Source organism: Epinephelus fuscoguttatus, linkage group LG5, assembly GCF_011397635.1.
Source record: "Epinephelus fuscoguttatus linkage group LG5, E.fuscoguttatus.final_Chr_v1".
In the NCBI taxonomy this organism is placed as follows: Eukaryota; Metazoa; Chordata; class Actinopteri; order Perciformes; family Serranidae; genus Epinephelus; species Epinephelus fuscoguttatus.
This window is the reverse complement of record NC_064756.1, coordinates 8,634,628-8,776,266: the sequence shown is the minus strand read 5'-3', so window position 1 is coordinate 8,776,266 and position 141,639 is coordinate 8,634,628. Positions and strand designations below refer to the sequence as shown.

Sequence of the window (141,639 nt, the reverse complement as noted above, 5' to 3'; positions counted from 1 at the left end):
ACTGTCACAGCCTCTGCTGCAGCCTCCTCTCCCTCCTAGCCAGGAGCTTCCCTCCTCCCCTCTCTCGCCCTGATTACTGAAGTGTTGTCTGGTGCGCAGGAGTCACCGCAGCTGCTCATCATCTTCAATCAAGTCAGCTTCAAATACCAGGCTCCTACTCCAGCATGCTGCCAGATCCTAGATTCTGTTAAGTAGTCAGTCATGTTCCAGCCACCTTGCTTTATCTTGGTCTGACTCCTGCCTCCTGCTCCACTCCTTCTCCACCTGGTAATCCACTGCCATCACATCAGCTCTTCCCCTGCATGGACACTCACCTGTCCATGCAGGGGAAGAAGACCACCTGGACTCCATCTGCTTCTCTTCACCTCCCCGCTCTGGACCCTCTCGGCCAGCTCCCCTGCTTCACTCCCCACCTCAGACTTTGCCTCCCAGTACTCCTCCACTCATTTTATTACCAATAAATCACCTAGATCCTGCTCCCAGTCTGTGTTTTGTCTGCTTTTGGGTTCCCTTGCCTTGTCAAATAACAAAGACGAGGTGTAGTGTGCCCTGTGGTGGCAGATATTTTTATTCCAATTATACAGGAAAATAATGGAATCTGTGTTATAAGTAACAAGGCAATATGTGGATATAGCCTCAGTCTTGAGCAGACACTCCCATATATGCATGACTCCTCTCTACCTCCCTCCCTCCCTCCATACAATGTGTATTTCCACTGCAGGTTTGGTTTCCCTGATGTTGTCATTCAGTGCGTTTACATGGACAGTTTAATTCCACTTTTAATCGGAATGAGCGGCCATTCCGATTAAAAGTGGTCATGTAAATGGTCATTCCGATTGAAAATTAAATCCGATTAAAGAGGGTGGTTTATTCCGTTTGTCATTCTGAATGAAAGAATTTTGTGTGCATGTATACACTCATTCCTCACTAAGTTCATTCCGGTCTTTCTGCGCATGCTCGTTTCCTTGCCCTTCTGGTGCGATGACGTATATAGCGCGCATAGCAATGGGCTGCATAGCAATGGGCTGAGCTAGAGCAGTCGGACTCGTTGCACTCACCGGTTTCCATTCGCCACAGCACGGTCTTCTGCCTCCCTTCTCCTCCTCAACAGATGAAGCATTAGCAGAACAAGGTTGTTGTCGTACTGCTGCTTTAAGAATATAAGCAAAACACACCCGAAAAAGGCACTAATAACGGCGTCGTCAAGCATCATGTTATCTGGAGCGAGGACTACAGTGTTTTCTTCTGGTAAACGTAAACACGTAACATCCGCCCCGCCCCCTATCCAGTCAGAAACCTTCCCTGCCCCAGACCTTGCACTGACCTGAATAAAGGCGATTGAACTGATCTCCCGTGTAAACCCTCATTCGGAATTAATATTTCCCATGTAAACTACCTGGAAACACTTTAATTCCGAATGATTTCATTCAGATTCATTTCATTCCGAATGAGAAGCCATCATGTAACCGTGGCCAGTGTCTCCTCCACTTCCTTGTGCATGTGTGTGTTGTATTCAGTTCGGACTAGTTCCTTCTATGCGCATAAGTTTGTCTAACTAGGAAGAAATACCTCTTTGTTCTCTTTTCCTGTTATTATACTGTCTAGTGATATTCATTCATTCATTCATCTTCTAACCGCTTCATCCTCTTGAGGGTCGCGGGGGGGCTGGAGCCTATCCCAGCTACATCGGGCGAGAGGCAGGGTACACCCTGGACAGGTCGCCAGACTATCGCAGGGCTGACACATAGAGACAAACAACCATTCACGCTCACATTCACACCTACGGACAATTTAGAGTCTCCAATTAACCTAGTCCCCAAATCTGCATGTCTTTGGACTGTGGGAGGAAGCCGGAGTGCCCGGAGAGAACCCGCGCTGACACGGGGAGAACATGCAAACTCCGCACAGAAGGGCTCCCACACCCGGGATCGAACCGGCAACCCTCTTGCTGTGAGGCGAGAGTGCTAACCACCACACCACCGTGCCGCCCTGTCTAGTGATATAAAAATATTAAATGTTTTAATAAGTATATTGTGTCCTTTTTTTCTCCATGAGAGGATGGCAATGTTTTGTAACTCATGTTGGCAGCTTTTTGTGTAGAAGTATACTTTGGTTTGTTCATTTTAGAGGCATCGTTGAAGTTGCATAGGCTGCATGTTGCATTTACATTGGTTTATTACTTTCACAACATGTTAACTGTCTAAAAATTAAAGACACAGACAGCAGTGTTCACAAGAAACAAAAGATGATACATTTAATTAACTGACAAATGGTTTTAATAGTCATATGTCTATTTAAGTAACAAAAACACAGATGAGCTCCTTGGTTTATTTTACAGCCACAATGTTGTGTTGTGCCCTCATGAATATTGACACACCAACTGGATAGGCAGATTTTTAATACAGTCTTAACCAGGGTGTATCTCTCTCCAAAACCACATGTGTAACCAGTGAAACATTCACACGCTGGGAATGTTGACAGCAGGTGTTGTCATCCCGTCTTAAGGCTACATGATTGATGTCTGATCTTGGCCTTCATTAGAAGCCTGCCACTGGGTTGTGCTCTGTGAAGTCCGTCCTCCTATTGTGATTTCCCCTGAAGTACTCAAACCTGTTCTCACCCTCATTTATATTCCCACGCCACTCTTGTCAGATAGTGTCCTTGGTGGATTGCTTGTCTGGAAGACTTTTGTCTAAAAATACAAGCAGAAGGACAATTTGACTTTCAGGTAAAGACAAGAATAACTTTGTGCTTTTTGGTTGTGTTTGGTTGTAATGAAAACCTGCTAACTATTCTCTGGCTCTGGTGACAACAGGTGGACAGCAGCTGATTAACTTTTAGTCTCTGAATAAATTGTAGAATTACATTTTGTTGTTGCAATTTGATTGGTTTAAAAGTATAACACACTAGCCATTATTAGTACACTGCTTTTTGTTTTAATCTCTGGCAGCTCTTTCTTTTCCCACAGGACAACTAACTGACACAACATCAAGGTTTAAATGCATTAACGCATCTGACTTAACACACCTGTTTCTGTCACTCTGCTCTCCGGCCTCTTCATCCAACCTTCAGAGCATCGATCTCTCTCACCATGGCCAACAAGCCCATTGCAAATCCTCATGAAGAGGCCTACATCGCCCTGACGAGAGGCTTGAAAGAGCTGGACCTCCGTAACCCCTGTGAACCCAGTGACCTAGTGCTGATTGGAGACCATGCCTTTCCTTTAGCAATGAACAGCCAAGGCCAGGTCCTGATGGCTGCCTCTCTGTACGGCCGTGGACGGATTGTGGTCATGGGTCATGAGGGCTACATGACCACCTTTCCCGATCTGGTAGAGAACGCTCTGACCTGGCTGAGAGGAGATGGATCCAACAATATGTCTGTTGGAACCAGCCAAAAAGTCAAGGCAGTCGCTGATAACCTCAGCAAGTCCAGCTACGACGCCAAAGTTGTGGGATCCTTCAGTGACAAACTGGGGCTTGGTGTGTATGTGACAGATGCCTACAGCGTTGGTCCACACGCGAAGGAGCTGGTGGCATTTATGAAAGCTGGAGGAGGAGTGCTGATTGGGGGGCAGGCATGGAGCTGGGCTGCAGGTCACCCTAAGGAGAACACGCTGCTGATGTTTGTGGGGAATAAGATTTCTGGTGTGGCAGGGATCTACTTCTCTGAGCACAGAGGTGTGAAGGAATGCCTGCCTGTCTACCCTTCGATCCCATCTTCCTGGATGGCTGTAGTGTGAGTTTATCCTGTACTTCTCTTTTATTGCACATCTAAAAAGGTCCTACTGTCCAAACTGACAACTTTTAATAAAGTTATAAAAGAAAGTTAAATAAAATAAATTTGAATTAATTGCATTTTAAGATAAATCATATTATAATAATATCATTACAACTTTGCCATGGCTGTTTGTCAAAATATTTGTTTTTCAGAAAGCCTCTGTGGCATAGTGGTTAAGTCCCGTAAACCATAACTGCACCCTCCCTGATTCTAGCCTGGCCATGTGCCAACATTTTTCCTGTTTGTCTCCTACACTGTCATTATGCAATAGAAATGACGAAACTTGACAAAGTTACGATAACATATGACCAGAATTTATTTTATTTTTTTTAAATGTGGTTAATATACTTATTCTTTACTGTTATTCTATAATACACTGTATGTCCTTGTCTGCATTTATCTTTCCTTTCTCTTTCCCCTTTCAAAAATAGGATTGGAAAGGATTTTGAGGATGACTTGGAGTTCTTACTTCAGGGAGTTAAAGAATTTGACATCCAGGGTCGTTCAATAGCCTCCGAAGTCTTGGTCCATGGTACACTAGCCTTCCCCATTGGTACCAATGAGAGCGGACAGGCGTTCATGGCAGGAACTTACTATGGGCAGGGACGGGTTATTATCACCACTCATGCAGGATTTATCGGACGAGAGGTAGAGTTAACATTAAATTCACTCACATTTTAGAATTTCTGTCTTTATAGGTCAAATTTATGTTTGTTTTTTTTAGTTGTTTTTTTTACATGATTTATAAACTGCTTTCCTTATCAAAATTTTATCACAGTCACTGGCTCCATTTTGGAAAAATGCCATTCACTGGCTGGATGAAGGCCGGCAGGGGGTTGTTGGTGTGCAAGCAAAAATTCCCCTCAACAATCTCAGCAAGTCGGGGTTGCGGTGTGAGACGACAAGCCTCAGGAAAGACCTGAGTGTGTATGTGTGTTTCGCGAACAGCGACAAACAAGCAGAGGAAATCCTAGAGTTTGTGGCAGAGGGAGGAGGCCTGCTGATTGGTGGACATGCCTGGCACTGGGCTCAGTGTAACCGTGGGCAAAATGTATTAACAGAATTTCCAGGTATGATAATGCACCACCAGAGTTTTATTACATCCTGCCCAGTTCATCCCATGATAATATAACATAATGCATGCTAAGCATATTCCAGGTACCACTGTCTCAGTGCTCATGCTGAGGCACAGCTTAAAATGAATGAATTCTACTTGCTAAGTACAATGTAGCATGTGTTAGAGCACAGGCTGGTTCACAGGAATAAACATTTGTGTTTGTCACTGATGCTGACTCTGTTCTGTTCCCGTGGGCAGCACGCAGAAGGGCAGACAGGTGTGCTCTCTCTGCCTTCCATGCAGGCACGTGGAAGAGGCTTTCTGTGTAGGCCTGAGGAAAGGCAGAGAGGCCCCAGAACAGAGCCATAATGTCAAATATAATACTGCAAATGGAAGTTTTCTTTGACTAAAGTGTTCTTGACTGAACTGAGAAACACATGCTTGAAAGCTTTGAATACGACATGTTCAAGACAAACAGACGCTGGTAAACACAGGCTTAGGAAACAGGATTTGCCAGACTCTACAGAGTTACTGCACAGAGGTGTATACAAATTAAAGACAGGGACAGGAGCTCTAACATTAGATAAATCTGACTGGCGGACTGAGCTGCTGGGCTGGCTGCGATTAACAGGGAAATATGCTTCAGAGTAACCAATGGACTGAATTGTTACAGAGACGGACAAAAGCGTGACTGTGCAGGTAGAACATACAGAGGGTAACAAGGGTCAAAGAAAATTTAGCTGTCTGGATGCTTGCAGAGTTGGCAGGCTAGACGCTGAAAAAATAGTAGTTTGCAGGACATGATCACATGGTATCCGCCTGGTGATAACAGCTTATATACACTAAATAGGGGATTTAAAACCATAATGGCTTGCCCTTTACCCACTATTTGAGACTCAAAGGTCATTGTCATCCAGTCTTGCTGCTGTCCAGCAATCTTACTGGGCACAATCTACACAGTTTCTTTTAATTGTTCACCAGCAATAACAAAATATCAGGCAATAGAACAGTAAATTAAAATGATCTCCATAAAGCAACAATAGAAGAGGACCAATATGTCTGTCCACTTTGACCTGTCTCAGTTTACGCATGAAACATAGACGCTGCAGACCTTTCTGATGAATAGCATCTGTGATCGAATTCCATGTCAGTTTAGCATCTGTTATCATTCCTAAATATTCGTAGTCATCTACCACTTCAGTACCTTTCCTACTGACAGTCACGTGTAGGCGGTTTTGTTTGCAGTCCTAAACTCAAAGATGATTTCTTTTGTTTTCTTGATGTTCAAATGAAGAAGAGTATCATCATCATCTTAAATCAAACCCACGAATGCTGTGTCATCAGCAAATTCAATAGTGACATGATCAGATGTGTTGCTGCGACATTCCTCAGTGTAGAGAGTAACTAAAGCTGGTGAAATAGTGCTCCCTTGTGGAGCCCCAGTATTATGACCACTGGAGTTGTTGGTACAGTTGCTGCAGAGGAAGGTGCCAAATACAGGCATGCAGAGAAGGTGCTGGCTGGTTTGTTTAATCCTTTAAAACCTGAGCAAATTAGACTGATTCCTTTCAAGTACACACAACAAAGGCAAAGAGCCGCTTTACAAGAAATGACCCAAAAATTAGCAAGAAATTAGACAATGTTACAGATTTTGTCTGTAATATAAATTTAATAATACAATTATTATAACCATGACTACATTTTTCTGGGCATTTCCTTTTTTTGGATAGTTTTCTAATAATTTCCCCACTCTTTGTTTTCTTTTTCAGGTTATTTTTCTTGTCACGTTTACTGTTTTCATGCAGTTTCAGTGACATTTCGTGTCAAGTTGCTCATTGCCTTTTTTTAGCAAGTTTTGCTTGTGAGAGGCACCTGAATGCAGCACAAGAAAACTGATGTCTCTCCAGGTTTCAAAGGGTTAATTGAAGCAGAATACATCTGCAGAGAGGCCAGAGTACTGGGCAGCAGGTCAGCTGAGGCACTGGGCATCGCAGAGAAACTGTAGAGTGAACAGCCTGGGGAACTGTGTGGTCCTGGCCCACATGACATAACTTATCTGCATCCAGGGGCTGTGTTAGTGTGAGTCATTGAACGTGCCAAGCCAAAGGTGCATAGCAGCAAACCAACATCAGGATGTGTATCAGTCTAACCTGCTGCTCAGAACGGCTGTGACACTCAACAAAAATGGTGCGAGAAGAACACAAAAGCAGTTTTTTAGCTCATCATCATAGGGGAACCTGTTTTAATGCTGTATGGGACCCATCTTTCAAATGTGCTGTGCAGTGCTTTTTTGAAACAGTGCTTTATGAATCATTAGAGGTGCCATCTAGCACTGTATTGTTTTTAAAAAAAATTATTAAGGGGGCCCTTGAATGATGCCTAATAATATTATGGACGAGTCAGTATGTTTCTACTACCCTTTTTCCATTGTCACTCTTGGCTGCACCAAGTAAAGCCATGCTAGGCCAATTTGCGTTTCCTTTGTCTGTTTAGACAAGCTGTGCCGCGCCAAGTCACGCCAGAGATGGACCCTCTCAAGAGTAGGTCCAAAAGCCAGGCTTCCTGTTTTTACTTTAGAAATCTGCTTTATTTCACTTTCACATTCGCTATCAGCCGTATTAGAAGCTGCTGCTCGATAACTCAACATTTCCTTATTTTGCTGCCTCACAATAAAAGTTTATACATAACAAAATAACAGGGGACTTTTATTGTGACGAATCTATAGGAGACTAAATGTGTTCTTATTAAATTGGCAGAACTTTGTTAGCAGCTTTTCTCCAATAAAGGCAAGTGTATTAATACAGCAGGCAGGAAAGTAAAAGCAGAAGCAGCCACAGTGAGATGTTGATGAAGAGCTGCAGACAACAGGCTCTTACTGCACCTCTGCAAACAGCTCACCTCCAACAGGTAAACTTCTTTTACCTGCCCTGCTGTGGACAAACACATGCAGAAAAAAGTAACAGGGGACTTCAGCCGAGTATTAACCCTCTGTTTTTAAACATCATCACTCAAGACAGACCATCATCATTAAGACACACCTTCAAGAAAGTTGCCCCGTTGTAATGGAAATGCATATCCCTGCTGTGCTGGGCTGACGGCCCTAGCCAACCCAAGCCAAGGCAAGCCAGCCCATGACTGTCGAAAAAGGGTATAAATGACATTTTTAACTAAACTTATTAAACGTGGTGGTAGAGAACCTCTAAAGGGCTTCAAGGGGGCACCTAAAAAAAATATTTGTGTAGCAGCGGTGGTGTGTAGCACCTAAATCCATCCCTAAGAACCACTGAGGTACCAACATTTTTCTGTGTGTAGACTTTCTCTCACTGGTAGCTGATATAACACGCCGCCACCAACACAGTCCCCTGCGGTGTCTTAACACAGGCTGTTTTTTGGTCTGTATCCCTCCGATACTGTCAGGCTGGAAGACATGAACAACAGAGCTAGAGCACTTGACAACTTAAAAAAAGGACAGAGTGGTCTGCAAAGGGCCTCTAGGCTGTTTCTGTGAACACTGGAAGATAGAAAGCCAATGGCCCATAAAGGACATCTGCTATGAGTCAGGCTGGCTCTGCCACAGACCAACCACAAGAAACCTATTGCTTTATATATGTATCACACCTGCATAAACTTAAATCTAAAAGTTCTTATAACCTACCCAGTCCCACCCTGAAAACAAGTTTGAACAATAAAACACAGTGGATCAACCTGGGTTTTTTGGAATGTCTTTCAGGAAACAAGATCCTGAACCCAATGGGCTTGAGCCTGCTGGGTACAATGATCAAAGGAGGGACCTACAAGGCCCCTGTGCCAAGCCAGGCCATCAAAGACAACTACTACTTCCGCCACCTTCTACACCGCTTTGCCCGTCATGTGACCCAGGGGGAGAAACTCAGCAAACAGGAAGAGGAAAACCTTAAAAAGCTGGGCTTTGACTGCGCCACCTACTTGACAATGGAGGCTCATGACTGCCCCTTCTATAAACAGGTTGTGGCCTCCCTCACTGACATCTTGACTAAGTCAGGCATGCCACAGGTATGTAGACAAAATGACGTAAGAGCTTTATAAAATATAGAACAGTAGAACAGCACAAAGCTGACAACCAGACAAATTCGTTACTGCAACATCTCTGATGATGCATTTTCTTTCAAGGTGTGTGACAAGTGTCCCGTGAAGAATCCCAAAGACCACATGCTCCTCACTCTGGGGCCAGCGGTGTATAAGGCTTGCCCAGATCCTGATGCCCTCCTGCCCTACCTCATCAAGCAAAACCCTGTGATGCCAGTTGTCTACAACCACAAGATAAAGATAGATGTTGACACAGCAGGTAAGACCTTGTCGTCATGAGCTATTTATGAGCTCATCCTGTGGGCTAAAAAGCATGTGCACACTTGTAATTGTGATTCATTGACATAATTTGCAGGGAAAACTGAATTCAGTCTGTTGAAGTAAAGTATTGTCACATTGCACTTACCTACAGACCTCACTGGCTATGTTTACATGCACTCTAATATTCAACTATTGCGCCTAATATGTCAATATTCTCAATTTGATGTGGGTCATGCAAACAGCATAGACTGTTTAGACTTTCCAAACTGGGCTTTTATCGTATTTAGCATTTTCCAATTAAGATGAGGGATATGCAGCTATGATTTGGGTTTTAAGAGCATTTTTTGGACATGAATACAACACAGTTCAATGGTGTTCATTATGTCTTTAGTTTCTGATAATGACTTTAGTTGTTCTGTTATCTCAGACCTGTTAGGATGTTACATACCTTGACATGTTTTGGCAGAAACTTCCACTTTCCTCAGAAGTGTCACTTGGTGGTGGTTGTGACGCATTTTTATCAGCTGATCTGTCAATCAGCTGATATTAGGGAAGCATTTATGGGCCACTGGCTTTCTATCTTCCTTCTTTATCTCAGACATGTTAGGATGTTACATACCTTGACATGTTTCGGCAGAAACTTCCACTTTCCTCAGAAGTGTCACTTGGTAGTGGTTGTGATGCGTCTTTATCAGCTGATCTGTCAATCAGACAATATTAGGGAGGCATAACCATCCTTTTTGACAGGACGGTTACGCCACCAGCTATCTGAGGAAGGTGGAAGTTTCCGCCGAAACATGTCAAGGTATGTAACATCCTAACATGTCTGAGAAAAAAGTCTAAAGTCATTATGAATACAACATATTTTGAATATGTACCTCCATCTAGGGCTTTTACCTTACTTTGTCACAAATGGCCTCTTGTCCTTTTACAGTCAGTTCTGTGCATTTTCATGGATATGTTGCGCACAAACCAACCTGCCAACAGTTTGCAAGGCATGTGTAGAGATTCATGCCCATGAGAAAATCCCATAACTGTTTTAGTAGTTGGATGTGGCTCTTTGTAATTGTTTTAAATGAGAATGAAGCTTTTTGCTCAATGTTTTTGCGTTGGTACGCGTATCTAGGCCCCTGGCATTTTTGCGGGAGCGCTCTGAACTCCTCAAGTTGAAAAAACTTCAACTCAGAGCAGAAAAGTGCCCCATGTCAACTCTGCTTTTCTCACATTATTCAATCAGATGATCTCAGAGACAGGCCTTCTGTGGTGGTCACAACAACAAGTTTACAGTTGGTAAACAATGGAGGAGAAACTGGTGGTAACGGTTGCTGGATACCCAGAGCTATGCGACTTTACAAACTGCAGTTACCACCATCTCAGTAGAAAACAGCAGGCGTGGAAGCATGTAAGTGCAGTACTTGAAACACCCATCATGGAGGAGAAGCTCCTGGACCAACTGATGGTACTCCCCTTGATCCACCCTCTTTTTTAGGGTCTCATGTACCCACACAGATCTCTTTCCCTGTGTCCAACAAACTCTTTGATGACAGCCTCTTACCCTCAACCAGAGCTACAGCGAGTACCCTCTGCCTCAACATATTAGGAACTAGCTTCTAATTACTGTACTGTGACTAGTGGCAATGTGGTGTGCCTTGCTTTTTTCAACCTGCAAAACACTTTGTGTGTGATCAGGGACTTATATATCAACAGGTTTTTGGATACTCCAAATATGGTATATAATACCAAATATCGCCGACCTTTTCAAGAAGGTGGTTGAAGGTATGAAAGAAGAAGACAAAGATACAAGATGACGAACAGCTCCAGCTGTTCCACTTTTTCATATTTTGATGTCAGAAACGATATGCTAGGGCATGTTAATTGGATGTATGCATGTAAACAGGACTATTAGTGAAATTAATTTTTATTATCCATGTGAACAGCTTAGCAGGAGTGTTGTCTTTTTCAGAATAAGGGCAAAAATCTACATATTTTGTGCATATAAACATAATCACTGTTAAGAAGGAGAAAGGTAGGATGTGTTTGTTAGGGTTAGGGTTCCGTATACAAGTAAACATGACTGAGTGTAACTTTTGCTGCTGCTGTGTCTGTGTGTGTCAGGAGGGGAGGAGTGGTTCAGTACAGGTCTCTACCTCTCTCCTGGTATGAAGACCTACATGGCCCTGCCAGCGGAGATCGTCAACAAGGACTGGAAGGTGCTGTACACAAAATTGAGTCAAGAAGGTTATAAAAGTATGAACCACCCAGGCCTACTCACAATCATTAACACATGCTCTATGTCTTCCTCAGATCCAGATAGGCTGTCAAACAGACTATCTCAAATCTCCAGTGCTGAAGAGAGCACCGTGTGTTCATGAGCGATTTCCAATAACCTCAGAGATGATGCAGGTGTGGAACCTGTGGGGGGGACTCATCTATCTGGTGGCTCCACCCAAAACAAAACTGGATGGGGTAGAGGTCACAGTGCAGATGGCTGTACCTGCGCCATATTATAAATCTGGTGAGTCTGTTGAGGTGACACTGTGGTTTGTGTCTGCTGATGTGAGTAAATGGCAGGCCTGTAGGGATACATATGGTTGTTTTGGGATTTGGGGAAGTCCAAGTAAGAAAATCTTGTTCAACATCTAATGTAATCTCATTAGTTCTCATCAAACATCGCTTGTGTGCCGGGACAATTTAAGTGAAACAATTTTCGGTTTAGCAGGTGTCCTTCAAAAATGTATAAAAAGGTTCCCTCAAACTAAACTGAAAAAATAATTGTGGAATAACAAAATAGCTTGTCCCTCAGTTATTTGAATGCACCCATCTCTTTGTTCTTTCAGGCGTGACAACACCTGCCGATTGGTCACTGCTGCGCACAGCTCCTGCACCCTGGGCAGAGCTGGAGATGGAAAACATCATCCTCACAGTACCATCAGATGTTGTTCGGAACATGGAGCGCCCTGATGAGGTGGCAGCGCTTTGGGATGACATCATGAGGACTATTGCTGACCTGGCTGCTGTACCACATAAATTTCCTCGCAAGGAACGCTTTGTAGCAGATGTGCAGATTTCCCATGGTAAGTTCATTTGACTTTGACACTGCACATGCCTGTTCCTTATTTGTTTATCCTGTTGAGAGTCTCACAAAGGTGAAGCCTGTCCTAACTCACGATGGCTCACCAGTCTATCGTAGGACTAACATAAATAGACAGACAACAAATGAAACTGCATGTCCATGTTGACTTCTTGCAAGGCTTTGTGCAAGCCATTGCATTTAGAAAATTCTGCAAACAGTACTACAGTATCATAAAATAACAGGACTCTCAGGGACAGCACATGACATATGATGCATACTCCATCAGGACAATGTGTTTGGTTCAAAAATTATAACTTGTTTAACCCTAACCATTCCTGTAAAATTAGCCTAAACACCCGTGTACCCAAAGTAAGTGTCTGCCGGCTAATGTGAAAATGATGCAACAGCAGTGCGTCAATTTTGAAACTGTGCGTTTGTTAGTGTTCTGGAAGAGATATTGATTGTACCTGTGATCATATCTTGAAATGGTTTGCATCAATTGAATCACAAGAATTTTAGCTTCCCAAAAATCTGTCACATGAGTAACCACCTAACTTTAAGGGGCAAAATTCAGAGCATATGAGTGGTCTGCACAGGTCCTCAGCACGGAGGTGGCTGAGCCGGCAGCTAGCAGCTAATGGTGCTAACTGCATAAACAGCTCTAACAATGGTAACAGTGCTGACAGAGCTGACAGTGTTAACTGGGAAGAACTGGAGGGTGGACTCTACGCTTCCAAGATACCGCTATCCTGATATTAGCAATAACCGTGGTATGAGAGCAGTGCAAAGCGGTGGTCAGTGGGATACAGACATGCACTATCATGCACGTGTGGCCGGAGTGGCTCCCCACAACAAACCATGGAGAAGCTCGGATTATAACACACACATGTCATTACGTCATTATTCCACTGATAGGGCCCATGGGCAGACTGTTGGAATTTCCATCCATCCATTTTCATCTGTGTATCTGGGCCAGGGTCATGGGGGCAGCAGGCCGAGCAAAGCATCCCAAGCCTCCCTCTTCGCAGCAGCGATCTTCCAGCTCCTGCAGATGAGATATGTAATCTGTCCAGTGTGTCCTGGGTCTACCCTGGGGCCTCCCACCAGATGCCCAAACCACCTCAACTGACCCCTTTTGACACAAAGGAGCAGCAGCTCTACTTCGAGCTCCCTTTGGATGTCCGAGCTCCTTACCCTATCTCTAAGGCTGAGCCCAGCCACCCCACTGAGGAAACTCATTTCGGCCGCTCATTTAATTTCACTGTTGGAATTTTAAGAGCTTAAAAAATTAAATTAGAAGTTTAGTAACAACAACAAATGCTAATATGAGGCCTGTGGTTTATGCTTTGCTCTGAAAGCATGCACTTGAATTAAAATATATAGTCCGACTATATTTCTCTACCACAGATATGGAACACTGGAGATCCACTGTTAACACTGTTTGTTTTTCTGATTTTTATCCTTTCAGGTTTCATGCATGCAGGTTATCCTGTCATGGCATACAAAGGCACAGCATCTGTGCTGGTCAACCCTGAGTACATTAGGACTAAAGGCATGTGGGGGCCCATCCATGAACTGGGACACAACCAACAGAGAGCCTGCTGGGAGTTTCGACCACACACCACTGAGTGTACATGCAACCTGTGGTCAGTGTACGTGCACGAGGAGCTGTTTGGTATCAACAGGGCAAAGGTGGAGTGAATTATTTTTACTTTTTGTTGACAAAACAACTTAGACCAATGATTAGAAAAGTTGGTCTTAACATGTGTAGTGACGTGTTTTCATATCAATAGATGTTACAAAAGACAACTGGGATTCCTTTGTTTACCATTCATATCATTTATTCTTGTTCAATGCAGGCTCATGGAGCTATGACTGCAGAAAATCGAAACAACCGAGCAGAGCAGTACGCCAAGGGCGGCAAGAACCTCAAAGACTGGAGCATGTGGGTGGCCCTGGAGACATACATGCAGGTGAGAGATAATTACTGTACATTACAGCCTATAGAGAAGCTTTATCACATAGAGGAGTACACATTTAAACACAACCACACCTCTTAAAGGGAAAAAAAATCAACAAGATATGATCACAAGACAATATCACTAATCTATATAGTGCTTCTCTACTTTAACAAACAAAGCTCTTTACAATTGGCCTCTCATTCATCCATTCATACACACGCTCGCACACAGATGGTGACAGAGCTGCCATGCAAGGCGCTGGTCCATCTTGCCCAAGGACACATTGACATGTGGATACCAATCACTAAGCATCTGTTTGCTAGATTTAATACCAAAGTATGTCTAAAGAAAAGTCAATGCGCTTTGACTTAGATTTTTGAAGTTCAGCTTGTGTTATTAACCAATATGTGATGCGCACATGCTTTAAGAATTGCATTTTGAATTGCTAATTTGTCATATTGTCAAGAATATCATTATAACAAAAAACCCTGAAATATCATGATATTATTTTAGGGCCATATCACCCAGCTTTATTGGATATGTGTTTCATTCAGGTCAGATGTGTTAGCCTTTTAAAGGTTTCGCTTTTAGCTGTTTGGCGCCACCATCAGGGTGGTTTGGGTTAGATGCATTTGCACATCATTCCCAGTTATGGGGCAGAGTTTCATGTCTGTGGATTAATGGCAGCTCTTGGCAAATCCTCTCCTTCCATGTAGCTCCAGGATAAATTTGGCTGGGATGCCTTTAAGAAGGTGTTTGCTGCTTACCACAAGATGAGCACCTTTCCGAAGGACAACAAAGGGAAGATGAACCTGTATGCTGAGACGTTCTCCCAGGCTGTGGGGATGAACCTGTGTGGATTCTGTAAGTCCTGGGGCTGGCCCATTGAAACAGCCACTGAGGAGAAACTCTCCGACCTGCCTCCCTGGAGCGACCACCCCATGGTCAAGTATGACTGAACTACTTCAGACTGCTGCAATTCAAAAGTGTAGAGGCATGGGTTCAATAATATGGAGCCCTAAAAGTCCTAAAAGGTGATTTTATTTTTATTTTGTGCACACAAGATGATGAACTACGGTGCACAAGTTAATTATCTTGTACAAATAAATTATCATCTTATGAGCACAAGATTAAAAAAATCACTTTACGGGACTCTATAATCTTCACATTGAGTATTTAGTGGGTGGTAGATTCAGCTGACTTTGTTTCCTTTAGTTGCTGTTGTATTTTTTTTTTTTTTTGTAATTTTTTTTTGTTTCAAAAAGAAACAGGGAATACATAGATGACTATACTACTTTTAGTGTGCAGGATTTAGTGGGATATATTGGCAGAATGGAACATCATATTCATAATTACATTTATATATATTTTTATTATTTTAAACTGAGAACTGTTGTGTTTTTGTGACCTTAGAATGATATGTGTCTACATACAGGGTCCTCTTCCACTAAGTTTGCCCTGTCTTTTCTACAATAGCCCAAAACAGACAATCCACACTGTGGTTTTGTCTGACTGAAGGGAATGTATATAGCGCAGAAAGAGGACTTCACAACAATTGACATTAGTTTTTGGAATAATGAGCTGTTAGAGAAACACGCTTTCAGTCCAATGGGACATGTTTGAGATTATGGGGATTTGAAATTGTGGGCCATCGGAACAACAGCATGGCACCGCTATTGTTTACTGTGGGCAAAGAATGTACGTGTAAAACAAAAACCCAGAGGCCATGTATCAGACACAATTATTGTCAGGTTTAAACTGAAACTGTACCCTTGCTTTACTCCATCATGCAAAGTTAGTCATGCAGCAAGATGTTTGGAAGATTTTTAACTTTACAGGAAGCATCTTCCAGTGAAAGCTTCCTGTTCGGGTCATATCAACTCTCATGCTTTTACAGATGTGTGGATGATTCATGTGATACATTCATGGTAAGTGACTCAGGCTGTGGGGGATGCACATTGAGGTTTGATAAGGGAGAGACAAAGAGAGAGTGTAAGACAACAAGATGAGGTGTGGCGTGTCCCGTGGTGGCTGATTCTTTCCAATTATTCAAGAAAATAATAGAATTTGTGTTGTGAGCAACAAGGCAATGTGTGGATACAGCCTCAGTCTGTCCTGAGTAGACACTCACATATATCATGCAGGACTCTCCTCCTCTCTGTATTTGAAATTTGTGTGGGAAGAACCACAATTTGAGGACTATGGCTGTGTGTGGTGTGTATTTGTGTTTGTTAATTATGAATTATATTTTAAACTAATGTAAATATGTTACAAAGACATTATACATGCAAAAAAATACTCCTATCTCTCTCTCTATCTATCAGTACAGTCACTGAATACAATGAATAAAACTAAACACTTTTGCCATTAACGATTATCTGTCAAGATGTCAACACTGTAGAAAATTATTGGGTGTTTTTTTGTTCCTTTTTCTTTCTTTTTCATTATGTGTCCCTCCATTATGTTTATTGGCGCTGAGTAAGACCATGTATACCCCCTATTTTTACTTTAGAAATCTGCTTTATTATACTTTCACTTTCACGTTCAGTATGAGCTGTGTTAGAGGTTGTGTGAAGTTGCTGCTCGAAACTCAACATTTCCATATTGTGATGTTTCACAATAAAAGTTTACACATAACAAAATACAAGAGGGTTTTTATTGTGAAGAACCTACAGGAAACAAAATGTGTTCTTACTGAATTTGCTGAACTTTTCTTCAGTAAAGGCAAGTCTTATAAATCTGCTGGAAGGGAAAGTGCAATCATAAACAGCTACAGTGAGATGTTTGATGAAGAGCTCCAGAGAACAGACTCTTACTCAACCTCTGCAAACAACTCACCTCCAACAGGTAAGCTTCTTTTGCCCTGTCCTGATGTGGAAACACAGGTGACATCAGCTAAATTGAGCCACTTTTTGGTAAATCACTTAAGGCACTGAATTGTGTTTCTATAGTTAATATGGACTGTTTTTGATTTTTTTTTTTTTTGTTGAATTGATATAATAAAATATAACTGTTCAGGTCCTACAGCTTTTGAAACATCAGTTGTCCCACGTGTTTGAGATGAGCGGTGTTCTTTTAAAATGGGCCACCCGATCAGCTAAAAGGAGCCACTCATCGAGATGTATGCCTGTGTGTTACTGATTTACCAACCTTATCATTTTCAGGAATTTGTTTCCTGCCAGGCCACTCACCTCAGTTCTCCTCAGCAGGCTGGATGTGAAGCATTGCCCAACCCACCACAGCAACCACAGAACAATCAAATCCATTGTTTTTTGTCAAGTAAAGTTGTAACAACAATTTAGAATAATTTGCAGCCATTGGCTGTTGAAATTTAAAAAGCTAGGAGGCTCAAACCGTAAATGGCTCATTTTACCTGATGGCTCAGTTTAGCTGATATCACCCCTATGCAATAAAGACAACAGGGGACTTTAAGCGTGGATCAGCACTCTGCTTTTAAACCATCAGTTTAAGACACACCTTCAAAAAGGTATCCCTATGGTAATGGAAATGCAAATCCCTGTTGTGCTGGGCTGACAGCCGAAACTAAACCAAGCCAAACCAGCCTATGACTGTTAAAGAGGGATATAGGAACCCCAGGTATGTAAGAATATTAGCAACACAGTGCTGTATTTTCTGTTTACAATGTGCAGGACGCAGCTATTAGAAGGTAATGTTGTGTTTTTCTTTATGGCTGTTTGGTTATCAAAGCATTTTTTGTAGATGTAAAAACATATTTTTATGAAGCAATGTATGATAAGGATTATATTTTGGAGAATGGACAGCTGTATGTACTACACTCACCCTCCATGACATACTTTATTTCACTACTGGAATTTGATCCATTTGGTCTGATAACATGTTGAAAGTCTAGAAGAGCCACACAATTGAATCATTTTTATGCCTGTTCGAGGGCTTAACTGGAAGTTAGCTGCCCAGCCAGCAGAAGTCTCTGGTGCACCCGCTTTATGGGCCCTGTGATGTCGATGATCGGAGTAATTTCATACCATTTTTTGGCTTTATGCGCCACTTAGCAACTTTTATAGGAATTAAACACTCTCCTCCAATGCTCTATCCAGTTCTCTTTATACATCTGTGACATATATCTATAAAAAGAAAAACAAAGCAAAGGAGAGCAAAGGAGGATGTTCTGGCTACTCTTGCGTTAAAAAATGTAAAACTAGCAGAGTAGTCTTCTGAGGAGGAGGTCTATGACTTGCTAAATAATAAGCACTCGCGGAGATCTTTCCAGGTTCAAAAAGGGTGGTGAATTTATTTACATAAACAAAAATAATCTCCGTGGTTGACTTCATACAAAAAACAAAACAAAAAGGTTAATTTAGCGGTAGATAAAATGTCTCACTCCTCACTCCTTCAACACAAAAAGCTGACAGCCCCAGACCCAGCTGTACTCTATCCTTAATCATAGGAGGAGGAGGGCTGTGAGCTGGCTGAAAACAATCAGAATAAATTATCATTTATCTGCAATATATATAATCTACCACTTCCAATAATTAATCAACATTATTACCAGCATTATTTTCATTTCCAAAAAATTAATAAATATGAAAAAATACGAATTGGCTCCAACAGAGGAAGTCAAGTCATGTAGTACAAAGAGCGACAAAGTCTGTGTAGGAGGCTGGTCGCAGTGGTGGGCAGGTCAAACAAACACAGGACTTTGACTCAGAAGACTGGACTCAGAAGTCCATAGTGTCCATAAAGTGTCTATTGGAGTTTTATGTCCTGTGTTAACCCTTAGATGCATAAGTGGGGTCAAAAATGACCCCAGGGGTTGTTTTTCTTCAATATTTATGGAATTAAAAGTTTTTATCATTTCATATTCCAGTAGAGCTGACGACAGATCGTGCTGGAATCTGAGCTCTTTTTAATAGTTTTGAAGTGAGCATTCTCTGGTCTTTGTTATTTTCTAAGTGTCTTATAGTGTGTCCTGTTCTGACACTAAATGTGACGCTTTATCTGTGCCGTGATTTAAAGTTATCTGACCCTACACGCGGAGCGGACCTCTTGCAGAGGGACAGATTGATTGTTTACCTTGACAACTGGTAACAATTCCCACAAAATATGCCTCCTCTTACCTCTCCGCCGGCTGTGCTGGATGCCTTCAGTTATCTCAGAAAATAACTGAACTGGAGGGTCGGATCTCAACCCTTTACCAGATCCAGGACTCTGAACGCCTACTGGACTCGTTGGCCGCGGAGGCTTCCCGCCTAGCCAACAACAACACCACTCTGCCCTGGCCTGGACCCGCTCACCTCTCCGACACGGTGCAGCCCATCATGGGGTCCATCCAGGAATATGACCAGGACTGGCCTCGGCTCGGTGCAAAGCCGAAAGTTCGAAACTGCTCCACACCAGCCTCCGCGGAGCCCTGGACTGTCATTCGGGGTAAGAAGCCTGGCCGTAACAACTCCCAGTCCCCTCCATCTTGCTCTACTCCTCCCTCAGAGACCATTCAGCTGGGAAACAGGTTCGAGGCGCTGGGAAAGCTGAACAAGATCCCACCCAACGGCCTGGAGCCTCCCGCCAGCCCAGTCCGTGCACCACCGAGATGCCTCCCGTCGGGTCCAGCTGAAGCCTCTGCCCGCCGTTCAGGAGCAGCTGGACACTGCGCACCGCTACGGCCCAGCTCATCCAGGGGAAGGAGCCCCGCGCCGCCAGGTGAGCCACAGCGTCTGCAGCCGACAACTCTGGTGATCGGGGACTCCATCATCCGGAACGTCCGATCCCGCTCAGCATTAACGTGCTGTTTTCCCGGAGCCACAGTCCGTGACATCACCACCAAAGCTGCGGAGCTCATCACAAGCAGTCCAGGAATCACAACAGTAATAATCCACGCAGGTACAAATGACATCCATAAACAGCAGTCTGAGCTCCTCAAAATCAATTTTGTCCACCTAATCACTACACTCCAGAGAGCAGTAAATCACGTCCACATATCCGGCCCCATCCCCTCCTGTGGCCGCGGCTGTGGGCGCTTCAGCCGGCTGCTGGCGCTGCATACCTGGTTGTTGTCAGCCTGCACTGCTCATGGTGTCAACTATATTGACAATTTTAACCTGTTCTGGGGCAATGGAGTCCATCCAAACTGGCTAGGGGCAAAAATGCTCACAGGAAACATTTTCCACGGCGTCCACCACCCACGTGTATCTCACCACAGTAAACAATCAACATCACCACCGTCAACCCCCTCCAATCAGTCCATCTACTATTGATGTCCCCCGGGTCCTAGCACCACCATTATTGGTTCCCCATACTCACTAGTAACTGATTATGAGGAGCCAGGACCCGTCCCACACTGTCGATCCCAACACCAGGAAAACACTTTAAATACCATACCAAACAATCTTTCTGTAGACTCTGCCCCTCAGCCACCCACTGCACCCACAGCACCCACAGCACCATCCTCCTCCACCCATGGACTCCCTATCACCGTAATCACCAACACCAGATCTCACACCATAAAACCATACTCCGGACCCAATCATTACAACCTCAAACATATCAAAATACTCCATCCCCCCACTCATCCCCCACAAACACCAGAGAGAAAACTCAACATGGCACTTTTAAATGTACGCTCTCTTTCAAATAAGACTTTTTTAATTAATGACCTGATTTTAGATAACAGTATTGATTTTATGTTTTTAACTGAGACATGGCTTGGCTCAGATGGACCTGCAGCACTTAATGAAGCATCCCCGCCTGGTTTTAATTATTTACATTCTTTTAGAAATGGTAGACAGGTGGGGGGACTGCAACAATTCTTTTAAGTTCACATGGTTTTAAAGAGGTTTTATTTGGTGATTTTATTTCTTTTGAGTATCATTCCTTTGTTTTTAGCAGTCCCCCTATATTTTGTATAACTGTTTACAGGCCACCCAAAAAATGCTCTGCTTTTATCAGTGAATTTTCAGAGTTGTTATCAATCATTCATTCGAAGTACAACAAAATCATTATTGTAGGGGATTTTAATATTCATGTTGACAATCCGTCTGATTCTTTAAGCTCTGAATTTTTAAATCTTATTAATTTTATGAATTTTAACCAGCATGTATCAAGCTCCACCCACAACAGAGGACATATATTAGATCTTTTAATAACCTTTGGGTTATCAGCCACTGTGTCCTCTGTTGTGGATGTGGGCTTGTCCGACCATCACTGTGTGTTTTTTAATGTAATGGATTTTATCCAGCAGGACATCCCGGAGCGTACTGTCAGGAAACGCTATCTTAATTCTGAAGTGGCTGCTAATTTTAGTGAGATTTTAACTGATGCTCCAAAGGCTGTTTTACCCTCTTCTTGTGATTTCATTGTTGATCATTTTAACCAGAAACTTAAGTCAGCAATAGATTTTGTTGCACCATTAAAGGTGCAAAAGACTAAACCAAACATAAAACCACCATGGAGAACAAACAAGGTTCTCAGATTAAAGAGAGAATGCAGAATTGCAGAGAGAAGATGGAGGAAAAACCAATTACAAGTACATTATCAGATATTTCGGAAACATATTACCACCTACAACGGAGCAGTAAAACAAGCAAGACAGGAGCACTTTTCAAAATTAATAGCTGACAATTACAATAACCCCAAAATCCTTTTCTCAATCATTGACCAATTAACAAACCCTGTTTTTAAGCAACCTTTTAATTCAGATTTATCATGTGAAGACCTTGCTGTCCACTTCAGAAATAAAATTGATTTTATCAGGTCAAACTTTTTAAACCGTAAGCCTGATAATTTTAGCTCCTCTGAGCCTGTGCTTTTAAATTGGGAGACACTTGAGAGGTTTGTCCTGGTTGATGCTGCAGAGCTGGAAGAGGTTGTCTCCCATCTTGACCAGTGACTTGTATTTTAGACCCTATCCCCACATCCCTTTTTAAGACCTCTTTTAGTGTTTTTAAGGATGATGTTATTAATATTGTTAATTATTCTCTTCAGACAGGGGTCTTTCCCACTGCCTTTAAGACAGCCTGTGTCAGACCCCTTCTGAAGAGAAACAATTTGGATACAGCGGTACCTGATAATTACAGACCTGTTTCCAACCTGCCATTTTTAAGCAAAATTTTAGAAAAGATTGTTTTTAACCAGTTAAATGATTTTATGATTTCTAATAATATTGGTGACATATTTCAGTCAGGTTTTAGAAAAAATCACAGCACAGAGACAGCACTAGTCAAAATTGTTAGTGACCTCAGGTCCAACATGGATAAAAGATTAATCTCTGTTTTAGTCCTGTTGGACCTGAGTGCAGCTTTTGACACAGTGGATCACACAATTCTTTTAAACAGACTCCAAAACTACATTGGCATCTCTGGTACTGTTTTTAACTGGTTTAAAACATATCTGAATGGTAGGAAATTTTATGTGAGCACTGGGGAATGCTCATCAAGAACCTATGAAATGGAATGTGGCGTTCCCCAGGGCTCAATTTTAGGTCCTACACTTTTTAATCTCTATATGTTACCGTTAGGAGATGTCATCAGGAGACACAGCATTAACTTTCACAGCTATGCTGATGACACACAGCTTTACATGGCCGTGTCTCCTGATGACACAGGGCCCATTGATGCCCTTTTTAACTGCATTTTAGACGTCCAGTCCTGGATGGCAGACAACTTCTTGCAGCTCAACCAGGACAAAACTCAGGTCTTAGTCATCGGTACAGGTCCAGAGAGAGAGAAACTGGAGAACAAACTCCAGGCACTGTCTTTTAATCCCTGCAAACAAGTTAAAAATCTATGTGTTACATTTGATTTTAATCTCAGTTTTGAATCACACATACGAGATGTTACCAAAAAGGCTTTTTATCATCTTAAGAACATCTCTAGAGTGCGCCAGTTTCTCTCTCAAGCTAATGCAGAGACTCTAATCCATGCTTTTATTACCTGCAGAATTGATTATTGTAATGCCCTCCTCTCTGGTCTTCCTAAAAAGAATATCTCACAGCTTCAGCTGCTGCAAAATTCTGCAGCACGCATGCTGACGAAGACCAGAAGGAGAGCTCACATTACACCAATTTTAAAATCTCTGCATTGGCTACCTGTATCTTTTAGAATAGATTTTAAGGTTCTTTTATTAGTTTAGTTAGTTTATTAGTTAGTTTGTGTGTGTATGTGTATGTGTGTGTGTGTGCGCGCGCGTGCGGGGGGGGGGTCTGTGTTAAATGTGGGCTGGGACGGTGGGTGGGTGGGGTTTTGTATTTCATTTTGTATTTTATTTTGTACCCTGACCCTTTCCTGCTTGTGTTCTGTAATGTACAGCACTTTGTGATACATTTTATGTATGAAAAGTGCTCTATAAATAAAGTGATTGATTGATTGATTGATTGATTGATATTCCAGGTATTCCTCATAAAACATGTTTTTGACATGAGGCCATTTGCATTAAAAAATGTATAAGAAATTGTTGTTTTTGTATTACTACCCCACTCTTCCATAAGTGGAGTCAAAAATGACCCCAAGCATTTCCTATGGAATATCAAGGGTTAGACCTGTGACTGTCAGGTATACATTTACTGTCACACTTACATGTCTAATGCCAGCAGTCTCACCACCCAGGAGGATTTTTATACAGCAACATACATTTAGTATTATAGTCATTTTATATCTTGGAATACATATGACATAAAATATGAACTTATTTTCCACATCCATGACTTTTGTGTGATATAGTATTATTGTCATCAAATTAGCCTACTTTGTAGTTAGCTAACATTAGCTAACTAAGTTAGCTAGTGTCAGCTAACTACAATGTAGGTACTAGTTAGCTAACTACTATGTAATGTTAGTACTGTAATGTTAGCTAGCTAACATTACTGCATTTGTTGTGTAGAGATAAGCAGACTTACTATGATATAGCTTCCTTGTAGATAAAATCTAACCCGTTAGGTAGTCTATTATACTATTATTGATTATTCAGTGATGTCATTAGTTGTCAAAATGTTAATAAAAAGTGATAAATGAACATGTCAAACATGAAATCATTCTTTTGTTGATCAAAGTATAATACAAATCATCATCTTTAACCAAAAAAACAGAAATTGCTCAAGTTTATCACATAAAACGCATTGATTCTAATCGGGGTCATTTTTGACTCATAGGCATGAGATAAGATACACCTTTATTGATCCCACAATTACACTGTTACAGCAGTCAAGGAGAAAGAGTCAGATTAAATATTCAAAAAATTAGACTTTAAAACTTAAAACTTAAAAACTAGGCATGCAAAAGAAAGTACAAAAATACAAGAAACAGTGATAAATAATAATAATAATGATAATAATAATAATAATAATAATAAGAAGAAGAAGGAGTGGATTAAAGAGAGCATATCTAGTGCAAGTGATTGTATGTGCAAAAAACAGCAAACAGCAACAGGGGGACAGTAATGGTGTTTATAAAGTGTCCATAAAGTGTCCATGGTGCAGTTTACTGTGAGCAGTGCTGGTTATGTAGTCTGACAGCAGCAGGCAGGAAGGACCTGCGATAGCATTCCTTTACACACTATGGGTGGATCAGCCTATCGTTGAAGGAGCTCTCCAGAGCTTTTATCTCCTCCTAACTTTAAAATACTGGACTAATACAGGATGGAAAGCAACGGATTGACTTTGACTACTGACTAAATATTAAATTCAAATTGTTGATTAGCTGAGCATACTGGGCAACATGCATGCACATCTCTGTAAATAATAACCACCAAATATTCGCCCAAGCCATGTTATAAATAGTTTTATATTTGAAAATGTATGAGAGAAATCTGGGGGAATAGTGTTGTTAGCTATAATTTTTAAGTGCTTTAAGTTTTTCAGTAGAGGAGATGCTTGATTATCAGCTAGTACAAGTACAGACTAAGTTGATCCGTGTCCAGCATCAGCTAATACTAACATAGACCCAGTACAGCCCACTTCAGAAAGTACTTTCACTTCTAAAATGTTTACCATTTTATCTGTAACTCCAAATATTCCCCCATTTTGCTCATCTAGCAGCTCCTCCTGATGTCTAGCTGCTAAAGAGTGTTGAAGAAACACTGCAGGTTAACTTCAGAAGATCGGATGACAACCACCACTAACCAATCAGATCACTGAGAAAAAGTATCCCAACATGGACAAAGGTCCTGAGATACATGTTAAAAGAGTATGAATATTTTTATAGGTCAGGAGTTCTGTTGGACCAGGTTTTTAGTTTCCACTCTAATTTTTAATACAGAGCTTCTTACAAACTGAGAGATTGTTTATGGCACTAAATGCATAACTTTCATTTTAGCTGCATTTCAATTGTGCAAAGTTTATTTTGTCCCCGCTGTAGTGGCTGACAGTGAGACTGATTTTACACTTGAATTCCATCCCTACAGCTCAGGATAACATGAGACATCTGCATGATGATAACTGGGAATAAAACCAAAGATAACTGTTTACCTTCACTCATTAACACAACTTACATCTGTTCCTGTTCCTTCAGAGCATCGATACTTTTCATCATGTCCACTCAGCCCACCCAGTCCTACCACAACGGGGCCTACATGTCCCTGATGAAAGGTTTGAAAAAACTGGATTTCCGGGGCCCCTGTGTTCCCAGTGACCTGGTGCTAACTGCAGACGATGCATTTCCTTTAGCAATCAACAGCCAGGGCCAGGTCCTGATGGCAGCCTCTCTGTTTGGCCGTGGGAGGGTTGTGGTCCTGGGTCATGAGGGCTACCTGACCACCTTTCCTGCTCTGGTAGAGAATGCTCTGGCCTGGCTGAGAGGAGATGGCTCTGACAACCTGTCTGTGGGGGTCCAACAAAACAGCAAGGCAGTTGCTGATAACCTCAGCAAGTCTAGTTTCCAAGCCAAAGTTGTTGAGGCCTTCAGTGACAAAGTGGGGCTTGGTGTGTATGTGACAGATGCCTACAGCGTGGGTGCAGATGTGAAGGAGCTGGTGGCATTTCTGAAAGCTGGAGGAGGAGTGCTGATAGCGGGGCAGGCATGGCACTGGGCTTCAACTCATCCTAAAGAGAACACAGTTCTACAGTTCCCAGGGAATAAAGTGTCTGGTGTGGCAGGGATCTACTTCTCTACAGATTATGGAAAAGCAGAGATCATACCTGTCCACCCTCAGATCCCATTCTCATGGAAGGCTTTACGGTAAGTGTATATTGCTCTTTCATGTTCATGACCGATTCTAAATAGTTTGAAGTGTGTTCTCCTGTTTCACCCATCTCCCCCTGTGTGTCTCTCTATCTCTCTGCTTTTTTCTAATACAGTCTTGGAAAACATTTTGAGGATGACCTGGAGTTCTTACTCCAGGGGGTTTCAGAGTTTGACTTCAGGCGGGATTCCGTGTTATCTGAGGCTCTGGTCCACGGACCATTGGCCTTCCCCATTGGTACCACTGAGGATGGAAGGGTGTTCCTGGCAGGAGGCTACTATGGGAAGGGACGAGTCATTGTGATCGGACATGAAGCACTTCTGACAGTAGAGGTGCAGTCTGAATGAATGGTCTTACAATGTCTTTAAATGAACAGAAAAGTCTGTCTTGAGTTAAATTAGGCACAGAATGAAAATCTCCCCGTGTGTATTGTGTATTAGGTGTGAATACAGTATGTCATGTCTTTCCTAAGATCTTTACTTAAGGCTACTTGCGGCTGGTTATCTGTAGTGTGCTAAATAATCTTACATTCTGTTCTGCCAAACCATTTGACATTATTAACTACTGTCTCTTTTGAAATACTTCTTTTCATTACAGAAACTGGCTCCATTTTGGACCAATGCCATTGATTGGTTGGACCAGGGCAGGAAGGGGGTCATTGGTGTTGTGCCAAACCTCGGACTTGCCAGCAAGTCCGGGTTGAAGCATGAGGAGACAATGTTCAGGAGACACCTGAGTGTATTTGTGTGTACAACATACAGTGATCATAATGCACAGGAAATCCAAGACTTTGTAGCACAGGGAGGAGGCCTGCTGATTGGTGGGCACGTTTGGTACTGGACATACAATAATCCAGGAAACCCAATGACAGAAACCACAGGTATGATAATGCAGAACAAGAGTTGATAAATCAAGATAATGGATGTTTGCTTTGCCACTTATCAAGCACAAGCCTGCCAGTTCAGACCCATATAATGACTTCCACTGTGCTAAGACAGAAAAACATTTGCACTGTCACAGTACAAGACAGTACAGGAAGAAGAGCAGAGGTGATGTTTAAAACACAGACCATTGATGATGATGATGATGATGACACCAAGAGGGCAAGTTGGGAATGACAGAACAAACTAGAAAGCACCCACATGCTCAGTCAAATTTGGCTGGGTAGGGTCTCATTCAACAGGTTTACAGGTTTTGTTGATCCAAATGGATCTGAGGGTACTTAGTATCCACGCTGATCCCGTGGTATTTCATGAGAGAATATAGTTATTAAAAGTATTAGATGAAATTATTATCTTCTGTCAAACTATTGCCCAGTTGGCTACAGAATGTTTTATTGCAGCAACTCTATTGTTGAACTACAACTTCTTGAACTGTGTTTCAGGGAACAAGATCCTGAACAAAATGGGCTTGAGCCTGACACCAAACACAATTGAATCAGGTTCCTACAAGGCTCCTGTGCCAAGCCAGGCCATGAAGGACACTGGCCACTTCCGTCAACGTCTACGCCGCTTTGCTGCTCATGTTATCCAGGGCGACAAACTTGCCAAGCATGAGGAGGACGACCTTAAAAAACTGGCCATGGAGTGTGACTACTTCTTGAAGCTGGAGGCTCATGACAGCTACTCCTACAATCATGTGGTGTCCATCCTCACTGACGTGTTGAAGAAGTCTGGCATGCCACAGGTGGGCACTGAATTACTTTATGAATGCTATTAGTATGTATATAAAGAGGGTGCATCTGCTCTGTCAAACAAGTAATAATAATTACTGCAGGCTACTGTATAAGACAACAAACTACAAAACAAAAATAACATAATGGTGTTCAGCATCAGTGAGTCAGAAATTAATTTCTCTGCCACCAAGCGATCAGGTTGTTACAGCGATCGGTTTTATAATCATTAATATACACTTCATTTCAAGGTGAGTGAGAAGAACCCTGTGAAGAGTCCCAGAGATCACCTGCTCCTCAGTTTGGGGATGAAGGCATATAAAGTGTCCCCAGATCGTGATGCTCTCCTGCCGTACCTCATCAAGCGGATCCCTCCGATGCCTATCATGGAAAACCAAAGGATCAGGATTAATGCCAACACAGCAGGTCAGTTGTTGTGAACAGCTGTGCAAGATGATTATGTGATAAACATGCAGACCTGTAATTTATCTCTGTACAATTAATATGTTGCAGTCGTGTGTAGTACAGCTGTGTGGTATTACATTGCAACATGAGAGACTGCGTAACATTAGATAGGTAAAATCTCTATTGGGCCTTACATGCCCCTGTGAGTGTAACGTTTGCTGCTCTGTATGTGTGTCAGGAGGGGAGGAGTGGATTAGCACAGGTCTGTACCTCTCTCCTGGTATGAAGACCAAGATCACCATACCAGCAAACATCGTCAACAAGAGCTGGCAGGTGCAGTTTTTCTCTTAGGTTACCTCTTTAACCTCTCTTCTCTCTGTGGTCTTATCTCACATACTGTCCCACATGCCTCCAGTGCTATTCTGTCCAGATTTATGTCCACTGACTTTATTTGCATCTATGGAAAAATCAAGTAGACTTTTCCTAAAGGTTTTCAAAGCAGTAACCATTATTCCATTTCCTCATCAGATCCAGATAGGCTGTCAATCAGACCACCTGGGTCATGCAGAGTTAAAGAGAGCACCATCTGTCGTTGAGCGATTCGCTGTTACTGCAGAGAAGATGCAGGTGTGGAACTTGTGGGGGGGACTCATCTACCTGGTGGCTCCACCCAACACAAAGGTGGAGGGGGCAGAGGTGATAGTGCAGAAAGCTATAGCTGCTCCCTATTACAAGTCTGGTGAGTGTCGCTGTCTGCTCATGCTCCACAAATGTCTGTGAGAAGAGACTGTTTGCGGTAAAACTAGACTTAGACTTTCAAATTAGGGTTCAAATACAACTCATGTTTATTATTTGATAACTTATTGAACATTGCTGTTCAAACGTTTGGAACTGAATGCCACAAAAGCTTGATTGGGGACAGTCAGATGGCCAAGAGGACTACTTGAATGGTCTTTCATAATTTTAATTTCAACCCAACACCCACCTGTTCATTTCAGGTGTGACAACAGCTGCTGATTGGTCACTGCTGCGCACAGCTCCTGCACCCTGGGCAGAGTTGGAGTTTGAAAACATCGTCCTTACTGTACCATCAGATGCTGTTCGGACCCTAGATCGCCCTGATGAGTTGGCAGCATTCTGGGATGAAATCATGAGGGCCATCGCTGACCTGGCCGTTGTACCACACAAATTTCGGCGCAAGGAACGTTTTGTAACTGATGTACAGATTGCCTACGGTAAGTGTGCTTGGCTTTGGTTCTGTGTATGAATGTTTGCTCAGCAGGAAATAAAAATAACAACTGTTGAGGTTGTGGCTCAAAATTCAAAATTACAGAACTTCTCAGTAAAAAGTATTTAATGAAAACTTTTACAGCAGCACAGGCCAAAGTGAAGCATGTCTATTATTTTGCTTTCTTTAGATGCACTTGTATGACACTAAGCTCATGACAGTGACCCAACACACATATCACCTTGGCCTTATGAGATTGTTTTCTCCATGCAGGTTGGCTGCATGCAGGATATCCTATCATGGCACACAATGCCACAGCAGCTGAAGTGGTCAGCATTGACTGTGCTAGGAAAACAGGCATGTGGGGGCCCATCCATGAACTGGGACACAACCAACAGAGAAGCTGCTGGGAATTCCCATCACACACCACTGAGTGTACATGCAACCTGTGGTCAGTGTATGTGCATGAGGAGGTGCTGGGAATCAACAGGGCAAAGGTGGAGTAAATAATTATTATTAGCATATTTTTCTGAAAAACAACCGAGACCAATGACAACAACAGTTTGGTCTTAAGATCTGTAGGCCAAATAACTGTGATGTTGCACCAACAACAATAATCACTTGCGGGTAGACATTTGGTGATTGTTTCAATTGTTCAGATAAGTAAAGTCGGCAAGCTTGTCGATTTCCAGATGAAACTATAACATTTAAAGATATCTATCTATCGAAACACTGTGGTCCAAACTATCTGACATTTCAGCTGTGTTGAATTTATATACATTGATACTTTGCTATCATCTTTGATGAACCAAATCTACCAGCACAGCAGCTAAGCAATGTACTGCTGTGGACAGGGATTCAGCAAAATTGAATTCAGCCACCTAAAATAAATAATATCAGTGCTTTACCTGACACATTAACCCATCAAGGCCACAGTAGACCAGTTCTGCTAAGCACAATTACAGTACAATTTCTTTGTCAATGCAGTCTGGTGGCTTTGAAATTAAAAGCTGTCTGATGGTCGTTGAAAATATTCAGAATATAGCATATGCTTAAACTGCTAGTGATTTTTTTTGGAGGACCCTTTTTAGGTGGAGCAGTGCTTGCTCAGCACTATTTGGCTTCCCATACATGACACAAGGGTTTTCTACCCAAGTGATGAAAGATACTTTGCTCTTTCCAGGATACTGTGAACTCCAGCATAATTTATTTATTTATTTTTTATTTTTTTACCTTTATTTAGCCAGGTGAGTCAGTTGAGAACAGTTTCTCATTTATAATGACAACCTGGGCAAGAGGCAGCACAGAGAGTCAGACACATTCAATCACAGTGAAACAATCAATCAATCAATCACAGTATATAAAAAACACACAACACATAACAAAAGTATGAACTAAAAGTGGTAGCGCTGGTCCAGATAAGTTAAAAACATGTGCAGCGATCACAGATTATTGTTGGGAGTGTGTTTTGGAGAGAGGAGAATGGGATGAATGTGTTAAGTTTAAGCTTTTGCTGCAGATGATTCCAGTCACTAGCGGCAGCAAATTGAAATGATTGACGGCCGAGGGAGGTGCAGGCTTTTGGAATGACCAGGTTAATGTAACTGCTGGAGCGTAGGTTACGGTTGATGTTGCTGATACGGAGTAGTGAGCCGAGATATGAAGGGGTGTTTCCAGTGATGGTCTTGTAGATGAAGTGATACCAGTGGATCAGTCTATGGGAGTGAAGTGAGTACAGGTTACAGTGATGGGTGTTAAAAGGAGCTCCTATAACAAAGTGGATGGCTGTGTGGTAGATGACGTCCAGTTTATTGAGAAGAGCTTTGGAGGCAGACCTATATATTATGTCACCGTAATCAAGGATTGGGAGGATTGTCATTTTAACCAGAGTGTGCTTTGCAGAGTGGGTTAAAGATGCTTTGTTACGGAACAGAAAACCAATTCTAGATCTGACTTTGGTGATAAGTGGTAGATTCCGGTTGAATATCCATATCCATATGCATTTTGTTTTGTTGGTGTTTAAGTGAAGGCGAAGGTTGGAGAAAGCGTGTTGGATATTGTCAAAGCTAATTTGCAAGGAAGTCAGGGAAGTGTCCAGGGAGGGACTGGATGTGTACAAGATGGTGTCGTCGGCATATAAATGGATGTGAGAACTACCTGCAGCAGAAGCAATGTTGTTTATGTAGATTTAATCAGTTGCCTTGTGAAATCTGAGACAATGATCATGTCTGGACGAAGCCGTGTTGGTGTTATCCTGGCTGGGAACTTCAGCTGTTTTCCTAAACACCTGGTCGTGGCATCAGCGATAGCACCTGTCTCCGAGGGCTTTTGGGCAGCTGCTGAGGAGAAGTTCCAGGTTTTCCCTTCCAGGGCAAAGGGGGCAGGAGGGTGTTTCATTATTGCCCCAGATGTGGAGGTTTGCAGGACTTGGTAGGACATCATAAACAGCTTGGACTAAAAACATGGTGCAATGGAAGTCTGCTCTCCAGATGATTGGCCAGGCGATCTTTCATTTCAGCACATTTTCCCATTTAGTCTAAGCTCCTTGCTGTCCCATCTCCACCATCCTGCTGGATCGTACTTCCTCTACGCCTGCCCCAAATGTCCTCCTGAACAAAGTGTTGCCGTTCTTTGCCTTGAGTGTTGTTATCCCTGGTTGCTGGAAAGTAACCAAAGCCTGCATGCCTGGTTGCGACGGACCCCACCAGCGCCCTCTGCCTGAGCCTTGACTCAGCCACCTCCAGAGATTTTTCTGCATTCCACTTCCTGCCTGTACACACCTGGATGCCAGCTGATGCCACCTTCGGATCCCTGGATCCCCTCTACTGCAGAGCTTCCCGTGTCCTTGACACCAGGAACTCTTCCGTGAGGCCACTGATTGGTGGTGCAGGGTGTTGCTTGTGTCGTACAGAACAGAGCTGCACAGGCTACGAGGTAGACCAAGCCATCTTCGCAAGTAGCTGCTGATCTTTCTCTCCAGGGTCTCTACTGTTGTCATTGGCATTGTGTATACCAGCAGTGGCCACAGGATATAGGGCAGAATAGAATGCTGGTAAATCCAGGCCTTGATCCTCCCTGGCAGACCAGATTTGTCCACCTTGCTCAGCCAGGCTCTTTTCTGGTTTTCTCAGTGGAAGCAAAGTCTTTAGGGCTGCAGTCAAAAACCTTCCCAATGCTCTTGACTGGCTGCTCTGTAATGGAAGGAATAGTTTTTCCGGCCAGTGAGAACTGGAACCTGTCCACTACTTTCCCTCTCTTGAGCACTAGAGACCTTGATTTTGCTGGCCTAAAGTTCACAGGTGATGAGCTTCTCTAGGCCTTGGAGAATCCACCTGCTGCCCGGGACAGTGAGGTCATCCATGAAGGCTCTCCACTGGGGCCCGGGGCAGAGGCTGACCTGTCTCCTTTCACCACCTCCTGGACCTCCTTCCAGCTAGGCTCTGTCATATCAAAACCCACTGTTGGAGGCTGTGGACTTATGAGGGCCAAATGAGGCTCCATTTCCTGATCTCTCTCAGAGTCACTCAAGGTGTTTTGCAGAAAGAAGTTCACTTCCTTCGTTGTGCACATTATGCTGCCACTTCGCTTGTCCCCTAGTAGCTTCTTGATGAAGGCGAAAGGGTTGGAAATGAAAGCAGCATGCTTTCTAGCTCTTTCCTTCCTCCTCCTCTGGTGCCATTCTGCCCTACAAAAGGTCAAGAGCTCTTTTCTTAAGATGTTGTGACGCTTGGCGAGTGGTTGCTTTTCGTCTTCGCTTGCCATCTTACAGTATGCTGTTGTTGCATGCTTCAAAGTTTTTGACACAGCTGGTGTATCTTGGTGGCTCTACGGTTCATTGTGTAGGAGGACTTGATCTTTCTATCCTTAACATTTCCCAAACCTCTCAGTCGTGTAGATGACTACGATAGCTGTCATAGTCTCGAGCTGGCGATCCACCTCTCCCTCGCATGTGGTTTCCAGGATCTTGCTCACATCAGCATCAAACTGACCATGCGGACTTGTTGCTTGCTGAAGGCCACTTCATCCATGTCTATGGGACTCTTCTACAGGGATTAGAAGGGGTTACTGCTCAGAGGCTCTGTGGGGTGCTGCTTCCTGGCCGGGCTCCTCCTGTGTCTCACCAGAATCAAATCCTGTGCACTGCATCGTGTCCTCCCTCTCCATGCATTTCATCCTGGCCTGGCGTATTTTTAGGCTGCGCAAGTTCTTGCATACTTTTACACATATACAGCTTGCATTCGTCGTCGTATTTCCGTTCACATGGGTCGATACTAGTAGATACCTATTGAGGTTCTCACCCCAATCTATCCTTGTTTGCCACCCAGTCTATTCCTGAGTGTCACTGGCTTAGCCAGACGTGAGAATGAAAGATACATCCTACGGATGCGCTGGGACACATCATCAGTGATTTGACCTGAAGTTACTGTAAACAAACATGATTCAGTCTACAGACCATTTCATTGCTATTCTGTTGCTAGGGCAACAGCTCTGGTCTCTGTTTACTTCCTGTCAGCTACTGCATTAACAAACATTACAACAGGTAATATACCCTTGAACCATTTAAAATGCTTATGTTGTCAAGTTTGAAATGGTCTATAATGACATGTTTTTATAGATAGACGTCATGAAACATAAAGTATTTGGCTTTTTACATCGTTTAACAAACATATCGTTTCATTTTGTTCAATGCAGGCTCATCCCAACATGACTGTAGCAAATCGAAAGAAGCAAGCAGAGACGTATGCTAAGGCGGGAAAGAATCTCAATGACTGGTTCATGTGGGTGGCTTTGGAGACATATATGCAAGTAAGTGAGAAATAGTGTGTATTACACCCTGTAGAGAAACTGTCCATTGAAAAAAAAACTGCACCCCCTCAAAGGTCACTGAACTCAGGGCTGAATTCACAAAGAATGAACTGCGGCCGCTGATAGCACCTTGAATTACACTTCACTTGCACCCGCAGTTTGCTCCGTCTGAACGTCCTATTCACAAAGGATATTGCGCTAATGATATACCAGCGCAAACACGCCCACAAAGTTTGGCAGCTGAGTGCAGTTTGCCCCTGATTGCAATTAGCCACATGGCAAAGTAGAAATGCTGGCTTTGCGCCAAGAACACCATGGCAGAACAATGGCAGACTGTGTTTGGCAGAGTACTGAATACTGTATCCTCTCATGTAGTGATGTCTGCTGGTGAGTCAGTCTAACAGTGTCGGATGGGTTGAGGCTGTGGATTTGACCAAGTTTGACCACTTTATCACTAATCCCTCTCACTTGTAGCTGTTTTTTTGTTATCTTTTGAATTTAATATGAATTATGGAACCGTTCTTGTTCACGTTTGTTGACAGAAGTGCGTTTTGAGAACGACCGCAGACTGTCACCTGTTCAATGCATCAATCTTCGGATGCCATTAAAGTAATAATGATTATAATAATAATAATGTCAAAATATTATTTACAGACTGATTTAACAGACGATCACTGCTGCCACGATCACTGGAAAGTATGGGCGAGAGGCTTCCACAGAGGAGCGCTCAGTTTGCACCAGCTTTCTAAAGACGTTATTTACTTCACTCAAACTGTGGGTGGCTATTAGCGCTGGTGTTAGTGAATTAGACGTTGTTTATCGATGAGGCTCATTTGCATAGAAAGGGGCAATTTTTGCGCCAAATATATGCATATTACCTCATTTAAATACGTGCAAAAAACACCGAAGCACCGAGACACAATCTGCTTGGCAGCACAGTTAGTGGAGCATTTCACCCTCTGCGCGTGCTTTGTGAATTAGACGGTATCTGTTTGCTCCATTTTTACCGGTAGAGCGGCGCAAAAGCCGCGCAATCCTTTTGTGAATTCGGCCCTCGGTGTGTTGTCAAAGATGGCTTTATTATTATTTTTTCCCTTTTTTTCAGGTTTGGAGAGGTTATTACTCCTACTCACATTTCATTCACCTCTGTCTCCTTCCATGTAGCTCCAAGAAAAGTTTGGCTGGGATGCCTTTAAGAAGGTGTTTGCTGCCTACCACAAGATGAGCAGCTTTCCGAAGGACAACAAAGGAAAGATGAACCTGTACGCTGAGACCTTCTCCCAGAGTGTTGGGAAGAACCTGACTGGATTCTTTAAGTCCTGGGGCTGGCCTATAGACACAGCCACTGAGAAGAAACTCTCCAACCTGCCTCCCTGGTGTGACCACCCCATGGCTAAATATGACTAAATTTTAGACTGCTGATTAAAAGTGCAGAGAGATGGGTGTTAGTTTATAACTGGGATGTAATCATGATACATTTTGCTCCTCCCGGCCCCCAAGTATTGATTCAGACTATTTTTATGCTCTTATAATGTGCATAAAATGTGGCACCAACCATCATTACTTTCTAGTGTTAACCTTGAATGCATCTCATGAAAACACACTGACAAATTACCACTTGTTTGTGTTGTGGCTAGACCGGATTCTGCAAAGACAGTAAGGCAATACATAATCTGTGACCTTATTTCTGTAACATTTAAAAAGTTAAATGTAAGGTGGCGATGGGTTGGGTGTGGTCTACACTCCACTAATAAAGGTAACATCTGACGTGAGCCCCCAGCTGTTTGCCAAACTCTCCATCCAGTCTGGCTACAACATAGTATGTCACAAAAAATGTCATTAAAATAGTTGATAATGGTGTGTCTTGGGTCTTCTTTTATGGCCATATTACCTATAAAACTCTTACAGGAGAGGATGAAGCGGTTAGAAGATGAATGAATGAACTCTTACAGGTATTAGACGTTTCTGTTTTGGGGTCAGTAAGATGTCTTGCATTGATTGATAATTTGCTTTTAAGCTGTTACATTTACACTATAGACTTCTGTATTAATCCTAGTAATTGCTTCTTGGATGGTGTTTTATACTGTAAACCTGAAGTGGTGGCTCAGCTTTTTGACAAGACAAGAAAGTTAATTTCTTAATTCATTATTTTATTCATTTATACACCACTGTATAACAGTACTTGACCATTGATTCAGGCTGTGTTTGTAAGACAGACACTTATTGTGTTTTCCAGTTGTGTATGTTGCCTTTTGCCTTTCCTGTTAATAAAAAAAGGGTACAAGCAAACTGTCACTGTATCCCTCTGTTATTTTCATTCCTGATGGTGGAGCGACCACCGACCAGTCCTTAATATGGAGCTCTAAAAGTCCAGAAAGGTGAAAGTGTTTTATTTTGTGCGCACAAGTTAATTATCTTGTACAAATAAGTTATCATCTTATGAGCACAAGATAAAAAAAGAAATCACTTTACGGGACTTTAGGGACTGTTTTCTTTTGTTGCTGCTGTTGAATTTTTTTTGCCATGAGATACATACTTCACCATACAGCTTTTAATGTGTAGGATTTAGGGGGATATATTGGCAGAAATGGAACATCATATTCATAGTTATTTTTATACATATTTTTTATTATTTTACACCGAGAATCGTTGTGTTTTTGTTTTTGAATCTCGTCCACCAAGTTTGCTGTGTCTTTTCTACAATAGCCCAAAACAGACAATCCATACACTGGTACAGTTATCATTCACTTGGTGCACGGAACGTGTGTGTAAAACAAAAACCCAGAGGCCATTAATCAGACACAATATTTATCAGGTTTAAACTGAAACTGTTCACTTGCTGTGTTCGATCATGCAAAATTAGTCCCTGTGCTGCTGTCGACAGTTAGTGCCTCATCGCACATCTATTTGCGTGCAGCAACATGTTTGGAAGATTTTTAAGGTAGCATCTTCCAGGTTAAAGGTGAATATTGGACTTCCTGTTCGGGTCATATCAACTCTCATGCTTTTACAGATGTGTGGATGATTCATGTGAGGGTAAGATGGTGATTTATTTTCCACATTTATGGTAAGTGACTCAGGCTGTGTTTATAAGACGAATAATATGTTTAGTATTTGTTTATGTTGATATTTGCCTTTACTTTCTCTGGAAAAGATTTCACTAAACATTCACTTCACCCTTCGTTTGTCCTGCAGTTGTTGTAAAACAGCTCCCGTGCTGGTTGGTTGTAGAACTGCTGGAGGAATTCTCCAAATTCATTTAGAGAGCCTCTCCAACTGGTGTTCCTCTATATTCCTCAATGTGACAAGGCATTATAAAACAGAGGGACAGAGAATTGCAGACACTGAAGTTGCAGTTCACTGGGGTGTGTGTGAAAGACAACAGGATCAGGTGTGGTGTGTCTATATATATATATATATATATATATATATATATATACACATACATGTGTATGTCCAAAAGTACAGTAAAAAAAGCACACAGATTCAAATATAAAAACAAGTTCGACAATAAGAACATACCAATAAATATAATAATAAAAAGGCAATAGCAAGACAGCAAGACTACACTACTTTGGAAGTGTTGCATAATACTTATTTTGAAAATCTGGCATATTTCAAAACTTTCTTCGGAAAATAAAACACAGTTTGCAGTTACAGTAAGTCAAACAGTGAGTTACAGTTTTGTGGTTTTGGTAAGATGAGATATAGCTGAGAAGCATGATTCAGTCTGTTTGACTAATCAGTGCATACGTTTATTAATGATGCAGAATAACGTAATGCTCAAAAAAAGGATATGAGAAACATACACTGAAGCAAAAACTGTTTTTGCAATATACAGCGATATGCATACTCATCATGATGAAACAACTGATGATGAAGATTATATTTTGGGGAAGTAAGTATGTGGAGTAGGTGGAAAGCTGCATCCAGTGTCCTCATGCAAGTTGCAATGACTATAAGACAGTAGTTTGTGGTTCTTTGCTGACCAATTTTGTGTTTTTTTCGTTCTAGTAACCGGGCTGCTGCAGAATTATTTGAAACAGGCTCCATTAAAGGATTTAGTAAAAATTAAATTCTTGGTGTTCTGTGAAAAAATACATGGAATATAAGGCTTGGAAAAGTGATCAGTCCACTAATGTAGTACTCCATAGTACATTCACTGTTTGTACTTACACCTAGTCCCCAGGCACATTTGACCACAATTTTACATAGTGGTCAAATGTGGAATTACAAGGTTTGGTTCTGTCACATGATGATGTCACGCCCAAAAAGACTTGTCCCAATAGACTAACATTGTGAAACAGACATACATTGTTTTGAGTGTCAAAACCCCCATGAAATGATTTATTTCACTACTAGTATTTGATCCTTTTGGTTTGATAACATTAGAAAGTCTAGAAGAGCCACACAATGAAATCGTTTTTATCCCCATTCAAGACAAAACTGAGTAAGCATGGTTCAGTGTGTTTGACTAATCAGTGCACTGGTTTATTAATGATGCAGAATAACGTAATGCTCAAAAAAAAGGATATGAGAAACATACATTGAAGCAAAAACTATTTTTGCAACATACAGCGATATGCATACTCATCACAAAAGAACAACTAATTATTCACTTCATAACGATAAGCCTTTAACATCCTGCTATTCTTCAAACGTTTTGTCATAATCAATTATCTGTCGAAACTGTTAAAAAATAATTGTTCTCCTTTTTTTCGTTTACCCCTATTATGTTTATGGGGTAAGTAGGAACCCCATCCATGTAAGAATGTTAGCAACACAGTGCTGTACTTTCTGTTCACAATGTACAGGAAGCAGCTAACAGAAGGTAATGTTTTGCTTGTCTTTTTGGCTGTTTTGTCATAAAAGCATTTTTGTCACTGTAAAAACATGTAATTTTAAAGCAAGAAAATGATTAGTCAAATTTTATTTTATATTTCTTTTTGTTATGATCCTGGGTTTTGGTTTCATATCCTGTTATCTTGTGGACTTTGTTTCTCCAAACGGTGTCTCCAAACAGACCTGAGTCTCTCTCCTGTTCACACAGAGAGGAGAGAGGAAACAACACTTTTTTACAAGTTGCAAAACAGTGATTCTTTGGAATATGACTTCTCACAGATAGTTATTGCACAATGCAGATCTGCTGGAAGGGGAGCGGTCATTGCGCAGTCACTACCTGGTGCAAGTACAATGGCAACAGGTGCAAGGCCTGAAGTGATCAAATAATAAGCAACTAACTAAACTACCTCAAAGGAGTGTTTTTTTTTTTTTTTTTACAATAATGTAAATGAATAATTGAGTATTACTTTATTTATCACTTTTTTTCTGCAAATTATTTGCTTTTCAATAAGAAAAACGTTGAACATCAGTTGTGTTTGCTTCAGACACTTCACGTTTCTACAATCTATCATTGGTCACATGTAATTTTTTTCATAAGATCACTTAGGTTTTTGCAAAATAAAAGGGTAATTTTTTGTTTGTTTTAGAGGAAAGTGTGGACATTGAGTGCTTTTTAAGTCAGCAGTGGTATGTTGCAATCAGTTACTTCAGGCACAGGAAGCCAGCGCAAAGCTCTGAGACCTGGGACAGCAGTGTTCTGAATAAGCTGCAGAAAAAAAACTATTAAAATAATCAATATTCCTAAAGACGAAGGTGTGAACAAGTTTCTCTATGTCTTGCTGAGACATGAGTCTTTTAAGTCTTGCTATGTTTTTAAAGTGGTCGTCGATAAGTCTGATTTATACAAATTATATTCAGTGCATTGTAAGAGTTGCAAATTGTACTGTCTGCACAGTCGGTTATAATACAATGACTAAAACTGTGCTTACTGCACAATGCAAATGTTTTGAACAAATACAATATGAAAACAGATGGAAAGGGTGCTTTTTCTGATTCATTTTACTTCTTTAAAATGTTCTGATGCAATCAGATTTTCCTTGAACTTTCACAACTCATAGCACATGAAGTGTACAGCTTATATGAAAATACATATGAAACAATGCAGTACAAGAAGTTTTTCAGGCTGTCAATGGAGGGAACATCCACTTTGTCTGCCGGAGACCAGCATGAAATACAGCAAATGAAATGTGGAATCATTGCATTCAGATAACCCTGGATGCCTAAATAGCGAATAACTTTCCAATATAATAGTTTGTCATTGAGTGAGCCACAGAGGACAGCATACACTCCAGCTGTTTTCACAGTCTGAGTTGTACTCTCCCTGAAAGAAGTCGAATCTTGTGTAAAATCAATGGCATGCAACTTAAGGTGAATATACTATATTTGATATGGACCTTGAGTGCTGAGCCTTTATACTAATTTCAATAAAACTAAAACGAGAAAAAGTGAACTTCAATTTCCTTTTGCTGGAGTCAGTTCCCCTCTTGGGAACCAAAACGCACTCCAAAGTGCCCTCCTGGGAGCCAAAATGTGCTAAAATGCCCTCCTGGGAGCCAAAACGCACGCTAAAGTGCCCTCTTGGCAGCCAAAATGTGCGCTAAAGTGCCCTCTTGGCAGCCAAAATGTCCTCCTGGGAGCCAAAAAAACGTACTAAAGTGCCCTCTTGGGAAACGAAACGCACGCTTAAGTGCCCTTGTGGGAGCCAAAACACACTAAAGTGCCCTCTTGACAGCCAAAATGCCCTCCTGGGAGCCAAAACGCACGCTAAAGTGCCCTCCTGGGAGGGGAGGACCCCCAGACCCCCCCAGGGATTTATTTCTTTCATACATGCTGATCCTAACTACAAACTAACTTGAGTAGTCTGTCTAGTTAGCCTGTTTTAAGGCTATATAATGTGCCATTTGTATAACATAAACATGTCTAAAGTGCCCTCGAAAACACGCGGAACTTAGTGCCCTCTTCAGTGGCTGTATGTGCCCTTTGTTTTCTTTTCGCCCCTGCCCTTCAAAAAGTCTGTGCACGCCACTGGCTGGAGTTTGGTTGATGTCTAGATGCTTTGTCTAAGAGAACAAGTTTGAGAAAAGGGGGCTATACTGAGAAAAGTAAAACACGATACTGCAAATGTGACATATTTCACATGGTTACAAACCACTCATTTACTTCTGCTATTCTAAAGAGTTCACAAAGGTTTCACTAAGTGAGAAGTGTCTACGTAATGTCTGCTGTCCCGCATGCACACATATTCATGTTGTGATTGGCACAGTAAAATAATACAAACAGTACAGTTATTAAAAAGCATTTATATTTTATTTTCATTTATACTATTTATACTTATTCAGCTGTATATGTGTGTATGTGCATAAGCCACATGAATTACAATGACCTTACTGTTTCAGTGCGTTTTCTCCAAAAACAAGCATCATTTTTATAATAATTCAAATTTTTTATTTGATTATTTATTTCAAGCATTTTTTTTTTAAAGAATATATTGTGGAAAAAAAATCCTAATAAGCAGATTAACAATCATGAATAGACTTACAATGAGAAACATAAATTAACATTTCATGTCCGAAAAGTGAGTAAGTAAAATGTATTTGTATAGCACTTCTCACAGCGAGAACTCACAAAGTGCTTCACAGGATTAAAACACAAACCAAGAATACATACATACAAACCTACAGAGACACAAAATGAAACAGCAGTTGTTGCAAAACTAAATGACTTAAGACAAGTTGAAGAATGCCTGCCTGTACAGGTAGGTTTTAAAGTGCTTCTTGAAAACTTGACAACAGATGCTGCGACTCTCAAAGTCTGTGGGAGGGCATTCCACAATCTGGGCACAATGGACTCAAAGGACCGGTCACCTCTAGTTCTGAGCATAGTGCAAGGAACTGCCAACAGGCTGTGATCAGCCGACCTAAGTGTCCTACTAGGAGCGTATACATGAAGCAAGTAAGACAGATACTCAGGTGCGTGACCATGAAGGGCTCTATATGTTAAAACAAGGATTTTGAACTGATCCTAAAGCTGACAGGAAGCCAGTGTAGGGAGGCCAGGACAGGAGTAATATGGCAGTTTTTGGATGATTTGGTAAACAGCCTGGCAGCGGCATTCTGCACCAGTTGAAGGCGATCTACAGAAGTTGACTGAGACACATGAAAAGAGAATTGCAGTGATCCAGATGTGATGACACAAAGGCATGAGTGATCATTTCCAGTTCCACATGTGATACAACAGATTTCAGTTCATGTACAGGTCAACGCATGGATGTGCTTATTAAAGTGCATGGCCTGGTCAAAAATGACTCAGAGATTTCTCAGGTTAGAGTGGATATTTGAATTCAGGGACCCAATACAGCTAGCCACCTTAGAAGCAGTACAGTCAGGAGTGACAATAAGGACCTCGGTCTTAGCAGCATTAAGCTGGAGGAAATTGTTGACCATCAAGTCATTAATTGCAGACAAACAGTCATGCAGTACATTCAGACTGTCAGGATTAAAAGAAAAATATCAAGTAGTAGGAAGACACTTGACTAGCCCTACCTCCCAGGCCCAAGCTATACTAATACATCATGAATCAAACTATCACATAAATACACTCTCCTCACTATCAGTCAACCACACATTTACACCACTGCACCTCTTAAAACCTGATAACCACTATTACCTTTTCATAAAACAAATACAAACATACGAATTGAGAATACTGACAACAGTGTCACCCTGAGTGCACTCCCAGCAGACATTGTGTAAACAGTTCTCTCTTAGCAAACCAGTTCTTCAGAATCACAGAGGCAAAGTATGTTACTGTAATATTCTGAAATACATTAAAATGACAACATTGTGGTTACTTTTCCCCAGTAAGTTCCTCTTTCCAGGATGTTGGCGGGTCAAGTGGCCAATCTACCTGATCTCATCCATCCTCTCTTTTCACTCAAGTCCCTCCCCTTATTCTCTGTCAATTTTCCTTTAAATAGTCCTCCATGTCCTGCTCTCTCACTGTCTTTCTTTAATCTGGTCAGACAGTGTTTTGTTTGGGAAAACTGCTGTGCCTCGATCCAATTATTTGACCAAATTAACTTTCAGGTAAAGACCAGTGTTTGTTTTATTTCTGTAGTTTTTGGATTAAATTTAAACCTACAAACTCTTGATCTTTAATGGATCGACAACTGCTGATTTGTATTTTTTTCCATTTCTGAACCAATTGTAGACATTTTAACAATTTATCTTTATTGTTGTAAATGTGTCAAACAGTTTATGTTAAACTCTGTTAATAATCTTTCTGTTCCCACAGGACAGCCTGACTGACACATCACACCTCTGTACAACTGTTTACTTTCACTCATTAACGTGATTTAAATCTGTTCCACCTTCTTCATCCAACCTTCCAAGCATTACTTGTTTCATCATGTCCACTCAGCCCACCCAGTCCTACCACAATGGGGCATACATGTCCCTGATGAAAGGTTTGAAGGAGCTGGACCTCCGGGGCTCCAGTGTTCCCTGTGACCTGGTGCTAACTGGAAACGATGCCTTTCCTTTAGCAATCAACAGCCAGGGCCAGGTCCTGATGGCAGCCTCTCTGTTTGGCCGTGGGAGGGTTGTGGTCCTGGGGCATGAAGCCTACCTGTCCACCTTTCCTGCTCTGGTAGAGAATGCTCTGACCTGGCTGAGAGGAGATGGCTCTGACAACCTGTCTGTGGGGGTCCAACAAAACAGCAAGGCAGTTGCTGATAACCTCAGCAAGTCTAACTTCCAAGCCAAAGTTGTTGAGGCCTTCAGTGACAAAGTGGGGCTTGGTGTGTATGTGACAGATGCCTACAGTGTGGGTGCAGATGTGAAGGAGCTGGTGGCATTTCTGAAAGCTGGAGGAGGAGTGCTGATAGCGGGGCAGGCATGGCACTGGGCTTCAACTCATCCTAAAGAGAACACAGTTCTACAATTCCCAGGGAATAAAGTGTCTGGTGTGGCAGGGATCTACTTCTCTACAGATTATGGGAATGCAGAGATCATACCTGTCCACCCTCAGATCCCATCCTCATGGAAGACTCTACGGTAAGTGTATATTCCTCTTTCATGTTTGTGACTGAATCTAAATAGTTTGTAGTTTGTTCTCCTGTTTCACCCATCTCCCCCTGTGTGTCTCTCTATCCCTCTGCTTTTCTCTAATACAGTCTTGGAAAAAATTTTGAAGATGACCTGGAGTTCTTACTCCAGGGGGTTTCAGAGTTTGACTGGGCAGATGCCCTGTCATCTGAGGTTCTGGTCCACGGACCACTGGCCTTCCCCATTGGTACCACTGAGGATGGAAGGGTGTTCCTGGCAGGAGGCTACTATGGGAAGGGACGAGTCATTGTGATCGGACATGAAGCACTTCTGACAGTAGAGGTGCAGTCTGAATGAATGGTCTTACAATGTCTTTAAATGAACAGAAAAGTCTGTCTTGAGTTAAATTAGGCACAGAATGAAAATCTCCTCGTGTGTATTGTGTATTAGGTGTGAATACAGTATGTCATGTCTTTCCTAAAATCTTTACTTAAGGCTACTTGTGGCTGGTTATCTGTAGTGTGCTAAATTAATCTTACATTCTGTTCTGCCAAACCATTTGACATCATTAACTACTGTCTCTTTTGAAATGCTTCTTTTCATTACAGAAACTGGCTCCATTTTGGACCAGTGCCGTTGATTGGTTGGACCAGGGCCGGAAGGGGGTCGTTGGTGTTGTGCCAAACCTCAGACTTGCCAGCAAGTCCGGGTTGAAGCATGAGGAGACAATGTTCAGGAAAGACCTGAGTGTATTTGGGTGTACAGTATGGAGCAATGGTGATGCAGAGGAAATCCAAGACTTTGTAGCACAGGGAGGAGGCCTGCTGATTGGAGGGCACACTTGGTACTGGACGTACACACATTCTGGAAACCCTATGACGGAAACCACAGGTATGATAATGCAGACCAAGAGTTGATGATATAAGATAATGGATGTTTGCTTTGACACTTATCAAGCACAAGCCTGCCAATTCAGACCCATATAATGACTTCCACTGTGCTAAGACAGCAACACATTTGCACTGTCTAATTTAATTGAATATAGACACAACTTAGGCTATTTTGGTTTCGTTGAATGTTGATTCCACAGTTCATTTGACCTGATCTTTAAAACCGTAACCATAAAAGATGGACCATTCGACCCAGTAGATAAAGTCAGACTTGTTGAACTGTGTTTCAGGGAACAAGATCTTGAACAAAATGGGCTTGAGCCTGACACCAAACACAATTGGAGGAGGTTCCTACAAGGCTCCTGTGCCAAGCCAGGCCATGAAGGACACTGGACACTTCCGCCAACGTCTACGCCGTTTTGCTGCTGATGTTATCCAGGGTGACAAACTTTCCAAGCATGAGGAGGACGACCTTAAAAAACTGGCCGTGGAGTGTGACTACTTCTTGAAGCTGGAGGCTCATGACAGCTACTCCTACAATCATGTGCTGTCCATCCTCACTGACATGTTGAAGTCTGGCATGAAACCGGTGAGCAGTGAATTACTTTATGTTATGTGTGTTTTGAGTATGTATATAAAGAGGGTGCATCTGCTCTATCAAACAAGTCATAATAAGTACTGCAGGCTACTGTATAAGACAACAAACAGATCTGTTTTATAATCATTCATATACACTTTATTTCAAGGTGAGTGAGAAGAACCCTGTGAAGAGTCCCAGAGATCACCTGCTCCTCAGTTTGGGGACAAAGGCATATAAAGTGTCCCCAGATCGTGATGCTCTCCTGCCGTACCTCATCGAGGTGGGCCCTCCGATGCCTATCATGGAAAACCAAAGTATCAGGATTAATGCCAACACAGCAGGTCAGTTGTTGTGAACAACTGTGCAAGATGATTATGTGATAAACATGCAGACCTGTAATTTATCAAAAAGGATAGATAAAATCTCTCTTGAGCCTTATATGCCCCTCTGAGTGTAACGTTTGCTGCTCTGTATGTGTGTCAGGAGGGGCCGAGTGGATCAGCACAGGTCTGTACCTCTCTCCTGGTATGAAGACTGAGATCACCATACCAGCAAACATCGTCAACAAGAGCTGGCAGGTACAGTGCACAAAATACAATATTTGATCAGTTCATGATGTGTTTGTCAATGTTCTGCTAATTCAGACTACCAAGTGAAGTCCATTCTGTCAATATAGCCCAAAATAACAATTTTATCTCAAAGGGCTTTATAATCTGTACAGTAACACTACCTTTTACTCATTTATATTGAGTAAGACATTAATCAGTGATATATATCAATACCAGACATATCATTAAATTAAAATATCAATATTCTGATCAACCCTTTTACATTGCATGGACATTATATGAGTTGTTTAAACTTTAACAAGCCTTTATAAGGAAAGTCGCTGCAAGATATCAAAGATTTATGTGACAGCTTTAAAACGAAAGGTTTTTTCCTTTAACCTCTAAAACCTATTTTCTCTCTGTGTTCTCATCTCACATACTGTCCCACATGCCTCCAGTGCTATTCTGTCCATTTTTATGTCCATTGACATCTATGGAAAAATCAAGCAGACTTTTCCTAAAGGTTTTCAAAGCAATAAGTCATTATTCCATTTCCTCATCAGATCCAGATAGGCTGTCAATCAGACCACCTGGGTCATGCAGAGTTAAAGAGAGCACCATCTGTGGTTGAGCGATTCGCTGTTACTGCAGAGAAGATGCAGGTGTGGAACTTGTGGGGGGGGCTCATCTACCTGGTGGCTCCACCCAACACAAAGGTGGAGGGGGCAGAGGTGATAGTGCAGAAAGCTATAGCTGCTCCCTATTACAAGTCTGGTGAGTGTCGCTGTCTGCTCATGCTCCACAAATGTCTGTGTGAACAATGTAATGCATATCATGCGGCAGTTATGACCCTGTTTGCTGCCTGGGAACCAGGTTCCTGGTCCTGTTTGTACGTTCTATTTTTTCCAATATATTGACAGCCCATGGTTCGATTAATCTGTTTTTAATTTCACCCCCACCAACACCCACCTGTTTACTTCAGGTGTTACAACAGCAGCTGAATGGTCGTCGCTGCGCACAGCTCCCGCACCCTGGGCAGAGTTGGAGTGTGACAACATCATCATAAGTGCACCGTCAGATTTTGTTCGAGGCCTGGAGCACCCTGAAAAGGTGGCAGCGGTATGGGATGAGATCATGAAAGGCGTCACTGACCTGGCTGCCATACCACAGAAATTGCCACGCAAAGAACGCTTTGTGGCAGATGTGCAGATTTCTGCTGGTAAGTGTGTTTTGCTGTCACATTCTCACACATTCAGTCAGCTGCATTTCTCAGCCACATGTGCTGTAATGGTGAGAATGGTGGGTCTGTTATTTGAACCCTTAAAACTATTTATAAATGAATAAGATTTAAGTCATGGATCCTGTGTGCTTACTGTTCTCTCCATCCAGGTCTGATGCATTCAGGCTATCCTGTCATGATGCACACATATACTGTAAGTGAGGTGTTCAGAGTAGGTGATGACAGGACTGTGGTCCTGTGGGGTGAAATTCATGAACTGGGACACAACCAGCAGAGAGACCCCTGGGAGTTCAGACCACACACCGGAGAGGCCACAAACAACCTGTGGTCGGTGTATGTCCATGAAGAGGTGCTGGGGATCAACAGGGAAAAGGTAATCAGTCAGTTTTGCTTTGGCCAAATGACCAGGCCCAGAAAAGCCAGGTTTCTAAGTGTCATTGTGTATTGTGACACATTTTTATATTAACAGACAACCACTATTTATCTCTTTTTGTGATCACATGTTTCTCAGTTCTGCTATTTCCCCTCAGTTAACATTATAATATAATGAGTGCTATGTCTTCAATGCAGGCTCATCCAGCTATGATCGCAACAGAACGGAAGAACACTGTAGACAATTATGTCAAAGGGGGCAGAAAACTCAGCGACTGGCATGTGTGGACGGCCCTGGAGACATATCTGCAGGTAAAAGAGAATTACTGTATTTCAAAAGAAACCTGGTGAGGAAAGTTTGTGGAGAAACAGCCTCTCTGCTCTTAACCTGGGTGTTCTTTGGTCACTGGAATTCTGCGCTCATGATGGATGGTCCATAATGAACATCACGTTCAGGCATAAGGTGTAAACGGGTTGTAGGGCTGACTGTGGAACATCTTGCCAAGATGTCTTCAACATTTATTTTTCTGAAGAGGTCTTTTGTGTTGGACAAGAAGAATTTTAATCTGGTCCCGCTTGTTAAAGATGACATAATTATTAAGTTCATCTATCAGTCCAATAGTTGTTCAGATATCTCACTCTGGACTGAGCCCCATTGTCATGTGGATAAAGTTGCCTCTTATGACTTTCCTGTTTTTCTCTCATTAACTTCCATCAATCTACTGTCTAGTCACATTGTCTTCGACCTCTGTCTCCTTCCATGTAGCTCCAGGAAAAGTTTGGTTGGGATGCCTTCAAGAAGGTGTTTGCTGCCTACCACAAGATAAGCAACTACCCCAGTGACAACGAGGGAAAGATGAACCTGTACGCTGAGACCTTCTCCCAGATTGTTGGGAAGAACCTGACTGGGTTCTTCAAAGCCTGGGGCTGGCCCATAGCCACAGCCACTGAGGAGAAACTCTCCAACCTGCCTCGCTGGAGTGACCACCCCATGGCTAAATATGACAAGAGCAACTGAGGAGAAACTCTCCAACCTGCCTTGCTGGAGTGACCACCCCATGCTTAAATATGACAAAAAATTTAAACTGTAGCTGATTAAAAGTGCAGAGAGATGGGTGTTAGTTTGGGATGTAATCATAATACACTGGGGTTAGGGTTAGAGACACATTGCTTCTTGGATGGAATACTGTAATCCTAAAGGAGTGGCTCAGCTCAAAAAACATGACCGTTGATTTTGTGTTTGTAAGACAGACACTTACTGTGTTTTCAGTTGTGTATGTTGCTATTTGCCTTTATGCCAATAAAAAAGACACAAGCAAACAGTCACTGTGTCACTCTGTTCTTTATTTTCATTCCTGATTTTGTGGTTGAATAATAAAATAATAAGGGATATATTAGTGTTAAAACTTAAAACTGTTGACAACTCAATTTGTTTTTACTGTATTACCACGCTTGAATCAATGCTTTAAAAAAAAAATCTTTGTGGTTATACAAATGTCATGTAATATTAAAGGTCAATGGCCCCTAAAATTCCTCTTTCATTGTCTATTTGTCATCTTTTATACCCGACAGTTGTTGTAAAACAGCTCCCCTACTGGCTGATTGGAGAACTGCTGGAGAAATTCTCCCAGTTCATCCAAAGAGAGCTTCTCCACCCAGTTGTCCTCTGTGTTCCTCGCTGTGGCACCACCGCTGTGAATCGGTCTGCCATTGTTGTCGACGCAGCAGTAGGCATTCCATAGATATTCTGGGATGTTGACACGCTTCACGTTGTTTTTCACGATCCAGTTGTCAGCAGAGGGAACGGCTCCAACCAGCACGTAGGCCTTGGAGCATTTTTCCCTGAAAAGGTCAGTGAGCTGGGACTCGTGGATCCTCCAGGCGTTCTGGTTCAGCTTGGGGTTCTGAGGAACCACGTTGGTCAGGGTGAAAGTGGCATTGCGGCTCGGGACTGTGAGAGATAGGAATGGAGAGTTACAGAAAGCTATGCAAGAAAAAAAAATACAGTTTAGTCATGCACACTTTAGTCAACAAAAACTTTATTTCTATTTGCTGTATTGCATGCACCTGAGTGGAAAGTGAGAGAGTACACTTCTCTGCCCTTCCATGCGCCTACATGGAAAGCCTAAGGCAGGGAGAGCAGCAGCAAAGACCCCATGGGAACAGATCAGAGCAGCATTGATGACAATTATCTGTTATCTTGTCTAATACCCTTTCAACATTCAACATTTGCTCACATATTTAATATTTAAAATTGCAAAACTGAGGAAAACCACAAGGTCATGCACAAATGCCATTTTCTAATTTTATTCCCTCATGATAATGATTGTTTTTAATCTTGTGATAACAATCTTTGAGATTATAAAAAATGTAGTGCATGCAGAAAAAGGAATAATTTCACAACAAAAATATTCATATCATGATCTCAAGTGAATAAAACATAAAGTAATTATAAGAAATTCCATTTTGCCTTTGTAAAACCTATAAATATAAAACAGACTTGGCAGCTAATAATTAAGTATGGTCACATATTGTATATGCATGCAACCTCCTCCATTTTATGTTTATGTTATGTTCTCTATGTTTTATTACAAATGCAAAGTCACTTACTCATCACTACTCACTCACTTCTTAATGATGGGGTGGGTTGGACATCACTGACCACTCGCAGACAACAGCACTGTTATTATTTTTATCTATAAAGCAACATTGGGCAAACTTCCATCTGCTCTCTTCTGTGTGTCAGCTCTGGTAGTTACTAGCTACACTCCACCAGGTGGTTTCTTTTTAATGTACCCAGGGTTTTAACAGATCTAGGGAAAAATGTATTTTCCTGTTGTGCACCTTGGACATGGAACAATCTTCAAAAAGATCTAAAATTAGAAACACTTCTATCCATCGATGCATTTAAGGTCACCATAAAGAAACTGGTGAAAGAAATGTGCTTATTTCTATTGAGAGGTCAGTATGTTTGAATTGTTGTTGTTTTATTGTGATTTTTTTTGTATTTTATGTTGCATTTGTTGCATTTTAAATGTTTTTTGATTGGCTGCTACCTCGGCCATGTCTCTCTTGTAAAAGAGATTTTCAATCGCAATGGGACTCCCTGGTTAAATAAAGTTAAATTAAATAAATAAATAAAATGTATCTGCATATGTCCTCTGGCATATAAACTCCTCCTTGCGATTTAAAATTGAGATGAGATTCCAAGTATTTCTCTGGCTGCAGCCTCCCATAGCTGCCCTATGGTTGCTTTGACAACAGATGCCACAGACACCCAATTGACAACACCATAGAAACCAGAAACCATAAAGTAATTCAACCTTCCATGCTTCTGAGTAACAGACTGATGCAAAGATTAGCTATCTGTGACTTTCCCTTCATCCTGTTGTATCACAGCAAAATATGTCTAAAATGCACTTACATATGTGTCTGTGAAATCTGGAAAGTCATGGAAAAAGGTACAGTTTATTATTAACTGGACTAAACATGAAACAAATAAATGAATCCCTCAATTCATTACACTAATTTAAAGCAGTAATCCATTACTTCTCTCAGAGGTCTGTGATACTGTATATCACCCCTGCTGAACTCAACCGACAGCTTTGTGTGGTGGCTGCTGCCACCTACTGACCTCACTCCCAACACTCACCCATTTTCAACCTCCATTACCTGCATGGTGTCCATTGGGGTTGAGGTGACCACGGTCAAAGCCAGAGTGTGTATAGTCCTCATTCAGAGCCTGTTTCTCTCCCAGGTAGACCCCAGGGTGATCTTTACCCAGCCAGTAGCCATCCTTCATCTCTGCTTGCCAGGACATGTCTACCAGCTGTGAAGTAAGACACTCTCAGATTTAAACACATGCAGTTTGTCACTGGGCCTCATATAAAATTGTTTACTGAACGATAGCAATGCAATATGTTTGTGGTTGATTCTTTACAACCCCAATTCTATCAATACAATCATTATTATACTGTACTCTCCATACTTGATCAATAAAAGTAAATACAATAAAAAGATTAAAAGCAATACATGCAAAATACTATTAAGGAGAATCAAGACATAATAAAAGACTGGCTGAAAGATGATTAAAAGATGAATAAAAAGATGACATTACATAAAAGCAAGTGTGATTTTAAGTGATTTAAAGGGGGTGACTGATTCTGCAGGCTTTCACCTTTAGATTTAAGCCCCGACTTGGGGACAGCCAGACGCCACTACCAGGGCCAAAAATCCCATTTCATAGTTGGGGGGACAATAAACAGTAAAATTTTAGAGAATAATTCCAGGGGGGGACAAGGAAAAAAAGTTGTAGCCTGTCTTTTATACAACATCTTTTACCGCAATTTGACTCTTTAATCTTCTCTCTATCTCTCCAACAGGCAGACATAGGACCTTTCTTAGCACTGGCTGAGTCCACCTGCACATGTCCAGATTTAAAACAAAATGATTGAAATCAAATTAACATGTACACAACGACAACAGTCAGGTGCACCGTGCTGTCCAAGGTGCTGAGTGTGTATGGAGCAGAGCAGGTCTCTGTCTCCCCGTGCGCAGTAGTGTGAATATTCATGCTATTAAGTAAAGGGAGAAAACATGTCTCTCATTGTTTAATAGCAGCAAAACAATAAGGCTTCATTCATCAAAGAGAGAAACTCGATCTCTCTCCTTCTCTCCCTCTTTTTGCTCTGGCTCAGGTGTGTGGAATGGATCCTTCATCTCTGGCTGGCTGCAGGAGCAAACCGTTTTGTTTGGGTTTTTTTCGTTTTTTTTTTACCGGCAGTGAGATAAACATTTCCTGCAATTAAACTGGTGAACTGGTTTATAAACAGTGTGCTGTGAGATCTGCCGCTGCGCACCTCAAACCCGTGCGTAATAGTCGCACGCAATAACTGCTCCTTGTCAGTTAGACTGCACGTCATTCATGTTTGTCTTACTGACAGGTGGAGAGCCTACAGATATTAACTACGAGCCGCTCCGCCACTGACTGTTCTTGTCCTTTCCTCTCCCTCTTCTCTCTCTCCTGTCCTCTCTGACTATCACTAAACTCTGGCTTTTGAACAATGCAGGAGAAATGTTGCAGACAGTTTATATTATCAGCCTGGGCCTGGGGCTTGTTGTAACAGTAAATGGGATGTGTTGTAACTTTTGTAAGTTAAACTGTATCTGTGGGTGTACATCTTACCCCGCCCAATGTGGGCAGCCGGGTCCAGCCACACGCTGCTACTGCTGCCAAGCAGCCCGGCCTATTGGAAAGAGTGTGGGATATACCACTACTAGGAATGGGAGGGGGGGACTAAATCTTTTAAGATTTAAATAGCACATTATTGCGCTTTTATAATGAGCACCGCTTACATTGTGCTTTTAATAAATATTACTGCATTGTTCAAAAATTATTAATTGTGTCTCAAATTATTCTAGAGGGGGACAGCTTTACTGAAGGCGGAGTCATGTCCCCCCTGTCCCCCCCGGGATTTCCACCCCTGGAGGATCTAAGGCTACAAAGTGGGTCATGTGGAGTAAACATATCCACCATATAGTTTGGGGCCAAAGCCAGAGGAATTAAAAGTGATCAGTGAGATCTTAAAATCTATTCTAAAACGAACAGGGAGCCAATGGAGGGAAGCCAGAATTGGGTTGATGCAGTATCATCTCTTAAAACCAGAGAGAAGCCCAGCTGCTGAGTTCTGAAGGAGAGAGTTACAATAGTCAAGTCTAGAGAAGGTAAATGTGTAAATGACTTTTTCTGGGTTCTGGGAGTGTTGGTTTAATTTTGGAGACAGTTCTAATTTAGAGGAAGCAGTACTGGACAACTTTTTTGGTATGAGCTTTAATCTGATGACAAGCAAAAACAGCAGTGGCTTTTTGTGTCACCCTATCTCAGGGGAAGGTATGTCTGTGAGTCGTCTGCGTGGTAATGAAACGATACATTGTCATGTTGGATTATTTGACAAAGTGGGAGGGTGTCGGTACCCTTGGCTAAGTCCTGCCCCCTGGACACAGATTGGCCAATCATAACGTAGCATCAGGTGACTCAGACCAGGATCTGTCAACAATACAGCTGTGCTGTATTTCAGGTTTCCTTCATTTCCAGGCTGGTTTTGTGGATTTGGAGCTAAATGTTGTGCCTGGGGCACATTGTGTATACGTTGTGATACTCGTTACCTGGAGAGGTTGGAAAAATATACGTTTCTTCCCTGTTCCAAAACTAAAATCAAACCCTGAAAAGTGTAGGGTTAGCTAGCTAGCTGCTGAAGATATAGCCTACTGAATGTATACACATGCTGCTTTTGCTTTTTGATGATTATAACAGTGAAACAAAGACCGACCCTGCTGTACAGGAACCAGTGAAGGGAAGCAGGGAAACTTGCTGATATTCAACCAGCTGTGTGTCATCACAGTGTGTGCAGATGAACGTTGTTTGACTTCCCCCCCAGAGATCCCTGCCCATCTGTTGGAAGCCAAACATCGTCATCTGCACACATTGTGATGCCACACAGCTGGTTCAGTATCAGTGAAGTTTCCCTTTATATTCATTGTCTTGTGTGGTGATCAGCAGTGATGTGGTGGTTCACTTTTACACTGTGATCTGTAGCCTATAGTTCGGCTTTAGCTTCTAACTATCTTTGTCTTTTTAACCTGTTGTTGCTGCTGAGTCAGTTTGACATCCTGGATATATCCTTCAAACACAGACTGTAGACCCCTCTGTCTGCTTCTCTCTGGAGTCACTCTTTCATTTCTCCAAAAATATGATAATATTTCTTCAGTTTGTTACAGTGTGGGCTACATGCTTACTCTGACAGCTTGACTGAGCATCACAAAGGGGCAGGGCTTAGGGAAAGGTCAAGAGAGTGTGCCAGGGCTGACGTCAAAACCCGGAAGTTTAGCATCGCGCTGGTTCCCGGAATAGAAAGTGAATGCGATTTTTCCATTGCGTTTTGGATTATGTCAGAAAATAAGCTCTGTGGCTAACACAAGTTTATCATACTTACAGGTTTTGTTCAGCGAGATAATCTTCACATATGAACACCTTTCATACCGCATTTGAAGCTTAAATGTGATCGCCAGAAGTAAAAAGCTAACGTTAGGTTTTAACAGACTACATGACTACTCCACGGTCGCATGACTCTTGACGCCACTGCCACTAAGCTTTCAACTGATTTTGGCCGCTTTATTTTAAAAACATTGTATAATGGGGAAATCACACTGTTTAAAGGCGCTGTATGTAAGAATGTGGCCAAAATGGTTACTGCGCTCAAATTCAAAATACTGCCGCAAGTCATGTCCGTGGCAGGGCCGTGTCACCACGTCCTTGATCTTCGGTTTTCCAGCGGACCGTTTGAGCAAGTCCGGCTTCTCTGCTGCTAACGCTGCTGCGAGGATACAGCTGAGGAGAAGCCAGCTGCTCATGCTATGTACTGGGACACTGCTAATGCTCCTTGCCGTGCTGCTGTAGCTCAGTCGTAACTGTAACTGATGCTGAGACTCTACTGACTGCATGACTGGTAGACGGCGGTGGGTGGCGCAACAGGCCAAAACACAAATTCAAAACATAAACATGATTTGTGGACCGCAAAAATTTTTTTTAGATGCAAATATTCTGGCTGTACTATTGTTGGTGGTAAGATCAGTATGTTATATGAACATTATTCCTTAGTCTCTGTGACATATTAGGAGGATTTTACGACTATTTGCTTTAGATTTCTTACATATAGCTCCTTTAAGCTAAATAAGAAGCTGTAATGGTGGACTGCCAGCACTCTCGCCTGTTCGGGGGTGACGACAATTAATGTCCCCGACAGGGTTTGTAGTCGTATTGAGCAACTTGCTAGCAACCACCTTTTTTACGACATGTAAAAGCTTCAAAATTCACAAGTAGGGTATTTACTGACGTGTTTTATGTCGTAGAACAAAACCTGAAACTCGCTTAAGCTTTTGTTAACCACAGACCTTATTTGAGGCATTTTACCAAAATCCCATTCAAAAAACGTATTGACTGTTAGACGAGAGAACCAGAAGTGCTAAAAGCACTAATGGAGTTCGGGGTTTACTGGCACACTCTATTGGACATAAAATTGAACCTTGAGGAACACAACAGGTAATATGAGCAGAAGAGGAGTAAGTACGAATTAAGAACAAAATATACTAAGTGCACCACAGTACACGAACCTGAGGCTCTACAAACCACCTTCTCTCCCTGCCGCCTCCATTGCTGGGCTGGAAATGATAGGCAGAGTAGACAGCAATACGATGGTTGGTGTCGTACAGTGTGGCAAAGTGGTACCTGGTGGTGCAAAGATCAACTATAGTGACTTAGAGATCAGTAGTGTTGCAATGAAAATTGAGGAGTAAGAAATATTAAGTGCTGAAAATGATCAGATTTCCTGAGATTCAAGTGAGTTAAGTACAATACAGTTGGATGAAGTTCACATCATAGTGCCAAATACTGCAGTATAGAGGTCTTAATTCCACTCTCTGCCCTTTCCCTACCTGTTGACGAAGCGCTGACAGAGACGGGCAGCACCAGGTGTAGACGCCCCCCACTCTGGCACCTTCTCCTTATAGAAATACTTCATGCATTCTGGCACATCCTGGGACAAAATAACAAAAGTGAGCCACTTACTTCACACACACAAACAAATTTGAAGTCCCTTAGATTTACAAGGACACACCTCAAAACGTTCCACAACATCTGCATGGACAGAAAAGAGGAGCGAGAGAAGAGCACACAAAGTGACCAAGGTTTGCATCCTGGACAAAACCTCTGCTATCAGGGATTCTTGACTGTCCTGTGGAGTCAAGTAGAAATGAATGAGTACATATTTTATTCAACAAGGCAGTGTATGGTTTAAACACAACCAGTAAACGCAGGTCTCTCTTAGATTAGCCCTACACAGGATCAGTTTGGTCATGCTATCTGTGTTTGTATGTCGTGTGTATTTCCACTCACCTGCTGGTGCGCCAGTCTGCTGCCACAGTCCACACCTGAGCACAAACTGGCTTTTATGTGGGACTTCTCCTCCCCTTTCACCTTGTTCTTCCTCTGCTTTTTTTCTGAACTCCTGTTACCACGTGATGTTTGTGTGTGATGTGGATAACCAAGAGTGGAACAATGATTAAGACAAAGTAGGAGTTTCAGTGGAATTTGTGAAAGAAGTGAGGTAACATCAGTGATAAATTTGGTCCCATATTTGTCATTTTCATAATATTCAGAATACATTTTGAGGTGTTTTTACTTGAGTATTCTCATTTTCTGGTACTTCACATAGCTCCACTACATTTATTTGATAACTTCACTGCTTACTTTTCAGATTGAGATTTATAATGTGAAATATAATTAACAAATAAAGTATACTTCATCATTACAGGCTGAGACTTTTTTGATTTTCGAGATCCAAAAGCCAGCAGTATATAAATAAAATCTTCACATTTACCAGCTGCGACATGAAATTAATGCATCAAATAATCATCATTATATAATGAAATTGGCAATTCTACATATATTTTGATGTTGATGCTTTTATTATTTAACTTGTAAAACTTTTTGGAGCATTTCCACACTGTTGTGTAGCTGTTTTTACTTATCTGAGTACGTCCTCCTCCTCTGGTTTCACAGGCAGCAGTTTGAGTCACATATTGCCTCGCACTGTATGAAATCAAACACATTTCCAATACACGACTGTCTATTTTTAGCAGCTGTCTAATTTCTTGGAAACAAGATGATTTAACACAGTTACTGTAAGTCAGGAGGGAAGTTACAGCTTTGTGATAATGGTGAGATGAGACGTTTAAGCAAATGGGTGTTTCAGTGCATTTGACCAGTCACTAAGTTACATTACTGCTGAAACACTTGTGTTTTTATTCCTGTTATTTGATATCAAGATCACCTCCTGGAATATTTACAACATGTGCATTTGGCAGAGTCACTCACAATCCCCCACAGCCAGCTTAGATTAGGTAACACCAAGATATCTGTTCATGTGTTGTTTTTCCCACGATCACAGAACAGGCTATGTGTGAACATGTGGACTCCTCCCAGCTCTTTAACTTGCAGTCGCTGTCCTCAGAACTACTCCAAATATGTGGAGACTTTATACTGTATATGCTCTATGTGTCCACAGAGGTCAGGAGGTCAGGAGGTTCAGAGTAGCTCATCCCTTGAGCTCATAAGCAGATCTGCATCCTGCTCCAGGACACATCAGCAGCCTTGCTCTAATGGAAAATTAAAACATGTGGCTCAACTCCAGTACTCCATGCTTTATTCAACACTTCTTTCAGCCATTATGCCTTCATCAGGATGGTTGTCCGATGTTGTTTTGAAATCCCTCATACACTCAATGGTCACTTTATTAGGTACACCTTGCTAGTACCAGGTTGGATCCCTTTTGCCTTCAGAACTGCCTTAATTCTTGGTGTCATAGATTCAACAAGGTGCTGGAAACATTCCTCAGACATTTTGGTCCATACTGACATGATGACATCACACAGTTGCTGCAGATTTGTCGGCTGCACATCCATGATGAGAATCTCCCGTTCCACCACGTCCCAAAGGTGCTCTATTGGACTGAGATCTGGTGACTGTGGAGGCCAGTGAACTCATTGTCATGCTTTCATGTTGTTTACACCAAATTCTGACCCTACCATCTGAATGTGGCAGCAGAAATCCAGACTCATCAGACCAGGCAACGCTTTTCCAATCTTCTATTGTCCAGTTTTGGTGAGAAAACCCGTGTGAATTGTAGCCTCAGTTTCCTGTTGTTAGCTGACAGGAGTGGCACCTGGTGTGGTCTTCTGCTGCTGTAGCCCATCTGCTTCAAGGTTGGACGTGTTGTTGGTTCAGAGATGGTCTTCTGCAGACCATTTTCACCCAGAGAACTGCTGCTCATTGGATATTTTCTCTTTTTGGGACTATCCTCTGTAAACCCTAGAGATGGTTGTGTGTGAAAATCCCAGTAGATCAGCAGTTTCTGACAGATCAGCCCGTTTGGCACCAACAACCATGCCATGTTCAAAGTCACTTAAATCACCTTTCTTCCTCATTCTGATGCTCAGTTTTAACTTCAGCAGGTCGTCTTGACCACGTCTACATGCCTAAATGCATTGAGTTGCTACCATGTGATTGGCTGAATATTTGTGTTAACAGATAAATGGCTGTAACAGGTGTACCTAATAAAGTATTGCTAATTGCTTGTCAGTTGTACGAAAATATCTTTTTTGATTGGTCTCATAAAATACAATACTCACTTCAAGTGGATACAGAAATATACAGCAGATACATAAATGACCACAAACACAAAACATTCAGTGTCACAACCAACTTTTCAAAACATTCTGGATCATCTTTAGCCATCATTTTGTAGTTGAATCTTCACTTTTCCCAGATACAAAGCAGCAAAGTCTGTTCATTTCAACTTTATTTTATGTTGATAAATCTCTTAATATTTATCAGTAACCCCACTGATAATCCTCTTTTTCAAGAACAGAATGTATTCTAGGGGGGGAAATGGCTGGTCCCCAATTTAAAAATCAAGAAGACCTCCCTCTTAAGGAGAAACTTCTCGATATCATCCTCTTTCTTTGACAGACAGAAAAAGTCTAAATTTTGTGTGTACCATTGTTTGAACAAAACAAACATTGTGAAGATGTTACTTTGGTTTCTGGGTAATTGTGACTGCATTTCTTACCACTTTCTGATTTTTTTCGAACCAGGCAGACAATCGATTAATAAAGAGAGCAAGCAGCAGATTAAACCACAATGAAAACAGTCAGAAGCTGCAGTCATAGTTAAAAGTAGCTCTACCTTAAGCAGCTACAGTACAATGCTAGTTACACATTACTGAATGAGTAATGAGTTACTAATGTAACAAAGTAATAATACTTTGTTGGGGTTAAGCATCAGATTTCAGCGATACATAATATCCTGCAAGATGACAATAAACCAGAAGAATTGACGGAAAAAATGAGATGGCAAGAAGAACTCGACTTAACACTATCTAATACTGAATGGGAAAATATAAGTATCATCACATGAGAAAACAGCATCTCAGTTCTGGTAAGAATATGCATGAAAATTCCAGGTGAGATATTTTGTAACGTCTGTTCAACAGGTTCAAAATGTTTTAAAAATTGGACGAAAAATTAGTCAAGAGTTCATTCTGTTAAAAACATGCCAACGTGGATGGTTGGATTTGAAGATAAATACCTTTGAATACTGAGGATAACTGCTCTGAAACTCTGAACTAAAACTGGCTCGAGAAACAAAGCACGAGTGCAGAAAACTGGAGGGGCCTGGTGGAAAGAAATGCAGCAGTTAACATATAAAATCAGAGGAAATCTTAAAATGGGACGCACATTGTGGTGTCAATTTTATTTTGTAGTTACTCATTTCATCATGATCCTGGGTTTTGGTTTCATATTCTGTTATCTTATGGGCTATGTTTTGGACTTTTCTGTTTGTGTTCCTTGTTTCATGCTATTCAATCATGTTTAATCTGCTTCCTGTTTTATTTTGTAGCTTCTCCCCTCATGTGTCATGTCAGGTTTTACTTCCTGCCTTTGTGTGTTTTCCCGCCTGTTTTCTGTCACACCTGTCTCGTCAGTTCTTGCCTGTTTTCTGAGTCTTCTCTTCACACCTGTTCTGTATTTAGTCTTGTCTGCTCCACCCTCATTGTTAGCCAATCCCTGTTTCCCTCCTTTTGCCCATGTCTTCCTCCTCCAGCTGTGTCTCGTCCTGGTGATTCGTTTTTTCTGTATATATACCTGTCTGTTTCCCTTCGTCCACTTTGTCTGTGTTACTCCTGCGTTCATCCGGCATTCCTTCCTGCTTCATCGTGTTTTCCCAGGTTGCTTTTTGTTTTGTTTTTTTGTTCTGTTTTCTTTGGACTTTGAGTTGCCTCCCAGTTCTGGATGTTTTTAACCAGCTTCATTAAAGCTTGCTTCTGCCCTTGGTTTTGTGGGGGTGAATAATATGAACTTAGAAGTATACACGGATTGAATTGTATGGACTTGGAGGTGCAGGGGTTTATCTTTTTGGGGGAGCATCTGTCCTTTACTTGAGTTTATATATATATATGTCTGTCAACTTTCACTTTTACTCCGTCGACATTACATTTCCTAAATACAAGGTATGCTTTTACTTCAACACATTTACTCTGAGCATCTTATTTGCTACAAAATAGGGAAGGAATGATTAAGGAAGGGATGGATGAATGGAGGGGTGGGAGGGAAGAGAAACTGGATTTTGTTCTTTAAATCCTTTAAGAGCCAAAAGCAAACAGCATTTACTTGTTTTTTCACTCTAAGACTTTTACTAATATTCTAACAGGTGACATTTTCTGGTGAGATGTACAGATCTGCTGTACTTTTATTCAGGTGTGGCTTTCAGGTACCTCTTTCTCTGAAGATACATTTACTTTTGATACTAAATGCTGCGCTGTGGCTGCCTCCTGCCTCTAAACACCCCAAAATGGGTGAAAATCTGACAATGGGTTTCCCTGCAGGCATCAATGAATTTTAATGTGATTTCCAAAGTTACCGTCGATCCTTAAAATTGTTTTGGATCAAAAGTGGCCCGCTGAAGGTTGAATAATATTGAACTGGAATAAAGCCACAGAGGCTGGTTGATGCCAGAGAAAACACACAGAACATTAGGGATAAGATAAAGAGAGTGGGGCTTTATTTAATCAGCCTTGTATTTTCCCATTACTCTGCTGACGTTCATTTTTCACTTTTACCAATCAGTGTAAATCTCACACTACATGACTGCAAGACAGTAAATGGCGGTACACAATGTTGTGACTGTGTTTGCTCAGGGTAATTGCTTTTTTATTAAAGGAAACAAATTAATGTAGTAATTAATGGTCCATAGTATTTGGCTTTCTATCTAATTTCAGATGTAAATAGTGTAAACATCCAGAGAGGGAAGAAAATGCAGTCAAGCTGAGGACTCAGACAGTATTAAGAAAAGAGCACAGAATCAAAGGCATTTGATTAATGAGACTTAATGCTTTTGAAAGAATGCACATTCAAAATATCAAATCAAATAAGCATCTCAAATAAGCTGCATATAAAATCACAGAAAACAGTGAACATTGTATTCTTTATTTATGTCCTGCAATTCAACTGTGCTTCTTTACATTTTTTCATTTATTTTCTCTCTCAAGAATTTTGATTTAATTATAAATTACTGAATTCATCTTCTCCCTCTGTGACCGGCTGACCAATGTTGCACAGGTAAATAAGGTATCGCTGCTGTTATTTGCACTGGGTTAAAGGCAGATGCTGTTGCCAGAGTCTGCCTCTAGGTTGCAGTGTTGAATTATGATTTCAAGTTCACCTTTTGAAGTCCGCTCCTTCTTTTGAACATTATTGCATTGCAGATTATTCAAGTGTTCATCCACCTGGAAAACACTCATTCTGCAAACTGATGATCCAGTCACTGATAGGCTGTGTTATCAACACTCAAAACAAGTAAATTACACTTTTGTCTCAATAGATGGCCTCAAAGCCGTAAAGCACCTTCAAAGTGAGGATTGTGGCAGATAATCATTAAAGATGACACTCTGAATGACAAGAGGACGTTTTAAACCGCCACTATGAGGGATTTTAGTAATGCCTTTTATGTTTTTGATTTGGCCCAGAAGTTAATTTGGGTGGACTGCATCTTTAATTGACTTGACTAGCGCTTTGTCGCTTGAAAAGATCACAGGGAGCTGGGTTCCCCAGACACACATTTAGTCTAATCCTTGACTCAAAAGCATCCTCAGTGGCTGTCTGTCAATGAGAGGGAACATTCCCTGTGGTTCTAACAGGGAAACTGAAGGTGTGAGAGACGACAGATCAGGAGGCAAACATCAGGCACATGTGAGCAGTTTTCTAAGATACAAGTCTCTTCCAGTAGCTACCAGTCCAGGAGACCATGTGACTGATGTGCTCGGATCCTGGTCACCTGATTGATTAACTGTGAATTAACCACTTTAATTGTTAATTGCCTCTGGGCCCTGTGCTTATATAGATCCAGTGTGGATAGTGAAGATTATTGTTATTGGGTGAATTTGTTAATCAGCCTTTTAATTTTCCACTGGACGTGAACAAAAGCACATTTGTTATTCACATTTACCCTAATGGTCTGTTTCCGTCTTTAACAGCACCAAAAAAACTGTTTAACACTGCTGTATTAGCTTGATACTCCATGAGTTTCCTCATTTTAAGAAAACTGCTTACAGTATGTTTCAGCAGTCCCGTCTGGGGTCTCCGAGACCTTGCCTGTAAAATAGTTAAATTACATTAATCTTCATATTGCTCTACTGTAGCCTACGTATATCTTTGCTTTTTGTTGACAGTATGTTCTACGCAGCACTGTCCTCCTGAATCCTGACTCTAGTAGGTCTATTTGGATGTCTGTTATGTAACAGTTTGTTCAAGAGGTCCGACAGAGAGTTAGACCTCTATCAGGTACATATCTTTGTCTCTGACATATTATTTGGCAAACAAAACTAAAATATATGTTTGTTCATGTTCATGTTCAGACATATAGACTTAAACATGTCCTGATTTAATGTGAAAACAATACTTTACATTTCTATATTTTGTCTTCTGCAAAGTGAAGCGTTACTATTTATATTTTTTCTATATATTGGGTTTAAATAAGGTCAGAAAAAATGGTTAAAAATGCTGCTTTCCATTACTATTATTATTTTTACACATACAGCAATGGGGTCTGACGGAAGTAAAGCCAATGTCAGCAAAGCACAAGGGTTAAATGTCAAACCAGTGGCACCTCCAAGGGTGGGCGAGGAGGGGCCATGGCCCCACTAATACAAATGCTGCACCCCCAACTGGCCCCTCTGGCGAACATAATTGGAGGCTTACACTGTTGTCTTTAAGAGGCTGTGGCATGCTCATTTTTTAAGTGCAAAGGTAGTAGTGTCTCTTGAAACCAGACAACCTATGACATTCATTCTTACTAACCATGTTGGCATAGCTTGTTGCAAGGGAAGCCAAATAATGCTGCAAAATTAGGCAAGTTTTAGGGAGGGAACAACTGGCATAGCCATTTTGAGAGGGGTCCTCAAGATATCTGCATGAATATAGGTTCTATGGGACCCATGAGTCTCCCTTAAACCTGAGAAGGAAAGTTTCAAGTGAATATTTTGTTTCACCATTGATGCACTCCTTCAAATTAAAGCTGTGTATTTAAGGAAAAAGGCAACCAGCCTATTTGAAGAACAATGGCTGCCTAACACATGTATTTACAGATGCATGACACATTGAAATAGGATTGTGGTCGATCTCAAAGTCTGAACTTTACTGGTATGCATGCACATCAGATGATATAAGAAGCCAAAGTATATGAGTATGTGATTTCTTAACTCTTCATATTGACATAGTTTTCATTAGCTTTTGCCAAATGCAGTCAGAAGAACGGCGAAAGCATCTTTTCCTCTGAGAAAATGCACGAGTACATACTCTTGTTGTTACTGACTCTGTTTCTGCAATGACTTCAATTATTGCTGTGTTTACTCTACTAACATTAGAGTTAGCGCTTGTTGCTTCAGGAGCCGCCATTACTGTTCTGCAAGCTGCAGCCTGTGTTTTACGCCATCAACTACAGCACAGTGCCTGACTGGCTGCTTGTGTTGTCAGCTACAGTGCGGCTCCCTGATTGGCCCTGATTTTAATTTCTGCAAAGTGTTTGTGGCAGCACCGAGTCCAGACTGAGAATGTTGCTCCTGAAATTTTGTTATGGCTTTTGATTTTGGCACGCCACCCCAAGGTTTTCAGTGGCCTCATCTGGCCGCCGCAATCAAAAAATTTTGTATCAAATGGAATCTCACAGATGAAAAGGCACCTGTAATTTGGCTTAACGCTGGTTTGTGAATTCTCACATAAAGATTTTCACCAGCAGTGCAAAATTTATCAGGTAGCATTTGGCAAAACATGCAGAGTTGTGAGATTCCATATGACTTACTGAAGTGCGTTATCTTGGCCTTCACATTTTAGTTTCAGACTCTGGGAGTAGTTCTTGTCGTCTGACTGCAGTGCTGCTGAGGAGGCAAAAAGGTGAGACTGCATCTCTCCACACATATACCTCTCTGTCTGCTCCAAGGACAGATGGCCAGACACACATCTCATCCCAGCCAGAAGAAGGAAAGAGAGGAATTCAATCACACACTACAGTTCCCCCCCCCAACACCCCCAACCCCATTTCCCAATACCCCACCACCACCCCCACTCCTCCCCCACTCCCTCTTTATCATTTTCTCTCATTCTTTTTTCATCTTTTTAAGTCGCTTCATTTCAGATGCATTCATACATTTCCAATATCTTTATGTATGAGTCTGTCTCCCTCCCTCCCTCCTCCTCCTCATCTCCCCTTGCCCCTTCCTTTCCTTCCTCCCCCCCTTATTCTCTCCTTCCTTCTCTCTTTCTCTTCCTCCCATCCTCACCTCTTTCCATACCTCCCTCCATCTTTCTTCCTCCCTTCTTCCCTATCGCACTCCCTCCTTCCCTCCCTCCATCCCATTACTGTAATCCATCACTCTTCCATCAGCCACCATGCAAACAGGCCTCCTGGTTACCATAGCAACCACCTCCGGCCCGGCAGTGCGCAGCCCCTCTCTGATTGGCTGGCAGGGCCTAGGCAGTCTCAGTCTGTCTGGGAGATGTGGTAATTGGCTGGGAAGTCATACACACACATGCACAGACACACACACACACACACACACACACATAGTACAGTATTCACACATTGACATACAGTATACACATCCTTGCACATGCACACAAACACACACATAAACACACTTGTGCTTACTCTGGGCCTAAATAAATATACATACATATATTCTATTGGGTATTGAATGGAAAACACACACACATACACTTACACACACGCATACGCACACACTGCATATAAACATCCTCAGAGATATGAAAGGGAGACTGGGGTCAGAGTAATGAAGCTCATAAGAAGATGGGGGCTCTAGGCTGTGTGTGCACGTGCATACTGTACAGTATGTGCGTGTGTGAAAGTGCATGTTTGTGTGCACGCATGTCTAAGTGTGTGTGGCACACACTGGCGTTTGTGTGTGGGTTTCTGTATGCACAGGATGGCGGGGGTTGGGGGGTGTAGTGCAGGATTTTGGATAAGGTTGGAGCTCTGCCAAAGGATGGATGGAGGAATTGGTTTTTGCGAAGTATATTGTTAAAAATACCTATATTCCCCCAAGGAACCAAGTGTGCACTAGTTTTCGGTTTTCTGGCTTCTGGAAGGAAGCAGGGAAAGGAAAAAAAATGGAATTGTTGATCAGCTTGACTTCACCCTGCTGCTGTTGCTCAGCCAGGTCTGGCCAACACAGCAGCTATGATGAATGTCTCTTCTCCAGGAATACATCACAAATAGCAAAACTGTACCTGCCCTGAATAGCAAAGTGTATTCTCTTCTGCAGTGTTGTTTGGAAACAATCGTGGACAATGGGGCTCTTTTGTCCCCCATTTCCAGTTTTTCAGGCCAGCTAGAAGCAAAACAATACCGTCCCTTAATCTTTTGACAATTCAAAGCCAATTTGTTCCTTTTTCAAACAAATGAAAAGGTTAGAATATTTTTGGAGTGCACTGCAGAAAAGGAAAAAATGAGGGGTTCTGTTGAATGTGTTTAAGCCACAAAGTGTGTTTAAATTGGAAATGATAATTAGTCATTCGGGTTTGAAAGCTGACTTTGAACACTCTGCTTTGAAAGATTGTTATCGGTACAGTGAAAAGAGGAAGAAATGGTTGGTGTTGGCCTCAGCTCTCAGCCCACAAGTATAACTGCATGTGAGGAAAGAATAGTGTGGGCTAGAAAGTCCTCCCTACCTGAAAAGAAAGGACTAGTAGGCTGCTCTAGTTGGCAACAATACAGACAACCAGACAAGCAGACAGACAGGCTGACTACTGTCCAAAAACACACAAATATTCAGTGATTTACACCACCACAACTAGAGCAAATAAATGCACACACAAAAACACACAAACACGTACACGCAATGACAACACAAAGGTAGAGGTCATTTTTCAATCTCATCTTTTTAATGGAAAAAAATGAGCTGAGGGAAGAGAGAAAAAACTGGGTAAATTGAGAAAGTCGGATGAATTCACAGAGAATGACTGACAGCAGTGATGACAGCAATGCGGTCACAGTCCACATTTCAAAGCATTCCCAGGTACCAGACAGAGAAAGAGAGAGAAAGAGGAGGAGAGGGGGCGGGGGGGTCGGGGGAGGAAAAGAGGGGGAGGGAGCGGGGGTTAAAAAATGTCCAAGAAGATTTTATCTTCCTCTCAAGGTAAAAAATACAAATTAAAAACTCATCTTTATCCAGTGTTGTTTACAACTGACAATCACGTTGAAAAAATGTAAAGATTAAAAATAAAAAGTGCACCCGCACTCACACACATACATACTTACAATTAGTTTCTTATTTTTGGGAAATGAAAAAAAAAAGTGCAAGCAAGATCACAGAACGACAATTTACAAGAGAGGCCTAGCGTGGCCCAAAGTCTCCACCCTCTTGCCGAGCCACCCCGACAGCCTAAAACGTGGGGAGATGGGGGTAATGGCGTCAACTTGAGGCCTGGAGGTTCCTGGTTTTCAGGTTTGTTTGACCCCCGAACTCCCATCGTCACCACCACCTTGGTTTGTCCATTTGTACAAAGAAAGGCTCAAGCTTCATTAAATAATCACACCAATACCCACCCTTCCAAAACCCCAACATGGCTTCCCCACCCTCCCCAGATAGTACAATCAAAATTTGTTTGACTCCACCATTCTTCTCCTATTAAGTGCCAGGAAAGCTCCCAATGTAAAGGCTTTTCAGTCACCGTAGACATCATCATCACCACCGCCCATCCGCCACACAGACATCTCGATTATCGATCATCCTCAGCATCCATTTCTAAATATTTTCACTCAAACACACTTCAAACCTAGTCGTTAGCTCTGATTGGTTAATGGAAATAAACATTTTTGATTGGATACTACTGGTTTTGTTGGCATATAACACTGATTTAACACACCATATAAATGAAACACCTCACTTCGTTATCTACGTGCCTTGTGTGAAGTGTGTACGCTCAAGTACACCGTCGCTGTCATCTGTACTCAGCAATACAATCCTGTAGCAGTGCTGTGCCATGCAAGTGGTTCCACTGAGAAGAAAACGTCTGCAGAATAACAATAATTCACTATTTTGGTTCGGTTTGCTTTTCTCTGACCTTCCAGTAATCATAAGTGGTTATACACACACGCGCACACACACACACACACACACACACACACACACACATATACACTCAGAGGCATAAACAGACTTGGGGAGCAAATGCAGCCACGCTGTGCAAAATGTGAAAAGACACAAAACCAACCAAGGAACAAACAGGAAATGAACATAAGTTAAAGGTTATTTCTCATCATCGTTTGAAAAAAAGCAATACTGACATTATCAAAATATGAAATCAGAAACATTTCAGGTGTCATTCATGCATCAGTGGAGTCACATTGAATCAAGGGGTAGCACAGTATTTGCACCTAATGTCGTTCTGTATCAGATGGCAAACACAATTACAGCTCAGCTTCATTCTCACAAGCCGTCTGATCTTGCGAGTTCCCATTTAGAGACATGATGCAGCATTAAAATGAGATGGTCATTCAAACCAAAACTGAATTTGACCTGTTTTCAGGCTTTGATATGTACACACGAATATGAAATACTGTATGAAATGGCAGGTTGTTGCCCTTGATTCAATCCTCTATTTACAGCTATTGTCTCCAAGCTTAAAGCTCACACATCATTGGATAGACGCCTTCTCTATACTATCATAACAATGCAGAAATGTTGAAAACATCCTCCTAAATCAGCACTTGCACTTCAGCTAGCTATCTTGTAGTGTGCCTATTACAGTTGCCTTAAGAGGTCCAGCTAAACTGGTTGAGGAAAACATAATGGGCCTTTGGGTTCAAAGAAAAAAGAGATTTTTCCTCAGTGCAAGCTCACAAATACACATGCTGACTGGCTGACTTGATTAGTCCCATTATGACCAACTCAGCCTTAACATTTCAGCCTGGTCTTCAAGCGCTGATTACAGGACTCTTACGTGCAGAGCAGACTGGCAGATAACTTTTTTTTTTTAAACAACATCATTTTACAAGTTTGACTTTCACAAAACCTCATGTTTTGCAGGACACAAAGGAAAAATAAACCAACTTGCTTTTTATTTGGTGGGAAACGCAGCACGCAAGCTACATCATGCTAATTCAACTTGCCATGTGATTTTGACTTTAACGCCAATGACTTCACTTACACTTTAGCTTTTTGGTACCTTCGTCAAGCCCAAAGATCAAAAATGGTGTTGCTTATTAAAGCTACAGCTTCTGTATTTTGGCTTGAGCATGCACATGTTAGACAGTGTCAAACAGAAGCAGTGTATTTTTTGGGGATACTACAACAGTTTGGATCTAAATATTCAGTGGAGAAGTGGATTAGGTCACTGGAGTGGTTTAGTGTTTGTTAAAACCTGCCGCTCAAGGCAAAAAATGTTGAACATTTGATCCTAAAAGGCCATGTTTTGGGTGGAGTGCTGCTTTAAGCTAGTAACAAAGAGCTTAGCCTCTCTTCTAACATGAAATCAATGACCCTGGACGCAGTCAGTGTGTTGTGGTGATATTTACCCAGGATTTGTTGTCCTAAATGTTATGCAGTAAAATTAGTCAGTTGTGAACAAAGGGGGAAAGATGCATAAAATTTCCATGCATAGCTATAAATGAAAATTCGAAGTTAATGGTTTTAAAAGGAATTGCATTTGGCAAGAAGATCATGACTTTCCATGTTTAGGATTTCTGAAGTTAAGGGATAGTTTGACACTTTGGGAAACCAGCGTATTTGCTATATTGCCAAGAGTCATGAGAAGATTAATACCACTGTTATATCTTTCTGCTGAATATGAAGCAGGAGACATTTAGCATGGCTTCGCATTTAGATTGGAAGTGGGGAAAACAGTTAGCCAGGCTCTGACCAAAGGTAACAAAATCCACCTACCAGCACCTCTAACGTTGGTATCTCATTTGTTTAATCTGTGCAGAGACCAAAGAGTAAAAGCAACGACTATTGCTGAAAACACACCGGCGTTGCTGCAGCGTGTCACATGCTACTACATTTATTGAAAGATCTGTACTTCCTCCAGCTTAAAATCATGTGTGGACAGCACCTAACTAAATTTGATTTCTCATCTCCAGAGCTGTGACTTGCCAGGAAATATCTTTTTGGCCGTTGTCTTTATAATGACGAGATTGTGGGTTGTTTAGCTTGGGACATTTCTTGACCTCAACAACGAGTCTCTCCTCATCCAGTCTTCGTCACACACGAGATAGCAACAGCTACAGAATTCTCTTTGCATCATTGGTGAGGAGAGGAGTCGAGGTGCCACAAGAGCTGAGAAAAAGAGCTGCTATGGGAGCTGGTGTATACAAGCAGAGAGCGAGTGAGAGAAAAATGCATTTAATTCCGGGGGCGGTCAGGCTGGAAATAAGACGTGCCGCTGCGAGTATGGGGTTGTACAGTGAAAATAATATTCTAATATAAATCTAAATAATATTAATATTATTTAATAGTATTTTTTGGCGCGTAGCATTTGCCACCAGTGTGTTTTGGCCTTTAGGCTTACAATTATCATGGATGTATTAAGAGACACGGATACAGTGTTGTAGGTGGGATCCTGTTCATTCCTTCCGTTTATTGGTCAGCTATCTTGAAAGGGGATAAAATGATTTCATCTAGCTCTTCCAGACTTTCCAAACGTTATTAATTCCTGGTAGTGGAACAAGTTGTAGGTATTTTGCGGGGGTTGTGATGCTCAGAAAAATGTATCAACAGATTTACAGTTGTCTCTTTCCCAATGAAAGTCAGTGGAAAAAGTATGTTTGGGCTCAATGGCATTACGTGACAGACCCTGGAATTTGCAGTACCATTGTTTGGCCACTACGAAAATTGGATTCAAAGGTCAGTTCACCTCCATGGGCCCTAGGGGTTATTTCTTGGTGGGCACAGTGACTTCCTGGAGTTACTTCCAAGAAACAGTCTCCACAACTAGCAACTAGCCTATCTACTGTCCAAAATGTCAAACTATGTCTTTATAAACACTTGTTGGACTTGACCTAGGAGTTCAGTGCCAAGACTTGAGGCTTGTGACTTGCAAAACAATGTTTTGTCCCACCTCTAAATGCTTGAACAGGAAAATGCTGACTTTTCTTATACATCCACATTACTTTCGTGCTACTCAAATCCTCTCACAGATACCACCTGGCATGGAGCTGGCTACAATTACTGTAGTGCTCAGAAAAACTCACACAGACAGACACACAGGCACACACAGAGTTTAAAACACACCCAGTTTGGCCAAAATAGTTCATATCACAAACACATTATTGCGAATTAAGTGTGCTTTCTTTTCAATTTCAATTAAAAGTCTTTAAAAACAATTGAAATAACAACATGCAAATGAAAAAAAAACAAATAAAATAAAAAAGGAATCATAAAAAAAGACGTTTTTAGGCCTCGGCGTTGGCCTCACAAAGTTCTGCATTGTCCACACATCAATCCTACATTCTTAACACACAGATAATACACACCAAGCACCAGGAGCGTTTCAGTCCCACACTGGCTTCACAGTCATTGTTTCATAGAAGGGAAGGGTGATTAAAGGTCAGGTAAAGGATTTGTGAGAGATGCTAAGCCTAAAATGTCATTTTTAAATACACTGTTTGATCAGAGATAGCTGATTAGAGAAAAATCCATCTCCCCTCTCATCCGAGGATCACATCCCAACACTAAAACCGTCAGTGTCAATCCCAAAATGCATCATTAGTTTGTGGAAACCCCATGCAAGGAGAGAGGACGCGGTGAGGTCAAAGATGGTCTGAGTTCCTGACCAAATAGATGCTCATTGTTTGCCAGTGAGGGGAGTCTGAAGAGTGTCGATAGAGTCTGAATTCTGTACAAGTCACTCCCCTTTGAAACTGCACAGGGCAGCGAGCCCTGCAGACAAATAGCGGAGCAGAGTTCAACGTCTCGGCATCGTCTCAGGACAGAGGGAGTAAAAGAAATTTTGGTTAGGTGTATATTTCACAGTTGGCTAACACTGAGACCTACTGCTCCATGGTTATCCAGGGTCTTCCAAGCCCTGTCCTCGGCCTAACACCTATCCATCTTATTAATTCTCACTCACTACTTGACTGAGTTGCAGCTGAAGATCATTAGGGCTCTTCCGAGGGCCCTTAAGAGGGTTCCTGTGGAGTAGTATGCCTCTGAAGTGCCCTTGGCAGGTTGGAGTGTGTGTCTCGCTAGCAAACTTATTGCCAGCTGATGAATTCCTCTGTTGAGACAGAGCAGGAGAAGGGGGGGGGGGGGGGTACAGGTCAAGCATCAGGGAATGTGTAAGTGACACAAAAGGACGGAGGTTGGCTTGCCGCTGGAGAGACGTTCAAGAATGGGTGCAGCGCTGTGGGTGCTGTGTGCTCAGTCATGTCAAAGGTCACTGGGACGGATTGTAGAGGACATGGTGGTGGCGAGTAGGAGGAGGGCGGGGGGAAGCTGAGGCACAGAGAGGGGAGACAAAGAGGTGGTTGGGGAGAGGATGAAGGGCCATGAGGATGAGGCGCAGCTCCGCAGATTAAGTGAGGGTGATGTAGGCTGAGGCCTTCTCCTTCAGTTGTCTCAGACACAGATGACAGCTCCAGCTCCCTGTAGCACGCGCGCACACACACACACACACACACACAGAGCACACCACAGATCGGAAGTTCAATCACTGCTATTGTAAAGCCTTGTGGATTAATCCCTCATTTTATACAGAGCGTTAAGTAATACTGTAAATTAAAGCCCCATGTTAAAACACCACATGCTGTGTCTGTGGATTGCGGATGCAGGGGATTTGACAACTAGTTTGGTTTGGATTTGAGCATGGGATTTGTGACATTAATTAAACATCAACTTGAGATAGTTGCTGAAATGCAACTCTCAGTGTGTGTACATAGCCCCTGCTGTATTACACCTAAAGGTGTTATGTGAGCATTTAAGTCCCAGCGAAACAGAAGTTAGAGCGTCTTTAGCTTCTGTGCTGTGACGTATTTCCAAATGCACTGAAATATTTGATTGGTTCACAGTTACAAGAGGGATTTAAATTAAATCCTATGCATTCGATTGGACTGCTAAAAGTGTGTGGGCTTAGAGTTTCGAAGGGACTGCTGGCTCCACACACACTTCCATCATCGTTAGATCAGGAGGACAAGGGAGAGATGAATGAATCAATGAATAAATGAATAAGATAAAACGAATGAACAAATTAGAACCTCATTGTTTTGGAAATGAAAACAAAGGTCTTATGATTGAAAAGTGGACGGCAGTGTAACGCTGATGGGATAGTACCATCAGTCAGGGAGAGGGTCGAAGCCCATCGTTACTCCATGTAACGTTAGTGCACTGTAAAATGCCTGGAGCTGTCACAGATACCACTTTCCTCAAGTGAGTAAAGTCTAGCCCGCTACCCATGACCACAGTATTCTGGGAAAACAAAGCAGAGATCGCACTATAGAGTCGTGACCAAGTCCCTTCTTCATGCTGCCTTTGCATTTTTACACAGAAGCAAATGACCGTGGCACCATTCCACTCCTGTATGTAATTTTAGACTCGATTCCAGCATCGCAGAATCAAAAGAGGCTTGACGGATGTGACATGTAACACAAGCGCGTCAACCTCTAGAGTGACATATAACACATGTATCGGCAGTGCTTACTTAACGTGAACAATGGCAATAACAATAATAAACCCTCTATGTCATATGGTGGCTGATCTTGTCCTCTACTCAGAGGGTAAGGAGCTCCCAGAGCTCATCATTTTCCCATTTTGCAGACATTTTCGGCAGCTGTTCTTCTTCTTTGAGTTAGCTGCTACCTGCTATTAGCTACTTTTTAAATCTCCCGCGGTAGGTCACAAACATAACATGTCGTCAAAATGTCACACCCGTGTCACCCATGATCCCATCCTGCAGGCTGTCCTATTTATACAGATGTTGTTTCAGCAGTATTACTACCTCTTTTATGGGCTCAGAGGCAACTCTGTCCCCCCCATTCTGTGATTGTACCTAAAGTCAGTGGTTCCCAACTGTCCAAAAGTGGGTCGTGAGCTCACTCTGAATGGACCGCAAGTAACTCGCAATCGTGTCAGGTTTGTAAAAAACACACTTTATTTTCAAGTACAGTAAATTTCCAGCACAGAGCTTTTATTCTGGAGTGCTACGACAGCTACTTGACAGAGACAGCAAACTAGCCCGACAACATGGCAAAACACAAGTATGACGCTGAATTTAATAAACTGTGGGATCTTGAACTTATGACTGAAGACCAGTCTGGACCCTGAATGAACTGGTTGGGAATCACTGCCCCAGATAAAGAGTGGCGAGACAGCATATTCCTGCCTTGAACAGGTGGTGTAAAAGGGGCTACAGACACTGGTGCACCATGCTGCTGCTAGCTAAGGAGCTCTGTGCAGCTAAAGGTTGCAGACTGATGGATGTGTGGATGCTGTGATATTATTAGTTGAAACTGGTTGGTACTGGCTCACATGAATACACATCATATTTTATATTACAGGTAGAAAACATGATTTGTTTTGATGTAAGAATTAGAAGAAATTGATTATTGTGATTTTTTTTTTTTGGTTCAGCCTATTTTATTAAATGAATGCACAAAATGTCCTGGGATGTGATCTAACAGGGTTAAAAATATTTTTCCCATTTCATATCATCTTTAAGCACAGCACAGTATAAAAATATATGTTAACCATCCATGTGAGAGCTCAGTCAGGTCTCTGCTGGAGAGTAAACCTAAAATAACTGACTACTGCTGAATTTCAAAAATGTTTCTTTTAAATCAAAAGCGTTGCATGTGTGGGCAGAGCATGACACTGTTAGTGAGTGTTGAACACAAGTGCCACTGCTACTGTATGTTCAGCCAAGTGACACTTTTGCCATGGAAACAGATTATCTTTTCTACTACTCATTTCCATGACAACACCATCAAACATCCTACGGCAGCCATCTTGTATGTGTTGTAGGCAAATGAGTTTAACAGATGTACCTGCTCCATTTCTGTGGCGATAGCCACGCTTTAAAGACCATTACAGAATAGACGATCCCACAAAGAGACTCATAGGGAGGCCTGAGGGTTAAATTCTTGTCACATTTCCACTACCTAAATGTCAGCACAGAGAAGGTCTGATTGTTTTGACCGCAGGTTTCACGCTCCTCACTGTGATTGTCTCCCCACCTACAGTACAGACAGTTACATAATTCTGTGCAAACAAAACTGTTCTCAGATGAGTTTCCTTTGGGCTTTGCAGTCTGACCAAATAAAGGTTCAGGAGTCCTTGATAAGAGCACTTTTGAGAGCTATCTCTTGATTATATGCTTGTATTCTTCTTATACATACCCTCTGGTGGTTCAGACATGGGAGGGCTCAGACAGTACATGTGGTAGCCTCTGTCACAATCATCACAGAACAGCAGCTGGTCCTGGAACAGAGAATATTCATATAAACAGGTGTTAATATGTGGGGTTTGAAAGCACTCAAGAGCATGAATTTAATGTGTAAAGTACTCGAAGATATGAATTTGTTTCAATATAAATCGGTTGAGGTGTGATACACATATCTTTGGTTGTTCTGAAATGGTCTAAAACACTGTTAACCATGCAGACTTTTATTTTGTTGGACAATAAAGAATAAAAAATCAACAACTTTCCCTCATGGACGTAGTTCCTTTCTCCCTTAAGGCAACAATAATAACCTGTGACTTTCTTTTGTTCGCAGTACAGTTTGTGTGAATACAAATTTGAGGAAAAAAACCCTGACATCTGTGTATCCTCTCTCATGGATTAAAAGCGGTTTCATCCCAGTGGGACCAATTGGGTCTGAGTACAGCCCAGTGGTCAACCTTCAGCCAGAGGGATCAAACCTTCATGCACTCACATCTGTGAACAAGTGACTCTAAATAAGCTCCTGGATCACTGTCAAAAAAATCGATGTACCAGTATCCACTAAACTTGCTGTACGTATAAAACCAAAATGCATGCAATTAGTTTCCTAATATCATGTACTACAGTAGGTGATGTGTCTGTGTTCGTGTGTGTGTGTGTGTGTGTGTGTGTGTGTTTGTGTGTGTGTGTGTGTGTGTGTGCAGCCACATGTGTTCAGAGTTAACATGTAGTATAGAGTGAGATCCTACGTCGTTCTCAGAGGTGCCACACAGACTGCAGGACTTGCACTCGATGCACTGCCAGCGATAAGTCCTCACCGCAGCCGTCATGTTCACTGTGAACTGCAGACAGGACGGGTGGCCTGAGTGCACACACACACACACACACACACGCACACACACACACACGCACACACCCACACAATGTTTTTCACCATCGCTTTCTGTATTTTGAGGACAGTCATCCATCATCTACCTATCCCGTCTGTCCGTCAGCTTCTTTGCTTCATGCAGGTGATTTATTTATATTTGATGGAGAATTCAGCAGTGGTGTGTTACAGATGTGAACATTACATGACCTGAGATAGCGGAGAGGATGTTTGGATGGTATTTTCATACAATATTTCATATTTTTGTGTACATTTTTTCCCCTATATTCACACTAATAATCTTGATTTTTGGTAAAATTACAAAAAGAAATATTATTTCAGTGCCCACAGAGAGATTCTGGCATAAGCTTACTATTGATTTGAGCTTGATAACTACAAAAAATGTTGGAATTTCAGTAAAAGCGGTAACAATTTCTAGGTGTAACAGGGAAAATAAATTGTCCTTTCCCATTGTACTCCACTTCTCTGCAATATAAAATATATTTTATCTCTCTTTTTACCACAGGTTTCTCCTGGCACTTGCTGTGCTGCTGTGTTTCCATGATCACGACAATAGAAATATTGTTATGTCATCCTCGTTTCCCGACCTCCATTTGTCGTCTTTGTGAGTGGTTATAAAGAAGAGGACCATACCAGTGTTTTGCATGCTGCAGCCCATTCACTACAAATCACGTAGATCATTTTAGTTCTGCTTTTTTTTTATTTTCAGATGAATAATAATAAAAAAAAAACATGTGGAGAAAAATATATGTACAGTACATGCAATCAAGTAGTAAGTACACAAAGTCAGCACCATATACACTGCAATCTCTGCATGTATACATAGAACCAGAATATACAAGCACATCCCACAAACCAAAACAAAGGGATTTTATAATGGGAAAAAAAATAATACAACCATATTTTTAAAAGAAAAAAAAATCATACTTGAACTCTACTCTGATAAGCGTTACTGTCGGCCATTCACAACCACAATACATACTAAAGGAGACCATTCTCTCATAAATGTTTCTAAGCTGCTTGCAGCACATGGCACACTGTCTCAGAAAGAAGAAATAGACAAACGTTTACATCACAGTTGTAAAGTAGGTTGTTGTACAACAAGCCAGGACTGAAAGGCGTGCAGCAGACAAGATTCTTAACCATTTTGTATTTTTTTTTTTTTTTTTTGGTCACACCAATATTACATTTTATTGAATCCATTCATATTTTAATGCTGAGGAATGTAAGTGTGTTTGACAACACTGTGATCACTGTGAAATGACCACATTAAATGAAAACAACAGCCAGATTGAGTGTTAAAGTTCATTCCTGACTTTGAAAACAGTAAACATGCCAGAGCATTTTTGCACTTCTGACATACTGTGGAGCATGTATCATTATATTTATTGCATATACTGGGAGCTTCATGCAAGTTGGTAAATATCTAAAATTGTATCTCATGTGATTTATCTATCTGATAATTTTGGTATTGTACAAAACTTTACAAAATCAGAAATCATCTATGTTTATAGTGTTAACGCTCACGAGAAATGGATTATATCGTATAAAGAATTGCACTTTATTGTTGCATGTTGATGCTTTCAAAATACGGCTTTAAAAGGGATTTAAATTTAAATGGCACTTTTACAAACAGCAAGTGTGTTTGAGGGAAGAGAAACTGTTGCAGAGAAGATTTTAGTACATTTTACATTTATAGCCACTGTTTTCCAAAGCATGTCATATTCTTTAAGAAGTTTTATGAGTTTTCTACCTTTCTGGCAGCCAAAGGTTTCTGTTCCTCTCTGTACAGACAGAAAATCAACTTGCAGAGAGTAACTTAAGAAAAGGCAGAACACTGTGGAGTTTATGTACGTTTTTATTGTCCACATTACGGCGCTGCTGAATGGTAATGCAGTGCAAACACAAATAAAGTCAGGCATGAATTTTATCCTTATATACAGTTATTGTCAGTGGACAATAAGTCCCAAAAGTAGCACCTCTACTTACCAATTCAAATGTTAAAGGAACACTTCAACCCAGAATCAAAAATACATATTTTTTCTCTTACCTGTAATGTAATCAGTCTAGGCTGCATTGGTGTGTGTTGCTGAGTCTTTGAGATATTGGATGCAGTGATGTCTGCCTTGTCTTAAACATAACAGAATTAGATGGCAGCTGACTTCTGATGCCCAAAGCACTAAAAATGCATGTGAAAAAACAGTCATGTCTCTGTCCGCAAATCATGACTTGGTTACTTGAGATATTCTGCAGACCTTGTTGTGAGCAGTTTCTTGAAGTCCTCATGCAGGAGAAAGTGTGCATCTACTCATGGACAAGAGGCTTGGCACACTTCCTTCTGTTGAGTGATATGTTTGGCAGGTTGTAGGTCAGTGGACAGAAAATAGTTTCTACATGAAACTGCTTACAGCAAGGTCTGTAGATTATCTCAAGTAACCGGTTCATGATTTCTGAAAAGAGACATTGCTGTGGAGCTTTTCAAATGATATCCTCCCCACGCACCACAAGCTGAGTGCTGTCTAGTTCCATTATATTCAAGAGAAGGTAGACATCTCTACAGCCGATATCTCTGACACTCAACAGACTCACACCTAAACAATCTAAAATGATAAATCACACTACAAGTAAAAGGAAAAATATGTATTTTTGATTTTGGGGTGAATTGTCCCTTTAAGTTAATTTCTAAAAGTCACAGATAGTGTGAGGTGATGCTACCTTATCAACAAACATGAGTTAGCATTTGTAATCTCTATAAAATATGTTTGTATTTTTATGTACAGATCCTCCAGTGATGTTTATGCAGTCACTGTATGCATTTGTCCTTCAGAGCCACCATAGTTAAAGACAAATGGCTATCTGGGGTCAGTTTCAAGTCTCTGCAAATTGGTTTGAAAACTCTAGTGAAAAGTGTGAACCCATTGCTGCCTGGAAGGTGAGAAAACACCTCAAAAGTCTAAAACATTACAGCAAATGTCTATTAATAAGGTAACTGTACATGATTTGAAGTAGATGGGCTAAAACAAACAAACAAAAAAAGAACACCGGTATGGTCCATCCATTTTAAGCGTAACAGGAATCGAAACTTGCATTTATTTATATAGTGAATACGAAGCACTTCAAAACTGTGCATCAACAGAGGACCGCCTTCCTCCTGCCAATCATCCCCTTCAGCGGTGCCCTACCTGAGCGTCCACAGTCCGCACAGGAGATAAGGTCTTCAGGACAGCCGGTCTTCTTTGAGCCTCCGAGGCAGAAGTCGCAGTAGCCGTTGGCGATCACTGAGCCGTCTGGTGCTTTCTTGGCTAGAAGAAGAAAAAGAAAACAGGAAGCAGGTAAGGAAATGCGGGACTTCAGTTTATTCCTGTCTGGGCTCTTAGAAAAGGGGATGAAGAGCATAGAGTAAATATTAGCCACGTTTACTCTTTCAGTATGGTCCCTTTGGAACCAAAAGTAACCCTTCAGACATGGTAGACCCGTTTTTTTCACTCCACACAGTACTCCTAATATCTCTGTCCAGCACTCACTGTATTTCCTCATCACCAGTGACATAGATGGAAGTCTGCACCTCATTTATCGTCCACAGAACAAGATTGCACGCCGACATTTTCAGAACAAAATAGAACAGGCTGCAGTGAGAGTCTCTCTCCATGGGATATTTAAAAATAGCGGGTTTGTGCATTCAGTCCTTCTAAGGCAAGCTCAGAGGTTTAGTGTTGCCATAGCCCACAGTAACGATGCTCCAAGACGAGTTTTTTTTCTCTCTCTGAGTGAGGATTAGAATATATGCCATTCACATTACCCAGTCAAAATTAATATATATATTTTGGGGTGTTGGTGGCTTAGTGGATAGAGCAGGCGTCCCATGTGCATAGGCTTCGTCCTTGATGCAGCGGCCCAGGTTCATTTCCAGCCTGCAGCCCTTTACTGCATGTCGTACCTTCTTTCTCTCTTCCCCCTTCACGTTTGACTGTCCTATCAATTAAAGGCAAGATGCCCAAAAAATGATCTTTGAAAAAAAAAAATTAATACATATACTGTATATATTTTAAACTTGAAGATCCAACGGTCAAAGTTGTCACAGTAAAACTTAAGGTGTGCTGATGGATTCATGTCTTCACCTCATGCATTGAGTAACATTACAAGTAAATGTTCCACCTTAAAAGTTGCCGGCAGTCGGCCCAGTGAATTAAATTATTTTTTTCTCAGACTCCAGCTGCTGTGAGAGGCAGCAAAACATCCTTTCATTTTATAGTTACAGTTTACTAATAAAACTCTCCACAGTATGAACAGTGGTTACATGAGCCTCAAAACCAGACACAACTCAGCCCTGAGCAGAGTGACCATCCTGTATTGACCAATCAGACTGCAGTGTTCACAGCTCCACCTTTTAGTACCAGATCTGTGTGCTAGGTACCCCAACAGAGGGGGGACCAAACATGGGGACAGTACAGAATGGTTCCATTGGTACCATCCGCAACTTTTCACAGTGGAAATGGAAAAAAAAGGGTATCAAATTGAACTGTACCATACTGCTCAGTGGAAACGAAGCTTTATATATCACTGATATGAAATGTTGCCCTGGTGTGACCAAGCTGTATCAATCCCAAGACAATGGAGAGGGGAAGACTGTAAAGGTAAGATCAACAGAGCGGCCGTCACTGAGGTGTGCTGAGAAAGACAAAACATCGTCGACAGACTCCTGTACTGACACTGAGTGATTAAAAGTAAAATGCTCAGATGTAAAGCAAAGACGAAGAAAGGAGATGTGTAACTAAGTCCCTGTTGCCATCCTGCGCACCATCCCAGCTGGGCACAGCACTCTGTCTATTCCTCTCGTCTTTTCCATCTGTTTGCTTTGGTAAAAACAAGTACCGGTGCAGGTCTGCGCTGGAGCCTGGGACTCACCAAACCCCGGGTCACCCAGGAGGTGGGGAGGCACAGAGAGGGGTGTCTGCTGGAAGCCCCTGGGTTTTGGTAAATATTTTCAGGAGTGGAGGAGGAGGAAGAAGGGAAGGAATTGAAAAAAGATCGTAGTATGAGCGTGTGTGTGTGTGTGTGTGCATGTGTGTGCGTAGGGATTTTGCCGGGACAGACCTGCCGTCATGCTGAGCGCAGAGAGGCAAGTGCTCCACGTGAAGCCGTTTCATAATGATTATTAACAAGAGAGAAATTCCCCCTGCCTGCCTGAGTGCTGTGTGTATATATGTGTGTGTATGTGTATGCATTCCACATCTACCCCCCCATCTGTCTGTCTGTCTGCCTGCCTGCCCGTCTTACTGCTGTTGATTGCATAATCACTTTAATGGAAGCAATCACATAACCACTGCAGACTGTTTTGTATGTGCGCTTTCTTCTCTAAGATGTAACGCACTGGACGGGTCCTTCATAATGACTCACCAGGCAGGACGGAGCAACAGTGAATACAATAGAGATTACACAGGTAGGCACCCGCTCACACACATACATAGGCACGCACAGAGAGCCATTCATCCTGCAGGAAGACAAAAGATAAGCACACAGAGGCACGCAGACAGACAGACAGTGCTGTAGGTGATACTGTGTGTGCGCGTTCATATGAGAGACAGAGAGAGGTCATTAATCCATCCATTTCAGGGTGGAGTTTTGTTTGGCCGGAAGGGGAGGGGGGTGAGTATAGAGGGTGAATTTGATGGAAAAGAGGGCGAGAAGGGAAGGAGGAGGGATAGAGATTGGGTTTCTACTCCACAGGGTCTGGCTTTAATCATCTGAGAAATAAAATACTAAAAAAAAAAACCCCCTCTCTGATCAGGATGTGAGACAGACAGACAGATAGACAGACAGACAGACAGACAGCAGAGAACAGGGGAGGGGAGGGAAATGATAAGCTGTACCTGCTACTGCAGAATTCAACAGGAGTGCACTGAGCAGAAAAAAAGCAAGAGGCTGTCATTTATACTGTGAGAATCTAACTGCATAGGACTTTACTGCTGGGTTGTGCACTTTCATAGGTGGTGCAATGATGAATTACAAGGTGGAGCGAGTGTATGAGCTCTAACCATCAATAAGAATGATTATCAAATGTACCTAAACTCGTTACCAGGATGTACACAAGGATTTTCAGTGCTACATATGTATTGTATGTAAGATAGGTGGAGAACTGAGTGGGTTGACTTCATCATGACTGTAGGCAAACATTGTCTGGTACCTGAAATTCACAATTTATCATTTCACCACAGATGGCTCCATCAATATAATTTTCACTAAATTCCTTTTCCAGAGATGATACGAGATCTTGCTGAAGTCAGCTTTTACAAATGATGAGTTTCACTGCAGAAAAAAACATCTCCCTGCACGTCATCGGGCCAGTAGGCCTTTTTCAGGGCAAATATTTTGACATGTCACAGTCGGAACAACACAGGTGTAAATAATCAAATTGATGAAGGCTGAATTCCATTTAGCTGCTATGATTTCCGGATCCTTGTATCCTGCATGCTTGCTCACTGTCACTCTCACTGGAGCAGCTGAATAGAGCAGAGCCATTGTTAGTGTTATTAATAACACCTGCGCTTTTCTGACTGTGACAAGTCAAAATGTCCACTGTAAGAAAGGCCTGTGTGCTGGTGCAACTCGTTCTCATTCCAAGGTTGTCAATACCGCTGCTTGGTCACTGACTTCGGCGTCAGACACGCATCCTTTCACGGCTTTATGATACGCCATCAGGCAGTGTCAGTTAATGATGCCACTGGACAACAGTGTAATCTCAGAACCTGGCAAGTCCTTTTCGGGCCAGTGGGAGGGGTGGTGCATGGGCGCAAGAACACCGGACTTTCACCCAGGAGGCCGGTGTTCACTTCCTTCATGAATGTAAGTCTAAACCTAACCATATGCATTTGTTGCACAGTGAAATAAAGGTAAAAACCTCAGTGTTCTACTGAAGTTTATTTTGAAAAAGACTGTATGTATCTAATAAGCAGAAACTATACATTTCTTCTCTGAGTGATGATGATGTTAACATGTTGATGTACTGCAGGGATAAAGTAATTTGGGGTGTTTGGGACTGTGTCTGAATTCATTACTTATTTACTAACAGTTTTCTGTATGCACTGTAGTGTCCAAACTCTTATTTCTTTGTTGTAAGAATGCTTCTTGGCAATAAATCTTATACCGTTGGAAAGCCTGTTTATTTCCCTTTTGAATGGTGCCACAGTTGTAAGGTACATGCATTTGTGGGATGAGCAGCAGAGCTGAGTATGTGGGTTACAGCTATGAAAAATTAGCAAAATCAGGCACCTGATTGTCAGCACCTGGGGGTACCAGAAGCTCAATAGAGTCAGTGGCAACAGCAAAAAAAAGCTGTTTGGCATAGGCAAAGAAGATTTGGCAAAATTTTCATGGGCACAACCCACACACTCAGCTCTGTTGCTCATCCCACAAACGCATGTTTCTTACAAATGTGGCACCATTTAAAAGGGAAATAGGGGAACTGAGTGTCTATTGATTGAGTGCAGGGAGTCATTTTGGACACAACAGACGTTGTTTACCATGTTCACCTTCTTAGTTTAGCATTTTAGCATGCTAACATTTGCTAATTAGCACCAAACAAAGTAGGCCTACAGCTTAGGCTGATGGGGCTGTCAATAGTTTTGCAGGTATTGGGTCAAAAACAAACAACATTTTTGACCTGATGATGGTTCTAATGAAAATTTAAGGCATCCCAAAAGTTGTTATAATTCATCCTGAGGGGGGATAATAATGTTTGCACCAAATTTCATGGCAATCCGTCCAGTCGTTGTTGAGATGTTTCTGTCTGGACAAGTGGTGGAAGGACTGACTCACCATTTCTAGAGTCACACCATCAGCATGGCTAAAGAGTAGAGCATTGAACCCAATGTCCTGCTACACATGAATGAGGAACAGAATACAGTAGTTACAGAGCAGAATAATACTGGAAGAGTATACAGTATGTAAGTGTATTTACTTTTTTAAGAACAACACAGCCAGATGTTTACTGAGTCTAGCAGAAGGACATATAAAGCTGCAGAGACATATGTGGCGTGCAGCCCTGAAGCCAATGCAAACACGTTTTTGTCTTCTTGTTCTGGTCAAATAAATTGCTTTTATCTTCGCTGCTTTTATTTGGGCTCACTGCTGCTGATTGGGCCTCACAATCCCTGGTGGAATAAACTAGACAGGCACACATGTGGCTAGCTGCGCACACATTCAGGCTACATTTTATCTGTCTTCTGTGTGCTACAGCTAGGTGTGTGTGTGTGTGTGTGTGTGTGTGTGTGTGTGCATCTCTGTTTGCCTTTGTAGTCGTGCCTGTGTGCACATGTGAGCCTGTATGTATGTGTGTGCACGAGAGTGTGTGTATGCGTGCTTGGAGGCCCCAGAGAGTGAATCAGCAGGTCCTGACGCATGTGAGTGAGTCGGGGCTGCCCGCTGGCCTGCCTGCATGGAGGAAAAAACTCCATCAATGATTAAACGCCTGCGGCCATGTTTCAGAAGCTGCCTGCAACCACAGACACGCCATCGCCGGCAAAGGGGAGGGAGGGAGGGAGGGAGGGGTGAGGACAGTGATAGAGAGGGAGAATAAAGAGGAGTGAGCTAATGAGCAAAAATAAAACAGATATAAGCCAGGTTGGGGAAAAAACGATAGCTTGAAGAAAGAAAGATGGCACAAGTCAGGTGCTTCTTCTTTTTTTCCTCCTAACCCCCTCGTTAGTTCTACCTCTCCTCCTTTTCCTCTCTGTCTTTAAATCCTTACCTCCTTCAGCCACCCACCTCCTCTCCTCTCCTTTTCTTTTCTTACCTCCATATCTCCCTCCTTTACCTGACCCTCCTTCCCTCTCCCTCTCCTCTCTCCCTCCCTCCCTCCCCTCCGCTCCTCTTCCAATTACCAGGAGGAGTATGAGCAGAACCGCACACTTCACAGCTTTCAAGTGTTGGAGAGAGATCCTCCTGGGAATTATCCAGCTAGAGATGAATCCTCAAATGCTCCTCACCCCCCCAACACCTACCCTTCCCCATCCTTCCTCCTTCTCTGCTTATAATTTCTCTCTCTCCCTATCTCATTTTCTCTCCCTTCCTCCGCCATGCTGCTCCTTCGTTACCTTGCCTTGTTATTCTGCTCTCTGAACTGCCTCTCGCCTCTCCTGTCTCTCCTTCCACTTAAAGCAAAATAATTGTATATTCTTACATTTCTCACTTTATTTTATCTTGTTTCATGCCTTATTTATGTATTCAGAGATTTGATGAAGCTCTTCTTTTAAAAACATGACTACAATACAAAGTTTCGCTTGTCAAAATGAGATTAATCTTGTCTTTTTGTGTGTAACAAAAAGAAACTAAATGAAGGAGAATGGAGAAACAATGACTCAAAATCCTAGAACTGAAATCATTTTATACACGTCGCTCCTTCAGATTACATATCCTCATAGCTTGATATGATACTAGAGCCTGGTCTCACTCCTAAGTCGTCGAAATCCAGCGCTTAGGCAGTGAGTTGCCGCGTCAGAAACATATGAAATAAGGCGTCCTTTAACGCCGGCATGATACACTGCTGGTCCGACAAACACGGACTTTCACCCGAGACAGCGGTGTTCACGTCCCGTAAGATTCTAAAGCCAAACCCTGTTCTTTTTTCCTAAACTCAAGGAAAAAAAAAAAGTCAATTCGCAGTGTCGTACAGACGTAGTACTTATATTTGAAAGTAAACGTTAAATTTCCTGTGAAAACAGAAGTGCATTTTGAAAGAAGACAATGCATGTAACAGACAGAACTTGACTCGGTATCCCAGAACGTCATCAACCAACACACCCAGGGTACCTTTCACATTGTATGTGGACGTGGAAAGCACGTCAACATGTGTCGCGGTTGGAGTGAGACTGTGGTGGATAATAAACTCTTTGCAATGAGTCCACTTAGCACTATGTCACTGTGATGTGAAAACCAGGTATGTCCAAAACATCAGCTTTTCATGAGCGTAGAAATACAGCCTTGTTTTCATCTTTGTTTTAATGCATTTTTTCAGATAACAAAATGGGTTTTAATGGTTTATTTAGCTTTGATAAATAGGACAATGTTCTCAACCCACAAAGGGTCTTTTGATCTCTTGTCTGAAAAATTTAAAATCATTAAAGTGGAAATAGAAATTTTTCTCTTTGGCTTATCCTCATGAAGTAAATGTTGATTGCACAATGTAGTGGCTATAGAATAATGACACCATCAGTGTTTTGATCGGCCTCATTTTCACTATGCAGTTCAGTCCGCCACCAGGGATGATCACCTGCGAATACGGAGGCTCATCATTTTACTACTGTGCATGACAACAACATAACAAAATCACAATGTCCATGTCTGTGCACACAGTATCGTTTATGTCAAGGGTTCCGAACTGGTGGGTCCCAGAGTCCATTCTGTTGGACCACAAGTGACTTGCAAACATTTCAAGTTTGTAAAAAATACAATTAATTTTGAAGAACAGTGATTTTTTTACTGCACGGTGCAGTAAGCGGCCTGCTAGGTTCAACAACAGTATCAGGAATGTTGTTGTTCAGCTGTGCATCAGAGTGAATAAGGATACACCAGATTTTTTTTGCCTTGCTGCGATGCTACCCTCAATCTTAGCTCATCCGTCCTGTTGAAAACGGCTTGTATGATAGCGAGAAGGATGCTTAGAAGTAGTAATTAGCCTCCTCATTTCCCACTGCTTCTGCTTCCACTGCTGTCCTCCTCCAGGGATCGTAGCCCAAACTGATCCTGGTGGTTGCATTTAGTGTCAGTTCTTAGGAGATGATCGCAGATGTAGACTTTCTATAACTCAACTTTACAGTTCAGTACAAGCATTAGAAAAATGACACAAACAGTAATTAAGAGAAGCCACTGGGTCCATGCCGGCATCCATATTTTCCACGGATTGTCTTTGCAACAGCGGCACCAGCAATAACACCATTTGTAAGTGCTATGAGGAGAAAAGTTGAAAAGACGTCTGTTTTCATGTTAAATTTAGAGATACATGTTTGCCTTTTTTTTTAATTAGACATCAACAGTTTCTCTATTTATGTTGCAAAAACATATCTATTTAAATTAGACTTTTCGTATTGAGTCCAAAGTTGTGGGTGGTTTTCAAAAGAAGACTAACACTTGGACTGCGCTGGAAATGAGTGCAATTATCTTAACCCTGTGAAAGAATAATTTTATTTAAAGATTATTTGACTAATGATGACCTGGTAAGATATCTCACAGTGTGGAATGAAGAAAAGGAGCAAGATATGAAGAGCAAAACTTCAAGAAAGTGCAGGACCAAAAGTCGTGACCTGATGACTGTATCCTCATCTGGCATTCTCCCCCATTTTCTTCCTCCAGTATCTCCCTTACTGTCTACCTTCCAACTTCTCCACCTTCTCCTCTTCCTCTCTCCCCTCCGTCTCCCTCCCCAGACTTTGACCTGGAATCAATACCGCAGCCTGACTCTGGCTGGTCGATAATCTCATCCTCTGGCCGGCCGCAGTGGAAGCCTCATCAACTTAGTGCCTCCATCCGAAAGGAATTACCTCTGCCACCACACACGTGCAAACAAATCAGCCTACCTGTTGACTTTTCTCTCTTTCTCTTCCACTGCACTTTTTATATTTTCTCCTCTTTTCCCCCATGTTGTTTCTAATTTTTCTGTCTCTCGGTTTGCTCCGTGTTTGACAGCATGTTTAAGAATATCAACCATCAGCACGACATTTGCTTGGACTAACTGAAGAGATTCAATGTGCGTGTTTAAACTACTACTCCTATTTTCTGTTGCGTGGATACCCATAAAGGTAAGCTCAGCCATTGACAAAGAAAAACAAGTTGCCGTGGCTACCATTATCACAAAAACACAAAACTTGATTAATCAAGGCTGAGTTTCAGATGAGGATTAACAAGCGACGGTTGAGTGTGAGCGTTTTCACTTTCAGAGTGTATCTGTTCTTCACAATTACCGAAGGTAACAAACACTCCAGCACTGCAGTCGTAGCCAGGAGGAAGGGGTGAGGATGAGGAGGAGGTGCAAAGGTGGAGGAAGGAGAGGATCGGGAGGAGGCAGGGAAGGATTTGAAGAAGGATCAAGGCAAAAGGGGGAAAGAGAAAAACAGAGGGAAGGAGAGGAAGAGGAGGAAGCACAAAGAGGAAAGAAGGAAGGGAGGTGAAAAAAGTGGCTCCCGTTGTATCGGAGCAGCGGTGTGTGAAAACACACACTCTGCACTCCTGTCGCCTCGCTGCTTAATGAGGAGAGCCTCTCAGGAGTAGCACACACACGCAAAAACACAATGAGAGGACACACACACAAAGATGAAAACACCCACAATCACACACATACAGTAGAGTGCACACACACACACACACACATACATATACTCAAAGATTTACAACCAAGCCTTAGCATAATAACTTTTGCCGTCCAGTTTCAGTCCCATCCCCCACTTGCTCTCTTTAACATGATAAATGAGAGTCCCTGTAACCCTCGTCCAGCCACACACACACACACACACACACACACACACACACATAATTACAGTCACAGAAATCGCATGTATTTAACGAGAAACAAAAGGACATATTAAGAGCACATACATGTACATTCACAGAGACACAAAAGCCCAAATGCTCAAGGAGACATCTTCAGGTTTTTTTCTATGCAGACAAAGAGGCAGAGATGCAGTCAGATGGAAACCGTCAGTCACAGATGAAAAGTCACCGGCTTCCTTTCTCTCTCCCTCTCTCTCACTCCATCTTCCTCCTCTCACTCTCACTCTTTCTGCCATCCTCTTCCTCTTTGCACTTTCATGCGTTCTCATTATTGCTGCTGCTCTCTCTGCCTCTGATTCGATCTCTTCTCTGCGCTTCATTGTGCTTCATCTTTTCCCTCTCCTTTCCTTATTTGGTCTCTATCTATTTTTTTCCCCTCTTCCTTCTGCTTTACTCTCAAAGAGGAAATTGGAACTCTTTCCTGCAATCCATCTGTTGTCACACTAATGCCTGCGCCAGTGCTATGCTCTGTTTTTCCTCTGCTTTTCCCCCATTTCTGCTCCCTTTCCATCCCTGCACCCTCCAAACCTACCCCACCCCTCACCCTTATACACACACACACACACACACAAGTACTACTTTCACTCATGTCCAGTCAGCAGGTTGCGTAACTCCCAGTGCATTGTGGGTCTGGATGCATGCATTTGCTTGTGTGTGTGTGTGTGTGTGTGTGTGTGTATGTGTGCAATGTGAGCTTGTGTGCAGAGATGACATTGCAAAGTAAAGAGGACAGAGGCAGTTTTGGTGCATAATAAAACTTGATCTATGGCTGCTTTGTAATCACACTGACCCGCAGATACAGAGACACACACACACTCATACACACACATAGTACATCAGGCTCTGCGGTCTGCAGATATGTGCACATTTAGCGAATAGACACACATGCCAATATATCAACCACGCGCACACAGACACACCAACTCCCCCATAAATCATGCATTTAAAGAAATCGCACATAGACACAAATACACCCAGCGCATGTGTGCGCATACTTTGTGCACACACTTAAAAAGAGCCACTTAGCCACTGCAGGCTTGTGTCCCTGACGATGAAGAGTTAAAATGCAAATAATTAATCCTATTTTGTTCCAGGGAGAGAACCGGCTGGGAATGTGACTGTGAAATCCTGTTTGAATTGTGCCCAACCTCACATGGTCCACTATACTGTGTGTCAGCCCCATACTGTCACGTGTCAAAAATGACCAGCTGGCCTAAAGCAAAAAAAAAAAAAAAAAAGCATACAAAGGAGAAATTTACAAAAAAGGGCATTTAAAGTGAAAATCTGCATCTCATCATTTGTGGCATTTTGGCACTGAAATATGGAGTTTGAGTTTCTGTAGGTGGTGCAGTTTCCTTTGTGTGTTCAGTCATGGTGGCTATCGCTGATTGTGCTAACTACTAATTAGCATTTTACTCCAAACAAACCAGAACTGTAAAAGGCATATTTGTGCACCACAGGATTTTCCCCAAGAACAGCACCGTAATGTGACAGAGTTTAGACGAGAATATGGAAAAGTTTTATGGTATAAATCACTGTTGCATTACGTCAGTTCACATATGAACATTTATAAGACAGCAGAAATTATTTATGAACACGGCATCTATGAAACTGTTGCATTGTTGGTTTCTATTTCCCCTTCTCCTCGCTGTGATTTACAGTAACAGCTACAGTCAATCACAGGCAGTAAAACAGACAACAAGCAGACAGACAGCGATGGATGGTGGGTGAGAGTGGATTTGGGGTGGGGTGGGGTGGGTTGTGGTGGTGTGGGAGCTTATCCAAACATGGCCAAGACAACTGAATAACACAAAACAACCAGCCGGCAAGCCACAGCACCACATGTTAAGACAGAATACCAAATGAAGCAGACTCCGATATTACCCTGCCTTCACCATTCCAACTGTCTGGGGGAATCTATATGATGAATCATGAAGAGATTTTTTTTTTTTTGTATAACTCTCTGCTTCTCGCTCTGCTTCTGTCTTTGTCTGTTTTCTCTCTCTCCTCCTATTCTTTATGTTATTCTTAATGAACTCCTCTGTGCCCCCTCCGCTCCCTCTCTCTGCCATACTTCAACTTCTTCCATTCTTCTTCCTCTTCTTCTCTTTTCTGTCTCCTCTCTATTCTGCTCTCTCCATACCTCTCCTCCCTCTCCTTTCCTACCTTCCTTCTCCCTCTATCTCTCTCTCTTTTCAATGTACATAACAGTGTACTCTTTAGGAGGGAGCCCTGGCGGTATCTATGGCAACCGGATTGCTAGGCAACAGCCGATTCTCCCTTCCTTTCCTGCGCCGTGCAGCAGCGGCAACAATCAACCAATCAAAAGCTGAGGAGGAATGCCGGCGTACGTGAAAAGTTCAGAAGACATCCAGAAAAGCAGTGCATGCTCTCTGTTTCCACATGTGAAGTCCTAACATGGAGAAATATGAAATGAATGAACATAAAGTCAATATGTCTTTGCACTGGAATACAGGAAATTAAAATTGACAGTGTGTTATTACACAGAATAGGCCTGAAAAATGGAATTAGATTAAAAAAAACCTTTTGAATCTGAATGTGAAACCTGTTGTTGCTGTGCACATGCACACACAGACACATAATAGGCACACATATGCTGAATAACGTGCAATTACACACCACTGGAGTCCATTGCAAATAAGTTTAAAAGTCGCCTCATTAAACACAGGCGTTTTTGGTACTCTCTACTTCAATTTTTGGTCTTTGTTATCACATTTGAGAGGAAAAATGAGGCAAAAAATCAAAAGAAAGAGAAGGAGAGTTTGAGTTTTTAGAAAAGTCCACTTTTCCTTTAGAAATCACAGTCAGAATTTGGAGGTTTGGAAAGTTTTGGTGGCAAACAGCATTAGATACAGAGACTTAACAGCTTACAAGACCCAGCGAACTGACAAAGTGTAGTCCCAGTAGAGAAACACATCTGTATCTGCCCAGCGACACCGCTATAAATGGCAATGTAATAGCTAAAGCAATAAACACGAGCGCTGGAATCTTACCATACTTCAAATCAAGAGAAAGACAAATACGTAGGGGGAGAGGGAGAGAGAGAAAAAAAAACAGAGGCAGTGGTACACATATGGAGTGACAATAGACTGAGTGGGGAGTGGCCATTTTAGGTTCCTAGTGTTGTTTTATATTGATGTTGGTTGATCAAAATTCGTCCTTCACTCCTCTGTCTGCAGACAGCGGGAGGAGGACAGGGAGGCCATTTTGAGACACAAGGCAAAAAACTGGAGAGAGGGAGAAAAAAAAAGCCCACAACAACCAACAATGGTGAGTAGGAACAGAGGGACGCTGACCTTCAAAGGGCTCAATTACATGTCACACACATACACACGCTCAAAGTTGGGCACGATTGCCCATACAGCGCACTCACATGGCTAGGTGACACACATTGGACACACAAATACCAAAAAAAAAAATGCATGTGTGTGTGTTGTGTGCATTTTTTAAACACACACACATTCAGACACACACTCGGAGCGTACCCGCTGCTCCACACCGTAGGACCGTCTGTCCGTCCAGATAAAGTGGCCTCTGAATCTCAGTTTTGATTTGAGAAGGGGGGATTTAATGACAACTATCCTCCCCCCTCCTCATCCTCCCTCCCCCCTCCTCGCTGCCTCCCTGTCTTTCTCTCATTCATTCACAGTTGCTTTTTCTCTCAGTTTGTGTCCATCTCGCAATCTATTTATCTTATTCCTGCGATTCTGCTCTATTTTCTTCTCTCTTTTTCATTTACCTCTTTCTCTCCGTACCCACAAAACCAATTTTCAGGTGGACACTGCAGGGCCGACCTCTAAAGTAAACATCCCCCTTATTCATCCACTTCTCCTCCTCCTCCTCCTCCTCCTCTTCGTCTTCCCCCACCCTTCCCACCATCACATCAATGCCAAAGGAGCCCCCTCCCCACCCCACATCCAACTCTCCCTTCCTCCTTCCCTTCTTTCCTCTCCACCTCCAACCTTCTGTTTGGTGGAAAGGAAGTAGACTAAGAGTAAAAAAAAAAAAAAAAAACATGGTATGTGGCGCAGTCATGAATTTTAATGGCACTGCTCATTTTAAGTAAATAGTACATCAGCTGGGATCCAGATATAAGGGGAGGTTCAGTAGTGGTGGTTGATTCCGGTGGTGATGATCAGTGGGAGTGTAGACACAAAACAAAGAAATGAATTAAAAAGGGAGCCCAAAGTTGGATGATGGATGAAGCAAAGCAGAGGAGAAGAGAATGGAAAATGAGAAGCAGGGAGGGATGGGAGAGGAGGGTTAAGTGAGGATGCAGAGCAAAAGGGAGACGAGGGAAGTCGTGAAGGATGGACGAAGAGAAAGAGAGAGGGAAGGAAAATCTCATCACCTGGTGGAATAATCTTTCATTTATCACACTGATGGAAAAACAAGGGGAGAACCTGGAGCTGGATCAAGTTCAGAAAAGACAGAGTTTCATAGTTTTTGTGATAAGTTTCAGCTCACACTCGTGTCGTGGATGCAGCATGCATGTACAAGCTATAGCGTCTAGACAGCTTTTTGAGCCAGAATATAGCATGAATTATGCATGCAGGGTTGCTCTCATTCGGGGGAGCAGTGTTAATATTATTACATATGTGGCAATATACCGAAGGGTGGAGGGTGGTGGAAATTGGGGAAAGCTATAATGCCGCACACACATTAATTCACGGACACTCACACGTATGAACACACTCGCAGAGCCTTGCAAATGCATGTGCACTAATGCATGTGGACACACACATACACACCAAGCCAAAAGGCTAAGCTTCCTTTTTCATTTCAGTAGAGAAGATTGCATTTTCTGAGGCTGTGTGTGTGCGTGTGCTTGTGCGTGTGTGTGTGTGTGTGTGTGTGTGTGTGTGTGTGTGTGTGTGTGATTACTGACTGTTTGGGAGGGAGTGATGGGGGATATTAAACGATTCAAATGCTGTCTCTCTTGCTCTCCCCCACTGGAGAGACCTAAGACTGCAGCATGGCCACACACACACACACACACATACACACACACACACACACGCACACACGCACACACAAATACTGGGCCAGTCTGTTCTGTCAGACAGGCCAATTTAAAAACACACACTGCCAATTAACCGAGAGGCAGCATAGTTTCAGTGTGGACATTGTTGTAGTGCAGCATACACAGATAATGTGGATATATATGTTTTGTGTGTTTATCTGCCTTCTATTCTGAACAAATTGCTTGTTTTAAGCACGAGAGGAACAAAGAAAGTGGATGAATCGTCTGTGCGCCCCTTTCAAATGTCCACAGCTATTTCTCTTGTTTTTTTGAGTGTGAATAACTGTAGCCATTTGGCTAACGATTAGTGGCCAAAACACAATCTCCCGCAGGATAAATGCATACTATTGTCCTTAAAATAAGTGCCCGAAAACAAACAAAGCACGCAGACAGAAGATAACACTGAACAAAAACCACACACTGATAGAAAACCGGCCCTGAGGGTGAAAATAAATAGCCACAAGAAACAAAGACGGCGAACAGTTGGTTAGTGTGGAAGCTGCAGCTGACAGGAGGGGAGGTTTGAGGTCTGAATCATGACCTGTTCATAGAAACCTAAATATTTGCTTTGCTTGTTGTTTGCTGGCATTTATTGCTTTCTTATGGTGCCCATGATACATTTAGCAGAACCTTCGTAGCCTTACACTAAGTGCAATCTTGGGATGTCGACCCACAGTACTCCTACAGTAAGTTTACTGTAAACGACTATTCAATGCTTTTGATGCACGGGTGATTTTGTGTTCTCAGACCTGGATCCTTCCCGGTGTCACAGTCTGTGCCTTTGTCTGTCCTCTTCAGCCACATCCCCACTTCCTCAGTGACTGTTAACCAGATGCCTTTGGACATTTTCACCAAACTTCTTCATTCACCTGCTCACCTGTTCTCACTTCCCTTATTTGTCTCTCACTATTTACACTGGTCCACTTCTATTTTGTATGCCAGTTCATCATCATTGCTGTTACTGTCTTGCCTGTTAGCTGTCCGCCATTTGGACTCTCTGCTTGGTCGCAACACATTCTTACTCCAACCTCGTTAACTATCCACGTTTCGTCACGGACTCTCCATGTCCACAAACAGCGTGCAAGGTACCCTGGGTGCGTTGGTTGTTGATGTTCTGGGAGGCCGTGTCGAGTTCTGCCTGATACATGCATTGTCTTCTTTCAAAATACACTTCCATTTTCACAGCAAATTTACAGTTTACATACAGTGTCTTTCAAAATAAACGCATTAAGTCAGTACAACGCAAATATATGTTGTTTTTTTTTTGTTCAACAACAAATGCATGTCATCGGGTTTAGAAAAAAAGTACAGGGGTGGCTTTATAATCTTACAAGATGCGAACACCGCTCTCTCGGGTGCAAGTCAGTGTTTGTTGGACCCATCCCGCATGTCCCACTAGGTTTTTCGCTGCTTTAACTTTTGTTCTTGTCCCACTGCGTTTCCCCCTGACATCGCCGGCCGCTGTTAAACTATAACAGTGATCGGCCACATATCATGCCAACGTTAAAGGACAGCTTTTTTCGTCTTTGTCTGACGCTGCAAGTCACTGCCAGGCACCGCATTTTGAAGACTGTGGAGTGAGGCCGGGTTGGCTTGTAAAGCCTGGCCCACGCTAGAAGAAAAACTAGAAGAAAACTTTGTTTTTCTTGCATGCCTCCACGGAAAACAGCAAACACATTGATTTATTGATTGATTGGGAACCATGTTTAACAAATAAATTACAAGTAAATTCTGTGTTGAATCCCATTTGATGAATTCAAAAGCCCTCTGAAACCTACAGGAGTGCTGGCAATTCTTGAGGTTCCTCCCATATAACAGGATATTGGAATGTAAATATTGAGCATGTATAATATTTGCGATTTAAAATTGTTGCAGCCAGGATGGTTGATGTAAAGAACACTCTTAGCATACTCCACACCACAGGTAAACCCAGCAAGATGATCTTAAGAACCATCAAAAAAATCAGACTCTGCTGATGATTGTCGGAAATGGGGAATCAGGCCCAAAATCGCATGTTGTGTGGGCTCGGTCTAAGCCATTTTAATAAATCACAGAATTCATCCTGCTGCTTCCTCTGTTTCCTCTGTTTTTGGGTCCTTCCCCTGTTGCCTGCACTCTCCATCGTGACACCAGGCTTTGCACTCGGCCCCTTTACAGCTTCAGGAAGTCTGCCAAAACTTAATAACTCTTACTTCCTGCAGTTCATCTTATTAAATATAAGCCAAAAAGTCCCATAGGGAATGATGCAACCAATATTCAGTGGGAGTAAATGTCCCTGAGCAAGATGTACATGAGCCATTTTTCATGATGGGCATTACAGCTTGTCCAACACAGGTGTAAGTAATAACATTTACAGTGGCCACATTCCATTAAATCGTTCCATGCTGTGCCAAGACATGGTTGATATATATTGGTTTATTGGAGCACCTACATGGAATGGAGCCATCATCGGTGAAGGAAGGACAACTTACAAATGTTTCACTTTTATAAAATGAGAACTTTTCAGATAGCGCTCTTCCTTCATAAGACGATGGCACTCTTCATGCACCTTGTGGAGCCTCCAAACCTCACTGCCAGAGAATGTTGACATTGGATGATTCTACAAAACTCTGGACTAAGTTCAGTGACATTGCAAATGCTTTCTACAATAGCTTAATTTAGTGTATTTCAAGCTAACATTCAAGTACAGCTGAAGCTGATCGGAATGTCATTGGTTTTGTAGGTACATTTGGTGATAAATCAAAGCACTGGACAAATGCAATTGGCATCTGGTGTTCAAGGAATCACCAAACCATCCATCCAATAGTTGTCAGGACATTTCTCTCAAAACCATCAATATGAACTCTACAGTGGTGGAAAGGAAAGTTCAGTAGATCAACACGGTTGATAGGATTAATCCTCTGAGGAACGTGTCTGTACAAAATTTCATAGTATTTGATCCAGTAGTTGTTAAATGGGCACTGTGTAGGAATTTCTCCCGTCGAGTGTTGAGATCGTATATTGCATTCAAACGGATAGCGCACTCTAGCGCCTCACTGTTTCAAATGCGTATTGCAACAACGGTAGCTGCTGTGTACCAAAAAGCTATGGTAACATTGATGAAACCATGTCATCCAATACTTCATGGAGTATTCATTCAGGCTCCTACACAGACACACAGCTGTTAGCGGCACCGTTAGTGGCGCTGGTCGCTAACAGCTGTTAGCCACTGTTAGCTGTGATTCTCCTTCAGCAGCTCTCTCCACCTGGGAAAGGCTACCCTGATGTTGACCCTCGTATTTTGAAATTGCCAGTCACAATGCCTTTTTGCCTTTTTTCAAATGCACCGGCACCTGTGACTAGCCTGCTTGCTGCTGCTTTTCATCACTCTACCTGCAGGCGGAAACGGGAAACCGACAAGTGAAAACGCGAAAGGTGATTCCGTATTTCTCAAGTATGTCCCTGTACGTTCAAGATGGCGCACATACATGATGAGACACCGGTCACAATGTATATGTAAATGAGAATTTCGGAGCTTACGGACATACTTAGATACACTGATGGAGGTAAATACACATGTGCCAGGACACACTTTTGACTGCAAAATTTGTTTGTCTCAAAGAACAACTGAAATTGTTACACATAGTGCCTTTAAGCTATTTCAGTCTAGATCAAAGTGGTGGACCACCCAATAGCTCAACGTAGCTGTTATAGAGCTATGCTGCTACTGTACCATGGCTACAAAGACTTGTTTTCTAACTCTATTAATCTACGATATGCTGCTAAAGGAAAAACATCTCTGCCCCTGTCTTTTAGCATCTACATATATACCCAGTCTGGCAAGAAGTGCTGGAAGCATTAACGAGCACTACCATGGGTCTTCATTATCACCCCATGATATTCTGGACCAGTGCATTAATGGATAGTCATTAAGCTATTGATAGCTGCAGCCATACTGTGTGCTGTCAATTGAAAGCTACATACAGTAGAAGCTGAGATATAAATGTAGAGCTAGATGGCAGTTTACCAGAGCGTATGACTGGTGTTTGTTCACTGACAGTTATTTAGAGCTGATGAGTGTTGATTGAAGAGCAGTTTGTTCCCTCATTGAGATGATGTATCTTTGCAGCAGCTGCTGAAACTGTCTGAAGTGTTACATTAACTCAGATAGGTGATGACGGATTGAGAATGCAAAGGTGAACACCATTCCAGTCCAGTTCCTCTGAGCGAAAGCAATGCTGATCATTTTGTTGTAATTTGAGGTCAGTATTTTATTACATCGAATGCTTGTCCTTTTACTAGTATGTTAATAGTGATCTTTTTTTTCCATATTATCCAGACTAATGTCTATATGATTCGCTGTGCTTGTCAGCAGCTGATTCTGCATTCCAACTGACTGTCAGGCCTTAAACACAAAAGGTCTGACAATGAATTTAGCCCTGAGCTACAGAAGCCCGGAAAGTTAAAGGTTAAATACTACATCATTAAAAAATCAAAAAAGGTAAAAATTACCCTTTGGGCTGAGTTAGCCTTGGGGCAAACATGCAAATGTTGCGGTGTCATGTGTAACCGCCATTACTCTTAGAGTCCCATATTTAGGCTATCAGCATGCTGAGCTGTGACAATCATGTCTCAGATCAGATACTTGTACATATACATGCTGTTTTAAGGGTGCAAGTGTCCCTGAGAAATCTAGCAAAATGCAGTGCACTATGAGTCAGTGTATGGTGCACTAACAATGGTCAAAAAGTCAAGTGTGGAGCATTGGACACTTGTCACCCTCAGTGGTCACCATGTTACCTATGTAGCGGAAGGGACGGGTCTGTAAACACATTTCAAACTTGTGAAATGGCGGCCAAGGAGAAGACGACCACAATGAACAACGAAACATTGTACAAATGTAAGGTCTACATATGTGGCTTAGGAGTAGAGGGGGTCATTCACTAATTGTAAGATCGACGGTTCGATCCACGGCTCCTTCAGTCCTTATGTTGAAGTATCCTTGGGCAAGATAATGAACCCTAAATGATGTCATCAGCATGTGTGTGAATGTTTAAGCTGATAAGCAGGTGGCACCTTGTGTGGTAGTCTCACTCACCAGACCTTTCTCAAGAAAAGAAAGGTCTGGCTGGGCTGACTCTCACTTTAAGATTGGAGAAAATCTTGTGTGCTTGTATTTCTTTCAACCAATCACAATCGTTCTGGGCGGTGCCACAGCAACGGTGCGCTTGCAAAAATATTGCCGGGGGGAAACAGGTTCTGGTGTAACACACCCACAAAAATATCGCCTACAGGACGCGAACCATGGCAGAAAAATGGCTACATCCCCACAAGATCAAACACCACAAAAGTTAGTAAAGGACGTGTTGAAAATGGTTGAAAACTGCTACACAACCAGAGGTGGTAGGGCATGACTTCAGCAGGTGGCTCGTTCCGCCCAATGAGAGGCTGATCTATGCAACGAACTTCCGCCCACTCAGACTACTTGTGTGGTAACCTTGGCCGCCAGTGTTTTTGAGTGCGCTATTGAAGTGCAGGCCAATTTATCATTTTCATGTGTATTTTTCCCTACCACTACACTGTTGTCGGATAAAAGCCATCCACTGTTTCCCCAAGAATAAGAATGGACATGTGGTGGTAGCTGACGGAAGGGGAGGGGTGGTTTTTTTTTTTAGGTCTGTGAACACAGCCCAGGCGTAACTCTTCATGAGTTCTTTTCCTTCAGCAGCAGTGTGTGGAGTTTGAGTCGTGGGGTGGATAACTGATCAGTCAGTCTGATCAGAGCTGGTTAGATCAGTGGGTGAGAGGAGCAAATGCTGCAGAGGCGAGTGAAAGCAAACTTTAAGACCCAACGCAATGAATGGTTAAGTTTCACTTCTGTGTCTAGAGTGTACTTTGTGCTGTGAGAGAGTTCTGCAATGAATTACCGAATGGTGTATATATTTATTCCAACAGCGCACCTAATGAATGGTCCAGCTCCAAAAATACAAAATCAATACATGGTGGCAGATGTTGTTATCATGGCGGGCTGCAACAAATAAATGAATGCATGGGAAACCCTGCCATCAGTTTGTTTATTGGGTTAGTTCTGTGACAATCAGGTACTGTGATACGATAACCATAACGATAATGTGAATACTAACATTAGCTGGCTAAATGTGGCTAGCTAACAGCAGAACATTTTACCATTTGGCACATTCACATCACGCGTATTGTGATGGAAGTTACATTGTTGTGTTTAGGCATGTTTAATTGCAATTCCCCAAGCAGACGAAGAAAAGCTGCCAAATCATGCAATCGCTGTGTTTGATCTGAGACCACTCTATAATGTCAAAATGTGTGCACTACGCAAGTAAGTACATAGTATACGCAGTGTAATGCATGTAAGAGTGCTAAGGGAATTATCTGATTTGAGACACGGCATCAATGTCCAACAGACTAAAATCCTGTTTAATGCAGGAGACAAACATATACTGCAGCAGGTCTGCACATGTTTGAGCCCTGTTTGTCCCCATGGACATACAGTAAGGGTCAGTCCTTGTTGTCCTTGTCTCTACAGTGGCTCCCATCTGAAACTGTAGCTGCATAAAGCCTGCTCAGCCTGTTCATCACAGCCAACGTCCGACCCTTGTTTAACCCAAGTCGAGAGTTGGGTCAAGAAGCCGAGTCGGATGATTCATGGTGACCCATTTCGATCGACCACAAAAACACAGTGTTAACCTGCACCGCTGCATCAGTCTGAAAGTGGAATCAGTGAGAGCTGAAGGAGTCAGCTAAACCCAGTACTCCACTGGGAGAAATCTTATCCTTCATCCACACAAGTGCACACTTTGGATTTGACTCAGTCAGCACTGTAACTATCTTTAATGCTGCAGGAGGAACTCCAGCACGATCAATAGTTCTTGGTAATATTCTGATTATTAAAGATTGGTGGAATGACCCTGAAACTCCTAAAAGTATAACACTCCACATGAAGTAGAAATAAAATGGATGATGATTGACAACCTGACAACTACAAAATATTCAGACAGCAGACTCACGCTTGTGGTTGTTCTTGCGCTGAAAGGGTAGCGTGTGTCGCTCTGAGTCTTCTTCCCCCTCCTCATCTGCCAGGTGTGTGTGAGTGTAATGGTAACTCAGCCCTGGGCGGTTCTTATAGCGCTTTCCACAGACTGTAACACACACACGCACACACACACACACACACACACACACACACACACACAACCACAGTGTATACGATTGTTCCTGTATAAATTAAAAATAAAAAAGTAAGGAAAGTAAGGAATAAAGACATAAAGTTGCAACGCTCACTGTCACAGACGTAAGGCTTGTCTCTGTCTTCAATGGCAGCCGGCTCTTGTCTCTTCCTCATGCCCCCGACACCATAGGCCTGCAGAGACAACACACACACACACACACACGCACACACACACACGCGCGCACACACACACACACACACACACACACACACACTTGTGAGAACCCAGACAGCCGCATGCAAAATCACACATGTTCATAAGATACAAACAAAAAGTTTGAACTTCCACACTTGTCATCCAAGTCATGCATGCACACACGTACACAATAAAAAGAGCGTAACAGCAGTGTCTTTAAGCACACACACACACACACACACACACACACACACACACACACACACACGTTTGCATTCTAATCATCTGCTCTCAGTGTAAAGCTCCACTTCCAGCAGGAGGGGGCTGATGACACCTAGCAGGGGAGCAACAGCTCCAATTAGCAACCCTGGTGTCTGTGTGTGAGCCTGTGTATGTGTGTGTGATGATTTTCAGAATACATTGTTAACACTTGATTATCTTCCCATAGGACGCCCAAAAGGAGTGAGAAAAAAAACCTTCCTGATCTAATCAAAGATGTTAAAAAAAAGAGGTTGTCCCAGCATGATTTAAACCTCTAGATCCTGTTGCATTTATTCTCTGTAATAACTGCTGGTTTGTCGGATGACATATCACCACAGACATACAGAGAAGTCAAACACACTATGTGAAATATGCTAAATAAAATCTGTCTTAAACTTAGACCAGGAAATAGAAAAAGTTTAATTTCTGCAGATGGCAATTAGCACAACTTCTCTATGTGTGGACTGAAATGGAAACTTTAATTTAATTCTTACAATATTCATTTGACACCAGCAACAGAAGGAGAAGTTGTGCTAACACTACACATCCTCTTAGTCTAAATCAGAATAACTTAAAGGCTGTCATGTTATAGTGTAATCTACATCAGGACTCCTTATACTATCTGTTTGACGGGCAAGACTCTAAACTTTCACACCACAGTCTGACTCTGAACTTGATCTGGGTCAACTGTGCAGACTTCAGCTTCCTGTGCTTCACTCGTCGACACCAGCAGTAAAACTTTCTTTGGTGGCTTGTCAGGTCAGTGTACAATGACCAGGGAAAGAAAGAGATGAATTACGAAATGTGTTACCCGTGCTTTGGTACGGTTCTTGCGCTTCGGGACGTCTTCCTCCATCTCGTCCACCTCCAGCTCATGAGGGAAATCTCCAACCAGCAGCTTCTGTGACAGAGAGACAGATGGACTGTTAGACAGGTTCGTTAATTTCCTTTTTCTACTGTTACTTTCCTCTCTTTCCTTTCCCCTCTACCATCTCGGTCTCTACTTGTTTTCACCCTGTTTCACACGGGCCCATGGGTGGTCATGAAATTGCATGACTTCCTGCTGGTTTTGAGAGTATTTGCATAATCCCAGTGCTGGAAACAACCTGAAAAGCAGAACCATTTCCACTAAATATAGCCAAATGTGACTCCATTTAATTGCAATAAACAAGTCGATTTAAGACTTCCTCAATTAAAGGGCTACACCATGCAATTTAGTGTTACACTTCTAAAAGTTAGGGGTGCACTGAGAAAAATAACCAAGCAGCAGAGGCCAGCATATCCTGGTTCTTCACAAACACTGGATTCTACATTTCCTGTAAAGTTACACAAGCCCTTTTTAAATAGGAATTGTACAAATTTGCAGGAAAGCCCAATCAGTCTTTTTTCAGCATTGGCAGTATAAAAACAAAATCGGGGAGTGCGGCAAAATGCCCCCTGCCTACTTTTGTTTATACAGAATGCGCCGTTTTTCGGGGCAATGGGGGGCGTGAGTAAGTAACAAAACGTGTAGCTCAGCATGTGACGTAAACATTGACGTACTCCAAGGGAAGCCGCGGCTGGTCAGTCCTTCAGCGATTCTCTCCTAAGTTGGCCTGTCCTTCATTGTTTCCGTCATCTGACGGTTAATGGCCTCTTCGTTTGCGAGGACAAGGAGGGTGCACAATTCCTTGTCTCCTCAGTTGCTCATCTTTACAGTGTCTGTCAGGTTTGCATTTCCCTCCTGCTACTAGCTGCTCGCTAATTCCTGCTATCAGCTGTTTCCTGTTTATCCACCGCCAGTGGGTCGCACGTACAGCATCATCAACAGCTCCTCCCACAAGTCTTCAACAGCCCCTCCCGTGGCGGAAGGGCACCTCGTTCTTTTTAAACCAAAAAGGTTCCGCCAATATGTCTACCCTACGAGACGGAAAATTGGGCACCTCGGATCAACTCGCCAATCCGGCTCTGTGTGTCTAAATGCTCGCTGCTTGCCGGCAAAACAGCCCAACATTCGCAGAAAATCTGGCAGTGTAAAAGGGGCTAATGATCCTTTACCTCAGACTGGCACATATGGGAACTTTGTCAAGGCCGACCTCTTTTTGGGGGGTTGAAAGCCAAAGATTGATGTCAGTGCAATTTAATGTGTGTTTGGATTACAATTTGACGTGTCTGTATTCATTTATTTCTTGTAAAACAAAGGTTTGTCTAACACACACGTCTAATAATTGTTTTGTGACCTTGCCTGAACTTGAGCGTTCATGATACCTTAATAAATTGAGGTTAAATGCCATCATGTCCCTTCAGTTTCCCCCTGTCCAGATATTGCTAATCAGGGCATTTATATTTGATTGGGTCACCAGATATCTTTAGGTTAAGTGTTGTCAGTAAATAACAAACCTGTTAACAGCCAACAGTTTGATCTAGGCTGAGATTTAGTTGGAGACATGCTGCTATACTGTATGACTGTAATGTTACTACAGCAGCCTCCCACTCAAACGTTAGCTATCCATCAGCAGTAACTGTCACCAGCATCATTTAGCCATTTACCATGCTGACAGTGAATATTCACATATACTATGTGCCTCAGATTTCAGTGTGAAAGCCTTGGTTACACAACAGCTTTTCAAATTTTTCTGACAGCATGTTTCTTTTCTCCAAAAGTGGACATGGAGTTGGCGATGACGTGATAAAGATCAGGGGCCTCATTTATAAAAGAGTGCTTAGGATTCATACTAAAAGTTGACGTGCGCCCAAAAGCTGAAAATGGCGTGCGCCAAAAAATAATCTGATTTATAAAACTGTGCACACGCACACTTGCACACAATGTTCTCTTTATAAATCACAGACCTCCTGGAGTTGTGCGCACCCAGATCCGCCTCATATTCCGCCCTCTACACGCCCTAGTTCAACCATAAATGGTCATGCACATCACCTCATGAATGCAATCTGCATATAAATAAGCCGGCATGCGAGTGTTCTCTCGTTGTGAGTCACGACAAAGGGTGAGAAACGAACTAAAAAAACAGAATTTCTCCAAGACTGAGCTAGAGACCCTTTAATGGGAGGTGGAGGACTGAAGATTTTATTTGGTGGCCACAGCAGTGGGATCACTAATAAAAGAAAGCAAAAAAAGTGGCAACACATCAACACTGCTGATGCTGTCAGCTGTGTCTGTGGGACTGCATGGACAGTGACAGAGGAAAAAAAAAGTGGTCTACTCCTTGACTAACATGTAGTTAATGTGTTGCTTTTAAATTTGAGGATGTCTGACATTGATGGGCAACATAAAGAATCACATTTATTAAAAGTGGAGGCAAAAAGGAGTATGTGCCAGTGCCATCTTGCACAATTACGCACGAGCGTCACCGCAGTATTTATATGTTTATGGCAATTAGTCTGATCAGACACCCGGCCTGAATTACAGCATGAACCAGTGGTATCCCTGTCCCAAAATACAACGTGTAATTTGAAATACAATTCTGGATTTAATTTCAATGATGACGTGGATCTAAGGTGGATATAGCGTGACATTAAATTTGTGTGAGACATCAATAAAAATCTGACTCCACTTCTCCACCTCGCCGTCTACATCACCACTTCCCAGTGTCTCCAAAATGTGTGCACGCATGACTCAGAGTTTGCTTACAGGTGCGCACATTCTCCCGCCAAGTTTATTTTTATAAATCACAATCTTTGCGTGGTAAGTGGCGTATGCCACTTTCAAGCCCCGTTTTGTGCGTAAGCAAGCTTAATAAATGAGGCCCCAGGTCTATAGCTTGGAGCCAAATCTTGAGTTGCTATTTTCTATTTTTCTATTTACGACATTGCAGGGGAATGAATCGGAGATCGGCAGCTTTGGATTTATTGCTGGTGCAACCAACTACATAGAAATGCTTTTGCTTGCTTTATGTATTCAGTTTAGAGACATGTTTTGACCTCTTCTGTGTACTCTGTTGCCATCTACGCTAAGCTTGCTACGCTTGTTGTTTTCCCCCAAAAAGGGGGCGTGGTGATGACAGCCTACTCTGGATGACATATTGCCGGTCTGATGTATCTCTTTTATGAGACAGTCTCTTTTATGTGTACCCCTCCTCATGACAAATAAACTGGATTTCATGTGTAAAATTGGTGGACTGCCACTTTAGAGGAGTGGGCCTGCGAAATCAATACACTTCATGTCAAATTCAGCGAATATCTCCTGTAAATGGTACACTCCCTCTTCCACATCTTTGCACACAAGGAACGGAGCTACATCATGATGGTAATGAGACTGAATAAAACCAGAGATATTACTGGAGCGTCTGAGGGATCACTAACGAGAGAAGTGTAATTGTGTGAGTGTCGATTTCAAATATCAACAATCTTTCTCCAGAATCGCTGACTCTACCTTTAAGACAAGAGGCTTTTAGCTTTTCTTGTCCTTAGTGAAGAAAAACACCAGCTGTCAAGAGACATTAATCTGGTTGTGGTTATTACAAAAAGAGCATGCATGACACATGATAGCAAGTAATAAGAAATCTGATAGATAGGTATTAAGGGAAGAGTTAAGTAAGGAGCAGAGTGTTGAAGCAATGGCTGACTTGGTAAGCCCTGAACTGGGCTGGAGTCAGGGGAAGCCCTGGATTAGAGGCCCTGAACACTTCTCTATCTCTCAAAGGGCCACTGTGAGGGCCATTCACTCAACTGCTGATTGATTAGCTGTCTGTCTAAGCTCGAGAGCAACAGCCTCGAGCCGGTGAAATACTCCAGCCAGATGGGCATGAAGTTTTTGCTCAGAAGTTTCTGAGTGGAACATGCTGCGTAAAGGATGACAAAGAAGTGGATCGACTGCCCTCAAGTGTCCCTAAAATAATTGTTCACAAGGTTGGGCCCTTAAAACACGTGAGTGGAATCCCGGTCAAAAAAAAAAAAGAATGAACGCAGTGCAATCACACACAATCACAAGCACACACACACACACACACACACACACACACACACACACACGGTGCCAGGAGGGAGTTGTCAGAGCTGCGGGAGTCTGTGTCACCGCCAAAACACACACTCCGAGAGAGACAAAGGCAGAGACAGACAAAGAAGCGCAAACACAGAGGGTAATACAGACAGATGAAAAGAGACAGACAGCCTGACATAAGAACAAGACGCAGAGAACAACAAAGTACAGGAGCGAGAGAGAGGCTGAGAAAATGAGACAGGGAAGAAAGACAAACCAGAGTCTCACCTGACACTCGCTCATTGGCTCTTCTTCCTTGGTTTCTACCTTCTTGTCCAGGGTTTCCCCGGCGAGCAGCGACTCCAACACAGGACCATCTGGGATACCCCCCTCCTTCTTTAGAGAAGCCTCATAGTCTGGAGAACGAGACAATTACAATCAGGAAACAGCGGAGAGCTCGCATTCATGCTGACATGCTCAGTTGAGCTGACAGTGCCCTGAGGAAATAAAATTTGGCTGGTTCATGAAGATGCAAGGACTTCAGCTTTTGCAGAGTGCAGATGCTGAAATGATCATCTGCAAGACTGTGTACTGCTTGTGGGAAGCGTCCACATTTTCTTTACAGATGTTTCTCTTCATGTAACCACCTGCTAGAGTGTCAGTAAATTAACAAATTTGCAAATTATTGCCAGTTTAACTAATAACTGACTATATTTAAAACTTCAAACAAAACATGAACAGAGCTCTGAGCCAGTAAGAGTTAAAGTGATTTCAAAGGTAGAATAAAAAAAAAGTGGAGGTGGTGATATTTTCTGACCTTTAAAATTTAGAAGCGCAAGATGCATCTTAACCCCGCCTCACTAGTGGCCCATTACAGCTTCACAAAATCATGGTGTGCAGTTAAAACATAGCTCAAATCCACAAAAATTTAAATAAATCCCCAATTCCAAGATTTCAAAATGTCAAAATGCTGAATTTTGGGGACGTGTTTAGAAAATAATATTGTGTACAGCACATGTGATGCTGTCGTTTTTCAAACCTCACTAGCATCACTTCACAATTAGCAATATTCACCCTGTGGATACAAAGATCTCACAGTTCTGTCAGTGGTAAAAGTCAAAATCCCTCCTTAATTACCAATCTTGAACTCGATCGGTACAAGTCGAGGGTCCTCCAGGATGTTTAGCCGTCTCTTCTTGCGCCAGCAGCGGGCAGGATATGTGTACAACTGACCTGGAGCATGACCTGAAACAGAGAGGAATACACAGCTCCGTTACAGGACATATTGCTATGGGTCAAACATTAACTCAGGCATGAGCAAAAAAATGAATGGTTTGATAAAAAGATAAAAAGATAATCACTCTATTAGCATTAAGTATGTCTACTTTAGGCACAGCAGTGCTTTGAGCTAAATGCTAAAAGTAGAGCTGCCCCCTAATAGTTGACCAAATGTTAGTTGACCAGAAAGGTCATTAGTCAACAAGATTTCATTGGTCACTTAGTCGCAGGAAAAAAAAAAGTGAAACTCTATTAGGAGCTGTGCCATGTGGGAATTTACTTTGAAATCACAGACACAGGAAGTGTCCACGCTCAGCAGTCAGACAGGAGTCAGGTTAATTTCCAGGGCTGGTACCTGCGGTTATTCCACAGGCTAGTTAATAACATGTCGGGCAGGAAATCCAAAGTGTGGGATCATTTTGAGAAGGTGAAGGACAAACCCAAGGTGATATGTAAACTCATCTTCATTGGTCGACTACAAACATGACGTATCATCTGAAACATGGAAGTAGCTACATGCCCATTAGCCCACAGCGTCATTAACAGGCGGCTCGCTCAGTGTGTGACGTGCACTTGGAGATAAAATATAGGCCTATATTAATGAAGGTTCATTAGTATGTTTTTTTTTATTTCTCTGTAATGTAGCACAGTGTTAACAATGTTACTGATACTATTCTTTTTCACACCTTCAACTCAAACCACCAAAATATATCATTTAATAATTAAATTGATATCATAAACATGTGGGCGACTAGTCGACTAATGGCTCTAAATGACGATTATTGGTCGACTGGGGAAATTCTTAGGGGGCGGCCCTGGCTAAAACATCTGCTAAGAGTCCTAAGATTTGCCAATTAGCACTAAAAACATAGCACAGTTGAGGATGATGGAAATTAAATGTGTTTTTCAGATACATTCATTTGTTTGATCACTAAAATTGATACAGTTTTTCCAGATAAAGAGGTGAATTTAGGAACCAAATTTCATGGAATTCGCCCAATAGGTTTTTAGACATTTAACCACAAATGTCAGCCTGCAGGTGGAAGAGTTAAAGTTCATCCTCTGAGGACCATGAATTTATAAAATTCCATCTTAATCCATCCAATAATTGTTAAGATATTTCAGTCTGGACTCCAGCATGGCTAAAAACACATAAGCAGCTGTGGTGTAAATGGCTGCCTAATATGGTACTTGACACGTTTCAGCGTTTTTTAAACACAAACTACTTTCTGTTGGTTTTTGAAAATAACTAGCCATTAAAAAATGGCTACCAAATATAAATAAACCTAAAATCTTAAACACACATAAAATGTTAATTGATTCAATTTTCAATTTAATTCAGTACTAATCTATGCAAATCAAATTGTAACTAAAAACTAACAAAGAAAGGAGTAGTACTGGCAGACACCAGGCAAAGCCGACAAACTGAAATCGTTAACACACTCTTGCACACACACCCATACACACATAAGTGCATTCTCTCTGGAATAGTTGGTGCCAGCGGCGTATCATTGCCTACAGGGGTGTCTGATTCACTGCCAAAATACACTGATGTTACAGAGAAAGAGAAAGCGATGAGGAAACACCCGATGGGGAAAGTTAAAAAAAAATAAATAAATAAAATAAAAAAGTTGAGGTCTGAAAGGTAGGAGGCCTGGAAAAGAGGGGGAGGAAATGAGGGAGAGGGGAGAGGAAGGAAAACGAGACAGAAACAAGCAGAGCAGAGGAAGGAAGGAAGCCGCGGGACAAATGACTGGAGAAAATAATTTGTGTAGCACAACAGCTGCTAAACACAACACACACACGCCAACAAAGACGAGTGCTCTGAAGAGCTCCTCAAGCCTCGGCCAGCCACTTGGCGCTTTATTCCAATCCACGGCAACACACCTCACACCCTCACACACATAGAGAGACACACCTGGTCCGCGGTGGTTCTTCTCCATCCAGATGTAGCAGTTGCTCTGGGCCACGCCAGTCTGGGAGTCAAGGAAGGGGAGACGCATGGAGCGCTCGGCGCATAGACGGGCATTGTAGCTGCGACAGTGTTCAATGGCCTCCTTGTAGAACTCTTCACCAAGACTGAGAGAGAAGAGGAGGGTGAGGGGGTCAAAGATGAAGGACAAAGGGGGATTAGAGCCCAACATTAGCAGGAAACCAGGATGCCAAAAGCGTGGCGTGGTTTTGTGTGTGTTTAGTGTGTGAGTCAAAGGAGGAAGTTTCATGGACAGGTGTAGGGCAAGTTGTGTGTGTGCAAGCTTCAAGCTGCGCCACTTCTGGGGGCATGTGTGTAAGTCAAAAGGGTCATTGAGTGGTCAGTCATGGATAGTTATGGTGTGTTTGTGTGTATGTGTGTGTGTGTGTGTGTGTGTGTGTGTAGGCCCAGTCCTATTAACCTGGGTCACAGCAGATGAGCTGGCAACTACACACTGTTAAAGCCACACACTGTCACACACAGGCAGCACAGTAACACATTTTTCACGGTGAGTACAAAGTATGCACTGTATCTTCTCACCTGTACACGTGTGAGTTTGATTAACATTCAGTGTAATATTCTTTTCTTTGTTCCTCCCTCCCTCACCCCCCTCCTCATTCCCATCTCTCATCCCCCCCTCTTACCTGTTCTTGATGACTGCACCTCCAGATTGCCTGTAGGGAGAAGAGGAAGAAGAAGAAGAAGAAGAAAAAAAACAATAGATGTGTGGTGAGTCACTCCTTCACTCCACCCGACTTCCTCCCTCCTCCCTTTCCACTTCTCAGTCTTTTACGAAATCTTTCCTTCACTCTCTCCATCTTTTTTTAAAATATATTTTTTATGTTGTTGCATGTTTAACTTTCACACTCTGTCCATGTCTGGCTGCACTCCTTTTTTTTTGTTAATTTTCCTTTTTCTTCACACTTCTCCCTCTTCTCTTTGTCTCTCTCGTGTTAATCACTCCTCTCTTGTGTCTTCCTGCTGAGTGCAGACATCAAGGTCACTCTGCTATACAGACGGTAGATACAGGACACACAAAACTAAAGCTACACGCACACACACAAACACAAAGAGCTACAGTGCTAGGCCAACAGCGATCTCACAAAAAACAGTGCAGCGCAGCCAATTGAGCCTCGTGCTCCTTTAATACAGTCAGACTCACGATGGCAGTTAAGGAAAAATGAGCAAAATCTAACAGTACAACCAGAAATATCGTCTTTTTTATTCGTCTTTCCTGTCAAAACATAGTGCCAACATTACCCACAATGCAGTTCACCTGCCATCAGTTCAGCTGGAGAGTCACGTGTGTCATGCTAGCAGTGGCTAATGTAGCCTTGAGCTGCTCAGACTGTTCTCGTGCACTGTTTGTACGTTTTCCTACAAACAGTCATGCACCAAACTTAGTAATTTCTAGTAGTAGTAATTTGTGCATAACCCACATATTTTGAAAGGCTGCGATCACATGTGTAAAGAAGGAAGTGGTCCCGAGTGGTCCAATCAGAAGGCAGGTAGGGGGCAACAAAACACAGGACTTTCCACAGGACTTTGAGTGAACACTGAGTCATTTTAAGGTATGTCCTCACCATGTTTCTATTCCTACACCTAACCACAGACACATTACTTGTCAAAACCTAACCTATTATGTAACTTTACATTAAGGGCATAACGTCATTCATGAACCCTTCTATGAGGAGCCTCATGCAGCGATGAGAAGCAGGCTACAGAGCTCTGATAAGCTCACTTCGGTCTAATTCCACCACCCCAGATTCTTTCATTTTCAAACATCAACCTTAGCTGACCCCGAGGACATTTACCCAACTTGTTCTCATTCCTAGGTTGACCTGGGAGCAGAGTTGGGTATAACACGTTACTTTGTAACGCGTTAGAGTACTTTGATTACTTTTTGCAGTAACGAGTAACCTAACACGTTAGTTTGCTGTTTGAGTAATCAAATACTTCAGTACATTTTCAAACAAGACATCAGTTACTTCCGTTACTTTTAGAACGCTGGTCCTTCAGCTCCAAAACAACAACGGCTGTGGTTTGGTTCTAATAACGGAGATAACGTTAAACCTATCCGTCTGAAAGAAGCCACGGAGCTTGTGGCTCACTACGTGGTCGGAAAAATGCTGCCATTGTCTACAGTGGAGTCTAAATAGGTGGAGTAGGACTCGCTGACAGACATATTTCAGACTCAGGACTTTTATGCCTGGTACACGCTACACGCTGGTACTCACCAGTTATCCTCGGTCGTCTTTCATGGTGTGTGTGATGTCATCGGGTTATTCTTGTCCTATTTTTATTTTACTATTATTTGAGTCACTGTGTGTGTGTTCATGTGCCAGCCGACATGTTGTTGTAGTCACCTAAAAGCGTCAGCAGATGGCAGGAGCTACATTTGAAGCGCCACACGTAAACCGTCAAGTTACTGTACTTCCACAGGAAGTTCTGACAAATGTTTCAGAATAAAAGCCTATTTAGAAAATGGAGGGATTCTCTAGCCGAGGTTATAAGGGGCTTTTAATTTGAAACAAGTGTTGAGTTTGAAATGATGGTGTGATATGTTAACTTTACAAAGACAACGGAGCGGATAAAAAGTAAATATATAAAAACACAGAGGGATTAATAAATAATGTAGTTTGTTTCAAATGAAGCTGGGAGCCTCTGCAGTTGTGGTGAGTAAAAGCCCCGCCGCTATTTGTTAATGTTATTACTTTATGTCCGACCGTGAGGATGTACCATTGTTTGCTAGCTTGATGCTAATGACAGTAACGTTAACTCAGCGGGTTGACAAAGTGCCTCTGCTGTTTCACACCATCATTTCCCCCTTTTACTCTGTGTGGTAACATCCCTAGAGGAAACATTAAAAACGCTGGGGTGTTGTTGTCATACAGTTGTCTACAGCAGCAGATCGTTCTGTGTTTCTACTGGTCAAAGTGACGGCTGTGATGGGAGAATTGGATCTCAGTGAAGAGCAAGTGGCCCATAACTTTAATTTTGGAGACAAAAAAATGTAGGCTTAGCGCCCTGTGGTCCATTGCCCAATAGGAAATGTAGAATACTCAAAAGTACTTTAAAAGTGCTTGAGTTACTTTTCTCAGGGAGTAACATTGGAAGTACTTTTAAAGTAATTGAGTTACTTTACTCAGGGAGTAATGCAGTAAAGTAACTGGTTACTTTTTAAAAAAAAGTAACGCGGTAACATACTTTGATTACTTTTAAAGTAACCCTTACCCAACACTGCCTGGGAGTGAGACCAGGTTGGTTAATCAGACTGCATAATGCTCCATGTGGAGCCACAAAGGGCTTGGTCCAATCTCCAACACCTCTGAACACACTTTGATGTGTAAAATCAGTGGAGTTCCCCTTTAAATAGGCTGCACCTGAAGGCCACAAGCCAAAATGATAAAGTTGTTGGAAATGCTACAAGTCTTGCTGGTGTTATAAACCTCTAAAAACAGGCCACATGCAAAATAATCTGTTATATAATGATAGAAAAGAAACTGAAGGGTGTACAGTATCAAAAAAACAACAAAGTATTAAGTTTATTAGGGGCTTGTGTGCCAAATTTGGTAATGACTGGATGAAATTTGTTGTTTTAGAAAACTGTTTTGGTAGAAACAAATATAGCCGCACACCATGTAGTAGTAGCAGTAGAGAGATTTGAATGCTGTGTAACGTTTCAAGTCAGCAGCTCCTTCTCAGACTTGAATGTCACACAGTAAAACTGAGGAGGAGCTGCTGACTGGAAACGTTACACAGCATAAAAAGGTGTGCGGATATATTTGTTTCTACTTTGCTAGATTTTTTTTTGATCCAGCACCCACTCTGTTTGATGACTAGGATGTGTGTGTGTCTCATTCTTATTATCATTATTATTTTTTGTTTTGCAGTAATTCATAATTTTGAACCTGTGCTGTTGGATTCGTCATGATCCAAGGAATCTAGGTGAAAAATAATTCGCTTTTTCAGGCAAAGAATGCCCAAAACGGCTTTCTTTTTTTTCCCCCTATGAAAAAGACTGCATATTAGCGTTATCTCCACCAAAATCCAATCAATCCAATCCAGTTCCTTCTTGGCCTCAGGCTTAAATTTGTACAAAAATTTACTGAAATAGTTTTTGCGATATCTGCTAATTAACAGACAAAAAGCAAACAAACTCACTGGACTAAAAGCCTCCTTGGCTGAGGTAATTATTGAAATCTGCCACAGCAACACTACAAACAACACACTGTGAAGGTATAAACAGAGCAGATAATCATCTCTGAGCAGAATAAAAGCAAAATTGAAAAGATGTGACTGTTTGACAAGACACTCAAACAAAAAGAAGATTATTTACACTTTAATGTCCTTAAACTGGATTAGAGCAGATTTTTCAAATTAAGAAAGGTGTTTTTGTGAGAACGTCAAGAACAATCAACTGTCCTGGTTGTAAATAAATTTAACGCAGCCGTCAGACCCAGCAGATGCTGGGGAGGTCTGACAGCTTGCGCGTGGCATCTTCAAAACCTCCTAAACCAGTTCTGCAACCTTGCGGGCCATCGCTGAACGTGTGACATTTAAAGGATGTGATCGGGGTGTCAATATGTGGGGCATGCTGTGCTCGTGTCTGTTAATGTGTCGCTGGGAATGAGCTGCTTGCCTTCGGCTGAGGGGAATCTGTGCAGCTCAGCGCCTGCAGTCGGCTGTGCTTATGACCAAAAGAATATTCTATGGCCACGTTGGAGGTGCGTCACAGGAACTTCTCCTCACCTTGTTTCACGTGGCTTAAGTGCTGTGTCAGTGATCCTCCTTGTAGCTTACAATAGAGGAATGACGAACAGAGCAGGATAGAGGCCTGTCCAGAAAATAGCAGGTTATATCCGCGCAGCCAGTCAGATACTGCTCACCCATTATAAAGCACTGCGGTTAAAAGCAACACCTAAAATGCTTGAATTTTAAATCAGTTTGTACCTGCAGAGGCCTGGCCAAAATAGAAAGGCAACCATTCCCTTAGACACAAATATACCTAGTGTTTGCATATAAATAGTCATGAGCAGGGAGAATAAACACACACACACTAAGAGGTGCTGAAAGAGTCACATATGCTGAAAAGAAAACACAGGTCCAGAAAGCCTTACATGCTGCTTTTTTAAATATTAAGAGAAACATGGTGAATAAAAGACTTGGACTTCAAGGCACCACTGGTAACCAGAATGAAATACCAGAGAGAAGGGAAAAAAAGACAACATTCAAAATGTAAAACAGCTCAGCACCCCCTCACACTTCAAACCCGCTCTCTTCCATCCCTCCATCACCTCCATCCCTCTCTCCTCTGCTGCCTTTAGAGGAGAATAAGTCGGTCCCCTCTCGATAATAAGTTGACAGCTGTAGAAAATGGCTTCTTTCAATTTGGGTGCTCCCAATCTCATTATATTGTGATAGGAGAGCTGCATGACTGTTTGCCTGTTTGGAGGCTCGTACAGGAGAAGAGCTGAGGCACTCGAAGTTGAGGCTGAGAGGAAGATACGCAAAGAGAAAGTTGGGAGAACACACTTGGAAGAAAAAGAGAAGGGGGACCGAGATGAGCGGAGGAGAGAAAATGAGAAAAGTGACATCCACTGAGGAAGAGGCAGAAATACAGGGAGGGAAGAGGTGAGGAGAGAAAGGGACGCAGAGTAAGACAGAGAGGATGGACAAGGAGAGAGCCGAATGGAGTAACAGAGCAGGATGACCTGTGAAAAGACGGGGCTCACTGATAACACTTCATCCTTTAGCTCTCTGTCGTTTAAAAGGGGGCTGCAGGCACATTTTTCTGGACCATGAAACCCTTAATTCAGCTGCAAATAGCCGCCAGAGAAAATCAGACTCTCAACATCAATTTGTAAAATAATAATCTTCAGCTCTTAGATTTGATTCAAAAATCCCATTGAGGGGGTGGCAACAGCCGAGCGTGATCATCAGACATTCCCTCAAATGCTAGCTCTCATTGTGCAGGCCAGCCAGCTAAGTAGAACAGAAAGAGCTGTATCGCAACAACACAAACCTATTCTTAATTCAGCACCCTGTTACTCTCTCATGGACCTAAGCGTGGAACACTGGGTACTTTAAAAAAGACACTTGTGATAAAAACAGTTTTCAAATTTGTACTCAGATGGGTCACAGGGTGGCTTTGAGATTACCAGCTACTGCTGAGTTCATCAGGACCCGTGCATCCTTTCAAAATTTGAAGATAAAGCTCGAGCTAAATGCTGGTTAGTTGTACATGTGGAGGCGTAGCAGAGTCTTAAGGGAGTAGTTCATTTTCAGTGGGAAATACACATATTTGCTTTCTTCCTGAGGGTTAGACGAGAAGACTGACACCACTCTCATGCCTGTACAGTAAATATAAAGCTACAGCCAGGAGACTGTTAGCTTAGCTTAGCACAAAGTCTCACAAAAGAGATGAAAACAGGACTCCCTAAAAATACTGTGTTCCCCAGATGGGTGTGGTTTTGCAGGAGGTTGCAAGACTGCAAAACAAAAATCCTGAGTTATTTTCTGTTTGGCGAAAATGAGAGATTGGACTGAGTGTCAAAGAATAGGCTCGTTTTATTTCTAAAGCTTATAAAAGTAGGCAAACTAGACTGAAAAATACCCACTACAAGTATGAAGGCATACAGAATGCTGTTCATGTTTTCCTGGAATTTGTATTTTTGGTATAACACCTGTATAAGCTACACAAAAACTCCCTAGTAACATCTAACATAACTGATAGATACACCCCCAACCCGTCTGTAAAACAGTGGTTACATTTTTTTGAGCATTACAACCCTGCAAAATGACTCATTCCACTATAGGGATTTGATCCATTTGGTTTAAAGACATTTTGAAAGTCGAGAAGGGCCCCATGATTATATCACTTCATCCCCATTCAAGTTAGCCGAGCGCTAACTGGGAGTAGCCGGTGCGGCCTGCAAGTCTCTAGTGCGCTTGCCCTCTTAATTTTTGAGAATTATGTAGAGACTGAAAAAGATATGGAAAAAGGGAAAAAAAGATAATACATATATAAAACAAGACCAAAAGTGTTCGCGATATCAGGAAATAAGACACAATAATATAATCATAATAAATTAAGAAATTTAAAAAAAGATAAAACATTATTTTATAGGATGTAGTTAAATAAACCTGTAAATTTGAATTTAAGTTAGAGGATACGTTATAGGTATACCATAGGTAAACACAGATATCAACACACATGTTATCTATTGGGGATAATATCGGCCCCGATATCATTAAAAGAGATGGATCGGGTATCAGAAAATGGAACTGACACCTGAGGCAGTCCTTTCCCTTTAATATGTCATGGAGCGAAGGAGAGAATCTGCTGTGTGGAGGTATTTCACACTATTTCAACTGCTGTTGTACAATTGTTAATTTTTGTTAAAAATAAATAGTTCATCATTGCATTGATCTGTTTCATCTTGTTTCGTTTCATCTTCGAAAAGAACTGTGTAGTCATCAATGCCTGATGCCTCTAGTCTTTTCTGTTCTATATGTAAAGGTATATAGCTTTTTAGATCAACCATGGTATCGGGGTGGTATCCGGTATCGGCTGATACTCAAAGCCACAGCATCGGGATAGGTATAAACACTGAAAAAGCTGGATTGGTGCATCTCTAATACCCATATGCCTAATCATACATGCTCGCACCCATGACATGTCCAAACATGGACACAGCTACCCAAATGTTTATGCGAAAAATAACAAACAATGAAACACTTCTGTGCTACCAGTCTCATTCCTTCAGCTGTCAAAGATCATTGGGAACACCTTCTATATCTCAACCATTGTTCCCATCTTTCTTCAAAGATATGCACTTGATTTTTAACTCTAATAGTATTTTTTTCCCTATTTCCCTATATATATAGTATTTTTGCCCTTGCTCTATTGGCTCAACGATGCAGGAATGAACGACGTCCTACCACCAGTGCTGTATCCAGGTGTCTTAATACATGTATGCCAATGACCCAATGCAAGCTGATGAGAATGCACATCAGGCACACAACACTCTGTGTCAGGATTTGAGGCACCACCCTCAGGTGAAAGCCAGTGTTTTTAGGGAAACAGCTAATCTGTCTTTGTCCAAACGGTAACCAAATGTTCGGCCTAGCAGCACCTGTAATGCTCACTAATCAACATGTTATATTGTTTGTTTGATCTGTACAAAAAACTATTGTGTTTATACAAAGCCAGGCTGTTTGCCACTGCTTCCAGTCCTTGTGCTAAGCTAAGCTAACAGTCACCTGGTTGTAGCTTCATATTTGTCATACAGATGTGCGACTAGTATAAATGTTCCTATCTGTTTCTCAGCCAGAAAGTGAATAACCGTATTTCCCAATAATCTCAAACTATTACTTTAACATAGACAAGGAAGCAAGGCTTAGTTGCTGTGTGAACACAGAGGATTTTCCTCTGTGCGGAGAGGAAACTCTCACGGCTGCACCACTCTGGCCTGTGGCCGCTGTGGTCCTACCAACCGAGCAGTTGCTGAAAACACAGACCACAGAGAGAAGCACGGAGAAACTAAACTGCCCATCATTAAACCACACAGCCAATAAAGGAAAGCTGAAACCTGATTCTGCACACACACACACACACACACACACACACACATATACACGCATACACACACACTGTGGGTGTATGCCTCATTGTGCACAAAAACTAATTTTAAATTCCAATCATTTTTATTTTTGTAATATCCTCAACATCTATTTCTATTTTGGGTTTATTCCAGCTATATTTTACACTAATGGATGCACACAGACTCACAAGCACAGAGAGCAATACTAGCAGCTTTAGGAATTAACTGGCGGAGTGCCAACTCTCCGACAAACTGGAGCTGACTACCAGAAATGTCCAGGCAGACATGACGGAAATGACAATCACACAGGCCTGCACTGCGTAAGGGCACAAAAACAATACAAAGGACACCTGTACAGATGCAGGTGCACACTCACAGCAACACTGAAATCAAAATGCACATCCAGTAAAAAAAAAGGGCCTGCATTAATATGTATGCAGAGAAATATAACAGCTATATGTATATATGTAACCACACAATATAGCCGACGTCATGAACCTCTTACTCCAGACGTAAACACACCAAATCAAGATTAAATGAAGAAAGGGAATGCGAGTGCCTGGAGCATGTGGTGTGTGTGTGTGTATGAATCCTAAGCCCACGTTGAGCTGTGTGCCTCAGCCTGCACTAAGCAAACAGCAGGGAGGGAGAGGCCTCCATGAAAACACTGACGAAACTGGTAACACTGGGAGCACACACAAACAAACTTGTGCTCCTGACAGGCAGTAGACATACAGCCTTCCAAAAAAGCGCAGCCACCCCACCAGGCTCACGCCGGGTAAGCTATTGTCTGGATCTCTGGGTGATCCCTCAAGTCCCATCCAGCAGAAGCAGTCCACTTCAGCACATACTGAGCCTCAGTCCAGTGTTGCATCCACACTCTGCTATTACACACACACACACACACACACACACTGCCGGCAGCATTCTGTGGTTACGGTGCAATTAACCACACCAATTAGCTGGTTCCCCAACCAATACAGAAACAGAGGGCTCCCCCTAGAGGTGAAAGCACATCATTGGAGAAGCCGATGAGAAATATGAGGAAATCATGAAAATGAGTCCACAATTACAAAAAACGTCAACGCCAACAAAGGATTTCATCTCAATGGTGGTTTCCAACTGGGTGAAATGAGGTAATTAAACTGGGAGGAAATGAAGTAGTCCACATGTAAATGGCTTCATGAGGGCTGAGGGCAGATTGTATGGGAGTGATTTGCACTTTAGATTTGTTAGCAAATGCTGCCGAGACGATGGCTGTTAGCTCTGTGTGTATGTGTGTGTGTGCAGGGGTTAGCTTTAAGCCTGTAAAAACACTTGCGCCTACAAACTCAAGTCTCTACACCTGGTCCACACACCTGTCTCATCCACCATTGTCCATCTGTGCAGTTACTCACACACACATACACATACACACAGACACACATTAGTGTTGTCTGGCCTACGGAGCTTCGTGTGTGTGTGTGTGTGTGTGTGTGTGTGTGTGTGTGTGTGCGCGCGCACAGAGTAGAGAACTAATATCAGGCGGCCTACGACTGTACTGTTCCTCCCCTCCCCCCAAACCCAGCCTCCATGGCTGAACTCAACAGATTAAACTATGCAATATAACCCTTACCAATTCACCCCTCCTCCCTCTCCCCTCTCCCCCTCCACCTCCCCCCGTCCTCACCACCCTCAATTCAATTTCTTCTTGTCCTCTCCCTCTCTCTCTCAGTGAAATGATTTGTCTTTTTTCTCTCTTCTCCCAATCTGTGCGCGTGTGCATGTGCGCGTGAACACAGTTTGCTGTTCTTCTGAAGATTGCAAGGCTGCATGCCTATATATATATATATATATATATATATATATATATACACACACACATATTTAATACTCCAGCTATATATTGGTGAAGGCTGCACATGCACACACACACACACGCACGTACACCCATGCATCCTGATGCAGCAAGAAGAGATGCTGACTGGAAAATAAAGTTCTATAATATAAAGGGGAAACCTCAAGACTAACACACTGGGGTGCACACACACTAATGGAGGCCAGCTCCATTGTGGGTTAAGGGAAACAGGTCTAGACGTACCTTTATATATGTGTGTGTGTGTGTGTGTGTGTGTAGTGACAGAGTGCATGTCAGTCACAAAGACAAAGAGGCCACACACCCAGTTTGACAGTGACAGACAGACAGATGGACAGAAAGTACTCGGTGTGTGTCTGTGGCAGTGTATGTGCAGGAGCGGACGTCTGCCACACTACCAGCTGGAAAACGTCAGTTTGCTCAAATTGCTGTCACAGCACTGCGTCTGCGCTCGTGTGTGTGTGTGTAGGTCTGTGTGTGTGTGTGTGTGTGTGTGTGTGTGTGTCTGTGTGTCTCTGCAACTGACTGTTTGCATATTTGAACATGACAAGAGATTTGACAGACAGAAAGTGAGACCGAGGCAGAGCCACGCAACAGATCGTGTCATTTGTGTCAGAGCCTTGTGTTACCTGCTGTGTGTGATTTTAATGAAGACTTGCGTTTCATTTCCTGTTTGTCTCTCCCTCATTGTCCACTGGGGTGTGGTTATCTTGGAGTCACTATAAAACCGTAATCATGGTCCTGTGTGTGCACGTTTCCTGTTTGTGGCTTTGCGTGTTTATGTCTTACATACGCAGGGATGCTCTCATTCGTGCATACCTATTTATGCATGCTGAGCATTTGTATTTGTGTGTGCATGCATTCCTGGTCTATGTGTGTGGGTGTATATAGCCCATAGCGAGCTGCAGTGTGTATTGAGGGCAGTACATCAGGGTAAGGCAATCTGCCTCTGAACAGCTCCTTCAGGTGAGATTTATCACCACTGCACTTGGCCTCTTATTATGGCGATGGATTCCCTACCCCTGTATCTAAGTGTGCACGTGTGAGTGCATGTGCGTGTGCATGTGTGTATGTGTGTTTTCTTAGTCCCCCCCCCCCTTCTCAGTCTGTATCCTTATTAAAGTGCTGCAGAGGGAAGCAGCCATTGGTTTGTGTTGACTCCACCCTCGACAACTCCTGATAGGGATCCACTGGACACGCACAGACACTGGGAATAATATAAATGGGGAATGACAAGAGAGAAGAAATAATGCTGAGGAGAGGAGAGGAGAGGAGAGGAGAGGAGAGGAGAGGAGAGGAATTTGGCTTGATTAATTCCCTCCTTCTCCCGCCACACCTCTTGCATTTGGACAACAAGTTGCATCCAAACAAAACTACAAATTCCAAATTTCCTGGCTGGAAATCACGCAAGGTCCCAAAGCAGTGGAGCTGACTGACACTCAGTTAGGTAGCACTGGAGAAATAGGTCATAGAGCTAAAAATACTTATCTATGTCTCTCTCTTTCTCTCTCAGTCTCTCTATATCCTGTCTTCTAAAAAAAACACAAAGTAAAACAGATAGAAAGTCTAAATAAGGGGATGATGAAAGGAATAACTCTGAAAAAGAAATACCCTTAAAAACATCAGACCTCAGGCTTACTCACATACGAATGAAGAAAAAACTGGGAGCAAGAAAGAGAATGAGAGAGTGCAACTGTGTGTGTGTTTCTCATTGTGTGTGTGTGTGTGCGTGCTTGCATGTGTGTGCCATCCACATGGGTGATAGCGCACAAATGAGCAAGTGAGGGAATGAAAGGGAGAGATTGAAAGAGAAAGAAAGATCTAGAAATGGATGCTCAGGCTGTGGTTTCAGCCATCACGCGGGGCTGTTTGCACACAGAGCCGGTTATTGCATGGAGCTCATTTAGCTCGGCTCAGTCAGGCAGGGCAGAAATAATATTATATAGGCCCTGCCACAACCGCCGCCAATACCACAGCACACTATTATCTACATCTCCCCCTTTAACCAGCACAAAGAAGTAATATTGCTGAAATGCAACTGCCATTTTGACAATTTCGGACACCTGTGCCCCCACAATCATTGTCATAAAGTCATATTCCTACTGTTAGTTTAATTTAATTGTGACCAACATAACGCTCGGGGATGCCACATGTGGAAAGATCGTGTAATTTGGTACGAACATTGGACTATAAACACTTTCTGCCAGTAGATAGTCCAAATCCAGTAAATCCCTCTAAAGGAACTCTCAGGAATAAGCTATCCAACAAGACTTAAAAGGATCTGACAACATGCATAAAGAATTTCCTCCACTACTTTTTGCTGAATATTAAAGGAGTGACATGCCTTGATTCACAATGTAAAGAACCGTGGTGGAGGGTGAGGGTGAGCGACGTGGAGGGCTCAGATGGTTTGAGGCCGAAAAAGACGGAAAATGGAAAAGAGAGAGCAGAGCGAGACAGGGAGGAAATGGCTGAACAAAAGGGAGATGGCGAAAAGAGTGATGGATGGAGAAAGTGATGAGGAAGGAGGGAGGGAACGTGGAAGACGGGGCAGCAGGGGTGATGGGAGGACAGGGAGGAAATAAGAGGGAGAGAGGTGGAGAGGGAAGCAGGGGAGAAAGAGAGATTAAACGAGTCTCTAATCCAGCAGAGAGATAGACAGCAGAGAGAGGGGCTGGTGTGCCCAGTAGATTGGAGCTAGCTGCTCTCCTCTCCACTGATTTGCCTTCGCACACAAATGAACCCTCCACTGTATTTCCACACACACACCACTGTGTGCACACTCACACTGGGGTGATGGGCAACAATTGTGAACGCTTCCTGCAGAATTTACATCCACTGAATTAATTATAATTCATTGCAGAGATTCAACAAAGTTTAAGGACATTTCGGGACACAACAGGCATTGTCTGCCAGCCACTCTATTAGAGCTGACATTGAACCAAATTTTGCTACTTGTTTGCCCCATTTTGCTGGATAGGCCTCTAATTTGTAAGCCTCTAATAGCAAGTTTGTTTGTAGACATGCTAATTACCAGGGCTTGTTTAAAAGCCGATCGCAGTGTGGTAACTGGAACGTAGTTAAACCCATACTGCGTAACGATGGCATTTATACAGTTGGTGAGGTGTTAAAGGCAGTGTTGATTGCCATGGCCTCGTGTAATAAATACATTCAGCTTTATTATCGCACATAGAGTCAGATGCTGTAGTGAAACAGTGTGCCAGCTTCCCTGCAGGTCTGCATCTGGCTCACAACTTTGCTGCTTTGTTCTGTCTTGTTTGTCCTCTTTTGTCTCACTGTAAGCTCTTAAAATCAATGTAAGAGCAACATTGAAAATTGGACACTAGTTCATTAGTAACTGGCCACCAGCCTCTTTGTTTTTAACCATTTGCTTTCTACTACTATCACTCTTTCTTATCCTATTCTCTTCCTGCCATCATAACCTCGTCTCCCTCTCTGTCCTGGCACCACATTGGTATATATATATTCCATGCAAATCAGTCAATTTAATCCCCTGACATGGTGTCAGCAAGGGCCTCTGGGAGCAATCTGGCCACACTTTGGCTCTGCTTGGATGAGCATCCCATAAAGAAGAGGAGAAGAAGCTGTGAGCTCAAAGGTCCCACATTACAGCCTCCATCCAGTCCACCTGTCCATTCCTCTCCCATCATCCCATAACATTACTGGATACCAGCTTATTAGAGCGTAATTAAAACCTTGGAATTATTCATCTCTAATTTACTATCATTGAGATGTGTGCTGTGAGTGAAATGCATTTGGGCAAAACACTAAAATACCATCACAGTCAACCGGCAGCACACAGTTGCCCAATCAGTACCATTCTAGTTCCCTCTCTCCTGTGAAGTGCTCTTCAAAGCAGGCACGTACAGGGCAGTCGTTCATGGAATTGCACGAAATGTCGCCTGTGTCTGCATCTCAGAGAGGCTGACAGACAGACAGACAGGCAGACAGACAGACACATAGGCAGTCTATATCCCCACATCCCTGCTCAGGTGAAACCTGTGCAGCATCCGATGTGCGCCCCTGCTTTTGCACACAGGTCTATGACTTTTCTTTGTTTCAAACTGCCTAAGCTGGATGTGTTGTGTGCTCAAACACTCCTCGGTTGTATTTTTATATCGGAGCTATTGTTGGGCTTTTTTTCCCCGGCTATATCTGTGCAAGTACCCGCTGACAGACGCACATCAGCCACCTTTTTGGCCGGGAGCCCAGGCGGGCAGCAGGCGTCTGCATTCCGCTGAAACCAGTCTCTGAAAAACAAAAAAGACCCCCAAAAAAACTGCACAAAGGGGATCATTATGGGAGAAACTTCACGGGAAATCCACCCGTTTTAAGAGCTATTAGTGCAAATAAATACCCCTAAAGATGCACGTTAAGAGTAAAACGCCAGATTGCAATTTATTTTATTATAGGATTTATTATAGGCGCTAAAGATGAAAGCAAGTCCCGGAGTTAAAGCCGTACACCAGCGTATTTACCTCGGCTTATATATATCCGAGAGGTCCGGCAGTAAAGGTAACGCTGCAGCCAAAAACCCGAGCAGTGAGCTTCATTCTGCCTACCTGTTTACCCTCTCTCTGTCCAAAAATGTGCACACAGGTACGGTAAAGCCATCTAAGCTGCCTGCCTCCGGGCCAGCCTGCCACTCCAGCCTGGCTTTGACCGTGATCTTGGCTGGCTACAGTGGCAAGGGACACACCGGGTCACCCAAATCTACCTCCAGCATTCCTCCATATCCCTGCACACACGCTGCTGTCGGCTCAGGGAAATGATTATATGAATTGCATCGGAGCGCACAATAATCCCCTCGTGCCAAAAACACAGAGACCCCCGCGTCAGCTTCAAATCTAACTTTTCTTTAGGGCTGATTCGCATCCGCTGACATTATCCCCATCTCTGCTGTATGCATTGCATGTATAGATGTGTTGGCAATCGTGCTGAGAAATATCAGGGAATTTAAGGCTCCCTAAATTGCACTGACAGCATGCACAAAATACAGAAAGCGCAAACGCTCAGGAAATTGTGTTGTACTTACGATTTGAGGGGGTTCTGTACCGCTGTGGCCATTTTGATATAGTATGATAGAATGCAACACTGCAGAGCCCGGTATTGTACATGTAATGTAGCAGCTATTTCAATTTCATTCATTCTCTGGGGCTGCGGCTGGAGCGAGCAGCCAATGGGAGGCGGGAGCGCTCTGTGACAGCTTTGGGGAAGTGTAGTTTTTTACGCATGTCAACATGGAACATGCTGAGGGGGAGCGCACTACAAGTACCAGCGGGGATAGCGGTTTAAGTGGACCACAGTCCCGCCTCGGACTTGTAAGGGCAAAGCCATCCCCCAGTTCCGAATTTCCAAAAAAAAAAAAAAAAAAAAAAAAACGTCTACAGTTATGTCAAGGTTGGGTTGCAGGACTGTCTGTCAGTCTGAGGATGCCAGCATTTCTTATGCATTGTTGTCTTGCCTGCATGATGGTGGTGATGGGTGAGGTTGAATCTGCACTGGCCAGTCCCAAAATTGCATCACAGCGTATAGACTGAGAGTCAACTTCATGGATGCATTTTATACTGAATGGTGAAACAAGATATGAAGAAATGTACTATGTGTAAGGGCAGCAAGTGGATGTATATTTAGCAAAGCACTGGCCAAATATCACCTTGTGTTTATTATAGGGAACAACTAGTAAAGAGGAAAAATAATATTTTCAAAAAGCATTGCTTCCAAATATGAACGTGTTCAACTCTATTCTACAAAAGTTGCATAATATGTAATTAAATTATAGCCTATTACCCCTCAGTAACAAGTTTATCCTATCTATTTGGGCCAAATTGGGAGACGTTGTGTCTCCATAACCTTACATTAGTGATGGCATGTTGATAGACCCATGGTTAATCTTATATTATCTATGCTAGGTAGCCCTGCATTGAGCAGCTTTAATTATTCATTAATCAGGGGCGATGGGTTGGGAGTAGGCCTATAATTGATTCTTTCAGACATTTGTCTCTCATGGTTGAGCCCGGAGAAAGGCTGGGACCCTCTCCAATCTCCTCACCCCTCCATCCTTTATCCCTTCCTTCCTTCCTTAATTCCTTCTTTAAACGCCTTCCCGTGTCCTTGCTTGGAGTAAAGGAGGATAGATAGATGGATGGATGGATGGATAGATGGATGGATGGAATCAAGAAAGGAAGGAGGACTGAAGGAGGGAAGTTGGGATGGAGCTCAGCCAGAACTGTTAGGGCAGCAATGCTGGAATTTCTTTCTCCATGTCCTGTTCGCAGCAGTGGCGCCGCTCTGAAGCCATTCAGTGACATGTGATATTTATAGATCTGTGCTAACAAATATTTAATGAACATTAGCAAGCAGCTCTAACATGGCAACGCTGCTCCAATAAAACACTCTCTGCCAGTTAAATGGAAACTTTTATTCCATGTGTGTTGCTGTAATTATGAATTAGTTGCCGTTTTAAAAGACACATAGGCCTATTTTTTTTAGCTGTGTGGTGGAATAAATACAGCCACGGTTATGTGCTTGAATTTAGTTTGCATAATTTATATAAACTCGACAAATCTGCTACATAATGCACAGAGAATTCATGTGTCTGTGAAGTCATCATCTCTAATTTTATGTTTTCTTATCCTCTGATTTCTAAAGTTTGTTGAACAGCCTCTCTTGTGTCATTCCCCATTTTGTCCACAGGGTGGTGCTGACGCACCAGACAAGGCGCCCGCCGAACGTCCTCACTGTGCGTCTGACGTCACCACCCGCGTGCTCCTTGGCTCCGCCCGCAGCGTCAGCAGTACACGCGCTGTTGTTGTGATTGACAGTCAGGAGAGGAGTCATGTTGAAGTTTCGTTTTGCTTTTCGCTCGCACGAAATATGTTTTAATAAGTAAACAACGATGTCCGAGATACTGATGAAGGAAATGGAGAGTATCTCGATCGGTCCAATGAAGGCGGAGGAGTGTCCCGGCGGTGTGCGGAGCTTTCTGCTCGTGGATGAACAAGAAAACCTGAAGGTAAAGTTAGCTAACGTCAACTGAGCTAGCGGATGCTAACAGTTAGCTGCTAAGCTAAGAAGAGGAGGACAACATATTTTCCAACGAAGGCCACTAACCACCCTTTGTCACAGTTGTTGACAGTGTTGAAACGTGAACATAAATGACGTTACAAAGCACCCAGCTGAAGTCAGGTTATTTTTTTCAACTCATTAAAGTGAGTTTATGTCATGTTTTTCTTCACGATTTCTTACTTTAACATCAGATAGCGTTCACGCGTGACGTGTGCAATGTTTAGCCAACAAGGGCTCATGACCCCTCGAAGAAATAAACATTGCAAACTTAAACAGAGAGAGGCAGAGCTGCAAATGTGCTTCTCATTGGGAAAGTCCCTGGTGAGTCATACAGTCCAGCTGACCCGCAGGGTGGCACCTTATTATTGCATTGTTGTCACTGCAGTACAAAGGGCAGGAGATAATAATTATTTTTCATGCGAATCAAAATAGTCTGGGATGTATGCACAGCCAGGTGTGTCTGAACTGTTTGTCCTAAAAGACCTGAAGGCTCAGCAGCATATTGTTGATGAATGCAGATTTCTCCCTGGACTGAATGTACATAGTCTCATAAGATGGCAGAACATAGATAACATAGTTCTTTACTTTATCTTGTGTCAAGGCTCCTTGTCAGCCAATACTGAACTATTCACACAAATTCAATTCAGTTTTTCCTACATTTAATGAAGCCAATTATGCCATGTCAAGACAGGCCAGCAATCCATCCTCTGTCCTTAAAAAAAGCTCTCCACATTGTGCCCCCCTTCCTCTCCCTCCAGGTCCGCGATGAATCTGAGTTTGTGGACCGACTCGGCTGTGGGGACGTGGCAGGAGTCAAGGTCCTATCCATCTTCGGCAACACCGGCGATGGCAAGTCCCACACCCTCAACCACATTCTGTTCGGTGGCGAGACCGTGTTCTACACCTCCAAGTCCCCCAGCTCCTGTACGGTGGGAGTGTGGGCCGCGTATGACCCCACCCTCAGCCTGGTGGTGCTTGATACTGAGGGCCTGCTGGGGGCCGCAGTCAAACAGAACCAGAGAATGCGGCTGCTGCTAAAGGTGAGTTTGTCGTAATGAACTGAGAGCTGGATGCGTTTACACAAAACAGCAAATTTCCAATTTGTGTGCACATCACACAATGTACGGTTCACTGCTGTCTGTTATTAGGGTGAGTAAACGTGTGCAGATAAAGTTTGGCAATAGTTAGTAATCATTTACAGGCCCCATATATTTCTTGATTCATCCTAAATCGCATTATAGAGCCTCCACAGCCCCAGTTTTCTGCCCCGGCTCGGTGTTGCTCCAGGACCATGTGATGCTGGCAGTGTCAGCTCACAGTTGTGAGAGAGCTCTCTTTGTTTTTCGGACAGCTGGTTTCAAGAGAGGGGTAGAAACACATATAGAGTGTAAGTTTCTGTAAGTGTAGGTGGTTGGTAGAAGAGTGAGATGTGATGTTTCACACATTTCACACCCTTTCACACATGCACTGCAAACCTGACATTGTCTAGACATTACCCGGAGTAGCTGTATGTGAGCACGCAAATGTCCAAACTAGTTGGAGTGGACATGAAACCAACTGTATCCTGCCAGCTTCCTAGTCTAAAGTCTGTGTAGTGTCCAGTTGAGCCCGTGTGTGAATAGAGCAGGTAACTGTCTGGGGAGAATTAACAGTGATCAAGTGGATGTGTTAATTGCATTTCTATTGGTCACACGACACCAAGGAAAACAAACGTCCAAGGTGAAGAAGAACAGTCATTTACACAAAGACGGTAACAAAAATGTCAAACTTGAGAGACGATGAGATATGGGAGCTTCTGTTGGTGAGGGCCGACGCCAAAATCAACAGATAAATTAAAGGAACGGCAGCAGAGGCTGTTGTTTGTGATCAAATTATGATCCAGCTGCGTGACCGTGTTGTAATCTGATTATGTCCTGCCTCCCGCATACTCTACCCAGACACCACCCCTTATTTAAACCAAAGAGAATATTTCTAGCAGGTGAGAACACGTTTGACACAAACAACTTCCTGTTTTGTGTTACATGTGTGAAAGGGGAAGTCCAGACAACATTCAGGCCTGATTCTTTGGCCATTGTGTGGAGTTCATATGAGAAAATGGCTATAGATGTTATTTCTTACTTAGCACTATGTAAATCTCTTTTTCAGGTATTGGCGGTGTCTGATATAGTGGTGTATCGTACACGGGCAGAGCGTCTTCACAACGACATGTTCCAGTTCCTGAGCAACGCCTCAGGGGCCTACCTGAAGCACTTCACCCCGGAGCTCAGGGCCCTCTCGAGCCGCTGTGGTCTGGACGTGCCCCTCTCCTCTCTTGGCCCTGCTGTCATCGTCTTCCAGGAGACAACACACACCCAGTTGCTCGGTCAAGGTATGGTAGGGAAATATATTAAATGGCATGTGAATATTTTATGCGATCACACAAACACGATCCTTTTTACTGGATTTATTTTGATGGGTGTTAATATCTTGTTTTCTGGTTTCTGTCTTCCAACTAAAATGTCTTGTCTTTCTGTCCCTTGTAGATTCTAAGGTGGCCGGCCATGCTGACACGCTGCTCCAGAAGCGTTTCCACGACCTGAGCTTGGGGACTGAGGCCTTCAGCTCGGTGCAGTATGTTGGCACTCAGACCATCACGCCTCCAACTGACTACAGCAGGCTGCTGGAGGCTGTCAAGCAGCAAGTGAAGAACACTCACACACGCTCGCCCCGCCAGCCCGGGATAGTGTTTCACGCTCTGGAGGTAAGTGGTGGACTATTACCTATCTTTGTGAAATAGACACAGAGTAGAATTTAAGAGAGATTAAACAGAGATAAAGACAATTCTGCGCTTTGATCATGGTAAGCTTGGCACACACACACACACACACAGACACAAAAGTAAGCAACTTAGCAGCAACAGCAAACTAGCTGGGTATCAGCTACACTGTATGATTGATGTAGGGAGTAAAAAGGCACTGATCTTTGGGAGTCAACTTGTGGTCCTGCTTCCTGGTGGCTGACCAACAATTCTGACATGTCAGAAATTCACCCAAACGTCTGACAGCCTGTCAGGAGCAGCTGATGATAGGTCCTCCCTCCCTTCTGTAGACTGCACAGCAAACAACACCAGGCAAAGCTGAAATTTGGTCAGACTCTAAAATGAGTCGTGCGACTCAAAAAGCGGGACAGAAACAGGCTCAAATTGCACAGTGCATGCCCAGCTTTAGTCTCCTGGTGTTGACAATGACTTGCTTTGTGTCCACTTTTCTCTCCCCCATCAATCTTCACCTTCATTTTTACGCTTCCACAGGCCCTAAGTGAGCGTTTCTGTGGGGAACTGACAGACGACAAGATAACCCCCTGCTCCTTCTTCCCAGACGAGTACTTCACCTGCTCCGCTGTCTGCCTCAGCTGCAAGTAAGTCATAACAAACATTTTAAGGAGGTACTTCAAATCAGATCAAATCAGACGTTAATTATATAGTATAATTCACGCAATCATGCAGCCCGAAATGCTTCACAGAGCAGGATCAAAACAGAACAGAAAAAATAACAAGTAAACAACTAAAAATTACAACAGTAAATGATGAAATGTTGAACATAATAAAAGTCAAAATAACAAATAAACACAAGGGACAAGGCACTGTAAATACAAGCCAAGCTAAAAAGAAAAAGAAAACACACAGATGAACTGTTTATGGTTGTTTATTGAATATTTTGATATGTTGAATATTGTGTAGCCTTTGTAAATGCTTGTGTTATCGAGAGCTGCTTTGTGGAGGCACTTGTCGCTGGGCGCTCATCAGTCTCTGTCTTGTTTTTTTAAGCCATGCACTGTGCAGGTTCAGTAACATGATTGTTAGTATTACCTTTGATTGCTGAAACACTTTTTCCACAGTGTTTACATTTGACATCTTTCTGTTCGGTGTTGTCTTCATGAAAGCCAAAATGTGTCCAAATGATGAACATGGCATTTCTCTTTGGTACAAGCTGCTCAAGTTGCTCAGTTGGCTCGGCGTTTGAGCTCTTCTCCATGGTCGCGGGCTGGACGGGGAGGAGTCACATGACTTCACACGCAGTAGTTTGTTTTTAAGGGCACAGTTTATATTATTTTGTTGAAGTCCAGGGTGTCCGCAGGGTCTTAAAAAGTATTAAAAGTTGATAAATCAAATGTTGGAAAATTAAGGCCCTTAAAAAGTATTAAAAAGTCTTAATTGCAATTTTATGAAGTATTACATTTTCTTGGCATTCAAGCTTTGACAAAAAGTATCCATGAATGTATCATTTATTTTCCTCCTCGCAACTATTACAAACAACAATGTGTAGGCAGGCACACTCGGACTGTCGCTCGGGGCCATGCACATACCTGTGCAAGATCACACGACGGCGCACGTCCAGGCACCAAACAGAGGAGCAAAAGACAGTAAAAAATCCTTCTCATCTTATCTGAGTTCTGTTGTATGTTTGTGCCCCATAGATTTAATTGCAAACTACAACTGTTTAGTAAGTTAAAGATGCGTTGCTGCTAACAACAACTTGAAGTGGCGATGAGGTCTTAAGGTTTTTTTGGAAGGTCTTAAAAAAGTCTTAAAAAGGTATTGAAATTAACCTCATGATTCCTGCATATACCCTGAAGTCCTTGTGACGACCAGGAGGCCAGCTGTCTCTTAGTCTGTTTTCTCCATTCTAGAGATGGAGTTGGGATGGAAAATTCTTCGTAGGCCAAAATCAAGGAAGATTTTGGCTGAAACACTGATCAAAAAACAAATAAATCCTCAAGTCATGCAGTCACTCTTCTGTACCTGTGCAAGATTGTCACTTCCCTTACATAGCTCAGTGCACACAAGCCCCTTTTTTTACTCCATAAAGATATATTTTTAAAATATTCTTTGCAATTAAAATAATCACTAGATTGTGTGAAGCTTTTATAAATAATTACAAAAGCCATGAAGGGCTGTATCACACTTCTGGTTTTATTTCTTGGCCACAAATCTCAGAGTTCTCCCCTGTTGGATGCTTTATGACAGATCTTCGCTCCACTGATCTCAACCTCGACGCAGTCTACTGTCCATTTCTCCGTTTTTCAAAGAATAGTATCATTTATTCAGCCTCCAAGACATGGAGACAGGTCAGATGGCCATTTGGGTTAAAAGCATTTTCCACTCTGACATCTCACCTTGCTCCCCCTCTGTTATGGATGAAGTCTGCTCTTCACGGTCAAACCTCAGCATTAGCGGGTCATCAAACGTTTGCACATTGATCCTTTGTAACCTTTCAGCAAATTGCAGATCCAGTTTCCAGTTTACCAGCATTTCTTCCAGTGTTTAGAGTTGTACTGTGGAGATGAAGTAGATGTGCTTTTAACCAGTTAGTTCAATAAATTTGTTGAGCGAAAACCCCCATAAGCCTTAAAAATTATTATTCAAAGCAGAGTATTTTCAGAAGTCTTAAATCGTATCTGGTGGTGATCTTTATTCTCTAAACATTTGTCTAACTGTAACTCTTCTAACTGGAGTTGGGGAACATCCCTCTTCATTAGAATCTTCACACAGCAGTTAAAGGCTTTTATTGCCGGATGGGAACATAAACAGACACACAAACAGAAATCTTTCAGTCGCCTCTGGCTGAATCACAGAATTGGAATTTATCCTCTCAGAGCAAAAATCTGTTGTTTTTCTTGTGGATGTTAACTGTCGCCCCAGTGGGACTCGTAAAACTTGATGTCTTTTCCATATTTTTGGAAAGGAGAAATGGAATTCCTCCACTCTTTGTGTTTCTTCTTTTTTACGGAAGGCTGAGAGAAGTGTGAGTGGGGAAATTCAGAACAAGAAAAGATTCAGGGATTAATGGACTGAACACACTGGTCAGACTTTTACAAAAACCTTTCCACATCACTCTGACGTCTGTCTGTCTGTATGAAACTTTGTTTTTCTGTCTTGTCTCCAGCATTCGCTGTAAAAATGGAATGAACCATCTGAGAGACAGGGTCCCCCACATGGCAGATGGACTGTGCCAGTATGCACACCAGTTCAACAACAAGGTCCTTATCTGTAAGGTAAGACTGACTCATAAAACCACTCATCAGTCACCCCAGGTGAACTGGGACTCAGTTCAAAATGTGATGTTTACGTAGTTTCGCTGTTAAGATTTTATACTGGTAATTTAATGTGGTGGGTTTTTCTGTTGCCTCGCTACCAATTATTCCTTACGTGCTATCCTAAAAAAATGCACATTGCACAATTTCTTACATATTATATATCATTTTCTGTTTGTTTGTTTGTTTTTGTTTGTTTTTTTGCGTCTCATGTCTCCAGAGATGTTATGAAGGAGGCCGAGAGGTGATAGTCTTGCCCAAGACTTCAGCTTCCACAGACAATCCATGGTTTGGACTGGCCAAGTACGCCTGGTCAGGGTACGTAAACACACACACAGACAGAAACATGCACCTTTTCATTGCCTGTCATCCAGCCATCTCATGTTGTCCCCCCCACCTCCCCATCAGCTATGTGTTGGAGTGCGCGAGCTGTGGTGTAATCTACCGCAGCAGACAGTACTGGATGGGAAACCAGGACCCTGAGAGCGGCGTGGTGCGGTCTGAGGTCAAGCACGTTTGGGAGGGGGTGAGTACTCCACTCTTCTTCTCTTTTCAGTACAAAAGTATTAAATACTGAGATTATAGTTTAGGTATCTGATGGATGAGATTATGCAGTGATGTTGCATCACTATACCTCGAGGCCAGACCAGAACATTTAGAAGCCGAGGTTACACGACATTCGACTTTTTTGGTGGATCATTAAATGCATTATATGCTAAGCATTTATTCTGGCAGAGTGTCATGGGCAACATTCAGAACATTTGCATTAAAGGGATAGTGCACCCAAAAATGAAATTGAAATGATTTTTGGGTGCACTATCCCTTTAAATGGCAACATCTTGCATGAAGTTTGTGCATTTAGCTTCATCTAGAGAACTGAGATCCAGCAAGGGATGCACTGTAAGCATTTTTCCCTGCTTCATTGTAGATTCATTGATTGGTACAGTAGCAATTCACTGACTGACTTTTTCCAATAAACCGTATTTTTCCATCTGTCTCTCATCCCTCTCTTCCTCATTTAACATCTCAACAATAAAACCTGGAGCTTCTCTTTCACTTGTCTTCATTTTTTCATCCCTCTTTCTTCTTTCAGTCGGACACTTTTCTGACCAACCACCAAAACGCTGCCCAGAGGGTTCTGGACGGGATGAACTATGTGATTCAGTCAGTGTCGGAGTACAGCCACGGGCCCACCAAAGCTGTCACTGCCTGGCTCACTGATCAGGTGGCACCACCATACTGGAGACCCAACACAGACATCACTGTGAGTATGAAGAGCTAAAGCTGCTGCAAACAACAAACGCTGCAAAACAATTCAGATAAAAGAGTTTAAAGTTGGAATTCAAAAGACCACATGTAAAAATAAACTTCCCTTTGTGCTTAGTGCACAGAAGCGTGATGTTGTTAACCAAATGATTTGCTCAATGTCTGCAATAGTGTTTTCATCACTGACTCCTCCTCTCCCTCGTGCCTCAGACCTGTCACGGCTGTCAAAAGGTGTTCGAGGAGGCGGAGAGGAAGCACCACTGCCGATCCTGTGGCGAGGGTTTCTGTCACCCTTGCTCCAGCCACAGGATGCCGGTGCCAGAGCGAGGCTGGGGCAGTGGCCCTGTCAGGGTGTGTGAGGCCTGCTATCGACAGGGAGGGCCACCTGACACTAACAGCCAGGGTAAGTGCCAAGCAGTGAACTTTAACCAGGCGGTTTGTGTTAAATTACATGCATGTCCTTGTAATAAAGTAAGAAGTATTGACAGGGTCAGTGAACATAGTGCGCATTCTCACCTCAAGAATTTCATTCTCTTGCATTTTATTCTTGCTCATGTGTAATTTCAGAACTCCTCTGAATTTCCTTTCTTTCTTGTTTTATTGTAAAATGTGTTAAAATAATTCAGAAAGGTTAAAAATGTAAGAAGTCAAATAGTCACATTCCTAAATATTTAAGGGATACAGACAGTGCTGTGGGAAAATATAAAAGAGAGGGAAAAAAACTCTGATTTCTTGTATTTAAATAATTCACAAAGAATGGATTGCAACAAGTGATATCACCATGAATTCAATCATTCAATCACTTGCTTCTGCTGTCTTCTCGTCTTAAGGAAGATATTGTGCTAATGGTATTACAGTGCAAACACACCTATCAAGTTATGTAGCTGAGTGCAGTTTGTCCTATTTGTGGTTGAATAGAGTTATCCCTGTACCAGAGTATAAATGTTGCATTTGTACCAAGAACATAGTAGGCAAAACAACGGAAAGAGAAAAAGAAAACTGAAACTGACCGAGGAGTTGCAGAGGCATTCCCCAAAACTTCAGGCAAGAAAACGAAACCATATTTGGGTCATTACTACCCCTTAAACATATACTTCACTTTACTCCACCAACTGTCCAAAGATGCTAATAATTTCACTCTGTGTGTGGCTAGTGGTGCTGATCTTTGTGAATTAGTCTGTTTTTACAATGAGGCTTATTTGCATAGAAAGAGGACAATTTTGCACCAAATTTATGCTTATTATCTAACTCAAAGGAACAGTTTGAGCCAAAATCAAACATACATATTTATTTCTCTCACCTGTAGAGCTATTTATCAGTCAAGATTGTTTTGGTGAGAGTTGCTGAATGTTGGAGATATCGACCGTAGAGATGTCTGCCTTCTTTTAAATATAATGGAACTGCATGTCACTTAGTTTGATGTGTTCAAGGCACCAAAAATAAGTAAATAAATTTCAGGCACCAACTGTATCACCATGCAGAAGAAATTGTGCAACTCTTGCTAGTTCACCTAGCACTACTGAGCAAGCTAATGTTACTAGTCAGCTGGAGAGGATGCTAGGGATGCGCGCGATTTATCAGTTTTAAAACAGCATGTGGGAAATTGGAGAGATGTCTTCTCGCAAAACCAGCGCGGTTTGGCAGTACTTTGATCTGGACTTCTGCAGCAATTTATCTTTTCTGAGATGTTATATTATTGATAAGCTTTAAGTGAGTTGTTGTCAGATAATGTGCAAGGTTTACATTCATACTGCGTGGAGCTCATTTCAGCTGAAATTTAAATATAATTTAGATGTTGTTTTTATTAACTTAAAGTGTCTTGTTCTTCAGTGGCATTTAAAATCCGACACGGTTGTTGAAGACTGTGATTAAAGGCTTGAAAGGGCTCCTAATGCACACAATATTTTTTTGGGTCAATTTTTCAAATACTTAACAATAAATTGTGCTAAATTTTGACTGTTTTCTGAGTGTTTTCCCTTTTTAGACTAGTCGACTACTTAAAGTTTTCATTTAGTCGCCAGGAACATCCCTAATCGACGCCACAAGCCTCTCATCCATGAGTAGATGCATACTTCCTTGAATTGATAATAGCACTGCAAATAACTGGAAAAATGAGTATTTTGATTTGGGGGTGAACTGTCTCTTTAAATATGTACAAGGAGCACAGGAATGCCAAGGCGCTATTTGCTTGGCAGCACAGTCAGGGGTGGATTTCACTAGGGATGCACCGAAATGAAAATTTGTGGCCTCAGCTGAAGCCGAAAATTATTAAACGCTTGGCCGAATACTGAGTACCGAATGCCGAATATCATTGGCTGTTCGGGTACTTCTGGGCAGTCATGACACCAAGAAGAGGATATTATTGGAACTGACTTCTCCGTTGCCCAGTATGCCGATGGCCGCCGTATTTGACAGGAATACATTAACGTTATTGTCTGTGTCTGTGACCCCACAATCGGTGGGATTCGCCTTTCGTTTCTGCTGGTGGTTGAAATCTGTAGGCTGCTCGCACAGCGTGCTGAATGATTTAAGCCTATTTTGCTCGCTCAAAACTATTTTTAGTCGCAAATGCGAGTGCCGTGACGGACGGATCGCCACACTGCTGACATTTTATTCTGCCCGTCACGGCACACTGTTTGATCGCGTTATCAAAACACGCCGCTATTATTTGGCCTTGCCTTTAACTTATTCCACCGAATACCGAGTGTGTGGTTTTTTGCAATATTCGGCCGAATATATTCGGTTACCGAATATTCGGTGCATCCCTACATTTCACCCTTTGCAGGTGCTTTGACAATTAGTTACTTTTTGTCTATTTGTGCAGGTTTAGCAAACAAAAGATGCCCAATTCTTTTGTGAATTCGCCCATGATTGTGTCTGTGATAGCTGCTCACATATATTTGTATTGCTGATGTTGTGCACTGGATCCATGTCTTTCTCTCATACATACACACATCTCTTTTCTTCAGTGTGCAAGGTGGAGCCTCGTGGTCTGATAGCTCGCAAGGTGACAGAGGTGGCGCAGTCCACGCTGGACATGGTCACCACAGCTGTGGAGTACCCTCTCTGTGAGTGCAGCTGCATTTCACCACCACACACTCTGTCAGCAGCACTGCAGCTGGTTGCGCATTATCTCTGGGTCACATAGCTTTTGACCGACCAGTTTGTCGTACATGATTGTGATTACCAACTTTACAGTACGAAAATGTGATTTATTCTTGATTTGTTAAGCTGCAATTGTCTTTTGTTTGTCTGTTGGATAAATGTAAATGGGAGTGATTTGCATTAGTGTTAAGGGGAGAAAAGGAACTGACAGCCATGTTGCAGTAAACCCAAAATGTGTGCTGATGAGAGCTGACTATATTCTGGCAGATGAGGAGGGTGTACTGAACCTCTGAGCCACTTTGACTCAATAGGTCACCTGCAAGGATTGTGTGGCATAAATAAACACCTAATGGTCCAGAAGCTCTTCATCCATCGTGAGTTATTTAGTAGCAGTTTGGAGATTCACACCATAAACATTAATGAAGCCTGGGATCCTGTAAAGTGATTTATATCATCCCGAGTGTATATGATATCGTGCAGTTTCACAGAATGGTCTGTGCAGATATGGATATATATGCTCACATAAAAACAGTGTACAATCCCTGCTCTTCAGTGAAATATTTACTCTTCGTCCTCTCCCCTTAGGTTTCGTGAAAGATGTGGCTCGGCCAGACTACTGGGTACCAGACCAGGACATCACCCAGTGCCACCAGTGCTCCAAAACCTTCACTCCAGCAATGTCCAAGCACCACTGCAGGGCCTGCGGGCAGGGTGTGTGTGGTCCCTGCTCCACACATATCAAGCCCGTCCCCTCCCGAGGCTGGGACCACCCAGTCAGAGTGTGTGACAGCTGCCACGCCCGCACGGATAGTTTGTGAGCTCTTCTGAACCGGGACAACTTCCTCAGATGATCCACAAAAACACTGTGAGTCCTGGCAGCGCTGCTCCACGAGAAGGAGGAGGATTGATTATGCAGCACTAAACAGCAGGACAGGAGTCAGCCTTGTTTTTGCGTAAAAAGACGGGCTACTCCGAAGCTTAAAATGGTCTTCAGCTGTGCACCAGGCCTGGTGTTATATCAGTGCTGACCTAGGATCAGCTTTCTTTCATCTGCCTTCCTTCTCCAACTGATTCTTCAGGGGTTATGAGATAAAACTCAATATAAATCACTTTAACTACCGCCCCACTGGACCATTTAAGCTATCATGAAACCAACTGGACAAATGGAAAGCTGGACGTTTGATTTTAACTGACTGGACATTTAGACAATGAAGACATACATCTCAATTCTCATTTAACAGCAAAGCTTGTACTCGTAACTGCACTCAGGTGTAGTCTTCCTCATTCATTCATTCATTTGTGTTTGCACAGCCCTGAAACACACGGCCCATTCTCATTTTGATCAATTTGTTTGCTAGAAATGACTGGAGGACAAGTAAAAGGGAAGTACTGGGAATAGTGGGGGGTTTTTAAATGTTTGGGGTTTATTAAACCTGTCTGTTTCAAAGAGCATCAAGTCATCTCCACAACTTGCATCATCTCTGCAAAGCCTAGAGAAAAGTAGAGATTGTGTGAGGTGATCATTGTTTTTATCCGCCTCACGATCATCCTCTAAACCAGCTCTCTCATGAAACTTCTGGGCAGAGGAGGGAACTACAAAGCAGTTCAGATTTTTGGAGAAAAAAGTAACTGTGTGCCTGTATTGCTCTGGACAGAAAGAGATACAAGATGAAGAAACACAAGCTACAGCAGTGTGTGCCTTCGTAGCCCCTAATATTTGTTTTAGGGGATTCCTCCATATGTGCAAGGACTAATGAGATTATTTGTGCCTAATAACAGAACAGTGTAACCTAAAGCCTCGCTCGTCTAACTCTTACAGTTGTATCCACAATAGGGTGAAATGGATAGGAAGAGAAAATCTCATATTATAGCACAGCACATTATAGACATTCCAGTGTATGGGAATACTTGTGTATTTACTGATGTAGATTTGCCTTTCTGAGGTTATTACATAAAAAAGATGGCGCTCTCTTGAGCCGCTGATGCTTCAGAAAGCTCTCTTAATATAACGAATGCACTGCACTAGACTGGACAATTGAGTTGTTCTGATATTTGAAAGGCGCTTGAATCACTTGTAATGTTGATGGAAAATGATTCTCTGTTTAACATGGCAGAAAAATGAATGCAACTTCTCTCTGTCTAGAAAAATCAATTCAATTTCACAGATGTTTTCCAGGGAAATCTGGAAATTGACAATCTTGATTCTCAGGCTTGTCCAAATAAAGAAACAAAGGAAGACTTTGTGTCTCTATAGTGTATTCACTCCCTTACTGCCTTTCTCTTTACCTCTCTGTCTCTAATCTCTCCATAATAATCATGCTTTATTTACATGGATCAGTATTACACATTGTCGCAAAAATAACTTGATGTTGACAACAGAAAGACAATGGCAATAAAAAAAAACGAATAAATCAAGTAATTATTAACTGGCTAGATTTTCAAAAATATCACAATCAGCTCACCTTTAAAGCCTTGTTATGGGTAAATTTGAAAGCTACAGTAATTACTTTATCTTGGTTAGAGGGAGTAGACAAAATAAGGGGCCTGACCCCGGCTCCCTACTGAAACTAGCAGATGAACATACTAGAGGAAACTTTATTAGACTTAAACATGATTTATTTATATATTATTCCCCTCCTCAAATAAAAATACAGGAATTTTTTTTTAAAAAAAGGTAATCGGATGAAATACCACTTTAATTTAATAATTATTTCCTATGTTCAAGTTAAGGTAATCCTGGTGAGGAAGAAATGTCCAGAGTCAACTTTGAAAAAACAGGAACCAGGAACTTCATTGGAAGGAGCCGTCCTACTAAGGAAGGATCCTTGACTTTGAGAAACACCAGTGGATTCTATGTGTCCTGATTCAGTGGTTCTCAAACAGAGGTCAGAGGACCCCCAGGGGTCCCCATACAAAACAGTTATCCCCTTAACTGTAGTTAAATATAGGATCCTGGAGCCAGTTGCACAAAACAAGTTTTCTCCATAACTATGACACTTAATCCCAAATGGATCCCTTACAGACTCGTTGACTCAAGTCCTAAGCCCTGACAGACCTAGGACCAATTCCATTTCTTCCCCTTAGCCCTTGTCTTGGCCCTTCCCCTTGGTTTTGCACGTTCACATGAGGAGAAGTGGGCTCAAGCTTGTGATACCCAAAGTCTTTTGTGCAATAGTTTAACTAGATTTGAGGGATTCCTTAAGAATAAGACCAAGGTAAGGAGAAAATCTTTTGTACTTAAGTGAACATTTTAAGGAAATCTTAACTCACTTGTCAACCCGCACTTATCAAATGCGGGTCTGTGACCTTGAACAATTTGAACTTAGGGCCCCTGACACAACAAAATGTTGAGAGCCACTGTCTTTATCAACAGCACCTCTGTTGTGCTTTTCTTTAAAGCAGGGGTCTTCAACATTTTTCACACCAAGGACCCCTTAACCGACAGAGACGGAGCAGGGACCCAGTACTACATATTCAGTGTTAAATCATATTGCATATTAAACCGGGCAGAAGGAGCCTGTCAGACAGGAGGCCACATCCGCCTCAGGCTGCAGTCTTGATCTGTATTTGCTTCTCAGGTAGGTGAAGAAGGAAACTCCACTTCCATACCGATGAGTTGCTGCAAGAGGCGAAATATGTTGGATTCATATTAATGTGCATTTTCAGACATGTTTTAATTTTTGAAGAGGAAAAAAAAAATGGACCACCTCCTGTTGAAGACCCAGGCTTTTAAGCGATTCATTGCATATGCAGATTTATTTGGTGATACTGTACTGTTATA

The 141,639-nt window shown here is 42.3% G+C and overlaps 6 protein-coding genes across 6 annotated transcripts; 4 read left to right on the top strand and 2 right to left on the bottom strand.

Annotated features, from left to right (window-relative positions):
* The first annotated feature begins 2,644 nt into the window (after window positions 1-2,644).
* LOC125888397 (TRPM8 channel-associated factor homolog) lies at window positions 2,645-16,847 on the top strand. The gene is made up of 12 exons (XM_049575743.1): window positions 2,645-2,728; window positions 3,073-3,738; window positions 4,212-4,428; window positions 4,559-4,850; window positions 8,568-8,869; window positions 8,987-9,161; window positions 11,279-11,373; window positions 11,468-11,678; window positions 12,001-12,237; window positions 13,705-13,928; window positions 14,096-14,209; window positions 14,914-16,847. Exons 2-12 carry the CDS (start codon window positions 3,092-3,094, stop codon window positions 15,154-15,156), a joined length of 2,757 nt encoding a protein of 918 aa, XP_049431700.1. The 5' UTR covers window positions 2,645-2,728; window positions 3,073-3,091; the 3' UTR covers window positions 15,157-16,847.
* Window positions 16,848-16,931: 84 nt separating this feature from the next.
* Window positions 16,932-36,725, top strand: LOC125888395 (TRPM8 channel-associated factor homolog). Its single transcript, XM_049575740.1, has 13 exons — window positions 16,932-17,044; window positions 17,362-17,794; window positions 25,675-26,340; window positions 26,460-26,676; window positions 26,942-27,224; window positions 27,729-28,030; window positions 28,268-28,442; window positions 28,660-28,754; window positions 28,950-29,160; window positions 29,420-29,656; window positions 29,923-30,146; window positions 34,342-34,455; window positions 35,620-36,725. Exons 2-13 carry the CDS (start codon window positions 17,763-17,765, stop codon window positions 35,860-35,862), a joined length of 2,799 nt encoding a protein of 932 aa, XP_049431697.1. The 5' UTR covers window positions 16,932-17,044; window positions 17,362-17,762; the 3' UTR covers window positions 35,863-36,725.
* Window positions 36,726-43,369: 6,644 nt separating this feature from the next.
* Window positions 43,370-49,338, top strand: LOC125888398 (TRPM8 channel-associated factor homolog). The gene is made up of 12 exons (XM_049575744.1): window positions 43,370-43,442; window positions 43,651-44,411; window positions 44,531-44,744; window positions 45,011-45,293; window positions 45,583-45,881; window positions 46,039-46,213; window positions 46,356-46,450; window positions 46,984-47,194; window positions 47,403-47,639; window positions 47,810-48,033; window positions 48,231-48,344; window positions 48,799-49,338. The coding sequence occupies exons 2-12, from the start codon at window positions 43,765-43,767 to the stop codon at window positions 49,048-49,050; spliced, it is 2,751 nt and encodes a 916-aa protein (XP_049431701.1). The 5' UTR covers window positions 43,370-43,442; window positions 43,651-43,764; the 3' UTR covers window positions 49,051-49,338.
* A 17-nt stretch (window positions 49,339-49,355) lies between these two features.
* On the bottom strand, window positions 49,356-57,010 carry si:dkey-243k1.3 (endonuclease domain-containing 1 protein-like). The gene is made up of 6 exons (XM_049575746.1): window positions 56,983-57,010; window positions 56,705-56,821; window positions 56,523-56,623; window positions 56,202-56,316; window positions 51,705-51,861; window positions 49,356-49,983 (listed from the first exon to the last, which is right to left on the bottom strand). The coding sequence occupies exons 2-6, from the start codon at window positions 56,780-56,782 to the stop codon at window positions 49,592-49,594; spliced, it is 843 nt and encodes a 280-aa protein (XP_049431703.1). The 5' UTR covers window positions 56,783-56,821; window positions 56,983-57,010; the 3' UTR covers window positions 49,356-49,591.
* Window positions 57,011-72,462: 15,452 nt separating this feature from the next.
* Window positions 72,463-125,495, bottom strand: dpf1 (double PHD fingers 1). Its single transcript, XM_049576465.1, has 12 exons — window positions 125,383-125,495; window positions 110,510-110,539; window positions 109,812-109,972; window positions 107,753-107,860; window positions 106,904-107,031; window positions 102,512-102,601; window positions 101,357-101,435; window positions 101,083-101,214; window positions 79,662-79,781; window positions 76,340-76,452; window positions 75,547-75,628; window positions 72,463-72,802 (listed from the first exon to the last, which is right to left on the bottom strand). The coding sequence occupies exons 1-12, from the start codon at window positions 125,493-125,495 to the stop codon at window positions 72,732-72,734; spliced, it is 1,227 nt and encodes a 408-aa protein (XP_049432422.1). The 3' UTR covers window positions 72,463-72,731.
* A 1,667-nt stretch (window positions 125,496-127,162) lies between these two features.
* Window positions 127,163-140,096, top strand: si:ch211-11n16.2 (zinc finger FYVE domain-containing protein 1). Its single transcript, XM_049576464.1, has 12 exons — window positions 127,163-127,362; window positions 128,174-128,455; window positions 129,561-129,783; window positions 129,938-130,155; window positions 130,705-130,811; window positions 133,340-133,448; window positions 133,708-133,805; window positions 133,896-134,013; window positions 134,581-134,751; window positions 134,964-135,156; window positions 137,723-137,821; window positions 138,444-140,096. The coding sequence occupies exons 1-12, from the start codon at window positions 127,246-127,248 to the stop codon at window positions 138,674-138,676; spliced, it is 1,968 nt and encodes a 655-aa protein (XP_049432421.1). The 5' UTR covers window positions 127,163-127,245; the 3' UTR covers window positions 138,677-140,096.
* The last annotated feature ends 1,543 nt before the right edge of the window (window positions 140,097-141,639 follow it).

What these genes read in the sequence shown, in the direction of transcription:
- dpf1 (XM_049576465.1), bottom strand. Translation starts at nt 125,495, where the DNA reads ATGAATGAAATTGAAATAGCTGCTACATTACATGTACAATACCGGGCT. An exon ending in GTACAGAACCCCCTCAAATC is followed by an intron (nt 110,540 to 125,382) that starts GTAAGTACAACA and finishes TTCTCCCTACAG; the next exon opens with GCAATCTGGAGGTGCAGTCA. An exon ending in CAAGCCTTACGTCTGTGACA is followed by an intron (nt 101,215 to 101,356) that starts GTGAGCGTTGCA and finishes TGTGTGTTACAG; the next exon opens with TCTGTGGAAAGCGCTATAAG.
- LOC125888397 (XM_049575743.1), top strand. Translation starts at nt 3,092, where the DNA reads ATGGCCAACAAGCCCATTGCAAATCCTCATGAAGAGGCCTACATCGCC. An exon ending in TCTTCCTGGATGGCTGTAGT is followed by an intron (nt 3,739 to 4,211) that starts GTGAGTTTATCC and finishes TTTCAAAAATAG; the next exon opens with GATTGGAAAGGATTTTGAGG. An exon ending in CCCTGGAGACATACATGCAG is followed by an intron (nt 14,210 to 14,913) that starts GTGAGAGATAAT and finishes CCTTCCATGTAG; the next exon opens with CTCCAGGATAAATTTGGCTG.
- LOC125888398 (XM_049575744.1), top strand. Translation starts at nt 43,765, where the DNA reads ATGTCCACTCAGCCCACCCAGTCCTACCACAATGGGGCATACATGTCC. An exon ending in TCGTCAACAAGAGCTGGCAG is followed by an intron (nt 46,451 to 46,983) that starts GTACAGTGCACA and finishes TTTCCTCATCAG; the next exon opens with ATCCAGATAGGCTGTCAATC. An exon ending in TGCTCCCTATTACAAGTCTG is followed by an intron (nt 47,195 to 47,402) that starts GTGAGTGTCGCT and finishes TGTTTACTTCAG; the next exon opens with GTGTTACAACAGCAGCTGAA.
- LOC125888395 (XM_049575740.1), top strand. Translation starts at nt 17,763, where the DNA reads ATGACTGTTAAAGAGGGATATAGGAACCCCAG. An exon ending in GATTAATGCCAACACAGCAG is followed by an intron (nt 28,443 to 28,659) that starts GTCAGTTGTTGT and finishes TATGTGTGTCAG; the next exon opens with GAGGGGAGGAGTGGATTAGC. An exon ending in TCGTCAACAAGAGCTGGCAG is followed by an intron (nt 28,755 to 28,949) that starts GTGCAGTTTTTC and finishes TTTCCTCATCAG; the next exon opens with ATCCAGATAGGCTGTCAATC.
- si:dkey-243k1.3 (XM_049575746.1), bottom strand. Translation starts at nt 56,782, where the DNA reads ATGCAAACCTTGGTCACTTTGTGTGCTCTTCTCTCGCTCCTCTTTTCT. An exon ending in TGTCAGCGCTTCGTCAACAG is followed by an intron (nt 56,317 to 56,522) that starts GTAGGGAAAGGG and finishes TTGCACCACCAG; the next exon opens with GTACCACTTTGCCACACTGT. An exon ending in GGTGGTTTGTAGAGCCTCAG is followed by an intron (nt 51,862 to 56,201) that starts GTTCGTGTACTG and finishes CTTACTTCACAG; the next exon opens with CTGGTAGACATGTCCTGGCA.
- si:ch211-11n16.2 (XM_049576464.1), top strand. Translation starts at nt 127,246, where the DNA reads ATGTCCGAGATACTGATGAAGGAAATGGAGAGTATCTCGATCGGTCCA. An exon ending in GCCAAGTACGCCTGGTCAGG is followed by an intron (nt 133,806 to 133,895) that starts GTACGTAAACAC and finishes CCTCCCCATCAG; the next exon opens with CTATGTGTTGGAGTGCGCGA. An exon ending in TCAAGCACGTTTGGGAGGGG is followed by an intron (nt 134,014 to 134,580) that starts GTGAGTACTCCA and finishes TTCTTCTTTCAG; the next exon opens with TCGGACACTTTTCTGACCAA.